Source organism: Adiantum capillus-veneris, chromosome 15 (assembly GCF_014529385.1).
Source record: "Adiantum capillus-veneris isolate H3 chromosome 15, ASM1452938v2, whole genome shotgun sequence".
Classification (NCBI taxonomy): Eukaryota; Viridiplantae; Streptophyta; class Polypodiopsida; order Polypodiales; family Pteridaceae; genus Adiantum; species Adiantum capillus-veneris.
The window spans coordinates 38,606,747-38,750,925 of record NC_140945.1 but is presented as its reverse complement, the minus strand read 5'-3'; the positions used below and the strand labels follow the sequence as shown (position 1 = coordinate 38,750,925).

The 144,179-nt window shown below is 42.6% G+C and overlaps 1 protein-coding gene and 1 pseudogene across 1 annotated transcript; both read left to right on the top strand.

Annotated features, from left to right (window-relative positions):
• The first annotated feature begins 41,006 nt into the window (after nt 1-41,006).
• LOC147440548 (serine/threonine-protein kinase STY13-like) lies at nt 41,007-79,067 on the top strand. Its single transcript, XM_086530264.1, has 3 exons — nt 41,007-41,217; nt 41,345-42,349; nt 78,527-79,067. The coding sequence occupies exons 2-3, from the start codon at nt 41,514-41,516 to the stop codon at nt 78,870-78,872; spliced, it is 1,182 nt and encodes a 393-aa protein (XP_086386390.1). The 5' UTR covers nt 41,007-41,217; nt 41,345-41,513; the 3' UTR covers nt 78,873-79,067.
• A 47,525-nt stretch (nt 79,068-126,592) lies between these two features.
• Nucleotides 126,593-128,349, top strand: LOC147440547 (uncharacterized; annotated as a pseudogene).
• The last annotated feature ends 15,830 nt before the right edge of the window (nt 128,350-144,179 follow it).

Genomic DNA, 144,179 nt, shown 5'->3' with positions numbered 1-144,179 from the left:
TTGTACTTTTCTTTGGTCCTTCCCCTGACAGCTAAGGCTGTTCCTTTGCCTTTGTCCATTGTCTTTCTATTGGTTTCTTCAGTAAGCAGACTTCCTTCTACACCAGCTATGTTCAAACCATCTGGAGGTGCATAATTACTCAAAGTTGTGCGAAAAGTGTCCCAACTTTCCGGCAATGTGATCAACAGGAACATAGCTCTAACAGGTTCATCAAACTTGATACCTTGAGCTGACAACTGACTATAGATTGTGTTGAATTCATTCAGATGATTGGACATAGGTGTCCCTTCTTTCATCTTCAAGTCAACAAGCTTCTTAAGCCAGTATACCTATGAAGCTGCACTCTGCTTCTCATAAAGATCACTCAGCTTTAACCATGCTTGATAAGCCGACATCTCGTCTGCTACATTGAAGTAAACGCTTTCTGCCAAAGTCAGCATGATGGTAGAAAGTGCCAATTCATCCATTTCGCTCCATTCATCTTCGTCCATATCTTCTGGTTTTATCCCCTTGAGCTTTATAGGTTTTATATGTTTCTTTTGTACCAACGCGTGCCAAATCTGCTGCTTTCACAATGGGAAATTGGTTCCATCCAGCTTCTTGATATTGTAAAGAGCAGTGTCCTGTGATCCAGGCATAGCTACGCTTCACAGTAGTTTACTTTCCTGGGAAAAATTCGGCAGAGTTTCCCCTGTAAACTGACCTCTGAACCAATATCAACCTGTCAAATGAACCAAGAAAGCTTCAAATTCTGCATAAATTTCGGCAGAGTCTCCTTTGTAAAATGGCTCTGGTGTACTCAAAAACAGACCAAAAAACAGCTCAAAAAACACTGTCTCTCTTACACTGTAAGCTGTGGGTAAACTTGTCCTGCACCTGTATTATCGCTGACTGTCCTGTCACTGTCCTGTAAGCATAGACTGTGACAATGCCTCAACGGCAGTAAAGCAAAGATGCAATCCCAAGTGTCTAACTCACAGTCAATACATCCTAGCTGCCTATCTAAGGGTGCTCGAGGGATCGCTCCAAGGCCTGTATCACCGAAAGGATCTCAACATTCGAGAATCCCCCAACTCAATAAAACCTCACTCGACCCTCAACAAAGGCTGCAGTAAATCTGACAGTACATAGACTTCCCACAAAGTCATACATCCACAAATTTCCCACTGTATGCTGTAACCGCTGCGGCGGTTGTTTACTGCGTGACTCACAGCCAGCAAACCCTCAACAGACATACATCATCTCTGACAATACATCCCATGTGGAAGTACCTGCAATGTCAGGATGAAATCTGGAATATCAAGCAGCAAACACAAGCTACCTGATGAACTAGTGGATGTCGCCTACAGTCTGTGTGTAGATGCGCCTGTCTCGTATGTGACACGCCTCCAAGAACTGTGAGCCGTCCTTCGATGTGTAGACAGCCACAAATCAACACTCTGGGAGTGTCGATATCCTCAGCACCTGCAGTCATAGACCGAAAACCCCAAATTTGCAGAGTCGGATCTACACCCGCCGAGACCACGTAGTCGAAAATGGCCTGCGCAAACCTTTGTCGAAGCCGAACGGTGGCCGAGATGACCTCAGAATGAAATTCTGACAACACCAGGACCTTCGCGTTCACCCACGAGATTTGTGTAGACATGTAGTAGTGTTAGTGTGTATACGCGCTTCACGAGGGGCACTTTTCTCCCACTGGGTTTTTCCCCCTGGACATCCGGTGTGAAAGGACACCTTATCTCTTAGGGTTTCATATAAGCTTTGTAGCTCTGAGTTTGCATACTCTATTATTCTAATACAAAGAGAGAGACTACAGAGATCTCGTACACAAGCTGTGTCTTCTCCTTCTCCATCTTCTTCCTACTCTGAGTTGCTGTCTTTCTTCTGTTTCCTGTTTCATCATCTTCAACAATTGGTATCAGAGCGAGGTGATTTCCAGAGCCTCTACTTGCGTTTTCGCGTCCGCGCGCGCAATCGCAGTTTTCAGGCAGTTTTCGAAAAATTTGTTCGTGGGAGCATTCTCGACGTTCCGGGAGTATTCTGAGTAGGCGACCTATGGTTTTTCCCCCTTTCGAAGCCGTTCGAGCCCTCAGAATTTTGTTCTGAGCAGCGTAGCAGAAGTTACTTTTCGGAGGCGTTTAGATCAAGAGGGTGTGCTTTTTGACAGATTTTCTTCAGGTAAACAGTTCTTTTGGGAAGCACCTTGTCTTAGCTTTGTGCTGAGATTTTGTGTAGAGTTTTGCTTGGATTGGAGAGGAGATTTGTGAATCTCTTGGAGGTTCTTTTGCTCTCTTGTGTGCATCTACAGTATGGCTCAATCTACGGAGAAAGAGATTTTTGGTGCGTTTACATCCGAAGACAAATTGGATGGTACCAACTATTCTCTTTGGTCTTTTATGGCCAAAAATGTTTTGGTTGGTAAAGGATTGTGGGATTATGTATCTGAAGATGAAGTTCGTCCAGGTAGCATTGCACCTGCCACGCCTGGTCGTGGTGCAGCTGTTGGTGCAGGACCCTCACAAGTCACTCCAGAGCAAAAGAGATGGGATACTAAAGATGCACAAGCTATGGCTGTGATTGCCTTAACCATAAAGAGGACAATCACACCACATATCAGATCTTGCAGAACTTCTGAGGATGCTTGGAACACTCTGCAAGCTATGTTTGGAGGAAGAAACGCTGCCAGAATAGAGTTTTTGAAGAAACAACTTGACAAAATACAGATGGACGAAGGTGACGATATTGTCGAGCATTTTACAAAAATTAGGGATCTTAAAGAGCAATTGCTTAGCATTGATGAAGTGATTCCAGAGAAGGACTTGGTTTCCAAAACACTCAATTCACTACCACCATCTTATTTGACTTTTCAGACTTCTTTGACTCTGTCTTTGCGAGCTAATCCTGACCCTCTTCATTTTGAAGAGTTAGTGGCTTTGCTATTGCAGGAGGATCAATCACGTAAGAACAAGTCTTTACAGGTGGATGGTATGGATCATGCTCTTGTTGTACAGAACAAAAACAGGGGTAAAGAGAGTGCTCATCACTCCAAGTCTAGTGCAGGACAATCTTCAGAGAAGTCTAAAGGTGATTCCGATAAGTCCAAGAAGAAAGGTAAATGTCACTACTGCAAGAAACCTGGTCATTACATTAGTGAGTGTAAAAAGCGAATTGCTAAAGAAAAGAAGAAAGAGTCAAGTTTGGTTGTTTCAGCTTCTGGTGATTCTTCTACAGCTAAAGAAGAGTCTGCAAACTTTGTGCAGGATTCTTATGCTTTTGTAGTATGTTCAGATTTTTCTGCTTACAGTGTTGACAAGACACAAATGATTTGGTACTTTGATAGTGGTGCATCCAGGCATATTACTTCAAGGAAGGATTTGTTTTGTTCATTGGATGCAGCTCCAGCAGGAAAGAAGGTGACATGTGCAAATAATGCTTCTTATCCAATCAAAGGCGTTGGTAAGATTTTGATTACCATTTCAGATGGTTCAGATTTATGCTTGCCAGATGTCTTATATGTTCCAGGGATCAAGAAGAATTTGTTGTCTGTATCCTCTCTTGCAAAAAATGGTCTTCGGGTCATTTTTGAGGATGACAGATGTGTTGTACGAGATCGAGAGAATGGTTATTCTCTTATCACTACAGGTACGCTGGACAATGGACTATTTGTGCTAGATCGTTATGAAAAGCAGATTCAGGTATGTATTGCAGAAACAAAGACTCAGGCCATGCAGGATGCTGAGTTATGGCATGCTAGATTGGTACATGATTTGTCTTTATTGGAGATGCCACCAAGACATGTATGTGAAGGTTGCGTTCTTGGAAAGATGCACAGATTTGCATTTTTGCAGGATGGTTCAGTTAGAGCGACACGAAAGTTGCAGCTTGTACACAGTGATGTATGTGGTCCTATGAGGACGCCATCTATAGGAAACAGCCTTTATTTTGTGACCTTCATTGATGACTTTTCCAGGTTTTGTTGGGTGTATCCACTCAAAGCAAAGTCAAACGTGTTTGCAGTTTTTCAACAATATGTCGCCATGGTTGAAAATGAAACACGTTGCAAAGTACAGACTCTTCGTACCGATCGAGGAGGTGAATACATGTCAGGTGCATTTAAGGATTTTTTGGGAAAGAAAGGCATTAAACACCAATGCACTATGCCATACACACCACAACAGAATGGTGTTGCAGAAAGGAAGAACAGGTCTTTAATGGAGACGGCTAGATGTATGCTCAAGGCTAAGAGTTTGCCTCATAAGCTATGGATGGAGGCAGTTGCTTGTGCAGCACATGTTTTAAACAGGTGTCCTACTCGTGCCTTGAAGACCATTACTGCATATGAAGCTTGGTATGACAAAAAACCTTCAGTCAGTTATCTTCGTGTTTTTGGTTGTCTTGCTTATGCTCATATCCCTCAGCAGTTACGTGGGAAGCTTGATGATAAGGCAATCAAATGTATATTTGTGGGGTACAGTAGTGGAAGTAAAGGTTATAGACTTTACAATCCTGCTACAAACAAGATTTTTGAAAGTCGTGATGTAATTTTTGCAGAAACTACTGCTCAACCTATGGTTGCTTTTGATGTACCTCATATGCAGACACATGATGTATTTGAAGGTTTGCTTCCTTCTTTTGTGGAGAATCAAGAATCACAACAGGTTGATAATCTTGATCAATCTTTTGATCAGCATGTGACACCTCATGATGTAGAGGAAATTGTGCGTGAAGAGCAAGAAGTTCTCAGGGAAGAAAGAACCTTGCTTAAATGGGTTCAGAAAACTTTGCAGGATAGCAAGTTGGATGCATCGTTGCCACGAAAAACACGTGCTGGTACTACTTTTGGCAGAGAGCAAGTAGATTTGGCTTGCTTTAGCACTCTTTGTGATGCAGATGAGCCTGATTCATTTGAACAAGCTTTAGAGTGTGTTCAGTGGAAAGATGCTATGCAGCAAGAAATTGATTCTATTCATAAGAATCATACATGGGATCTAGTGGACTTGCCTACAGGTAAAAAGCCTATTGGTACAAAGTGGGTTTTTAAGGTAAAAAGGAAACAAGATGGTACTGTTGACAGGTACAAAGCAAGGCTTGTGGCAAAAGGCTATGCGCAACAGAAAGGCATAGATTATGATGAAACCTTTGCTCCTACTTCTCGTGCGTCCACAGTTAGATCACTAGTTGCAATTGCTGCTCATCATGGTTGGAAAGTGCATCAGTTGGATATCAAAACTGCTTTTTTGAATGGTGATTTGCAGGAAGAAGTTTATGTAAGTCAACCAAGTGGTTTTATTGTAAAAGGTCAAGAGCAAAAGGTATGTAGATTGCGTAAAGCTTTGTATGGTCTCAAACAGGCTCCAAGAGCATGGTATGAGAAGATACATACTTATTTGATTGGCCAGGGATTTTAGAATAGTCCAACAGAAAGTACTTTGTATGTCAAAAAGAGAGATGGAGTTCTCATTATGCTAACACTTTATGTGGATGATATGCTTCTTACAGGCAATAACGCAAATGAAATTGAAGCGTTTAAAGATGCTTTGAGAAAAACCTTTGAGATGTCTGATCTTGGTTTGCTACATTATTACTTGGGTATTCAGTTTGTGCAATCAGAGGATGGCATATACATGTTGCAAGCAAAATATTTGCATAAAATTTTGGACAAGTTTGGTATGCAAAATTGTAAGCCAATCTCTACACCCGTAGAAACTGGATCAAAGTTGAGCATGCACGATGCTGGAGAACCTTTTGATGTACATACTTATGCAGCAGCGGTTGGTTGCTTGATATATTTGGCAGGCAACACTCGTCCAGACATTCAATTTGGGGTTTCACAAGCAAGCAGATTTATGCACAGCCCAGGTATGCATCATTGGCAAGCTGTGAAGCGCATACTTCGTTACCTTTCAGGTACCCCTAATCTTGCCATGTTCTTTCCAAGGGGGGATATGTATGGAAAGCACAGTTCTATGCAGCTTCTTCGTTATAGCGATTCAGATTGGGCTGGTGATTTTGACACACGACATTCCACAAGTGGCAATTGTTTTTTCTTGGGAAATGCATGTATATCTTGGCTAAGCAAGAAGCAACCCACAGTGGCTACATCAACTTGTGAAGCTGAGTACAGGGCAGCTTTCACGGCAACAGTTGATTGTGTATGGATACGCAGGTTATTGGCAGATCTTTGTGAGTGTCAACAGGCACCCACTACCATTTTCACTGACAGTCAGAGTGCTATGGCAGTTGCAAGGAATCCAGTATTTCATGCAAGAACAAAGCACATAGAGGTTCACTACCACTATGTCAGGGAAAGGCTACATGCAGGGGAGATCACACTAACTTACTGTCCTACACAGGATAACATTGCAGATCTATTTACGAAGGCGTTATCACGAGAAAAGTTTGAAGCTTTCTGAAAAGCTTTGGGCTTACTCTCATACACATGATGATCTGCTACCTTGTACGGATTCACACTATCACTACAGGGGGGATTTGTAGACATGTAGTAGTGTTAGTGTGTATACGCGCTTCACCAGGGGCACTTTTCTCCCACTGGGTTTTTCCCCCTGGACATCCGGTGTGAAAGGACACCTTATCTCTTAGGGTTTCATATAAGCTTTGTAGCTCTGAGTTTGCATACTCTATTATTCTAATACAAAGAGAGAGACTTAGAGATCTCGTACACAAGCTGTGTCTTCTCCTTCTCCATCTTCTTCCTACTCTGAGTTGCTGTCTTTCTTCTGTTTCCTGTTTCATCATCTTCAACAATTTGGGGCTGTCTTTGCCTGTCGAATTTCACTCCAATCTGAGCTGGTGACTCTAGCCTCCTGTAGTGGTGCCCCGAGCCTCGATCTGAGCTCTGATACCAGTTGAAGGAGTATGAGCGGAAGTGCGACGCGAGAGAGAGTGCGAGAAGAAGAGCACGACGATATGGTGAACTCGCTCTAGTGTAATGTGTAGAGCATAGTGAGTTCTTATTAGGTTTTTACAAAAGAATATGTGTACATACCGGGCGGCCCGCCCACTTACCTAGGCGACCACATTGGGCTTTATACCCCAACAAAGGGCTTAATGCTCGTAACAAGAGCATGAACAAACTATCACGTCCGTGATAATATCTTGCAATCATAGTCTGAAATGCATAATTTGTTAACAGAGTATAGACCCCAATATGAGGCTCAACAAGTACAAAGAGAATTGCATAAACTCCCTTTGACTCACCAAACCCTTCTTTCACTTGTTAAGAGTATCTTCGTCTCAAAGCATATATAGAATCCCACTGAAAAAGACATCTTAACTATGTCTCCTCAAAACTGGAGATAAAAACATCATGGAATGTGGCAAGATGTCCCTAAGATCCTCTCAAAACCACGAGTAGAAGAAAGCCAAAAGCTCCCTTTGTACAAACCATCTATCATGAATGGACATATAATTGCCCAACAGAGCTAATGGTTCGGTGCATGGCAAACATTCCCAGCATGGTCTCACTGCATCCAAATTGAAGAAAGTAAGATGCCAAAAAAGTAACAAGCTCAACTAATACATGTCCAATGGATTCGCTTGAAACCCAAATGCCTTCAAATGGCTACATTATGCATACCCATGCACATTAGCATCAAGCATCAAATAACCATCAAAGTAGCTACCTATCATTACCTCTCTCATCTTAGCTATGAATGACTTCTAGCACTAGCTCTAGATTTGCTACAAGCATTGCAGTGTTGAGATTAGGGTTGCAAAAAAACACACACAACTTGGAGAAGACGAACGAAGCTCAAGGCACACAACATAGAGTGTTTACTTAGTGTGGAATGGAAAGATCGATAGCCCTAGAATGATGGGCGTATATACAATGCACGGGGGGGGGGAAATCTCCTAGTGAGGGGAAAAATGCCCCGGTGGTCCTAAGTCTGTTCACATACATCACTGCCACATGTATATGGTAACAAATCCCCCTTGGAGTGATGCGGTGAACAAGAGATGGCACATAGAGTAAAGGGAATTTCCATTTCCTCTAAGGACATGATCAGTCCACAAAGGGGAGTAAGCCCAAAGCTTTGTGGAAAGCTTCGAACTTCTCACGAGACAATGCCTTTGTGAAAAGATCTGAAAGGTTGTCCTGTGTTGGCACATAAGCCAAGCTAATCTGTCTTGTTGAGAACCTCTCCCTAACATAGTGGTAATGCACCTCAATGTGCTTTGTGCGAGCATGAAAAACTGGGTTTCTCGCAACTGCCAATGTGCTATGACTATCAGTGTAGATAGTGTTGGCAGTGTCCTGTCCAACACCCAAATCAGCCATAAGGCATCTGAGCCATACACACTCAATTGTAGCTGTGAAGACTGCCCTGTACTTAGCCTCACGACTGGAAGTGACCATAGTAGGTTGCTTCTTGCTCAATCATGATATACATGAACTGCCAAGCATGAAACAAAAACCACTTGTGAACACTCGCGTGTCAAAACAACCAGCCCAATCTCAGTCTGAAAAAGCATGTAAGTCTGGTGGCAATGATCCTCCCTTGGGGTAAAACAAGCCAAGATGTAAAGTGCCACTCGAGTAGAAAAAAATCCTCTTGACAGTCTGCCAATGGCCTTTTTGCCAAGAGGCAAATCACATAAAGTTCATGTGTCATTTTTTCTATAAGTGCATCATATTCTGATTGCATGGCAACCATCCAATTTTTTGAATTCTCTGCTTCATCAAAAGATAGAGTACGACTAGACAAAGGTGCATCCAATTTACCATCACGCAAAGTATGCACCAGTCATTTAGGCATACCTCTAGCCTGCTCATTTTCAACCCTTTCCTCATCAAGTACATCATGTACATCTACATTAGTAATATGCTGATCTGTGACATTTTCAGAAACCCCCATAGGCTGTATATTTGCCTCATTGGAATTTACATTTGAACTTTCACCACTGAAAAGAGGCAACAAAGTGTCATAAATGTCTTGTGAGCTGACATTATTGTCTCTAGTACATGATAGCAAGGGCTAAACAAAATCTTTCACAAACACAACATCCTGTGAGACCAAGATACGTTTTGTTTGCAGACGATACAACCTGTAACCTTTGCTTTCAGCACTATAACCAACAAAAATACATTTGACAACCTTATCATCTAATTTTTTACGTTGTGTTTGTGGCACCAAAGCATATGCCAAATAGCCAAAAACATGCATGTGCTCAATAGAAGGCTTTCTATAATGCCATGCTTCATATGGAGTAATAGACTGTAAAGATTTTGTAGGACACCTGTTAAGTACATAAGTGGCACACATAATAGCCTCAAGCCAAAATGAATGCGGCAAAGCTTAACCATACATCGTGCCATTTCTGTAGGTTACTTGTTTTTTCCTCTCAGCAACACCATTTTGCTAAGGCGTATAAGGCACTGTACATTGGTGTTTTATCCACGACTAGCCAGAAATGCATTAAATTCATGATTCATATACTTCCCCCCTCGATCAGAACGGAGGGTGCACATACTACATTTCGAGACCTTTTCAGCCATAGCCAAAACTTGTTTGAAGCATATAAATACTTCGGACTTTGCTTTAAGCGGAAATACCCATGCATGCCTAGAGTAATCATCAATGAAAGTCATGAAGTAAAGGTAATTTCCCAAGTATGGAGTTTGGATGGGCCCACAAACATCACTATGCACAAGCTCCAACCTGCCTGTGGCCCTAACTGAACCATCCTTTGAAAACTTTCAATGTTGCATCTTACCCAAAATACAGTGTTCACAAACATGTTTAACAGGTGCTTCAAGAGGCGGCAAAGAAGCAACCATATCAGATTTTTGCAAACGCAGCAAAGTGGCAAAATTGAGATATCTAAAACGTGCATGCCAAAGTTTTGCATCTGAAATAGCCTTAGAATCCACAACTGCATTTGCAAAATTCTACCCACACTTTTCATACAAAGTGAGCTTATACAACCCACGTCATAAAATGCAAGATGCAACAATTTCATCATCAAAACTGAGATCATGTATTGTACATATGTCATCCACAAACTTGACTACCAGACCAAGCCTAGCAAGTGTAGATACAAACAAAAGATTCTTCTTGATCCTAGGTAAAAGTGCATCAACAAGTGTGAAAGAACTTCCATTTGCAGTAGTAAGCACAATCTTTCCAACTCTTTGAACCGGATAAGGGGCATTGTTGGCACAAGTAACTGAATTCCCATGAGGGACAGATTCAAGAGAGGTGAATAAATCACGATGTGAGGTAATGTGCGTTGTAGCACCACTGTCAAAATACCACACATGTGAATCTGCAGCAACTGACATGCATGCATCATGGACAACAGGATTATAGGTACATTCTGCACTAAAAGCCCATTTTGCATCAACATCAACATCACAATCTCCTTTCATAGAAGACTCAACAATAGTTGCATTTGTAGTGGAACCACCCTCTTTCTTCTTAGCCTCTTTGGCCTTCAACTTAGGACACTGCTTGATCAAGTGATCGTTAACTTTACAATAATGGCAACGCATCTTGTTTTTGTCCTTATCACCAGAATTTCTAGACAAATTGGTGCCAGTTGAAGCATTAGGAACATGTGATTTTCCACACGCAGAAGAAGCATAAGAAGTGGCTGCATTGTTGTTACCACCTTTTCTTTAGGCAGTAATAAAGGCTTGTTCAACTGCAAGCTGTCTAGTCCTGTTTTTTATGGAAAGCGTCTCTTGCAACAACAATGTGCATAATGCATCAAACTTGACAACATTAGGACTTCCTTGGGTCATAAGTCTCCAAGTACTAGCAAAAGTCTGGTAAGAATCTGGCAAGGCATCAAGAATAGTCCGCACAAGGGAACTGTCTAAAATGACTTCACCTGCAGAAATAAGTTCCTCATTGATATCCTTGACACTGGCAAATTAAAGTGTCCATGTCATCTTCCTCATGCATAATCTTCGACTCCAGCTCTTTACACAACAATGCAATTTTTGCCTCATTGCAACTTGCATAAAGACCAGCCAGAATATCCCAAGCATGTTTTGTAGATTCCACTGAACAATGTGAGGAGTAATAGTGCACTTCACAAACAATGCAATCAATGCATGAGCCAGTGCATCCTTTAATCCCAACGAGCTTGTTCTGTCATAGGCAAAATAATTCTAATAGCAATACTCCTTGCAACAAGACCTGCAACATCTTGAACATCGCCTATATCCTCAGAACCAGGACGTACATCAATGCCCTGCACAATGTTCCAAACGCCCCTCAACATAAGAACATGTTGCATCATATAAGCCCACATAGGGTAATTGTCCCCATCCAATCTGTCCTCAGTAGCAAACATCTTGAACACATCTATGTTGTTGTCAGCCATCGTAAATGCTGCACCTGATGAGAAAACATCCCAAAAAGAGGAGAAGGAAAGTGGGAACAACATGTGCTATATAGCATAAACCGTAGAAAACCGTAAGGGACCTTTTATGCTGAAAATGACACTGACAAAAATTCTGCACAAAATGACGAACTAGCATATGCAGTACTGCATGTAGTGGAAATGGAGGCCCAAAAGAGCCCGAATAAAAAATTTGAGCAGACTAAGATCTTCGAGCTTACCCAAAAATTTTGTCGACTTGTCAACGCTCACCAAAGCTCACAAAAATTGGAGAAAGTGAGCAAGCGTGTGTTGGAGTTGTTGGGACCTAAGCTCGGGAGGACGCAACCTACTCAGATACCAATTGTTGGAATTAGGGTTGCAGGAGAACACACGTAGCTTGGAGAAGATGAAGGAATCTCAAGGCACACAACAGAGAGTGTTTTACTTAGCGTGCAATGGAAAGATCGATAGCCCTAGAATGATGGACGTATATACAATGTAGGGGGGCAAAACCTCCTAGTGAGGGGAAAATGCCTTGACAGTCCTAAGTGTGTTCACACACATCACTACCACATGTATATGGTAACATGCAGTGACATGTTCTTTGTACACTATGCATACATACCTCTGAGAGAGAAAGTGCTCTTTGGCAAAAATCTATTGGCGCTGCAATTTTGATTCAAAAACGTTGCCTTGCTCTTGAAATTCCAAAGTAGTGATGCCAACGAGTTATTGTAGACTCTGCCACACACACGATGATGTAGATAATAGCCCATATTAGCAGGTGAAAGTAGATGTTGTCGAAAATAGTTTACAACATCTTGCAAATCTAGAATAAAAATAAGCTGTGCTCTTAGCTCTACTCTTAGTTTCAAAAAAGTGAGTTGCACATGCTTTAATGCCTTCACACACACATTACGTGCGACTTGAGAGCATTGTTTGATGTATAGCTTCACATGAAGCTCCTCTTTCACTTGTCAAACCTTGAAACAACTCAACCAAGCTTTTCATTGGCCCTAGCTCAAAACTACATCCAGCCATATCGGACCACCACTGTTGCAATGTCGAGGACCTTGGTACCATCTTCTCTGATACCAATTGGTGAGGATGAGATGTGTGCATGGAGGGGAAGAGAGAGGGAGTGAAGTACATGGTGGATGGGGTGGATAACATTGTGTGCATAGTAAGACATCCCCTTATTCAGGTGGAAGACCAATTATGTCTGTTGGCCTAAGCATAGGGCCCTTTACCCAACAAGATCCATCAAAAGTGTAAGAGAATCTAATACTTACTTTAGATTCAATGGAATTTAACTTATGAAAGGAGAGAGTTTCGCTCGAGAGAATTCTTGAGAGGAGACTAGAGGTTGTGCTAGGTGGATTTCATTGCACATTTACACATTAGAACATAATAACCATGCATATAATTCAAAAAGTGTACCACAATCAAGATTGACAACTTCACAAGGACCGGACTTGCTTGGAGCCGGCCCCCCCTTTGTACCATAATTTTGTCTCAAAGAGAGCTTTGATTACAACACAACTTGTGCTCTTACGGAGATTTCCTCAAACCAAGAAGATGGTGTTCTTCAAGATTCCATGGTGTAACCCTCCTTCCCAAGCCCTGAACATCCCAGTGGGAAGAAAGAATTGTGGAGTAAGAGGTAGATGAGAGTGAAAGAAGTATTTTTCAAGCAAGAAAAATAGTACTTCGTATATGCATACTCCAAGAGCAAACTCTTAGCATAATAGTGTAATAGAAAATGAAGAAGAAGAAGGAGATCTTTCACTGCTTGGCTATGTATTTTCTCTTGAGCATAGAGTCCGTCTCTACGGCTCCCGAGAGAGAGAGAGAGAGAGAGAGAGAGAGAGAGAGAGAGAGAGAGAGAGAGAGAGAGAGAGAGAGAGAGTTTTCTCGGCCACCCTTGGCACTTGGGAGTGTGAGAATGAGGAAGAGAGAGAGAAATTTCCAACGAGCCCTTGCTTTTCAATCCATGCAAACTTGCCAATAGTCTTCAAATGGAATGCCTACAACTTGTTCAATGAGAAGTGAAGACTCCAAAGTGCAACTCATGCATACTCACACACATGTCCTTAGTTGCTGAACTTGAAAAACTTGCCCCCCATTTCTCTTGGACTTGTCTTGGCAAGTGTACACACCACACATACACACACGTGCTAACTTCACCCAAAGCAAGTATGAGCTACTTTGGACATGTGACGTAGCCAAGCTTAGAAGAGAAGGACTAGAGTGAACTTTCTAAATAAGGAAGGGATACTCTAACCTTAGACTTTAGCTCTTTCCTTTCACTTATTAAAAACCATAAACTTACCTTTGAATTTAACTAGTTGAGGTGCAAGACTTTTGAACAAACCTTTGGAGGCTTTATGAACCTGACCCACGCTATAGCCTACCTGCTAATTTAGGACCAATTACATTAGGACGAACTTTGGCAAAAGAAAAAATCACCCTTGGGCTTTAAAGCTTCACCTCCTATGCGATACCTTAGCACAATTCTTTGGAGGTGCCACCAAGCTAATCCACAAACCTGCTAAATTTAGCCGTGCTGAATTTTGGACTATTTATGGCAAGTTAGAAATCAACCCTAAGGATTCTCATATTTCATACTTCTAAAGAGTTATTTTGATTACTTGAACTTAGTATAGCTATGAAATGTACCTATGATTGAGATAACTAAACAAAAAATTACCCTTCCTCTTTTATGGACCTCTCCTTTTGGTCCCAAGCCTTTGACACCGAGCTGGTCCATACGCACTTGAATCAATTTCACTTGTGCTCTTTTAATTTTTCTAGACTTAAATGACCAAATTAAGATGGAAAATACTTTTAAAAGGTTAGAAATTATTTTTCATGACAATAGCTCTCTCTTGGAATCATAGTTGTCCTGGACTATAGAGTAGGGAAAATAAAGTCATAACCAGTCCTATTGCTTTGGGTAGAGGATCCATTTTTACCCTTCTATATTCTTCCACAGTGGTGACTGATTGTTAGGTAAAGACGGTGTGCCTCACCGTGCTTTGCCTTTGTCCGTCGGCCAGTGTCCGGCTACCCACATTTATCTCCTTATTCTTTATACATACAAAGAATAAGGAGCTCTCACTCATTTTACAGTGTGCTCATACAATGAGATTTGTGAGCTCTACCCCAGATACCTGTGTCGTGCTCTCTCCCTCTCTTCTCTCTCCATATTCGCTACACACATGCATGCCTCCGATCCATTCCTTCACAATTGGTATCAGAGCTTGGTCGGGGAGGCGACGCAGGCGCGGATCCACAATGCTGTGGTCATAGCAGCTGTTGGTGAGCAATCACCATATCTGTGCTCATGGAAGCTTGAGGGACATTCCCAAGCTTGAGAGAAGGGTGTATTGCAAGTGTGTGTTCTTTCTTTTTTTGCAGCCATACTTGCAAGAAGAATGCAGATTTTCATTTTCGCATGTCATTTTTTGGACTCCAAAACAGTGTTTTTTGCGTAGCTTTTGCATACAAAATGAGATTTATGCAAGGTTAGGGTGTAACCTGTGGTTTTGGCACGCTTCAAATGCAATGATGATGTCCATTTGGACTGATTTTGACCTCTAAAATTTATGCAGTAGCAACTGTTTATTGTGTGTCGAGGATTCCACACATGGTTTGCTCTTGGATGTGAAAGTTGTATTGGCTGCATGTTTGCTCACATGAGGGAGGATACGATGTATGATCTGTGTGTTCAAATGCTCAGAGAGAATCACGTGATTGCAGTTTGAGCTCGACAATATATGCCTTGAGCACGTTTTTGACAGTCACAGGTAGAGCAGGTATTTGTGTACTATATTTGCATGTGTTTGCAATGATGTATGCAAAGTGTGGAGATTGGTGCATGCATTTGGAGTGTGGTTTGATGCGCTTTGGTTGCTCATGGTTTTGACCGTATAGTCACTTTGGTTACTGGTTTTTTATTTGGTTTATGCGCATCGTGGTGCGATCGAGATTGCGATTGCTTGTAGCACGCAGGATTTGCGTGCAATGTTTTCCCTCTTGGGTGGTGCATCGCAGGCGTGTTTTACTTTGCATTTTTTATCTTGAGCTATGAGTGCTTGGCCATTTGGAGCTTCCAGTTTTGACTTCCAGCTTACAGGTTGAGTCTAGTACTCCCACAGGTGTTTCCATTTGCAGTTGAGGACACTTTTACACAGGTTGTGTATGCTATGATTTTTTGACACATTTTGGCAGCAGTTTCTCACTCACATATGTATGTCATTTGTGGCGTCGGTGAGTGATGCTCCGGCTAGAGCAGTTTGGCTCTATGTATGACTTCGTGAGGTTATTCCGGACGAGTACATTCTCGGATTGGCCATTTGGGCATTTGTTGTTGTCTCCATTGTGATTTACTTTTGAGTTTTTTTGCTCTAGTTACACGGGATACTCTGCCGAAAGTTTGCCAGATATGTATGCCTATTGTAGAGGCTAGTGAGCTTGACCATTTGCTCACCGTCTTTGCTTGAGATAGTTTTGCTCTCGAGTGGGAGAGTCTTGTGATCTCAAGCATTGTTTGCCATAGTTTTGACATTGATATGGAGATGCTTGAGGTTAGAGGTGGTTCTTGCTCACGATTGCGATGGACATGTTGGCACTGTGGCCAAGATGGGCATATTGGGCACCGTTGCTTTAGGCGTATGAGGCAACGGAAGAGGCAGATGCATAGTGCTACTATGAGGATAGATGCTAGAGAGTATGCATGTGACGGGCATGTCACTTTTGAGTTTAGCTTGCCTTCACACTACTTTGTGTCTTGGGATAGCACATTGTCTACGTGTTTTCTATTAGACGAGCATGTAATTTTTCATGTGACGCCAAGTCGTGATTTGTTTTTCTTTTCTCTAGTGGGAGACTTGGTTGTGTGCGGTTTGTTGATGGTTCAACATATGACATAGAGGGTGTCGGAGATGTATGCATGTCTTTACCTAGCGGTGCATTGCTTACGCTACGAGATGTACGTTATGTACCAAGACTCATCCAAAATCTCGTTTCAGTGTGTCAATTGCAGAGTAGTGGACATTGTGTATTGCTTGAAGAGCAGTCATTTCAGATGCATAGGGGATCACTGGTGATAGTGAGAGGTGCTCGGAGTGGCCTAGTATACCCTTTGCATATTTCTGACACACGAGGTGATGTAGTGTCTGAGTATTTGCAGCCATGTTTGGAGGGAGAGATGAGGTGTCTCTCTTTTGCGAATGTGCTACGACAGTGTCTTTCAGATAGTTGTGTGTGATTGCAATGGTGCTGATTTTTTGATTTTGCGGTCATTCTCAGCAGATATGCCTTTGCCTAATGATGCTGACATGGTGATGCATAGTCAGGTGGTTCCTGATGAGGATGCATAGATGGCGGTTGCTAGAGTAGCGGTTAGAGGAGTAGATGGAGAGAGGGGGTCGAGGAGAGGGAGGAGGAGAAAGCGCATGGGTGGGGAGAGGAGGAAGGGGAGGTAGGGAGGGCGGCCCTCCCCAAAAAAAAAAAAAACTCGCTCCGTTGAGCTCGCTAGAAGACCTAACTCGTTCAAATGCACACTCTTTAGCCCTATTTTTTTTTGGGAAAGTGACTCTTGCAACAACAATGTGCATAATGCATGAAACTTGACAACTTGTGGATCTCCTTGGGTCATAAGTCTCCAAGTACTAGCAAAAGTCTGGTAAGAATCTCGCAAGGCATCAAGAACAGTCTGCACAAGGGAATTGTCTGAAATGACTTCGCCTGCAGAAATAAGTTGCTCGTTGATATCCATGACACCAACAAGAAAAGTGTCCATGTCATCTTCCTCATGCATAATCTTCGACTCTAGCTCTTTACGTAGCAATGCAGTTTTAGCCTCATTGCGACTTGCATAAAGACCAGCAAGAATATACCATGCTTGTTTGCAGATTTCGTTGAATAAATGTGAGGATTAATAGTGTGCTTCACAGACAATGCAATCAATGCATGAGCTTGCACATCTTTTACATCCCAACGAGCTTGCTTAGTCGTAGGCAAAACAGCTCTAGCAGCAACAATCCTACTAGCAAAACCAGAAACATCCTCAACATCGCCTACATCCTCACAACCAAAACATATCAATGCCCTGCACAATATTCCAAATTCCGTTTGACACAAGGACATCTTGCATCATATAAGCCCACATATGATAATTGTCCCCATCCAATCTATCCTCAATAGCAAACATCTTGAACACATTTGTGTTGTTGTCAGCCATGGCAAATGCTACACCTGAAGTGAAAACTGCCCTGAAAGAAGAGAAACGAAGCAAAAACAACACGTTCTATACAACGCAAACTGTAGAAGAGTGTAAGGGACCTGTGATGCAAAAAATGGCACTAACAGAAATTCTCCACAAAAATGACAAAATTGTCTGCACATCACTCTTTGTAAGGCTCATTTTGGTCTCCGTTTCCACCACGAGCTCACCCAAAGTAATTGTCGAGGTGTTGACGCTCGCCAAAGCTCATAGAAATCAGAGAAAGTGAGCAAGCCTGTGCTGGAGGTGTTGGCGACTAAGCCCGAGAGGATGCAAAAGGGGAGTTCCATGTGTATGGTTTTTTGTGTGTGATAGCACATGTTTAATCATGTGAGCTCTTTGAGAGAGTTATCACAGTAGGGATTTTTTTTGCTTGAATACTTGTTGGTGCTTGTTTATGCGCATTTCTTGCATCTTGTAGTAATCTATATGACTCGTGTACGTTGTGTTGCAAATGTTGCTTATGTATGCCATTTTGGAGCCTCTTTTGGCTTGATTTAGCAGTTACCCTACCGTTTTTGAGACTCGGTGTGAAAGAGCCCTTTTTAAGACTGTGGGTAGCAATTGAGTCTACTGATCCTTTGCAAGGCCCTATGTGAGGTTTTATTGAGTTGAGGTGTTCTTAGATGTATGAGACACCTTCGGTGATACAAGTTGTTGGAGATCCTCCTACTCATGGCCTTGTCATAGAATATGTATAGAGGTGTGTAGGTGCTTCTAATGCTTGGTTGATAGTCTTTCAGCAATGATTTTTTGAGCAATATATGTGATTTTCTGTCGTGTTACAACTCTTAAATTATGGTTTATGCATTGATTTTCTTGTGTTGAGTTTGAGATTTTGCTTCTCGTATAGAGGAGATTCGATCGGATTTTTCCTACGAGTACTCTACATTGATTTTGGCACATATTTGCTAAGATTTGATTAAGATTTTGATCTTTGTACAAAGGAGACTCTGCCAAAATTTCCATAGAAATCCAAAAATCCTTAGTTTCACTCTCTTGTATCTGCCCTTGTCAATCATGGCTGGATCTTTTGAGAAAGCAGTGTATTATATCAAGAATTTTGATGGCAAAAACTTCACAATATGGAAGCAACGGATGCGTGATATCTTGGTTAATAAGGGCCTGCAACACTTGAAAGAGCATAGAGAGGATGTTTACACTGAGGATCATTGGAAGGATCTCGATACTCATGCTATGGCAACCATTCTTCTACAACTTGGTGAGTCCATTTTCTTTACACAATTATGGACAAGACTATTGCAAAGGATTTATGAGAGTTATTATGCTCATCTTGGGATGGTAAGAGTGCCTCGAATAAGGTTTGTCTTATGAAAAAGCTCATGCATTTGAATATGAAAGAGAGCAACTTAATTAGTTCCATAACTTGTTTACGTAATTTACATCTAAGGGACTCGATTTCAATGATCAATGAAAACTATTTTCTTGCTATGTTATTTGTCTTCATCATGGGACACATTTAACACTACAATTAGTAACTCCACACATGGTTGTAAGCTTACTTTTAGTGATGCTACTAGTGCTTTGCTCATAGAAGAGATTAGACGTCAGTCTCTTGACAGTAGTGAGCATGGTGATGCATATATGGCTAGTGGTGGTTGTCATAGACAAAGAGGTCACAATGGCAGTGATGGTCGGCCACAAGATTGCAAGAATGCTTATAGCAAGAGTCATAAATGTGACCTCCAAAATGTAGAGTGCTATCATTACCACAAAAAAGGCCATTTGAAAAAATATTTTTGCATTTTGCAATGTGCAAAGGATAAATCCATTGTCAAGTCTGATTTTTCTAAGAGTAGTGTGAAGATCGATGAGCTCAATGTAGTTGAGACCACTTGAGGTTGTTTTTGACGTGTTGCAGTCGTTAGATGTCTTGATATTCACTAATGATTATTAAGTTCGGAGCTTGATTTACCCCTTCATCAAACTATTCCCTTTTTGTCGAAATTTAATGATCGGATAATGGTCAAAAAGTGATCGAAAAACAACTACTCGGTTGGCCGGTGGCCGATGGGCAAAAGTCTTTGGCCAGTGGCCGAATTCAATGGTCGGTACTGATTTCTAGACATACTTGTATTCTCAAGGGCAGCCACACATGGACGCATGGAAGAGTTCAACTTGGACTTGTCTACACAAGGGCAGCTACACATGGCTGCATCCCATGAGGGAGGGCATCCCTTTTGGCCTATAAAAGGAGGCCTCTTCTACACACAAAATGCATTGTGAAGTTGATGAAACAAGGTGTGTGTGAGGTAATGAGAGTGAAGAAAGGCGGGAGTTCCATTAAGGGTATAATCCCTTTGTAACCTACGGCTAGTTCTAAGTACTAAAGCCATTGAGTGGATGCTTTCCCATGGACGTAGCCCACATTGGGTGAACCACATATATTATGCTCTCTCTCTCTCTCTCTCCCCCTCTATAATCTCTCGTGTGTGAAATTTATCTCTCTCCATTAAGTAAAGTACTCTAATATCTACTTAGCTACACCCTATTTCCTGACAATGAGTCCAAATGCATTATTGGCTCTTATGAGTGTTATGCATAGAACTGCATCATTGACTCATGTGCCAATTTCCATGTTACTCCCCATGGAGGATGGTTCTCCAATTATGCTCTTATGCATGGTTTAGTCAAGCTAGGTGATTTGTATTAGCTTAACATTTGTGGCATTAGAGATGTGAATTTATGTAAGCATAATGTCACTTAGCTTATGTTTTAAAGTGTCAAACATGTGCCAAAGTTGACTAAGAGCTTAAATTCAGTCGGTCACATTGATGATTTGGGCTATACTACAAATTTTGGTAGTGGTTCCTGGATGATTTGCAAGGGAAATTTGGTTATTTTGAAGCACCAAAATTCTGGTTCATTATATCCTTTGTATGTCTCTTCTGTGAAAGAGAATTCCATTTATTTTGTTGAGTTGCCTTCTACCGAGTTGGCATAACCAACTTGATCATATGAATCACAAAGGAATGAAACAACTTCAGCATTTGGGCTACTTACCTAGCTTAAAGTATTTTGATTTTAGCTTATGTGAGCATTGCATATGGAAAACAAACTAGGATCACCTCTTCGCCCTTGAATAGAGAGTTGGGGAATCCACTAGACTTAGTACATAGTGATCTATGTGGACCTATGCTACATAAATCTCTATGGGGGGCATTATATTTCCTAATATTCATAGACAACTCTACTAGGAAGGTGTGGGTCTACTTCTTGAAAAGGAAAGACAAAGTCTTTGCTATATTTCAACAAATCTTTGCAATGGTAGAGAAGTTGAAGGCTTTTGCGCACTAACAATAGAGTACGTCTCCATGAAGTTCAAAAATTTATGAAGCAAAAGAGGCATTATACGACAATTGACAACGTTGTACAAACCTGCTCAGAATGGCATTGGTGAGTGCATGAATAGGATAATTGAAAGAGAGTTACGACCATGTTGTCTATGGAGAACTTATTTCCAGAGTTTTGGGGAGAGGTTGTTATGACAACAATATACATTATCAATGATCACTTAGTATGCCATTAAGCTATAAGATTCCACAAGATATGTGGACTGGCAAGAAGCCAAACTATGAAAAATTATGTTTATTTGGGTGTGAGGCATTCTCACATGTCTCTAAAGATCTTGCACGAAGTTAGACCCTAAATCACACAAATGCATCCTCATTGGATATGGGGCATATGGAGAAATGGGCTATCGTCTTTGGCATGCAAAATCTAGAAAAGTCATTTAGAGCTCACAAGTTATCTTCAATTATTCAAAGATACACAACATCCTGTCAAAGAGGCTTAGTATTACAAGTCAGATTCAAGGACGTTGCCTCGAGCGAGAACAAACAAATAGCTCATTCTACTAGTGACATTCCTACCACTACTTGTTGGAAGTAGGGTCGCAAGAAAACACACACAACTTGGAGAAGACGACGGAAGCTCAAGGAACACAACAAAGAGTGTTTTACTTAGTGTGCAATGGAAAGATAGATAGCCCTAGAATGATGGGCATATTTACAATGCACGGGGAAAAAAAACCTCCTAAAGAGGGAAAAATGCCCCGACAATCCTAAGTGTGTTCACACACATCACTACCACATGTATATGGTAGCAAACCCCCCCTCTAGAGTGATGCGGTGAACGAGAGCTGGCACATAGATTAAAGGGAAAGGACCATTCCCTAAGGACATGAACAGTCCACAAAGGGGAGTAAGCACAAAGCTTTGTGAAAAGCTTCGAACTTCTCACGAGGCAATGCCTTTGTGAAAAGATTTGCAAGGTTGTCATGTATTGGCACATAAACCAAGCTTATCTCTCCTATTGAGAGCCTCTCCCTGACATAGTGGTAATGCACCTCAATGTGCTTTGTGTGAGCATGAAAAACTGGGTTCCCCGCAACTCCCAATGTGCTCTGACTATAACTGTAGATAGTGTTGGCAGTGTCCTGTCCAACACCCAAATCAGCCATAAGGTGTTTGAGCCATACACACTCAATCGTAGCTGTGAAGGCTGCCTTGTACTCATCCTCACAACTGGAAGTGGCCACAGTAGGTTGCTTCTTGCTCAGCCATGATATGCATGAGCTGCCAAGCATGAAACAAAAACCACTTGTGGACACTCGTGTGTCAAAACAATAGCCCAATCTGAGCCCAAAAAATCATGTAAGTATGGCGGCAATGATCCCCCCTTGGGATAAAACAAGCCAAGATAAAAAGTACCACTCAAGTAGCAAAAAATCCTCTTGACAACCTGCCAATGCTTAGACCCTGGGCTATGTATAAATATACTAACCTGTGAGACTGCAAACTAAATATCCGGCCTTATGTTGCATACATAAATGAGGCATCCAATAGCAGTTTGGTAAAGAGTGACATCTGCAAGATCACCAGCATCATGAAGACTCAATTTCAAACCTATTTCCATGGGAATGGCAATAGGTTTGCAATCCTCAAGTCCAAACTTACATAGCAATGTCTCTATGTAACTTTTTTGACACAAGGCAATACCACCATCTCACTGCTTAAACTGTATACCCAAGTAATGGCGCAATAGCCCCAAATCTTTCATCTTGAAAATAGCATTCAAATCAACCTTAAATCAGCAATACGTCTCTCATTTGGTCGAGTGATCATCAAATCATCTACATAAAGAACCACAACGAGAAGTACATCACCCTCACGCTTTACATACAATGTGCTTTTTGTTGGACTATTACGAATTCCTCGTTTGACCAAAATGAGTGTCAGCCTTCTCGTACCAAGCATGAGGAGATTGCTTCAACCCATACAAAGCTTTGTTACATTTGCACACCTTATCCTCTTGTCCTTTCTTCACAAAATTGTGAGGCTGTTTTACATAAACTTCCTCAAATATGTCACCATTCAAGAAAGCAGTAACAATGTCTGATTGATGTACATCCCAACCAAAATGAGTTGCCAATGCTCATAGAAAATGCACAATAGTCATATGACAAGTGGGAGCAAAAGTCTCTTCATAATCTATGCCTTTTTGCTATGCATAACTCTTTGCAACAAGGCGAGCCTTATAGCAACCAATCTCACCATCTGACTTGCGTTTCAACTTGTAAACCCACTTCGTACCAATGGCCTTTTTGGCTAGGAGGCAAATCACTATAAGTGCATCATATTCGGATTTCATGGCAGTAAAAAAAGAGGGCATACATGGGAATGAACAATAAAATGGCATTTTTCAACATTTGCTTGCTCCTCATATAATTGCCTACAATGTGTGTAAATATCCACAAGACTTAAGCTACCAAAATTCTCAACCTGCTTGCCCCTCAAGTTTCTCCAAAGCCTTCCATATGCATGTGCCTTTTCTTGGACTTGAAAAAGTTGTTGCTTTACTTTTCATCTTCTTCTCTTCTTTTGAATCCATGCCTTGTATGTATGCAAATGACTTTGATAGTTGTCTTTGTCCATAGTTGCATCAAGATTTATCAGGGACTTTTGAGCATCTTGATATTCATTATCAAACCACCTTTTGCGTGATCTATCTTTGTTGATACCACGGAGATGCTTTATGGCAAAGCATTCTTCGGCACACGAACAAATAACTTTTTTAAAAGCTTCCATTTAGTTTTTAATGGTGCGTCATATTGAAGCTATGCCATCCATAATTTTTGCTCAACCATTTCAATGTACATTAGTGCCCATCTAAAATCCATACATAGTGATAATTTCTCTTCCCTTTGGCTGAGATTATCATGCTTAGTTGCTTCTCCACGTGAAAGGTCAATACATAAGGTCCGATGGTTGTATTCTAGGGTCCATCGGCCAAACATAAAACTCTTTATGTGATACATGATGGCTTTGGAGAGTAGCATATAGCCAATCACACTGTCCTCATTATGTTTCCTACATCTAAATCCATTGGTTCCACTCCACAAAGATACACCATTGGCAATGAGTATACCTATGCTATTACACGTGTGTAAAAGTAACTTCCCATATTGATCCGGCTCTACAACGATATCCCTTGGAAATCTTGGCACCCTACTCACCAGAAAATTGCTTTTATCTTGTCAAATCTCAAGAGGTATATCATTAGGGAAAGTTCGCTTGAGGGATTTATCTCTATTCGCAACCTCTTTTTCTCCAAGCTTAGGGCTAAAGGCTACCCTTCACAGTTTTTGAGGGCTTGCTTTCTCTATGTCACCTATACCTCTAGGCCCTCTCTCCTTCTAGAGGTTAACCACAAGAAAGCCCCACCATCCATTGTCAAAATCCCCTTCTCACCCTTTTCCAGCACACTCAACTTAGCCTGTGCCGTAAACCAACCTCTTTCTAACGTTTTAGAGAGTAACTCCAAATCCCCCCTCATTTCAAAACCGGTCATCTATTGGCTTAATGCACCCAATCTTAGCAAACTCCTCTTCAAGAAACCCCCCTTCGGCATCACCTTGCCTCCCCCTCTTTTCTTACCCCCCCCCCCCCCGCCCCCCTCCCTCTGCCCCCTTCTTTAAATAAACAAATTTACCCTCATCTCCCTTTTCCTTTGCCATAACCTTGGTCACTTGCCCTTTACCAAGGTTTCTAGCCAATAAGAAATGTTTTTCCTTTTACCAAGGCTACAACAAAAATATTTTTTTTGCTACCCCCCCTTTTTTTTTGCACTATCCCCCTCTCCAATTTTGGTCAAAGTACCATCTTTTGTACCCTCTTAAAAACACCCTCAAATCCTCCCCTTTTCCCTCATTTTCATACCCCATTAAAGACATAATTCTTCCCTATTAAAGAGGTCACCTCCTCTTTAAACTTTATACTTATTCTCTTGGGAAACCCTCCACCCTTAGTTGAGCACCTATTTAAACCCTCTTACACCTCTTGTATGGTTTTACATCACCGATGAGCTTAATTGCAAAACGTGTTTGGTGTAAACCTCACTTGCAAAGTTTTCCCCTTCCCTCCTCCCCTCCTCACTTGGGTGCTCCCTTTCCCTCTCCCTCACCTCTTCTATTTTAAGGTAATTATTTATTTATCACTCGCTAAGTTTTTTGGTTAGTCGTTTTGGGCTAGCTTAAATATCAAATAGATGACCACAAAACCTTGATCCGCAACCAATCTTGAAAGACAACAAATTCTCATGTTTAGACATTGTATATTTCAAATATAGTCTTTGCCTAATTAGAAAAAAGGAAGGTAGCAAGATAATCAACTTACCAGTCTAAGGGATGTCCAAACTCTTCACATTTGCTGGATCACTAGAAGCCATTGCATTAAGAATGTAGGTTTTTTTTAACAGCGAGGAGGTGTGCGCAAGCCAACCAGTATCGTCCTTTCATCACCCACTTTGGATGATTGGTCCACTCAATTGTGCGTAGTGTCTTGCATGGATGTCCATATGGTCAATATTGATTTGTGTTCCATGCATATTTTCATATACTATTATAGAATGAGACACAACCAACCGCCACCAATAATCTCCCAAGGCTGGATCAACAATGGCCAATCCATGTTTGTCATTTTTCTTGATGGTCCTCCGTTTCAAAGAATGCCTTTTTGTATTGGGCTTGAAACTCCGAGGACAGGATTGAATCCTTCTCTGCCATAATCTTTTTTGTGGCAAGAGTATACTTTTCCTACACACATGGTGGCAATGATGCTTCAATCCTTTGAGAGTAACAATTTGCTCTAATTATGAATTGAACTCTTTGATGCTACTTATAGGATGAAGAAGTTGTGACCTTAGAGCGACGGGAACATTGTACCATGATCTCTTTCCAACTCTCATGTCAATCTATGTCTGCACCCAACTATAGACAACACATGACAACTTCTCCATGATCGCCTCTTTCGAAGCAAGGCCCATTGCCCGCACCATCCAAAGCATGTCTATGGAAGAGGTAGCCACATAACTTGTCTCGTTCAATCTAAATGGGATTGACAAAGCAAGCATCAAGACAAAAAGTCATCAAAGCTACTCACAAACCAACAACCAAAGGACTTTACTTGTTTATACACATTACAATGCTCAACATATTAATCTCGTTCGTAGAGTCTATTGTCACCAGCTCAACTTGAACTCTTGGGTGTAGATTGACATCTTTTTGGTAAGCAACACCAAAAACCAAAGAAAAGGACACATGATAATTTCAGTTAACACATATGCAAGTTTAAACCATTAGCAATAGTACTTAATCTCTTTCAAAACTCCCATCCATGTGGCAAGCCTATGATTGTCATTGCAGGTAAACAACATTTTGCTAAACAAGTCAGCCCAACAAATGTATTTGATTTTGGCCTCGAACTCATCGTAGTTGCTTGCCACAATGGATCCCATGTTTGCAAGATGTCAGTGTCTACATCGACGGAAGGATGGCCTGGTGCATCAAGCGAACATATAAAGCATCCTTTGGGCTCATAATACCCCTCCAACAAGAATGTATCGGCCAATAATTTTAGCCGATTAGTGTCCCAGCTAACTTGTCTTGCCTTCTCCAACATAATCAATTGGCAAAGAGGAACCCAAGGCAATGGAGTATCGTGTTGCACCTACATGGTATAAATATGTTAAAACACACATAGGGCAGCAATTATTCCTTCATTACACGTAAATGCTCTTATATACATTCAAGTTTTGAAGATGTTTCGACAACATATCTTGGCGAATTGTAACATCTTTGTTAATTGGAAATTCAACCGCAACGTTTCCTCCAGTTACATGTACGCCTCCATTTCCCTGTCTCATCGATCTCTTCTTCAGAGTCTTCAACATCAGCTACACATTTAGAAGAGAATCCTTCCTGCAACTTTGATTTTTCTTTTGCAATCTTTCTAGACGTTGTTTTTGTTGTCGCAAACGGTGGTGATGCCACAATGCTAATTGGCCTGCTCTTGGAAAGTAAGACACTAGCAGATGGTGACATTTCTTGTGCTTCTTTCCTTGCTGTCTTGGAAAGTAGCTTGCAAACAAACAACAAAGTACCGATTCTTTAATAGTTTAAACGCAAGGAAAACACAATCTAAAACCGTTCAAATAGTGTAAAAAAGTACCAGATCACTTTTAGGCCACACAGTACGACTTTCCACTGCCTTCTTTATGATAGTCATTTCTTCATTCGTCGAAGGGACATGCGGGACATGAGCATCCTTGCCATCATATACTTATAGCACTCCAACGTAGTAGCAACCATATGGCAATATGCTCCCATGAAGACAAGCCAAGTTTGATGTCTTATCAATCTGGCCTAAACCAATTGCCTCTCCATTGTATAAGAACTCAACTTAAGCTCTAATATCAGATTTCTTGGGAGGGGCCATCTTAAGTCTGAACAGAAAATGTGGCTCAAGAGCTTTGATCTGAAAAACATTGCTTGAATTGTTATCTATGTCTCTATCACTCTCTTTCCACCCCCCCCCCCCCCCCCCCCCCCCCCTCTCTCTCTCTCTCTCTCTCTCTCTCTCTCTCTCTCTCTCTCTCTCTCTCACACACACACACACACACACACACACACACACTCTCTCTCGCACACACTCTTCTTCTCCCTCTCCTTATCTCTCTTTTTCTCCCTCTCTCTATATCGCTTTCCCTCCCCCCCCCCCTCTCTCTCTCTCTCTCTCTCTCTCTAACTCAATGTCCTCCGTTACTCTCTAAATGTCTACACCCCAAACTATCCCCCCCCCCCCCCCCCCCCCTCTCTCTCTCTCTCTCTCTCTCTCTCTCTCTCTCTCTCTCTCTCTCTCTCATGTGGGCACTAGCGCCCGCTCTCTCTAAACTCTCTCTCTCGTGTGGGCACTAGCACCCGCTCTCTCTAGACTCTCGTCATGTGGGCACTAGCGCCCGCTCTCTCTAAACTCTCTCTCTCTCGTGTGGGCACTAGCGCCCGCTCTCTCTAGACTCTCTCTCGGAGGGGGAGAGAGAGAGAGAGAGAGAGAGAGAGAGAGAGAGAGAGAGAGAGAGAGAGAGAGAGAGAGAGAGAGAGAGAGAAGTACCTCTAAGAATTTTAGTTCTTCAACAAAGTATATTTAGATCGCGAAAAAATTTATTGTTTTTATGCTTATATATAGGCATCAACTATGAAATTCTTCAACAAAGTATATTTAGATCGCGAAAAAAATTATTGTTTTTATGCTTATATATAGGCATCAACTAACTCTCTCTCTCTCTCTCTCTCTCTCTCTCTCTTCCTTCCCCTCTATCCCATCCACTACCCCCCCTCTCTCTTCCTCCCTCCGTCTCTCCATATATCCTCTCTCTCTCTCTCTCTCTCTCTCTCTCTCTCTCTCTCTCTCTCTCTCTCTCTCTCTCTCTCTCTCTCTCTCTCGCGGGCGCGCGCGTATGCACATTAAAGAGAGGGAGGGAGGGAGAGGAGATAGATGGAGAGAAAGAGGGGGGAGGGACTTACTTTTGACAAAAATTGTGCTAGCCAAAAATGCAAAGAGAATATATCCTCTCTCTATCTATCCCATCAACTTGTCCCCTATCTCTATATTACTCTTTCTCTATCCTCCCTCCCCCCCTCTCTCTCTCTCTCTCTCTCTCTCTCTCTCTCTCTCTCTCTCTCTCTCTCTCTCTCTCTCTTTTTTTGAGGCTGTATTGGGGCTGATATGCACCAATGTCTGTGTGAATGTCACCACAAGGTAATTGCACAACCTGCTCTCCATGCAACACATCCGCAAAAGAGACACGTGTCGTCTCTCGCTCTAAACATGGCTGCAAATTCTCAAAGACTACACAGCCTCGTGTGTCAAAAATATGCAAAGGGTATACTAGACCACTCCTAGCATCTCTGGCTATCACCAATAATCCCCTATGCATTTGAAATGAGTGCTCTTCAAGCAGTACACAATGTCCACTACTCTGCAAAATTGACGCACTGAAATGAGACTATGGCTGAGTCCCGGTAATATGTACATCTCATAGCATAAGCAATGCAATGCTACATGCTACATGCATACATCTCCAACACCCTCTATGTCATATGCTGAACCATCAGCAAACTACACATAACCAAGTCTCCCACTAGAGAAAGAGCAAAACAAATCACGACGTGGCATCACGTGAAAAACTACATGCTCGTCTAGTAGAAAACGCATAGACAATGTGCTATTCCAAGACACAAAGTAGTCTAAAGGCAAGCTAGACTCAAAAGTGACATGCATGTCACATGCATACTCTCTCGCATATACCCTCATAGTAGCACCATGCATCTGTCTCTTCCGCTGCCTCATACGCTTGAAGCAACAACGCCTAATATGCCCATCGTGGCCGCAGTGCCAGCATGTCAGTCGCGATCGTGAGCGAGAACCACCTCTAACCTGAAGTGTCTTCATATCCATGCCAAAACTATGGCAAACAATGCTCGAGATCACAAGACTCTCCCACTCGAGAGCAAACCATTGTCTCAAGCCAAGAAGGTGAGCAAACGGTCAAGCTCACTTGACGATGCAATAGGCATACATTTCTGGCAAAATTTTGGTAGAGTCTCCTATATAACTGGAGCAAAAAAAACTCGATTGTAAATCGCAATGGAGACAACAACAAATGCCCAAATGGCCAATAGGGGAATGTACTCGTCCGGAATCACCTCACAAAGTCATACAAAGAGCCAAGCCTCTCTAGCCGGAGTATCACTCAACGACGCCACAAATGACATACATATGTGAGTGAAAAACTGTTGTCAAAATGTGTCATGAACAATGTGCCAGAAAATTGTAGCATACACAACCTGTGTAAAAGCGGGAGTCAAAACTCAACCACTATCAAGAGTAACAAGAATTGTACTTGTAGAGTAACACAAGCTCGTGTATGGCTGAAAAATATTGCTTGAATTGTTATCTCTGTCTCTATCACTCTCTTTCCATCTCCCTCCTCTCTCTCTCTCTCTCTCTCTCTCTCTCTCCCTCCCATTCACACTCTCGCACACACTCTTCTTCTCCCTCTCCTTATCTCTCTTTTTCTCCCTCTCTCTCTCTCTCTCTCTCTCTCTCTCTCTCTCTCTCTCTCTAACTCAATGCCCTCCATTACTCTCTAAATATCTACACCCCAAACTATCCCCCACTCTCTCTCCATCCCCCTCCCCCCCCCAGAGAGAGAGAGAGAGAGAGAGAGAGAGAGAGAGAGAAGTACATCTAAGAATTTCAGGTCTTCAACAAAGTATATTTAGATCGCGTAAAAATTTATTGTTTCTATGCCTATATATAGGCATCAACTCTCTCTCTCTCTCTCTCTCTCTCTCTCTCTCTCTCTCTCTCTCTCTCTCTCTCTCTCTCTCTCTCTCTCTCTCTGGCGCACGCGCGTATGCAAATTAAAGAGAGGGAGAGGAGATAGATGGAGAGAAAGAGGGGGGAGGGACTTACTTTTGACAAAAATTGTGTTAGCAAAAAATGCAAAGAGAATATATCCTCTATGTGTCTATCCCATGAACTTCTCCCCTATCTCTATATTACTCTTTCTCTATCCTCCTCCCCCTCACCCCCCCCCCCCTCTCTCTCTCTCTCTCTCTCTCTCTCTCTCTCTCTCTCTCTCTCTCTCTCTCTCTCTCAGGGGCTGTTTGGGGGGGGGGGGGGGGGGGGGGGCTAATTTGCACCATTGTCTGTGTGAACGTCACCACAAGACAATGCACAACCTGCTCTCCATGCAGCACATCCGCAAAAGAGACATGCCTTGTCTCTCGCTCCAAACATGGCTGCAAATTCACAAAGACTACACCGCCTCGTGTGTCAAAAATATGCAAAGGGTATACTAGACCACTTGCTGGACGGATACGCCGTGACGGACGTCAGCATAGCGAGAACTCACCTAATATATAATGTCAACTGAGGACGAAGCTCGACCTGCAAGCGCGTGGAAGCAAGCAAAGGGTGTCAACCTCTACTTGATCGACTAATGACTACTTCCTATAGAGATATCAAATCTACATGCCATCGGTTCTGTGAATGTGAAATTCTCCTATGATGCTACCACAAGCCGAAAGCCCATTAGACGTTCTCGAAACGTTACGAAACTTGAGGGATATCCTATCAACACCAATAGGCCACTCTCCCTAAGGTCCGTGACCAAAAAAACCTACTCAATATCCTCCGTGCAGAAACGCGTAGGATGTCTGGTCGGTTTTTGCAGGTCGATGTTTTCAAAAACTAAAGTGCCTAATGTGTAGCTCTACTTGCTCTAATCGCGTGGATATGCTGAAATGCAAAAACGGACAACAGTTACTCACCGAAACTCCAAAAGTAGCTCGCGGGTGAATCCGCCAAAACACAAACGAACGCGCGTGATGTAAGCATCAATGCGTAGCTCTCCTCATGGGCAACACACTGCTGCTCTCCGTTTGCGATTCCGACCACCGTAGCTCTTGTAGCACACACACACACACTCTCTCACTCTCTCGCAGTCTCCCAACGACACAGAAGATCAGATTTATTAGAAGTCTCCTTACAAAGTTTTAGGTTTTGGCTTATATACTAAGCTTTAGAAAACCTAATGTCCGACCAAAATGACCTTATTTGTCCCTAGGCTTCTATAGAGCTTAATTACAACACCGTGAGCTGGCTTTGCTCATCCAACAAGCATCTGTGGCCTCAATACAATTGATGACTTAAAATATGAAGTTCCCGTAAACATTACAAAAGTGGCCGTAATGGCTCAAAATGATAATAACGGGATATTCGATGATGTCCATGAGCTTGTATCTTCACATTACAACATCCATCTTCGTCTTCATCACTTCATCAGCATCTTTAGTTGGAATCTTTAGAGAATCTTTGAGGAATCTTTATGGAATCTTTGTGGAAGCGTTGTTGAAAGGTTGACCTTTTAACACCACTCCTAGGACCTCTGCCTATCACCATTGATCCCCTATGCATCTGAAATGAGTGCTCTGCAAGTAGTACACAATGTCCACTACTCTGCAACTAACGCACTGAAATGAGACTCTGGCTGAGTCCCGGTAATAACGTACATCTCGTAGCATAAGCAATGCAATGCTACATGCATACATCTCCAACACCCTCTATGTCATATGCTGAACCATCAACAAACTACACACAACCAAGTTTCCCACTAAATAAAGAGCAAAACAAATCACGACGTGGTGTCACGTGAAAAACTACATGCTAGTCTAGTAGAAAACGCATAGACAATGTGCTATTCCAAGACACAAAGTAGTCTGAAGGCAAGCTAGACTCAAAAGTGACATGCCTGTCACATGCATATGCCCAATCGGGGAATGTACTCGTCCGGAATCACCTCACAAAGTCATACAAAGAGCCAAACCATTCTAGCGGGAGTATCACTCAACGATGCCACAAATGACATACATATGTGAGTGAAAAACTGCTGTCAAAATGTGTCAATGAATGAACAATGTGCGAGAAAATCGTACCATACACAACCTGTGTAAAAGTGGGAGTCAAAACTCAACCACTATCAAGAGTAAGAAGAATTGTACTTGTAGAGTAACACAAGCTCGAGTATGGCTAAAAAATATGGCTGCAAATCAACCCCAAATTCAGCTCTCAAATAGCTGAAGTCACAAAACTGTGTTGCAAATTAGCTTACAATTGAGTCATACATAGGCACCTGCAAAGAGGGAACGATGGCTGAGAAATTCAGCTCACAAATGACCCTCAAACATGCCTGTAAACCTGTTAATGTGAGAGCTAAACTCGATCACAAACTATGGCGAGTAAACTCCAGCCACTATCCCACAAAAACATACACAAAGCAAAAGCTCAAGACACCTGATGTGTCGAAATCGGTATGCAAGCCAAAACACTGCAGAAGATGTTCTCAACTGCAAATGGAAACAACTGTGGGAGTACTAGACTCTGTTAAGTATGGAGCCTGATTTACCCTTGTAATTTTCTGCGGTAAAAGCGCACATTTGTAAGGCCCCCATTATGAGGAGAAGCCATCGTGCGTGAAGGAAAATCACTCACCGGAAACCAAAATTTTCACGGACAAGAATCAGGGGCAACTTTTTTTTCGCCGGAATATTCCTTTTCGCCGGAATATTATGGTCGGACGACGGTCGGAAAGTGGTCGGAAAACAACCGGTCGGTTGGCCGGTGGCCGGTAGTCAATGGCCAATGGCCGGTGGTCGGAAGTCAATGGCCGGTGGCCGGTGGTCGGAAGTCAATGGCTGGTGGCCGGTGGCCGAATTCAATGGCCGGTGGCCGAATTCAAAAGCGGACTTGTCTTCTCAAGGGCGGCCACACATGGGCGGATTGGAGGGTCCGATTTGGACTTATTCGCACAAGGGCGGCTACACATGGCTGTCTCTCATAAGAGAGGGCAGCCCTTTTGGCCTATAAAAGGAGGCCATTTCTACACACATTTTATAGTATGAAGTTGATGCAACAAGGTGAGTGTGAGGTGGTGAGAGTGAAGCAAGGCGGGAGCTCCATTAAGGGTATAATCCCTTTGTAAACTACTTCTTGTTTTGAAGTACCAAAGCCATTGAGTGGCTGCTTTCCCGTGGACGTAGCCCACATTGGGTGAACCACGTATATCGTGTGTACTCTCTCTCTCTCTCTCTACACTATAATCTCGTGTATATAAATTTGTCTCTCTCCATTAAGTAATCTACTCAATTATCTATTTAGCTACGTCTTATTTCCTAACAGACTCAACTTGTAGATGGGAGTCAAAACTGGAAGCTCCAAATGGTCGAGCACTCACAGCTCAAGAAAAAAAATACAGAGCGAAACATGTCCGCAATGCACCACCCAAAATGGAAAACACTGCACGCAAATCTTGAGTGCTACAAGCAATCGCAATCTCGATTGCACCAATGATGTGCATAAAACAACTACAAAACCAGTAACCAAAGTGACTGCACACTCAAAACCATGAGTAACCAAAGCGCATCAAACCGCACTCCAAATGCATGCACAACACTTTGCATACATCATTGCAAACACCTAAAAATATAGTACACAAATACCTGCTCTACTCGTGACTGCCAAAAAACATGCTCGAGGCATACATTGCCGAGCTCAAAGTGCAATCACATGAGTCTTCCTGAGCATCAAACTTGTATATGTACCTGCACTCGAATACCTATATCCAACAAAGAAGATCTCCCTCCTACAAAGACAACCTATCCCTACAAGCTCCTACTACCTGTGTGTGAGCCTGCTAGCGCAAATCCGCAATCTCAACCTTAAAGGGCTACCCTGTAGTTCGAGATACACACACCAGAAGAGGGAAAAATGGTCAAAAACTGATGAAATCCGAAATATGCACGTTGTTGTATGAATCTTTTTGATCAAAATTAGATCAAATAGACACGACAATTGTGTCCAAAACGTGCCAAGACCCCAAAATAGAGTTTTGGGTTGCGCAAATCTGAGTCCGTATGAGCAAATTATGGGCACAAACGTGATTTTCGGGTCCAAAAAATGCTCCTGGGAAAATCAATTTCTGCAAAGCTATTGCCAATGTGGGTTGATTTGTAAGCACTAGAAAGCTTCTATAAGTTCTCTGTATAACTGGTCACCTGTCCAAGCTCTTCAATAGCCGCTACGACCACAATGTTGTGGATCCACGTCTGCGCCGCCTCCCGATCAAGCTCTGATACCAATTGTAAAGGAATGGATCGTAGGCATGCGTGTGTGCAACGAAGAGAGAGAGAGAGAGAGAGAGAGAGAGAGAGAGAGAGAGAGAGAGAGAGAGAGAGAGAGAGAGAGAGAGAGAGAGAGAGAGAGAGAGAGAGAGAGAGAGAGAGAGAGACTCAGGGATGTGGGGTGGAGCTCCCAAATCTCACTGTATGAGCACAATGTGAGAATGAGTGAGAGCTCTTTTTTCTTTGTATGTATAAAGAATAAGGAGATAAATGTGGGCGGTCGGACACTAGCCGACGGACACAGGCAAAGCGCGGTGAGCCACACCTCCTTTACCTAACATCTCTCTCTTTATCCATCCTTCTCTCTCTCTCTCTCTCTCTCTCTCTCTCTCTCTCTCTCTCTCTCTCTCTCTCGTGCCAAGCGGGCACTAGCGCCCACATGACGCAAGAGAGAGAGGAAGAGGGATGCAGAGAGAGAGAGAGAGAGAGAGAGAGATGTGCCTTTAAGAATTTCAATTCTTCAACAAACTATATTTGGATCGCGTAGAAAACTATTGTCTCTATGCCTTTATATAGGTATCAAATAACTCTCTCTGAGAGAGCATAGAGTGCGAAAGAGATAGAGAGGGAGGGACTTACTTTGACGAAAATATTTTGAGCAAAAAACGCAAATAGAATACATTATGAAACTCGTGATCGAGGTTTTTATATGAAATTACTTCAAAAAACAAATTCGAGTTTGCTTTAATTAATGTTAAAAACTTATCAAAAAACAAGATTTTGAAAATGTCATCCTCTCTCTCTCTCTCTCATCATCTGATTTTCCATGCGAGAGAGAGATGGATATGGGAGTGAGGAAGAGGGAGGATACTATTTTTTTTTCAACAAAACTAATCTTTTGTATAAAATTTAAAAATCATCGAAATAATTTGGGATTTAATTTAAATACTTTTTTTGAAAACGTTAAACCTCCCATCTACCCCCACCTATCTCCTAGCGCCCACTTTACGAGAGAGAGAGAGAGAGAGAGAGAGAGAGAGAGAGAGAGAGAGAGAGAGAGAGAGAGAGAGAGAACGAGTTGGAAGATAGAAAAGTAGAGATAGGGGGAAGGAAGATAGGGAGAGATGGATGAAAGGTAGAAATAGAGAAGGAAAGGGAGATATGGAGGGAGAAAGAGTGGGGAAGATAGGGAGAGAGATAGAGAGTGGGGAAGAGAGAGATAGATAGAATGAGAGAGAGAGAGAGGGGGGGAGGGTGAGAGGAAGGATGGAGGGAGAGGTAGACATAGAAAGAGATGGAGGGGGGGGGGAGAGAGAGAGAGAGAGAGAGAGAGAGAGAGAGAGAGCAACAATATTCTTTCTTTGTGTGCCAAGAATCAATGCAAGATGTTTGGATAGAAGAGGAGAAGAAAGACAAAAACATATCTTTCGGTTCAAACCAGATAGAGAAACACAAAGTACATTGGAGCACATTGTGCTAAATAGCCACCAATACCCCAGGTTGAGCCGAATGATTTCTAGGTGTTTGATTAAGAAGAAGGTTGTTGAAGCTCCACAGGTGTACAATGGGGATCGCGTTTATGATATGGACCCTGTCCTAGATGGTGTTCCCAAAATGTTAGGGATGGATCAAAAGTATGACGACCATTGTTGGATCAAGCGTGTTCATTCTAAATGAAGTATCTGGCTATAATCAGGAGAAATAAATGTGGCAGAAATTTTATCTACAAAAATGGTTGTGCTCAATTAGAGTGATAAACGGATGGCCAAACGAGACTTCTCGTAGGGAAGTTGATGACATCAATTATGTCCGTTGGTATGTTGAGCTCAAAAAACGAAACTCTAAGGTGCTTCCATTGTGATTAAAGTCCAGTTCTGCTTCAAGAGTGTTCTTGTACTGTCTATTACTTGCTCGAGGAGAACGATTGGACTCGCTTGTTTATCCACATCAAAAGCCATAACCATCTTGCAATCTGCAATACAGCGGGGTGGACGAGGGAACTTGTGTCGTGTGGTGTCCAAATCATCAACGACTAGAACTAGACATTTGCAATTGAATCTTGCAAAGCAGATAGTAATGGGAGCAGTTGTTCGAGAAAATGGAGAACAACTGAATAGGAATGAGTTTCTCTCTATATTAGAAGAGATGCGGTCATTGATCTATACACAAAGGTGTTATTTTAGCTTCTTCACTCCGAACATATTCGGCATTCTTTTGACTGACATCCTTGTATTTGGTATTAATCCCAAGTTTAAACACTTGATGAGAAAAGCAATCACTGCACGGATTGGGGTTGATGCAGAGTCTCAATTGCTTCGGCTCAAGAACAATTGTTGGTATAAGTTTTTTCACATCATGCTATTTTCAGGACACTTCACAGACCCTAATAAAAAATGCCACGTATTCAAAATGTCGATCAATGGACCCGAATTTGGAGTCAAGCTAGTAAAAAGAATGAGACAAGACAGCAATGGGGACTTGCGAAGGAGCTAGGTTGGCTTTGATCACGTACGTAGAGTGGCGGGGTAGACAACAATGGCAACACATGTCTACGATCCTGCGTAAACCCTATGCAAGCATTCTACAACCCCCTCTTCGTTCCTTTGTGGAATTGATTAATCATTTATCTATGCAAGAGTCAAGAGATGCAAACAATTGCCATATGTGAGATGAAAGAACAAGACATGCAGACACAAATCATGTTTTGGGAAATGATGAATGCAATGTTGTTGGACAACGGACACCATCTAGCTGAATTTAGAGGATTCATGGCAGATGAGGCTGGAGCAAATTGGAAAGCTATTCAAACTATTTTCAATGGAGGTCCTGTCAATGTTATGGAAGGAAGAGAGTGCTCGTGCTTGTTTCATTGGGAGCAGAGCTTGCACATTCACACCATGCAATACAAGCACAAGAACTTCCAAGATGAGCACAAACGTATGTGTGAATTATGGCGCTATGCAAGGAGCAAGGAAGATCCAGCTTGTACAAAAATATACAAGCCTGGTGGGCTTCTGGAAAAGTTTCTGAATGTAACTTGTCACAAATGGACTGTTAGCTAAGTTGATGGCATGTATGGTACCCTCACTGGAGAAAACACTTCGTTGGGGTAAACATTACCTAACAAAATTTGTGGGTGGATTTCATTTTGTTATTGGTATGCTGTCTCTTAATAATGTGCTACAAAAAGTGGATGATCTATCATGCATTCCTACTACAAGCCTTGCAGAAACAAAGCACGCGATTTGGCTTGCTAGCGAGGGAAACAAAAAAATGTTAAGCTTGTATGATGCATGCATGTCTGATCTGTCAAAGACATTGCCTAAAAGCGTGAAGATGCTTGATTTTGTGGAGGGTAGAGATCACGGGGTTGGACCTTCTGCATAAAAACTTGCTCGTCGGGTGCAATAAGGTTGAGCACTAGGCCATCTACTGTTACAAGAGAGGTTGAAGATGAGCTCAGAGGTACACCACTCTATCAACAACCAATGGTGGAGGGGGATAAATTAAAGCAGCCAAAAAGCAAAAACATGCTAGGAAAGTAAGTTCTGAGGAGGAAAATGGTTCACATCGACTTGGGTGTCTCACACAAAACATCCCACAAAATCGTAGATGTCTCTAAGCAACTACCACAGTGTCCGATCAGGTAGGCGATGAACACAAGGGTGGGATGGTGGTTGACAGACATTCATAAGACAACGTTGGCAATCTGCCGTATACCAAAGGGAAGTAGGGTTCAATGTCAAGGTGGTTGGGATCTAGAGTCAGTAAGTGCAAAAAGAATATAAAGAAGACGGCCGCATGAGCTGTTGCACCATGCTTTTGGGGTATTCGAACTTGGGAAAGAGGGGATGATAGTGTGGATCACACATGGAAAATATATAACACAATCACTCAATGCCCTTCTAGAGTCTCACGTATATGGCCAGTGGAAAAGGGAACAAACATGACTGCTTCAAAGTTGTAGGACTTGGAGATAGGAGGCTTCATAGTAAAGATGATTGCAGTTAAGGAAACCACCAATGTGCGTTATCAGCCAAGAATCAATTCAAGCCTCAAAGAGAATTGAATCGACAACAGTAACCATGGAAGCCCAGATTGTGCAGCACAAAGTCGAACATGCATGAGAAATTCATGGTGGTAACATCTTCTTCACAAGTTCGGGGCAAGAGGTATGAAGTTCATATTGCAAGTAGGCCGATGTGTACATGTGGAGACTTTGCAGAAAAAGTGGCACAAAGCAAACCATATATGACCTGCAAGCATATCTACTTCATCTTCCTTCGCTACTTTGGCTTAGATTCAAACCACAATATGTTTATCCATCAGAGCAAGCTAATAAATGAGGATCTGCTTCGTGTGTTCAATTGTCGTCGTGCGACATAAAACAAGAGTGTAATTGAGTTGTATCACTCACTTCTCTTGATCCTGTCATGAATTGTATCGCACAAACTGTAATTGGTTTTTTAATATTGTATTCTTTACTGAGAAATTTAGAATATGATGGTGGCTTGTGTCTTCTAGTTTTGTTGCATCATCCAAAGCATGATTTTTCAAAATGTACATGTTAGTTAGAAGGTTCTTTTGGAATCTGAAATAACAAAAAAATCATTCTCCAACCAAGGTGCGGAGAGCTTTTTCCCTTCAAACACTGTTTTAGTGAAAGGCTTAGAAAAAGCTCGCTGGGGAGCTCGCTCCATTCCCATCCCCTTCTGTGTATAATGTTACTATCTTATCGCTAAAAGGTACTTCCCCTTGGCTAATATTGTTTAGACAGTGCAGATAATGAGAAGCTGTTCTGGTTACTACAAGGACAACATAGCGAGTTGTGCAAACTAGGGCAGGTGATGAGTATGCCTTGTAGCATCCTTTAAAAGCCTAATGGCGGAGATACTACACAAGCTAAACATGTTCAGCTAGAACAAGGTTGAGGGCGGGTACATGATGCACACTGAATTCAATCATGAGTTAGCGTTACAGAGCCTTGAGGCATGTTGTGCTCCCTCGGTGGTCCTATAATTTATGGGGCAAATGTCTACCCAAGGCTTGTGGGATTGGGTGGCATCGGTGACAAATAACAAAACTGCGATATGCCATTTTATATCGGGTGGCAAAGGTTTCTATGTGGCAAAGTGTTTTTCTGAGCACACTATACAAGATGTGGTGATCAAAGGAGGTATTTGAGGGGTGTCATATGCTGCTTTGCTTCCTGCCATGGATGCTTGGGTTATGTCCAAATGAAGAGTTTATGAACTTCTGCCCAATTTGGGTTATGCTCAAGAGCCTTCCTCTTTGGCTACAGGACCATGTGGACTATATTGCTAATTTGATGGGATGGGTCCGGTTTTATTCTAAATTTGCAGCATGTTAGATCGGGCTTGGATGTAAAGGTCTACATTATGTGGAGCATAAGTAAGCCCATCCCCAAATACTTGGATCTCAATATGGGCGACTATGGGGGCCTTTCGGCAAGAGTGGCATTTGCTTCGTTTCCCAACGCCTGTTATAAATATCGAAGAATTGGTCACTATGCTAGGGCTGCCTTAAGTCAGAGGCTATCCACAATTCAGTGGTCATGACTACTTGGAGACGTGTCTCCAGGGATGCCAAGCCTCCTTCGAGCTCCAACAAGCCAGCCGAAGATACTTGTGACAGTGAGATGAACCAGGTTGAGATAATCAAAGAGAGAGAGGGCCAATCAATTGTGATGCAAGAGAAAACAGAGTTGCCTGTCGGTCATGCCATCGAGACTCAGACATCCAATGATTCCATCCAACCCGACAATTTTGTAGGTGGATGATAGGTCTATAAATTATACCTCATCAACCATATTGTTAATGTCTCGGGATCTACGACAAACACTACCAGTCTATTAAAAAGAAAGAAGAAAAAAAAGCGATTTCTTTGTTCGGCTTTATGTTCTTCTGCATTGGCTTGGCGGTCAAGGAGTCTGTTGTGGGAAGGCCCTTTCCTCGGTGATACAACCCCAAGCCATTTTGTGTTTCCCTTAGGTTTGAAGGACGTACATGTACACGGTGGCGCCCTTTATGAGTTGACTTATCTTGCTCTTTGTGACTTGGTTGTTTTTTGATGCCATGGCTCGGAGGGAACATGGCTCTCATAGTAACTGTTTTGGTTTCTTAATTTATATATATATACACTCACTATTGTGAGTTTGGCCAAAAAGAAAAACCTGGCCGAATGTTAATTAGGATATACCTACGAACTAGTCTACCTTTAGTCTTCTGGTCTAAGGTCCAAGACGACCAAAATAATGAGAAGCGCGTGGTCGGATTGAGTGAACTTTCTTTGCTCGCCAGGTCATCATCAACGAGCTCTCTCTCTCTCCCCTCTCTCACACACACCCACATCCCCACACTCACACGCGCGCACATACACACTCCGTCACGCGCACGCTGCTGCCGATCTGGCTGCCCTTTCCCATCTGCTGTCTCTACCTGTCAACGCCGTCCTCTTCATCAATTACACCTCTCAGCTCTTCGTCATTGCCGACAACTCATGCGCTTGACAGGTAAATCGAAAGACATTTTTCTCCGACTACAGTTTTCTGAAGCTTTTGTAGGGTTTTTTGTGGTCATCGATATGATCGGAAGCTTGGAGACGGATTAATTCACCCTTTTTCACGAGAACTCATACAGGTTTGGGTCTAGTCCAACAGACGTGCTATATTTTGAAGCTTGGAGTAATAGGGATTCTTCTTCGGCACAGATGCAGCAGGAAAGATAGTTGCATTTCTCCATATAAAGCTTGAGCATACCTGTCTCTGCCTCTGAGATAGCAGAACTTTGCTAGCACCAGTATGCTAGCATGGCAGGCCATGACGGGGGTTTCATCTTCACAGAGCATGACTACTACAACAGACTTGGAGAAGCTTCTGACATGTCTGTTGATAGTCACCAGACCAGCAATGGAGGGTCCATGTACAACAGCAGTGTCGGATCAAACAACAATTCTAGAACCACAATGCTCATGCATCATGATTTGAAAACAAAGACCAATACATTTGCAGGTCATAGTGTTGTGCACAAGAGCAGTATGGCTCACTCTCTTGGCGAAGATGCCCTTTCAAGTGCTCTCTTAGATGGGCGCTTTGCTGCTGAAGGGCTTGAAGGGTATGATGAGTGGACCATTGATCTGCGTAGGCTTGTCATGGGTCCGGCCTTTGCGCAAGGAGCGTTTGGTAGACTTTATAGAGGCACCTACAATGGTGAGGATGTTGCTGTGAAGATATTAGAGAGGCCTGAGAACAATGTAGAGCGTGCAATGGCAATGGAGCAACAATTTGCACAGGAGGTGATCATGCTTGCAAATCTTAAACATGAGAATGTAGTGCGATTTCTTGGAGCTTGCCGGAAGCCATTGGTTTGGTGTATTGTGACTGAGTATGCAAAAGGGGGCTCATTGAGAACTACTCTTTCAAAAAAGAGAGCTATGCCATTGAGGCTAGCAGTCAGGCATGCATTAGACATTGCCAGAGGGATGGAGTACCTTCACAGCTTTGGTGTCATACACCGTGATTTGAAGTCTGATAACTTGCTCATTGCTGACAAGTCTATCAAGATTGCAGATTTTGGGGTTGCTCGCATCGAAGTGCAAACTGAAGGAATGACTCCAGAGACAGGAACATACCGTTGGATGGCACCGTAAGTCTACGCTTGTCCCACCTTTTTTAACTTGCAGATTGTGCTTTATGTATGCTTTTCTTACTGAGGTTCCTCCATGTTCTTAAGTTTGTGATTGTGTTCTTCGAAATGATGAAGCAATAGCTCTGTTTTGTTTTTTGTCTAGTTCTAAGTTTGGTTCTTTAATTTGTAAAATTGTCTGTTAGAATGATATGAAATGCCCTCATCCTTGGATGCATCATTTATGTAAGAGGTGCAAGCTTCTAGACTCCATTGTAGGGGGAATAAACTTCGCAGATCGAGACAAAGGGGGAGATATGAGAATTTTTGTGAAATTTCTATTTTTTTGAATGTTATTGATGTGTGCTCTTAACAGACACAATTTTCTGATGGTATATAAGTTACTTGTTAGATATGTAAAGAAGAAATCTTTTTGGAAAAAATAAATTCCCATGTGGAGACAGGGCCTATCACACTTTTTGGTAAGGATGCCTGCCGGGTGAATAGACATATCGAATGAGGAAATTGTTGTCATACTCAGTTTCCATAAGCTGTTCATGTTAGGCACCAGTGACGCGCTAGAAGAGCATTTGATTCGCTCGATACTCTACAGCTTAGTAGGGCAACTGCTAGTTGAAGTGCTTTTTATACTGTTGTGTTTGGTGTTTCTATTCGCTGTTGCAAGGTTTAAACGTAAGAAAGTTGACATCTATAAAAGTGAGTCAACTCCTTTGTTTGAAAGTTCTTATATTTAAAATGTTATATACAATGTAATCTTTCTTGAGCTAGCTCTGGTCTTTCTTTCTCCTTTTTATTTAATGGGCTCATTTGAGATTTTGTAAAGAAATATCCCTTTGCTCTCTCTCTCTCTATGTTCTTTCCCTTTCTGGTTGTCAGCATTTTAATATTTGGCTGCATTTTAGTTTGATATTGATGGAAATACGGGGCTTTTTGGTTTTGGCTTGAAGGAAATGAGGTGTAACTAGAGTTTGACTGAGTGAAGGAATAATGTAAGAAACTATATGAGCAAACATTGTTATAATTTTCTGTGCAAGAGGAGTCCAATTGTGATTCTGTAATCTTGTTGGTAGGGTTTTTGTTGGTAGGGTTGGACGCTTAGTTGAGGAGTGTGGAGGTTGGCTTCCCATAAGAGAGGGATGGTGGTGTCAGCTTTGAGCAATCCATCTTGTGTATGTGCTTGAGGTGCCTAGGCTAGGCTAAGGCGCTTGGTTATGTGGCCGGTTACACGTTTGCGTGGGTGTCCTTTGATTGGGGTGTGACATGTGACGGGTTTTAGGGTTAGGGTTTTTGCGTTGAGGTCATAGATGCAGTTGATCATTGCGTTCGTTTGGCAAGTCACAAGACTCTCTCTATCTCTAGAAAGGTGGTCCATTGAAAGGAACAAGCGGAGAGGATCTCTCGGCTGCACGGACCGCCTATAGACACGTGTTGGACGAACAACCCGAACATAGCTACCATCCGACAGCGCCCCCGTGCTGGGGCCAATGTCCGAGGACGTAGGTGTGCACCTGTAAGACCGAACGTGCCATACCACCCTTAGGTGACCTCGCGTACTCCTAGCGTCATGGGCTAACCACTAGTACTCTGCCAGTGGGGTTGATAACTACAAATGAGGCCTTGCCTCTTTTTATAAATGTGACCAGCCACACTACATTTGCCCCAACACTGGACGCCCATCCCGACGGTGTCATAGACGAGATCCCTTCTCTTGCAAGCGGGACATTACATACTCCCCCCCTTAAGAATGATTGATGTCCTCATCAATGAAGTGGGGTATTGAGCTTTCAAAGCTCTAACCGATTCTCAAGTAGCAAACTTTTCGGATCGGTTTAATTAAATTCTCGTTATAAGCTCTTCGGCGCGAATGACAGGTACGGTGATCTAAATTAGCCTTTGGTTCATGATGAATTTACTCAGTTTAGATGTCTTCCCATACATTTCCTCGATAGACACAACAATGTCAACTTTACCTAGTTTTTTTTTAAGGCGGTTGACATGAAACACCGGATGTACGCTAATATCCGAAGGAAAAGCCAGTCTATAGGCAGCTTGGCCAATTTTCTTGGTGATCAAGAATGGACCACAAAATTTAGTTGCAATGTGTAGCGGTAAGTGAATGATGGTGCAAGTTTAGGATGAGTGATCGGTGGGTGATCAGTGGGTGGTCAAGGTTCCTTTTACTGAAGGGAAGGGAGAGCCTTCCTTGACTTGATGAGAGAAAGTGCTGCGGGTGGTAGAGATAGAGAGAGAGAGAAGATGCAACACCAGATGGGGTCCCAAACCCCCCTCCAAGGGCCCCCCTCTCTAGATTGCACAAAGTCTTGTACAATGGTTTTAAATGTTGCGATGCTTGACGACGACGATGTTGACGACGATGATGATGTCGAAGCCAACGGGCTGAAATCTGAAAATGCTTTTGATGCTTGAGGCTGAAATCTGAAATCGCTGTGGATGCTGATGGAAATCTGCTAGCGCGACGAGGCTACGGGTTGAATTGCGGTTGTCGACGACGACTATGGCTGAAAACTGAAACGCTAACTGATCTGCTGGCTGAAAACTGATCTGCTTTCTTGGCTGCAATGGAAAAGACGACCGCGACGAGGGAAGTGCTGATTTGCTGTGGTACTGCGGCGGAATGGTGATGACGAAGCAAAGCGCTGCTGGCTGAAAACGCTGATGCAAAAAGCTAGGTGCTGATGGGAAAAACGTTGATGATGATGGTGATCACCAGGTACTGGGTGCTGCTGGTTCTGAGAGGCTCTTCTTCCTGCTCCTATGCCTTTCACTAGCGCCCAAGGGGCCACATATATAGGTGCAAATGGCTGGGTGGGGTAGCCATCCAACAAATCCCACGATTTGGGTAAATGAGGAGTCACTTATTAATAAAATGCCTGCAAGAGGTGGTTCACGCGCAGTTGGGAAAAATGGTCTAGTGCAGTGAAAATGCTTATGCTTGGTGCAGGGTACTGGTGCTAGTGCTAATGGGTTGTGCAATCAGAGGGTATTCGGCTACTCTAAGTGCCTGGACATGCACGTCCTGCGTCCAAGCTCACAAAGGTGCCAGAACACTTCTTAGGCTACCTAAACCCTAGAAGTAGATACAACTTGTCCACATGCGCATAGGGTTAGATGTGCACGTGACATCCCCCCCTTTTTAAGGTGAGGTACTGTTACCGACTTGTATGGCTTCCATATAGTCCGCAAAACAACTCTTGAGAGTCTGCAAAGACCTCTTCGCCGGTCACTTGCTATGTGGGTCCCGCGATACTTGAACTTAAGGAAAGTTTGGATTGCTTGCTTCTTTGGGCCGCGTGTAACCGACTTGGACACTCCAAGTCGAGAATCTACCACGACACCACAAATAAACACTTCAAAACAGTTCACAGTTCACAATTGATTCGACATTGGCCCGACGGAGTTTCGTGCCTAGAGATATTGGCCCCAAAGATTGGCGCCCCTTTCGGTATTTCTTTTTGTATTAATTTGTGGTCAAAGTACAAGAGTGCAGGCAGGCGCTCACACTCAGACTCTGCGTCCGGATGCTCTGAGTTGTGAGGGCCCTACCTGCTTTATTTAAGGTTTTACAAAGGGATGCTAAAAGCAGAGCCCAAAAGCTGAAATCAAAAGCCTTGTTAAATAAAACAAAAGCTTTCTGCTTTTCACAATCTCTCTCTCTCCCCCTTGAGAGGGAATAAAGCAAACAAAAAGCAAAAGAGCTCTCTCTCTCTCTCTCTCTCTCTCTCTCTCTCTCTCTCTCTCTCTCCAATTGTGTAGCATAAAGCACGTCCCAAAAGCTGAAAACTGGCTGTCGAAAAATGCGCCGCAAAACGCGTTGGCATCCGTACAGCTTGCCACATGGCTTATTCTCTGCAGTTTCCGGGCAGCCTCGCCATGTTAGCATTTCAGTGTACTGGGCAGCCACGTCACCCTTTTTAGCCTGCCAAGGAGTCCTTCCTAGGGGTATGTGTGTACTAGGCAGCCACGTCACCAGTTTGTGACATACCCCCCTAAGCATTGTAATCGCCCTCGATTACGCTTGCAAAACAGAGGCCATAACCTGTCTTAGTAGACACTGGCTGTTAGTACCGACACAATAGGAACACACATCTAGCACATGTACCAAATCGACAGTCGCATCACACGATATTACTCGACATCACAGGACATCACATGAACAATCGCATTCAACATTCATTCGGATCTTAGACCATGATTTATCAGCAATGCAGTTAGCAATCGCATCTAGATCCACTCAGGACCTCATAGATGCCAGATTGACTAACCCCTATTGCAACCATGTCTATTCGAGATCATTCAGACCAAAATGCTGCAGCATTTCGTCTATCAGTTCCTGCACTTAAAAACAAGTCAAGAACAAATTAGTTTCATATTTTTCCATTTTATAAAGTCATACAACAGAATATTGTCAGCTCTCTGCCATGGGGACGTGGCAACTGTTAACTATGTCACGAGGACGTGGCAACTGCTAACTTTAGTTGTTGGTTTCTTTCCAATGGGTTTTGTTTTATTTTTGAGACCCTCTTCTTGAAGTAGCAAACGGTCGGACATTGTATGGCCAATGTGAACGGTAGTTTCACCCGCAGATGGGTAGTGGTTGGCACTGTAATTCGTATGGTAAGAGGATGTCTAGGCTCAGAGCAAGATCATATAGGTCCCCCCGTCGCACTTAGCAAGTTGGTGGATATTAGGAAGTGAACTCAATAAAGGCCCAAAGTCAAGGTATGACTACCAACAGAAAGTATCCGACAATTGAGCCACATTACACTTTTGGATGCGGTCCCACTGAGGATAGATGGTCAGATGACCACAGGGAGCCCAACGGAATCATCTCCTAAAATTTAGGGAACTGCTATTTTGGGCCGTGAAATGTGTTCGTGTCATTACCTCCGGTATGACTAGGGGAACATTTTACAACTCTGTCGCGAAGTCAACTGGGCGACCAATTGGGAGATTTTTAAGTGGCGAACGCGAAATGGGAAAATGCTTGTAAATGCACCAAGTGGCAAATTCTCATGCACTTGCCTCTTCCAGAAAAATGGGCACTGAAATTTAAGCTGGGAGGAGCTCCATTATTCATTTTGTCTCACAGGTTAAGAGCTATGGAGTGCTTCCTTTCCCTCTTATGTACAGTGCGGTGCCAGGAGTGATGCCCTGCACGCTACGCATTGCTCTCTCCCCCCCCCCCCCCTATGAGCAGTATGTTATGGCCCACTAGTGGGCTTTTCATTTGACCAATGTACAGTTATGTGGGTTCATGCGCGATTGCCGAGGCAAGAGCCTCTTGCACAGGTACTGGACTAGCTTGCGGCTAATCCCCCGCAGGTACAAGTGAATTCGGAGAGGTTTCACGCCAGAAATCTTGTCCGATTCAAAGGGCAAGAAGCCCTACAGGTGCGGGAGCTTGAGGTCTTGCTACAGATGCGACCGGCACGCGGAACGGAGCCCAAAACAGCGAATTACAGCCTGCTGTGTATTTTTGCAGGTTTAGGGTTTCGGCCCTAAATGGACCCTAATACCTCCAAGAGGTTCGGGGACGCGAGGGGACCGTTGTACAGGTGAATTGGCGCATTTTCGGGGCAGAAAACAGAGAATTTATCGTGCTGCAGATTCTCGCCAGGTTTTGCAAAGTGTCCGTATGCGTCGGGAAAGTCACCTATTACGTGGGGATACTGACTGTGAAGCGTCCTAGTACAGTTATGCTATCGAAATCGGGCCAGAACAGGTGTTTCTTAGCCTAGATTAGGTTTTGCAAAGTGTCCGTATGCGTCGGGAAAGTCACCTAGTACGTGGGGATACTGACTGTGAAGCGTCCTAGTACAATTATGCTATCGAAATCGGGCCAGAACAGGTGTTTCTTAGCCTAGATTGTGCGGGGCAGCTTGTAGTTGATCACAGGTTTTATTCCCTCTGTTAAAGAATAAAGAAATACCAAAAGGGGCACCAATTTTGGGGCCTACAGGTTGTCGGTGTCTGCTCGGAGCATTCTAGCTCCCGAGCCGTGTGTGTACTTAGGTGTTAATCCCGTTACAGGTTATCTTTGCAAAGTACTCTGTGTGTGTCTAAAGTAAAGAAATTTCGGGTGAAAGCCAAAGCCTACCGCCCCACGGGCCGGTTTCACTCTCAATATCCCTGAAGCTCAAAGAGACATCAGTGACTCTAGTATTCAAAAATCAAGGCATCTGTTGACAAAGGAGCGGAGTAACTCCCCTCTTGTGCAACCCAATGCACCAGATCTCCGGCCAAGCTGAATTCGGGGTTCCATTTGGAGTAGACTATCCGAAACCAAAAGCTTCAAGGTAAAGGTTCACAATCTGAGGAGTATCTGCTAGGTCCTCCTCCTCCATCCACTTCGCATCCAATGCAGGATAGTTCTTGAATTTAACCAAGAACCACCTTCTTACTTTACCCTTATTCTTTCTGTCCTTATGTGCCAAAATCTGTTCAGGAACAAAGATCTTCTGGTTTTGTTCCACTTCAGGTTGCTCATCAGGCTCCCCATCTTTGGGCACATCACCTTTAAAAGGTTTCAAGAGACTCACATGAAATGCATTGTGAATCCTCCAAGTGTCAGGCAGTTTCAGTCGGAAGGAGACATAATTGATCTTTTCGGAGATTTGGAAAGGTCCGTAGTATCGCATACTAAGCTTTGGAAAAAGCCTCTCCTTTTCCTTCTTCTTTCTCAGGCGTGCCTTCTCAAAACGTAAGAGCACCCAATCATTCTCCTTCAATTTCAAATCGCAACGATGGCGATCCGTTGCCTTTTTTTTGTCTTTCCTGAGATTTCTGCAAAGTTTCGCGGACCTTGGCAAAAGCCGTGTCCAAGTCGCAAGTGTACTCGTGGGCTTCAAAAATCTTATCTTTTGTGCTTAGGAAGGGTAGAACCTTCGCAGCACCTTCAATAATCTCAAATGGTGCCTTCCCCATCGAAGAGTGTATCATGTTGTTGTAGGAAAATTCCACAAAAGGTAGATACTTTTCCCATCGAGTCTTTTGATCCGAGATATAAGACTTCAATAAATCTAAAACCACTGGATTGGCAATCTCAGATTGCCTGTCAGTCTGCGGGTGGAAAGATGACGAGAATTGCAACCGCGTGCCAATGTTCTCCCAAATTGCCTTCCAAAACAAACTCGTAAATCTGGGGTCCCTGTTGGAGACAATCGTCTCGGGCATGCCATGTAATCTGAAAATCTGGGCCACAAACAGTCTCGCCAACTGTTTTCTTCACTGGAATGAAATGAGCCTGCTTGCTAAATCTGTCAATAACAGTCCAGATACCATCGTGACCACTCCGTGTTCTTGGGAGATCAAAAATGAAATCCATTGCAATACTTTCCTAGGGGCAGGTGGGTATGGGCAAAGGCTGTAACAATCTTTGTGCTTTATGCCTGTCAAACTTGACCTTCTGGCATACCAAGCAACTGCGCACAAACTCGTCCACATCCTTCTTGAGTCTCGGCCAAAAGAAGTATCTCTCTACCCCTTTCTTGGTGGTAGCAATGCCGCGGTGACCCGTAAAAGGCGGACAGTGGCATTGAGTCATAACCTTTTGCCTCAACGGCTGTGTAACGCACAACATGGATTTCCTCATCAAGTAGCCATCCCGAATGGAATATCTCGCTACTGGCTCCCCATCCCGTATCCATGTGAAAATGTTTGCAAAATCCGTTCAGTGGCATACTGGTCGACCATATCCTTGAAGCTCCTATGATGTATCACGGAAATAGCCAGAACCAACGGTTTTCGAGACAAAGCATCTGCCTCCAAATTCTTCTGTCCCTGAACATGGACAATCTGGAAGTGAAACTGTGACAAGATGTTCGCCCACTGCATCTGCTGCTTTTGTGACAAGAAGTAGCGCAAACTCTGACGGTCTGTAAAGACAATAAAATCCGCTCCGAGTAGGTAATGCCGCCACTGAGTAAGAGCATGGATAAACGCCAAAAGCTCTTTCTCATTAATTTGTGTTGTCGATTCCAGCCTTGAGAACAATTGGCTCTCGTAAGCAATGACATGGCCTTCTTGCATTAAGAGCGCACCCAGACTACGACCACAAGCATCACAATATACTTCAAATGACTGCTGCAAGTCCGGCAAAGTCAAAATAGGTCCCATAGTCAATTTATCTTTCAATGTCTGAAAGGCAATCACCTTTGTGGGTCCCCACGAGAATGGGACTCCTTTCTGTGTCAAGATATGCAAAGGGGAAGCAACCTCTGCAAACTTTGAATGAACCAACTTCACGAACATTCTTCAAATCGGGCCAATCACGGATAGTCTCTATCTTGGCCGTATCCATCTGCACTCTTGCTGCTGACACAATGTGTCCCAAAAAGTGTATCTCTAGTAGGAAAAATTCACTTTTCTTTGCATTAATCACCAACTTGTGATCTCATAATGCCTGAAAGACTTGAAGTAGATGATTTCTATGTTCTGCCTCATCCTTGGAGAAAACAATGATGTCGTCAAAGAACGTGCCAACAAATAGTGTTACTCTCGAACAATCTTGTCCATAATCCGGTTAAATGTCGCAGGAGCATTGGTTAAGCCAAAAGGCATCACCAAAAATCTGAAATAACCCAAAAGTAGTTCGAAAGGCTGTCTTGTAGACATCTCCCGACGCGATTCGGATCTAATGATATCCACTTTTCAAGTCGATCCTGCTAAGGCACGAGGATCCGTGAAGTTGGTCAAGTATATCATCGATTCTAGGAATCGGAAGTCTGTTCTTGATGGTAATTTTGTTGAGAGCTCTATAATCGATGCACATTCTCTAATATCTGTCTTTCTTCAAAACCAACAACACTGGAGAGCAATACGGTGAAGTACTAGGCTGGACAAGACCCTTTTCCAAGAGGTCTTTCATTAGGTTCGTAATCTCTTCATTCTGGTCTCGGCTCACACGATAAGGTGGTGGGTTCGGTGGTGTGCTTCCAGGTATCAAATCAATGGTATGATCTTCACGATGAGCGGGTGGTAACTCGCTTGGCAGGCCCTCTGAGAAGCAATCGGCATGAGAGTGGAGAAAATCTTGGCGTTCTTTATCAAGTTCAGACATATTTGTCCTATCCTCATCTCTCAACTCTTTGATAAAGATCGAGTAAACAAACAGACTGGATTTCATTAACTTTGAAATGGCCGAAGACGATACAATAGGGACAGACCCGCCCTTTAAATTTAAAATCATGTACAATGGTTCTGCCCTTCTCTGCGGTCAATGTCGCTTTCCTCGCCCGATAGTCGACCACGTCGTTGTTCTTGTGGTACCAGGGAATTCCCAAGAGAACATCACAACATCCAAAGGCATTATGTAAAAGTCCTCATGCCCCAAATACCCCTGACAATGTAACCGAAGTTTGCCAATGACAAGTGTAATGGCTACGTCCCTGCCGAGTGCCGCTAGAACTGCCTCTGCAAGTGGTCTTATCCGATTGAGAGTGATCTCGAGCCGTGCTGCCAATTCCGGTGAAATGAGGTTTGCCTTGGCTCCTCCATCAAAGAAGATCAGGGCTTTTGTAACAGACTTGGACACTCCAAGTCAAGAATCAACCGCGACAGCACCAAATAACCACTTCAAAACAAGTCACAGATCACAATAGATGTACACTCGCCCGGCGGAGTTCCGTGCCTAGAGATATTGGCCCCAAAGACTGGCGCCCCTTTCGGTATTTCTTTTTGTATTAATCAATCATCAAAGTACAAGAGAGCGGTTAGGGTTTCACTCTCAGACTCTGCGTCCAGATGCTCTGAGAAGTGAGGTCCTCACCACTAATTTAAAGGTTACAAGGGATGCCCAAAGCAGAGCCCCAAAAGCTTGAAAGCAAAAGCAGATTCTCTCTCTCTGAATGAGAGTCGGTAAAAAGCAAGTTCTCTTTTTCTCTTTCTTTCTCCCAAATCAAAGTGAAAAGCTGAGATTTGCGTCGCTCAAAATTTCCATTTTTTTCTTTTTTAATATTCCGCCTCCGCGATTTCCAAAAATTAGGGTTTTTGGCAGAAATTAGGGTTTCTGCTGTCCGCCACGTCATCACTTTGTGACATAGCCCTCTCTTGAAAGCATTGTAATCGATCGCGATTACGCATGCAAAACCAACAAAAGCCATAAACCGTCTTAGCATACATTGACTGTTAGTACCTACGTACTAGGAACACACATCTAGCACATGTACAAAATCGACAGTCACATCACACGACATCACATGACATTCAACATTCATTCGGATCTTAGACCATGATTTATCGGCAATGTAGCTAGCAATCACATCTAGGTCCAATCGGGACCTCAACGATGTCCGATTGTCTAACCCCTATTGCAACCATGTCTATTCGAGATCAATCAGACCAAAATGGTGCAGTCATTTCGTCTATCAGTTCCTGCACTCACAAGAAGTCAAGAACAAAATCAGTATCATAATCAGGAATTCCATTTCATAAAGTCATCCAGCAGAATACTGTCAGCTCTCAGTATCCCTGAAGCTCAAAGAGACATCAGTGACTTTAGTATCAAAATCGAGGCATGTGTTGACAAATAAGTGGAGTAACTCCCCTCTTGTGCATCCCACTGCACCAGATCTCCGGCCAAGCTGAATTCTGGGTTCCGTTTGGAGTAGACTATGCTAAACCAAAGCATTGAGGTAAAGTTTCACAATCCGAGGAGTATTTGCTAGGTCCTCCTCCTCCTCCTCCATCCACTTCACATCAAATGCAGGAAAGTTCTTGAACTAAACCAAGAACCGCCTTCGGACTTACCTTTCTTCGTATCATTATGTGCCAAAATCTGTTCAGGAACAAGGATCTCCTCGTTTTCTTCCACTGCGGGTTGCTCATCAGGATCCCCATCATCACGCACATCACCCTTAACAAGGTTCAAGAGACTCACATGCAATGCATTATGAATCCTCCAAGTATCTTTGGCAGTTTCAATTAGAAGGAGACATCATTTATCTTTTCAGTTATCTGGAAAGGTCCATAGTATCGCATACTAAGCTTAGGAAAAAGCCTCTCCTTTCCCTTTTTCTTTCGTAGGCGTGCCTTCTCAAAAGTAAGAGCACCCAATCATCCTCCTTCAATTTCAAGTCGCGACGATCGCGATCCGCTGCATTTTTCTGTCGTTCTTGAGACTCCTGCAAAGTCTCGCGAACCTTGGCAAAAGCCGTATCCAAATCTCGCGAATATTCATCCGCTTCAAATATCTAATCTTTCGTGCTCAGGAAGGATGGAACCTTCGCTGCACTTTCAACAATCTCACACGGCGTCTTCCCCGTCGAAGAGTGTATCGTGTTATTGTAGGCAAATTCCATCAAAGGTAAGTTCTTTTCCCATTGAGTCTTCTGATGCGAGATACAAGACTTCAATAAATCTAAAATCACTGAATTGGCAATCTCAAATTGCCCGTCAGTCTGCAAGTGGAACGATGACGAGAACTGCAACCGCGTGCCAATGTTCTCCCAAATTGCCTTCCAAAACAAACTCATAAATCTGGGGTCTCTATCGAAGACAATCGTCTCAGACGTGCCATGTAATCGGAAAATCATCGTGATCATTCTGTGTTCTCGGCAGATAAAAAAAATGAAATCCATTTCAATATTTTCCCAAGGGGCGCGTGGGTATGGGTAAAGGCTGTAACAATCCTTGTGCCTTATGCCTGTCAAACTTGACCTTCTGGCATACCAAGCAACTGCGCACAAACTCTTCCACATCCTTTTTGAGTCTCGGCCCAAAGAAGTATCTCTCTACCCCCTTCATGGTGGTAGCAATGCCGTGGTGACCCGTAAAAGGTGGACAGTGGCATTCAGTCATAACCTTATCCCTCAACGGCTGTGTAACGCACAACACAGTCTTTTTCATCAAGTAGCCTTGCCGAAGGGAGTATCCCGCTACTGTCTCCCCATCCCGTATCCGTGTGAAAATATCTGCAAAATCTGTATCTGTGGCATACTGATCCACCATATCCTCGGAGCTTCTATGATGTATCGCGGAAATAGCCAGAACCAACGGTTTCCAAGACAAAGCATCTGCCACCACATTCTTCTGGCCTTGCACATGGACAATCTGGAAGTGAAACTGTGACAAGATGTTCGCCTCTGTTTTTCCAAAAGCTGCTTCGATGACAAGAAGTAGAGCAAACTCTAATGGTCTGTAAAGACAGTAAAATCCGCTCCGAGTAGGTAATGCCGCCACTGAGTAAGAGCATGGGTAACCGCCAAAAGCTCTTTCTCATAGATCTGTGCTGTCATCTCGGCCTAGAGAACAAATGACATGGCCTTCTTGCATCAAGACCGCACCCAAACTACGACCACAAGCATCACAATATACTTCAAATGACGTCTGCAAGTCCGGCAAAGTCAAAATAGGTCCCATAGTCAATTTCTCTTTCAATGTCCGAAAGGCAGTCACCTCTGTGGGTCCCCACGAAAAAGGTACTCCTTTCTGTGTCAAGGTATGCAAAGGGGAAGCAACCTCTGCAAACTTTCGTATGAACCGCCTGTAGTACGAACACAGTCCCAAGAAGCTTCTAACTTCATGGACATTCCTCAAATCGGGCCAATCACGGATAGTCTCTATCTTTGCCGGGTCCATTTGCACTCCTGCTGCTGCTGACACAATGTGTCCCAAAAAGTGTATCTCTGGTAGGAAAAATTCACTTTTCTTTGCATTTATCACTAACGTGTGATCTCGTAATGCCTGAAAGACTTGAAGCAGATGATCTCTGTGTTTTGCCTCATTCTTGGAGAAAACAATGATGTCGTCAAAGAAAGTGCCAACAAATAGCCTGTACTCTCGAAAAAAAGAAATCCTGTCCATCATCCGGTTAAATGTCGCAGGAGCATTGGTTAAGCCAAAAGGCATCACCAGAAACTCAAATAACCCAAAAGTCGTCCGAAAAGCTGTCTTGTAGACATCTCCTGGCGCTATCCTGATCTGATGATATCCACTCTTCAAGTCAATCCTGCTAAAGCACGAGGATCCCTGTAACCTGTCGAGTATATCATCGATCCTAGGAATCGGAAATCTGTTCTTGATGGTGATTTCGTTGAGAGTACTATAATCGATGCACATTCTCCAAGATCCGTCTTTCTTCAAAACCAACAACACTGGAGAGCAATACGATGAAGTACTAGGTTGGACAAGACCCTTTTCCAAGAGGTCTTTCACTGGGTTCATAATCTTTTCATTTTGTACTCGGCTCACACGGTAAGGTGGCCGATTCGGTGGCGTGCTTCCAGGTATCAGATCAATGGTTTGATCTTCAGGCCCTCTGAAAAGCAATCGGCATGAGTGTGGAGAAAAATCTTGGCGTTCTTTTGATCAGGTCAAAACATATTCAACCTTTATCCAGCGTTCAGTTCTCTCCCAAAGAATGAGTAAGAAACTGAAGTTCATCAAGTACAATCTCTAAGCCCTTCATTTATCAAAGTCGCTTTCTGGGCCCGGTAGTCAACCATGGCGTAGTTCTTGTGGTACCAAGGGATCTTGAGTAGAACGTCACTCGCGTGCCCTGAACACCCTTGTCATTGCAAACAAAGTTTGCCAATGCTCGGTGTAATGGCAACATCCCATCCGGGTGCCAATCGAACTACCTCTGCCTGTGGCGTCAGTCTGTCGGGCGTAATTCCAAATCGAGCCGCCAATTCCAAGTGAAAAGAAGTTGGCCTTTGCTCCTTCAAAAGAGCTTCCTGATCCTTCACTTTGCCCCAAAAAGCGGCAAAGTTTGTACTTTCATTCATTAGATTCGGTACAGGTCCCACGCCATGTGGTACCAGTTCTGCTTTTCTATCTGCCTTTTCTGCCACATTCCTCAGTTGCTCTTGAACTCTCAGGCCTGTCGTCGTCTTTATCATTCTGTTCTTTCTGTGCCTTATTAGGGCACTTCGCGGAGATATGTCCCTGTTCCCCGCATCCAAAGCACTTCCCCTCTCTGATGAAGCGAGCTCTCTCGTCAGGAGTAAGGTTGGGTCGTGCATCATTTTTCTCTGGGTTGCTCTTTTTCTTTCTACTTTCATTCCCAGAAGTCTGCTCGGCTCGTTGTGTCATGGCCTCATCTGTGGGGTAGGTCAGACTGCCAGAGTGAATGGCTAAGCCCCGCTTCGCATGACTCATCAACTCTTGAATAGAAGTTGACTTCTTTTTCAAGCAGTGATCTCGGATCTCTGTAGGTAGACCCAAGGTAAACCGCTCAATCTGTTCTCTGGACGAGATCTTCTTGAATGAAGAGACGGGTAGAAAAGAGCTCTAGAATCTTTCACAATAAGCATTGATTGTATCTTTCTTGGTCATCCGAAGATGGTTCTAAGCAGCTCGTATATCTCGCTCAAACTCTTGAGTCAACCAAGAAGAAATAAAAAGCCTCTTGAATTTCAGCCATGTAACTGGCACAGTCTTGCTTAATAGAAGCGTGGACCACCAAGTGCAAGCATTCCCCTTAAAATAAGAGGCAGCTCTCCGAATCTTGGAGTGCTCTGAATAGCGTCCTCCCGCGAAAGCGATGTCAAACTGCTATATAAAAGACAAAGCCTTCGAAGCATCAGAGTATCCTGAAAAAGTATCAAACTTGATCGAGTGGCCACCTTCCTTAAACTCTCGGACTTTCTTGCTTTTATCTTCGAGAAAGTCATACTGGTTGGCTTTGTAAAAATTCTTCTTGTTCGCATAAAACTTTCCGTCATCGGAATCTGAGCTGTCTGTAGACGAGTCCTCAGTAGAACTGTCAGTCTCTGGGCGAGATGTAGCCTTCTTTGCCTTTTTCTTGCCCTTTCCGAAGCTTTGTGTCTTACTTCGCTTTTTGCTTTTTTTTGTCTTCTTCGCTCTAATCCGAGGAGGTAGAAGAACTGTCAGAAGAAGAAGAAGAAGAACTGGGTACTCCTTCAAATCGAACACGCTTCTTCCGTTTCTTTGCCTTGTCAAATGTCAACCGACGACCCAAATATCCCGGGAAGTTAGTGCCTTTCTTCTGCTTTTTGCCGTGCTTTTTGCCTTTCTTTTGCATGTCGAAAAGCTGAGCAATCCGTGCATCAACCACGTTCTCTAGTTCCTTCTCCGTATATTTCTTGGAGGCAGAAGATTTCTTGAGAGCGGGTTTCGGGAGTGGTGTTGTGGTTCTCTGCTACTCTGTCTGTACCTTCCAAAGAGGCATATATTTTGCCATCTTCAGGTCCTTGGCAAAATTGAGCATCATCTATGTTGCATCGCCAATCAATTGACGACGCTCCATCTCTCTTTGCTCCGCCTGAGTAGGCCGAGGCGGGCCATACTCTTTGTCTGAATCTTTGTTGTGATCCCAGCCCGCTTCTCCAGATGCAGAGGGAGTCGACCGATCATTGCCTAAAGCCATAGGTGCCGCGGAAAAAAAAATATCGGGGATCGGATTTCCCGTAGAAGAGAAATCAATCGTGCTCTGATACCACTGTAACAGACTTGGACACTCCAAGTCAAGAATCAACCGCGACAGCACCAAATAACCACTTCAAAACAAGTCACAGATCGCAATAGATGTACACTGCCCCGGCGGAGTTCCGTGCCTTGAGATATTGGCCCCAAAGACTGGCGCCCCTTTCGGTATTTCTTTTTGTATTAATCAATCATCAAAGTACAAGAGAGTGGTTAGGGTTTCACTCTCAGACTCTTCGTCTAGATGCTCTGAGAAGTGAGGCCCTCACCACTAATTTTAAGGTTACTAGGGATGCCTAAAAGCAGAGTCCCAAAAGCTTGAAAGCAAAAGCAGATTCTCTCTCTCTCTCTCTCAATGAGAGTCAGTAAAAAGCAAGTTCTCTTTTTCTCTTTCTTTCTCCCAAATCAAAGCGAAAAGCTTTTTTTTTTAATAAAAAAATTTAATATTCCGCCTCCGCGATTTCCGAAAATTAGGGTTTTTGGCAGAAATCAGGGTTTGCAGGAATTTTAGGTTTTTTGGCAGAAATTAGGGTTTCTGCTGTCCGCCACGTCATCACTTTGTGACAGCTTCTTGGTCTTTCACTTTGCCCCAAGCTCGGCAAAGTTCTGTACTCTCGTCCAACGTGCTGGGATCGGTACCCACGCAATCTGGAACGAGTCCTGTTTTTATCTTGCCTTTTCTTCCACGTTCCCTCAGCTGCTCTCAAACTCTCAAGCCTTTCATCATCCTTGTCGTTCTGTTCTTTCTGCGCCTTTATAGGGCACTTCGCAGAGATATGTCGAGTTTCTCGTATCCAAAGCACTTCCCTTCCTTGATGTAGTGAGCTCTCTCTTGAGGAGTGAGTTTGGGTCGTGCATCTTTCTTTTCTGGGTTGCTCTTCCTCTTTCTACTTTCATTTGTCGAAGTCTGTTCGGCTCTTTGCATCATGACCTCATCTGTGGGGTAGGTCAATCTGCTAGAGTGAATGGCAAAACCCCGTTTCGCATGACTCATCAACTCCTGAATGGAAGCTGACTTTTGTTCCCAAGTAGTGATCTCGGATCTCTGTAGGAAGACCCAAGGTAAACCGCTCAATCTGTTCCTTGAACGAGGTCTTCTTAAATGAAGACGAGGGTAGAAAAGAGCTCCAGAATCTCTCGCAATAAGCGTCCACTGTATCCTTCTTGGTCATCCTAAGATGGTTCCAAGCAGTTCGTATGTCGCGTTCATACTCTCGAGTCAGCCAAGAAGAAATAAAAAGCCTCTTGAATTTCAACCATTTAACTGACGCAGTCTTGTTTAATAGAAGCGTGGACCACCAAGTTCGAGCATTCCCCTTAAAGTAAGAGGCAGCTCTCCGAATTTGAGAGTGCTCTGAGTAACGCCCTCCCGCGAAAGCCATGTCAAACTGATGTGCACCTCATTGAAAGAAGTCTGGCTCATATATTTTGCAAATTTCGGGTCCTACGCAAAATTAAGCATCATCTTTGTTGCATTGCCGATCAATTGTCGACGCTCCATCTCTTGACGCTCCGCTTGAGTAGGCGCGGCGGGCCGTACTTGCGTGAATCTTCGTTGTGATCCCTTCTCGCATCTCTGGATGCAGAGGAAGTTGACTGATCTTTGCGTGAAGCCATAGGCGCCACGTAAAAAGGATCGGATTTCCCGTAGGAGAGAAATCGGCCGCACTCTGATACCACTGTAAACAGACTTGGACACGCCAAGTCGAGAATCTACCGCAACACCACAATTAAACACTTCAAAACATTTAACATTTCACAATTGATTCTACACTGGCCCGGCGGAGTTCCGTGCCTAGAGATATTGGCCCCAAAGACTAGCGCCCCTTTCGGTATTTGTTTTTGTATTAATTTGTGTTCAAAGTACAATGGTGTAGGCAGGCGCTCACACTCAGACTCTGCGTCCAGATGCTCTGAGTTGTGAGTGCCCTAGCCGCTTATTTAAAGGTTTTACAAAGGGATGCTAAAAGTAGAGCCCAAAAGCTGAAATCAAAAGCCTTGTTAAATAAAATAAAAGCTTTCTGCTTTTCACAATCTCTCTCTCTCTCTTGAGAGGGAATAAAGCAAACAAAATACAAAAGAGTCTCTCTCTCTCTCTCTCTCTCTCTCTCTCTCTCTCTCTCTCTCTCTCTCTCTCTCTCTTCAATTGTGTAGCATAAAGCTGGTCCCAAAAACTGAAAACTGGCTGTTGAAAAATGCTTCGCAAAACGCGTTGGCGTCCCGACAGCCTGCCACGTGGCATATTCTCCGCAGTTTCCACGCAGCCTCGCCACGTCAGCATTTCAGTGTAGTGGGCAGCCACGTCACCCTTTTCAGCCTGCCAGTGAGTCATTCCCAGGGGAGGGTGTTTGTATTGGGCAGCCACGTCACCAGTTTGTGACACCGCGCCAAAAACAACACATAATAATTTGCTTCGGCTCCATGTCTTCAACTTCCTCTACGGTGTCACAAACTGCTGACTTGTCAAAGCCCTGAAGAATGGAGCCAACTTGGAGATCCCGGCCGAGAGGCCTAAACCCTCAGAAGAACAAGTAACAGAAGAAGAAGTTCGACCTAGTACCAACTTATGGGGACCCCGTTCGATGGGGGCCCAGTGACATAAAGGAATTAAAGTAAAGCAGGACTTACACACACACACCAAGACTTGCGCAAAAATTGATGACGTGGCATATTGTACAGATTTTCGCGTTTTACGTTGACTGTTGACATGGCAGTTGTACGGAATTCCGTGATTTACGTTGGCCGCTTTTTGGCATTGCTTTTGGACCAGAAGCTTTTGACTTTGAAGGCTTTTCATGTAAACTGCTTTTGGGGCCTAGGGCCTTTAAATATGAGGCCATGGGCTCATTCTCTAGCATGCTTCTTGGAGAAGGTGCAGAGTCTGAAGTATCGGCTTGTATTGTGTTGATGCAATATAAAGAAATACAGAAAGGGGTGCCAAGGTTTGGGGCCAATACTCTCTGGGGTGGAATTCCGCCACTTCGTGTTGCGTGTCGTCTCTCTCTTTCAGTTCAGTTGTTATTGAAGTGCTAAAGTCTGTTCAGTCTGTTCTTTGCTATTGGCATGTGGTGCTTGTCTTGTGACAGTGGTATCAGAGCATCAGGCGTGTGCTTTTCTGAAAGCATACCGGTCCTACAAAAGAGCAGACAGAGCAAACCAGGGACTACTGGAATTTTATTCGAAGAAGCTTCGTGCTCCGACCCCGGACTTATTAGCCACTCCCACCCTTACGTCATCGCGCATCGGGCGCGCTCCCATCTTCACCGCTCATGTCTTACAAGCATAGTAACAGGGAATGGCCATTTTCAGGTCCCCGTTCCCCGTTCCCATTCCATTTTTTCGTTCCGGATTCCCGTTTCGTGTTTCAGACGTGAGTACCCGAAATAGGGAATGGCACTTCATGCATGTTGCCGTTCCCCGTTCCCCGTTCCCCGTTCCGATTTCCCGTTCTGGGTAACTATGCTTATAAGGCATAAGCCATGAAGAACCCAAGACATAGCGTTCAACGTTCATGGATTCAACATAACATTTACAATTTTTTATTAACGAGCTTCACGATATTCTTTCGCTGCATCCTCAACAAAATCTTCCGATGTTGCAAAGTTTTCAACAATTTTTGAACTACATGGTACCCCCTCTGATGCCACAGGTGGTACCTCCTGCTCCAGCAACAGAAAGTACGAGCTTCCAACTGGCAACCTCTCAGCCGTCTGTTCCGATCCTAGGAGTCTTCAAGAACATGGTGCAACCATGTGATCCTGATCTAGTGCGCCTTTGCCACCGCCATTGCCCCCACCTTCACCACCGCCACCAGGCTACAACGATTGGAGCCCATATGGATACCATTATTATCCATACCCGAGATATGTGCCTAACCAACCCAAAGATTTCAAGGATGGCGGCAGGACAGTCAAATTTTTCACTTTTTCCGGGGTGAAAGATCGGAAGAAAGCATTGCAATTCCTACAGCAATTCGACAACATCTATGCTTTGAGGAACTATATAGAAGAATCCAAGATTTCTTGCGCAACAGGATTTCTTGAAGATAATGGTATGCAATGGTGGAATTCAATCGCGACACAACCGCACGCTCCAAGGACTTGGCAAGCTTTCAAGACAGTTTTTGCACGCAGTTACATGACTTTTATGTTTGAAGTCCGGATTTTGTAGAGTGGGGCAACTTGAAAATGCTTGCCACCGAAACCATGGACGACTATAACCAAAGGTTTTTCAACGTGTACCTACCGGTGTCTTTCTTTAAGTTCATTTCTTGGAGGACCGATGTGAGTGCTACACCATTGGACTACCATCACCATTGCAGGAATATTGTCTTTCCAAGCAAGTCTCTACCATGCAAGAGCTTATGGACCATGCCGCGGTTGGCTACAAACTGATGAAGGGAAAGCTAGAGTTTACCACAGAAGAACCTTCGGCTACTAACCACAACTCTCGCCAACACAAAACAAATTCTTGAGAGTCGTGAAAGCCAACCGCAAAGGCCTCGTTCGACACCTCAACAACGAGATACCTTACTACAAGAAGGCTGATGTTTTGGATGCTTTCAAACAGGACATAACTATTTTGGTTGTCCCCAACGTACTGACAGACCAGCGAGCCGACGCCCGTGCCGACGGTCGACAGAAACCCAGGACCATCTCCAGCCAAACGAGCTAAACCGGCCATTGGATTAGTACCTGACATCTATGGCATATGCCTTGAAAGTACAAATGAATTATGTTGAGCATATGACAAAGTCAACGGTTTGAAAGTCCTAATTTTCTTTGACCTAGGAGCTACAGAGAACTTCATCCATCCAGAATTCTTGAAGCAGATGCACTTTGGTTATGATGCAGAGGGTGGAGAAATTGAAGCTGAGCTAAACACATGGCAAACTCAGAAAGTGGTACCGCTCATTGCTGCTCTTCCAGTGACTATCCAAGATTATCATGGAAAAGCCGATTTCCACATTATGAAGTTGGGCAACTGTGACGTTCTCTTGGGCATGCCTTGGCATGACAAGAATGATGCGACTCTCCAGGTTCGGAACCGAACCATCATCGTGATGCAGAAGGGAAAGCCAATCGTCCTCAAAGTTTGGTTGTCTGAACAAAACCCTAAATGAACTATCTAGTTGTTTTTTTATGGTTAGATACTTTTGAACTTTGTTTGAGAAATTATTGTTTGAAACTTTGTTTGAAATTCGTTTGAAATGGATGGTATCTGTTTTAAACCTATCTTTGTGCCGATTTGAATTGTTCGACTTTGGTTTTAATACTGATTTCAATGATTGGTGATTTTTTAACTCCCGGCTGGAGTAGTGAGAAACAATGTTTGGGAATACTTGTTCAAACTCATGGCCCGGACCCTTGTGGTTATTTGCGGGGGGGGGGGGGGGGGGGGGGGGGGGTATTGAATGATTGAAAAGTGTTGTTTTTACAACATGAGAATGAGAGATTAATGACACCGACGGAATGTTCTTGTCAAATCGAAGGACCACGAGAGGTGCTCCTTCAACTGTGAGAGAGAGAGTGTTTTCTTTCCAATCAATGCGTGGATTATAACCTTTAAACCACTTGATGCCAAAAATCATATCATATCCTTTGAGAGGAGAAACCACAAATTTACGACGAAAACCGACATTTTGAACTAAGACTGTCACACTAGGACGTTCAAGCGTGAAGATTCTTGAGTGCATGCCAGGAGCAAATCCAGAGATCACAAGAGGATCTATTGGAAGAGCTTCTAGACGTGCGCTCTTCACAAGAGAGTCTCTAATCACATCATGCATACTACCAAAATCAAACAAGATAATAATGAGTTGACTATTCACATGACCATAACACTGCATGAGAGACTTATCCACATGATCATTAGAAACTTGGGACACACTAGTGTTCTCACTAATTGCATTGACAAAAGATGTGGATTCTGTGGGTTCTTTAGGTGCTTTCTTAGGGAAAACTCTTTTTATGTGACCTTTAGTGTGACATTCAAAACCTCAGTTCGTTCTTCAAGAGTTAACCAACCTCCTAAGATTCCTTGGGCAGATTTTTCATCAGGCGTCAACTTAGGTGTGTCCTTAGTTTGAGCCTTTCCTTTACTATCATTGTGAGAGTTTTGTGCTCTAGGTGTAGAAAAAGATTGAGAAGAAGAAGAATTACCGTTGTTCTTATTATTAGCCTTACCATTCTGTTGGTCTTGAGGGGTACTTGACTTGTTCTCCTCTGGCTTACCTTTGTTGTGCTTCATTTCTTGTGCTAGAGCGATTATAACGGCGTCATTGTAGTCCGCAGGGTTGAAGACTTGCACATCGAACTTGATGTACTTATCCAACCCAACGAGAAGAGCCTCCTTGCGATCCTCATCCGATTTACGCAATTGAACGCCAATTTGCAAAATTTGGTTAGAAAAAGATAACAGGAGTGCCATTTTGCTTAAGACCACGCCAATCTTCTTTTAACCGATCTAGGTACTACGGCGGCATACACCGAGCCTTGAGCTTGTCTTGGAAGTCGACCCAACTGAGAGAGAGAGGGGTACACCATCCTCGACATGCTCAAGATGTTCAGCCAACTGTGACTCCTGCCAAACTTGATACTTAATGGCATCACCCGCCAGATACATGGCAGCAGTCAAAATGTACAGTTGCTGGTGTTCTTGTTAGTCGCAAAGTAAGCATTAAATTGATGCAACAAAGAATAAATTAAAGAAGCATTCATCTTACCATCATACTTACTGAACGTCAACTTCTCAGTGACTGGACTTTTTGAGTTGTCTTTACCTGTGCTACGTGATGACTCGCCTATCTTCTTGAGTGGCTCGCTCTTTGTGGAGAGTACCTTTAGAACCCACTCCTGCATGTGTTGGTCCCTTTGCGCCTCTCGCTCTAACTCCATAGCCGCTCGCTTTTCTTCAGCAGCTATGCGTCTAGCCTCGTATGCTTGCTCGCGCTTGAGCTCCATAGCTGTCCTTCTTTCTTCAGCCGCCATGCGTTGAGCTTCGTGTGCTTGCTCACGCTCGAGCTCTATAGTTGCTCTTCTTTCTTCACGATCTCTATCCATGGCGGCACGTTGAGCCTCTTGTTGTAGCATCATCTTCATCATCGACTTTACCAAAGTCTCCATAGGGCTTGGTGCAATGTGTGGCGTAGATGGGATGGGGAAGGATTGGGGAACAATCCTCTTGGTGTGAGACTTCGTCTCCTCCAACTCCACTCTCATCACCTTCAGGCAAAGTATCCATTCCGCTTCGGGTGATGACCATGCACTGAGTTCTTGGGTACTTTGGTTCTTAGGGTACTCGGGATACTTGAAAACAAAATTATGTGAGCTTCCCTTATCAAGGAGTACGGTCACGTCATGACCATTGATCTTTCCGGAAAAATGGAGAAGATCGTGCTTATCAAACACTCGTGGTGCTAAACGTACAATTAGTGCATGGACTATGCACCGAGTGATGGATTTCAACTTGAATAAAATCAGAGTTACCTGAGATCTTGTGAAATTGAACTGAAGTGCGTCCTTGCGGTTTCTTGGTCTTATTCTTGGGGTAGTCTTTAATTTGGTGGCCCGTTTGGCCACAACCAAAGCAGCTTCCTTTTTCACTGCATCTACAATGACAACATTCTTGGCTTTCTTCTTCTCTTGAGCACCACAAGAGGTGGTGTCAAGAGAAGATCTCCACGGTGTTTTGGACTTATGTTGGAATCGGGGCCGCTTCCTCGAAATGCCCTTACCGGATTCCATTTATCAAATGGAACGTTTTGCCTTCGCCACGGCATCCTCGACATTGGTCGGGGCTTTATCCTTGATCAAGGCCCAACGGTAATCTTCATGTAGACCGAATAGATACATATCCACAACATGTGTAGAGTCCACCTTATAGAAGGTGAGTGCTTCTTTGAAAGCTTTAGTATACTTGTCAAAGGACAAAGTTTTCATCGAAAGACTATAGCTTAGCATAGGCTTTAAGAGGGTTCATTTTTGCGAAATCCTTCTTGACTTTCACACAAAAATCAGCCCATGTCGCAGGCTTCTATGTCATATCATGCCACCAGGTAAGCGTCGTGTTACGCTAATGGAGAGGAATCGTATGAATCCTCCGATCACCATGCTCTCCATGGAGATCAAAGTACGTAGTCCATTGATGAAGCCAATTATTTACAACTAATTCCGTACATTCTATGTCTTCCCCTGAGAAATTGGTAGTCTTGTACGGAATTGTCACAGTGGGATCACCTTGTGAACGCCCAAAAGCAGCAATTTGCGTGCTCAATTGTTGAAGATAGGTGTAGTTCTTGGAAACACGCAGAGTCCTTGATTGAGCCATATTTTTGAGAGCGGTGACAAGGGCATTAAATCCTTGCATGGCTCCTTCAAGAGAGCACAAATGAATGTTCGTCTGAACATTTGCATTTTTCGGAGCACATATGCACTGATCGAGGCTCTGGAAAGTACTAATAATCCATGTATATTATATAGAGCATGCGTAAATGGAATGTGAGTGTTACTTGGGGCGTCTTCACGTTGTGTAGCTGAGCTAGAGGTATCCATGACGAAACCCGTTGAAAACTGAAATTTCCACGCGAAAACAAGCCTGTTTTGCACTTTTCCTTTGCGAGAAGTTGAACTCTGGGAAGCTCTCCGTGTCGGCGTGAGTGTTTGGAGGCGGGTAGATGATGGCAGGAGCACATGAGCACGAGCAGATGGGAGAGGAGGCGTGGGAGAGAGGTAGGGAACTCAAAAATGAGTTTCTGTGTAAGTTTCAAGTCTCTGTAAATGACTTTTTTTTAACAAGGTGTAGGTTTCATACCTCACTTTAAAAATGTCCTGGCCATATTAAAAAAAAGAGCAACTCTAATAAATCGCAAGAGGAAAAAATTCTCCAGGAGTAAAAGATTTGATGAGGGCAAGCGCTGTAGCAAACGACGCGTGGAAGCAGAGAAGCAGCCCACGCCGTCAATGCAAACATCCACGCTGGCACCAACACTTCTGTTTGAATGGCCTATAGAGAAGTCCATGATGGACTTTTTGTGAGAAGTTACATCCAGGCACGCCATATAGGTGCCCCCTTTAAGAACCAGAGAGGCCATTCTCTCTCTCTCTCCCCCCCCCCCCCCCCCCCCCCCCCCCCCCTTGCTTCGTAGAGAGGAACATAGAGAGAGATTAATAAGATTGTATAATGAATTTACTCATAAACTAGGTAATTAAAGAGTATTTCTCTGCTTTTCATCGAAAATTGGATTAAAAAATGATCAAACTCTGTGGTCTACTACATAAAAACAAGAGAATTTAGCCAAATTTTTGAGTTTCAACACTCCCACTAGTAAAATAGCTTATTTTTATCAAAAATATGCAAAAGAACATTAATTTTCATTTGCACACACAAGCTTGTGAGAAGAAAAACAGTTAAATAAACAATTATTTCATAAAAAAATACATGAAATTGAGATTATCCGGCTTAAACGAACCCGTAGGTGTGCACATGGTCCTTCTCGAGCCAAGCCGGCTTTGATACCATGAAACGAACAAGCAGAGACGATTTCCGGGCTACACGGACCGCCTATGGACACGCGTCGGACGAACCACCCAACCATAGCCACCATCCGACAGCTCCCCCTGTGTTGCGGCCGACGTTCGAGGACGTAGGCGTGCACCTATAAGATTGAATGTCCCATACCCACCGGCCTCACCTCCTCGTGACCTCGTGCACTCCTAGCTTCACGGGCTAACCACTGGCACCTGCCAATGGGGGTTCGATAACTACAAATGAGGCCTTGGCCTCCTTTTATAAACGGGACCGGCCACACTGGTCGGGTTCACACTACGTTCGCCCGGACACCGGACGCCCATCTCGACTGTGTCTTAGACTAGATCCCCTCTCGTGTAGGCAGGACATTACATCCATGCCAATCTTTTTGTCACAATCAAAATCTTGTATGTCTTTTTCTCTTCAGATTCTTTTTTCTTTCTCTAGGGAGCTGATTTTCTCTCTCTAAACCTGAATTTTTGATTTTCTCTATTGTCGATTTTCTCTCTCTAGAATCTACTAGGACCGAGCATTTTTTTTTTTTCTCTAAAACAGAGAATTCCTTTCTAAAACTAATTTTGTTAAAGTAAGTGCTTTTTTTGATGTTGTTTCTAACAAAAAGCTGGCACCCCCCTCGGCCGAGATACGCGCTTGCTGTTGCTGCTGCTCTTCCCCCTCGCCCTCTTGCTTGCCATCGCGCTCCCCCCTTCTCTAGCTCGCCTCCCCTACCTGCTCGCTGCCTGCGTCCTTTGCAATTGCCCTGCCCGCCCGCTTGCCCACTGTCCTACCCTGCCTGCTGCCCTACCTGTCTGCCCCACTGCCCCCTGCCCACCTCCTCGCCCACTCCCGGTCTTGCTTGGCTTGTCTCGCCAACATCGTCGACGTGCTCGGTCTAGCAGAAGGCCTTCGCTCGCGGACGTCACTTCGCCCCTTCTCCAGAGAAGCAGACACTGATGGAGGCTCATGCTCCACCTCGGAGGGACTCTCAAGAAGCCCCCTCGTGCGACCCTGCAGAGCCCACCATCCGACTTGCTCTTTCATCGACAGAGCAAGCGAGCCTTGCAGCAGAGGTGGAACGCCTTTAGGCGACTTACGTCATCTGTAAGATTCTCGGCACCAGACCCAACAGAGGAGAGGTGCGTGATCTTCTCCAAGTCCGCCTTCTCGCAGAGGTGGGCAAGATCTTGGATGTTCAGTTCCTTGGACGCGGCTACTATCAGATAGAGTTCGAGACTTCTAAGATGGCGTCCAAGGTCTTCGCGATGAGCCCCTTGTCCATCTGAGCAGCTCGAGCCTACTTTCGAGAGTGAAGTCATGTTTTTGATCCAGCTACAGATGTCTGGTAGAGGAAGCAGACCTTCCCATCTCCGTCTGCTTCCTCGGTTTGAGGAGGGAGTTTCTGCCACTCTTGTCGAGGATAGGCTCAGAGATTGGGACTGTCCTGGAGACACCTGGCACGGCAGCCATAGTAGCTGCCAAGGCGGTGGCATCCCCTCAATACGTTTTCTAGTTCGTGACACCCACACTCTCCCAAAGGTCATCCTACTACCTCGGGTGAGTGGGGGTTGGTTTCGTCAGAGCGTGGAGTATTCGGGCCTCTCGAATGAGTGTTTCATTTGCAAACAGATAGGCCATTTGGCAAAGGCCTGTCCTCTTAGGAGACCTCGACCCACCACGCATGTGCAGCCTCTTAAGGCTGAACAAGCCCAACAGCCAGACACACAGGACGCACAGACTGGTACTTGAACTGAGACGAGCGATCAGATAGCTGACGGTTGGTAGCAGGTGCCTGGCCGGCGTCGAGAGGGGCGGGCTCGCCCCACTGCTTCCCCTGGTGGTCGACCTCCTACAGCTCAGCAGCACTGGGTTTTGACTAGGAACCGTTTTGACCCCCCTTGGCAGGACCCGCCTGAGAAGGCCCCGTCCACTTTGGTTCCTCCACCTCCACCCCCTCCTCCCTCAGACCTTGCCGTTGCGCCTCCCCTGCCTTCTCCCCCTCCCCCTCCTCCACCTTCGCCTCCCATCTCTCCTCTCTCCGTGGTGGGGACCTCAGCCTCATCCCCCGACCCCTCCCACCACCACTCCTCAGACGCAGGGGATTGGTCACGCGTTTGCCGCAAGGTGATCTCTTGGTAGTGCTTTCGCTACGAGCCGTGTGGCTCGTGAGGGTCAGCCCCACTTGAGGCCGCCTTTTTTGGTGCAGACTTCTCCTTTTGCAGCAATGCCTCCAGGTTTGACTAGCTTTGACATTCGTAGACGCTGGACTTCTTTGACTACAGTTTCACACGGTTTTTGGGTGACTCTTCTCCTATTGGGTCCTATTGGCTCAATGTTAAAATATTATTTCTTAAAAGATGCTACAAAATCTTCCGAACACGAAGCCATACCTGCTATGCTTCCTATACATGCTTGCAAATCACTCCACCCTGCTCCTACCTCTAAGTGTACCTCTTGTGCGTGCAGGCCATGCCTTTCCACCCCAGACCCTCTCTCCTTGCCCCCAGCACACGCACACACACAGTTGGCCTCCACCCCAACCACCGGATCCCCGTCCTTTCCCTTATCATCCCTTGTGAAGCATCATCCTAGACATAAGGTTCTACTACTACTCCAGATCTGGCGCATTCAAGAATGTGCATTTATCTGTACAGTGCTAGAATCAAAGCGTGTCCAAGCTACCCTCATGCCCCGAGCACCCCTCCCTGATCCCTCTCTCTGCATCAATGCACACAGACATCTGCGCCAAACAACCAACGAGCAGTGGTTATTCCCTTTCACGGAAAGACAACGTAGGTATGCGATAACAAATAAACAGCACCGGCAATGGTCGTCCTGGAGATTTGTCAAATGTTCATGTAGATGTGTGTGTGTGTGTGTGTGTGTGTGTATATATATATATATATATATATATATATATATATATATATATATATATATATATATATATATATATATATATATAGAGAGAGAGAGAGAGAGAGAGAGAGAGAGAGAGAGAGAGAGAGAGGGATATTAACGTCCTGTCGAGGCCAAAGCTGACTTATAGGACAGATCAGAATACATCTTTGGTTACATTGTCTTCCATCATAGCAAAATGAAAATAAAATAAAACTACCTCAGTAGCTCAGAGCTCTATGGTCATGAGCTTACCATTACAACATGTATTACCCATGCTTTTTACATATAAAGAAAAGAAAAGATGTGCAATCAGGTTTCTTTAGTCTCCTGTCCTTGAGGTGATTTGTTGACAAAGTCTCTAATGATGGCTCTTCCTTCTCTATAGACTGCCCACTTCCCCTTTTTCCTTGCTTCTCTTACTTTTTCTAGTTCTGTCGATCTGTTCTTTAGTTGGGTAGGTGTCAGCTCATCTGATATCCAAATGGATGTACCTTTTAATGACCTTGTCTGCTTCATGACTGCTATCTTGTCTTTCAAATCATAGTAGAAAACCTTTGCCTATTTCCCTTTTACTTCCACATGCATTGGCTCTCCCAAATCGATGAAGGGGACCACCCGAGACAATCGTTTAGTCAGTGTATCTGTCTCTACAGTGTATTCAGATTCATGTTGTTCATCTTCATGCCTTTGCGTGTCCCACCCATCGGGAAGACCTCCAATTCGAATATGTCTTTCTATGCTCTGTACTCTCTCTTTTTCTTTAATAACATACAAAACTTCATCAGAGAAGCTTTGTGGAGTTACCTTAGCTGTAGATTGGTCTTCTTCAACCTTTGGTGGGAATTCTTCCATTGTTGTTTGCTTTGTTGTCAATTCTTGTACTTTTGTTTGAAGGTCTGCTATGTGTTCCTCTTTCTTTTGTAGCTCTTGTTTGACAAGACTGAGTTCATTCTGAAGTTCCTTCATTTCTTGTAGCAGGTAAGATTCCCATCCTGTTGGTTTTATGATTGGTGCAGGGATGCGATCTGGTTGTGTCAGGATGTCAGCAAAAGTCTTCTTCTGCTTCCCTGTCATGGTGCGGGTGTGTGTGTAGAAAAGGGGGGGGGGGGGGGGGGGGGTGTTAGAGAGCTACCAGCCAAAGGGGGGATCCCCCCCTCAACCCCCTTGGGGGGGCTACTCCCTTACCTCAAGGTGCTAAACGGTTTGCGGCTGCCCTGTCTCGCGCAAGGGAGAGAAAATCAGAAGATCAGGGCTGCCCCTGCTATCCCTGCTGTATTGCGTGAGTCCCCCCCCCCCCCCCCCTCTGCTGAGACCAGCAGCCGCTACCTGTTGCTGTGCCGCGAGAAACCTGCTGCTGTGCCGCGAGAGACCAGCAGCCGCAGAATAACAGTTATTAAAAGCCAAAAATAGAGGTACATGGTACATGCAAAATTAGAGGTGCATGACACATGCAAAATTAGAGGTGCATCATCACAATAGCTGGGGTCCTACTCCTGACCTAGAAAAGGCTTGCTGTCGAGTCAACGTCCTCTTTCTTGCAGCTAGAGGCATTGAGCTTTGGACACATCGGTGGGTTTCTCCTTTTTGCTGTGCGGTAGAGATATCACAGAGTCTACCCAGCACACAGTTCTTGACTGGCTCCAAACTCAGGCTACTGAGTTCTCACACCACATAGGGGACTTAGGGGTGACAGATCTGGTGCAGACACTTTGGCCTCTTGCCAAGTTCAGCATGACGCCTCCGGGTGCAGCGGGTTGCAGGCACGTTGTGGTGCATTTGTTTGCTGACACTTAGAGCGCTTCTTGTTATGTATTTTGTACATGAGGATTCTTGGACAGAGGATGTAGCCCTTCAGGTTGCACGCTAGTCTTGGGCCTGGGCGGGACAATCACTTCTTTCGCGCTTGTCTAGAGGTCGTTTGGATGCGGATTACTCCCCATCCAAACCGGCCTCAAAGATAGCGAGGTTGGCTGCTGTGGCAGCAGCTGTTTTCTCCCACTGACTCCATGAGGATCATCTCATGGAATGTGCAGGGATTAAGAGGGTCCTAGTTTCAGCGTCAGAGGGGTCGGTTGCGACAGGAGCTTCTGAGATGCCTTGTGGGTGGTGAGATTGACATTCTTATGCTACAAGAGCATCATCTCTGTGAGAGTTGCATTAGACGGTGTGGTCAGATTTTGCGTGATCGCTATGAGACGTTTTGGTCCGGTGCATTTGGACCTGGAGGCATTCAGGGTGGGGTATGTATGACTATTGCGGATTCTTTGCAGCAGGCCATTCTGGGCAGAGGGATTATTGTGCCAGGCAGGGCTCAGTCCTTGGTTGGAGGAGCAGTTGCAGTAGGCTCGCCAGGAGCTTGCCAACATAGAGGAGAGGCGCCAAGAGTTTGCTTTTCATCGACAGGCATCTCAGTAAACCGAGGTGGGTGACAGAGTGACGAGGGCTTTCTTTGAGACAGCAGGAACCCGACATGCGCATTTCAGGGTAAGCCAGTTGAGGAGGCCTGACGGGTCAGTTGCTTCAGAGCTAGAGGACATGCCTGTAGTTGCCACTGACTTTTACCGTGACCTGCTGTCAGCAGAGCCTCAGTCAGAGTGTTAGGATGCATGCAAAGAGCAGGTGTGGGCACAGATGCCTTGTCTTGTGACTGAGGAGATGTGCCAGAGGCTTGAGTTGCCTCTTCAGTTAGAGGAGCTCCACGCAGCCCTCAGAGCACTTCCCTTTGGTAGCTGCCCAAGTGAGGATGGTTTGATTCCCAGCTTTTTCTTAGAGTACTGGGACTTACTTGGCTCATATCTCTGTAGCGCTTTTCAGTACATCCTACATATAGGAGAGTTGCCTGACAGCATGAGTGGGGGCTTGATTTACCTCATTCCCAAGGAGGGTGGCTCCTTGGATGAGATTCGATAGTGGCGGCCCATCACCATTCTCAACTCAGCCTACAAAATTCTTGCCAAGGCTCTGAGTTTGAGGATTCAGCCACTTCTAGAGAGCATCATACATGGGACACAGGCAGGTTTTGTCAAGGACCGTAGTATCCTTGACAATATCTTTACTTTCTGGGAGGCATCTGCCCTCGCGCACCTTCATGGTGAGGATTCGGTGATACTTCTTCTTGACTTTGAGAAGGCTTACGATAGAGTTGACTGGGACTTTTTGGAAGGCACTTTACGCAGGATGGGCTTCTTAGATGCCTGGATCATAGGTGTGTCAGCTCTTTACAGACGGGCACACAATTAGATACTTTTGTTAGGTGGTAGAGGAGATCGTTTCATGCTCACACGTTGGTCAGACAGGGTTTCCCACTTGCCCCCTTTCGCAGCAGGTTGGTCTATGTGGCTTAGCGCTCCCTATTCGGGGAGATGAGCTACTAGATGCTGAGTTTGCTGACGACTCAGCCTTGTACTTGGAGGGCCAGGAGGCCAACCTTCACAGGTGTGAGCAGGCTCTTGAGACCTTTTGTTGTGCATCAGGCGCACTGATCAATTGGAGAAAGACAATAGCTTTCTCGGTTGGTAGTGCTCCTAGGCCTGATTGGCTGTCAGGTGAGGGTTTCAGATGGATTCCCCCAGGGATTGCAGTTTGATACTTGGGCTGTCAAGTTGGCTTGGACTTGTCTCCTGAGCAACAGATTGCTCCTCTCCTCCTGTCCATAAGGAGGAAGTTGTTACATTGGAGCTCCGCACGTCTTTCTCTGGGAGGCAGAGTTGTAGTGGCCAACCAGGTGTTGTTGGCTACTATGTGGTACATCACTTCTTGCTGGATCTTTTCGAGTTCCTGCATCAGCGAGGGAGAGAGGTTGATCAGGAACTTCCTTTGGTCAGGGCGTGACACTCATATAGCCCGGGCCAAAGTGGCCTGGCAGGTCATCACTCTTCCTTGTTCTCAGGGAGGGTTGGGGATCATAGACCCAACACAACAGAGTAGAGCCCTTCTTGGGAAGTTTGTTGTCAGAGGATTACTTTGGGGGGAGGAGCCCTGGAAGGAGTTTTTGCTTCAGCGGCTTAGTGCTAGTGCGCCTCAGGCTGGAGGCCCTTGGCGACCTTCGACCAAATGGATTTTCACAGAGATGCGTAGAGTTGGCCTGAGCAGGAGACTGGAGGACCGTTTCGCTATGGGTCTGCTCCGCTCCTGGGAGCAGCTGAGGAGAGGCCTGGAGCAGCATCAGCCTACTTGCACGGAGGAGCACCTGAGACAGCCCCTTGTTTGGAACCCCATGGTTAGCACTGAGAGAGGCCACTTGGTTGGTAGTAGGCCTCATGTTTCTTGGGGTCCCATGGCAGATGGTCCAGCACGCACTTTAGGTGACTGGCTACAGTTTTCACGCTTATCAGAGGAGCTTCAAAGCATCCAGCTACAGGGCATGAGAGCGGTGCAGAGCATGTGTCAGGACATCACAAAGTGAGTACCAACTGAGTGGCTCACGCCTCTCGAGTCAGCAGCGCCCAGATGGATGGGGGTCTTCATGCGATTGGAGGTTCTCATCACACTTCGAGCTTGTTCAGAGATTGTACCCTCCCTGTTTTTCGAGCTACAGGGTGAGGGTCGCTTACACAGAGTTTCAGTAGAGGCCCCACAGGTGGCAGAGTGCTGTTTTCAGAGGATCCGAGTTGTGGGCATCTATGGGAGGACTTCTGTCATAGATCCTGACCCAGCAGCTCTTGAGACTCTCTTGAGACTGGCCATTGGAGGCTGTGGGCTTGGGAGTGCTGTCCACTGGCACGAGTGCAATGGGATCCTGGAGAGTGGTTTTGGAGGGACCCTTTCTCCTCAGCCGACCATCCAAGTGTCCCTTTCTTTTAGTACACTGCTAGACTAGGACGTCACATACTGGCAGCATGGAGAGAGGCTCGTCTTGCTGCAGCACCTCATTGGCAGGAGGAGGGTCTCACAACTGAGTTCTTGTCAACTTTTTGGGTGAGGTTGTGGGACTCCAGACAACTGCGGCAGGTCACTTTGTTCCAGTGGCTGCGTAAAGGACATTTCGCTCTGACATTGTGTGTGTGTGTTATAGTTTAGTTGTTCAAGTTGTTTGAAGTGATAAAGTGTTCCAAAGTTTTGCAGATTGTGGTTTTCTCTGTGTATTCTGTCAGATCACTTGTCGGAAGTGATTACACATCTTGCCCAATACCGTCCTTCAAGTAACTAAAGTGGAACATTGGTTGGATGCTAAGGTGTGAGGGAAGATTCAGCTTACAGGATAAAGTGCTTAGCTTCTTGAGGATTTGGAATGGGCCACAATACCAAAAAGATAACTTGAAAAGCTGTACTGTCGTGAACAGTTCCTTAGTCCTTTGGTATTCAAGATATACATACATGTCCTCATGGAGCTCACGAGGCTGCCTATGCTGGTTAACGTAAAAGGTGGCACACTCTTGTGCAGTCTTTATACTTTCCTTTGCAATCGTGAGTAGTCCATGCATATCCTGCAAATTATCCCTACGGATTGCAACTTGAGCCCCTTGAATTGAGTAGCAATAGGTGGTTTTGGCTTATAACCTTACATAAGCATGAATGGTGTATAACACAGTATCTGCATGCTCAGAACTATTTTAAGTGAAATTATTGGTAGATGATAACTTTACTAATCACTTTGACGACATGAATGTTAGGAGGAGTGGAAAGAGAATTTGAAAAGATTGAGAAAATTCACACAGTTTCAACTCTTATGTAACCTTGTGTTTAATGCTGGTTGATTTGCCTTACTAATAGTTCCTTTGCGGTAATGGTGAATTCTTTTCAAGAATGGTTGGAGAAAGAGATGTGGGTAAATGGATAGAGATTTTTCAATGTAGAAATAGGCATAGAGAATGTTAGACCTGAGTATGTAGATGATGGATCTAATGGAGAGAGTCAGAGAATTTGAGATGGAGGGGAGAGAGAGAGAGGAGATCACACATAGATAAGGCCCCAACCAACCCTCTCAAGGCCCCCCCACCCATTATCGAAGTTATATTTGCTTTCCATTGCATAAATAGAAGTGCAACAACTTTTATACCTCTATGCATGGATAGTCTCAACTTGAGGGAGATTACCACCATGGAAATTCTTCATAGGAAGCATATCCAGGGTTGATTTGAGGTAGTGATGCAATCTGACTTGATGTGAGCTGTGTATGACCACCAAAGGGAAGATCTGGGCTTATTTGCACACCCGATGTGAGGGGATTATGGTTGAATGCTGGCTGCAAAAATGCAGATTTGGCTGCAAGTTCAAGGGCTGAAAACTGCAGCAAAAATACGTACGCTGATGGTAAGAGATGGTGGAATGATGGGCAACAGATGGTGTGCCCCTGAATGTGCCAAGGGATGCGGCAATCTTACCGTCTCAGTGAGACAATCCACAATGATCCAGATGGCATCACGATCTTTTCTCGGAGGAGGTAATCCAGTAGCGAAGTCCATTGAAAATGCTGCGCCATTTTTGATTTGGAATATGTAATTCATGTAAGAGGCTTGCATGCTTTTGGTGATCAGCCTTATTAAGCTGGTAGTGTGCACTCGCTCTCGACAAAGGCTTTCATGTGCAGCTAACAGAATTACTTTTCTGTCAGCTCACCAAGGTCAAAGGTTCTAAGGGCGTCTTGCACTAGGTCCGTCATGATACATACAAAACCTGGCTGCGAATATTCTGTACATCAGGCACACACACTTCTCTGTTTTGAAACGTAGACCACCTTTAATGGATTACTTCTTTACTACCGTTCTCTCTGGAGCCGGCCATTTGGGGTGTGGCTGTCGTGGCAAGCAATTTGTCTTGGGCAAGCCACAAAATACCATCAAAGTGAGGATCATTTTAGTAGCACCCTCGAAGAGAGAAGTCAGTTTGAGATCTTCGTAAATGAGAGAGTATTTATATCAACAATTTTGGCTAAGAGCATGTTCAGCTGGATTGGTTGCATGAGTTCTGCACATCGTGCCTTATGAGCACAAGGGTTCAGCTGATCTTGGAGATACTGAACAAATGATAGTTGGTTCAAACCACAAAGTGGGCGTCCTCAAGATAATGGCATCAACTCTTCAGTGTTAGTACTCCCTAAGGATTTATGCTCCTTACATGACATGACACAAACCAAACATGCACATAAAGTAACATAAGGGATGGACGTTTGATTTACCTCCCAACCATAGTGTCCAATTGCTCACCGTGGAGCCTTAGAGCCTGCAGCTTTTCTGATCGAGTGTCACTCCCAAGGATTGACCTCTCATACCACTGGTTCCACACCCTAGCTTGGCAAAGGGTCTTCCATCCAAATGTGGTGATCACACAAGATAGCTCACAAATGAGCCCAGGGTCCCTAATCTTCGATGTCTAGAGAAGTAACACGTGGTGAATTAGTCTCCTCATTCCACTACCACCTTTCACATGGTATCAGAGGGTAAGTGTAGAGTGCCAGCATTGGCATGATCACGAGGACTCGGTTATGGCTGTCAATATGTTCCAGCCATCTGGAGGAGTAGCTGCTGGCTGTGCAAGGAGATCCAGATAAGGCAGTGCAGGCTGTTTTCCGGCAACGGGGGGGCTTTTGCTGCATTTCCCCTCTATTTCAGATCTGTGTTTAAATCATCAGGAGAGACGTATACGGTGGATTGCATCAGCAGTAGGGTTCTTTGTATGGATAATGCGTTGGACCACCTCGGGATCTTTGGTTGCAGTTATTTGGATGGCATTAGTGGTATGATTCGAATGTGGTTGAGCAGGAGGTGATTGAAGGTTGTAATTTCATGGCTGGCAGCATCATCTTGATGTGTGTCTACACTTGCACTCTGTTAATCATGTCCATAGTTTTTTCACATGTCAATCAACATGAAACTCAGACAAATATGGAAGTATGAATTGAGTATGATCTCAACCTTTGCATTGATCATACATTACCCTAATTTTTTGAAGTATCTTAAATACTAATATTATTGGGATAATATTCAGTACTCAGGAGGAATATTGTAGCATGAGTCATAAGTCGTGACTCATGAAGAATAATAGTAAGCTTCATAATGCTCAACGTACATAAGACCAAAGGCAAAGGTTAAGTTTGAAACCCTTGTAACATACATGAAAATTTCAACCGTTCACAAATGTGTGAAAAATGGAATTATGAATCATAAGAGTATGATTGCATGTGATCTTTTCAATAAAAGTTGAGAATAGGATATTAGATACAAAATGATTGCATGAAGGGTGCGTTTTTGGTTACATTTAGATGTTGCTTTGTAAGGTGAGTTTGCAGTTACGTTTTTGGCTGTGCTCTATTTTGCACTCCAAATCATGTGAATTTGCATGCTGTAGTACGGTTTGGACATAATTTTTTGATTAGGATGCTGAGGCAGTTCCATCCATTTTTTGCAGGGAGATGATACAACATCGAGCGTACAACCATAAAGTAGACGTGTACAGTTTTGGTATAGTCCTTTGGGAGTTGGTGACCGGGAATGTTCCTTTTCAGAACATGACGGCAGTTCAGGCTGCATTTGCTGTGGTGAATAGAGGAAGGAGACCCGACATTCCACAAGACTGCCCGGCGCCACTAATTTCAATCATGACTCGCTGCTGGGATGCGAATCCGGATGAAAGGCCATCATTTTCAGAGGTGGTGCAGCTTTTGGAAGAGGCCCAGCTCACCATCATGCGATCTGTTGGGACTGCGCGGTTTCGAGGTTGTGGCTGTCTTACTACCCCCCTTACCAGTGATTGAAGGCAATCATCCGCTCTCTTAAAGCTCTGTCAGCATAACTTGTCAGATTCCAAATTTCATGTTACCAAGACAATACATTCTATACCTTAGCCCCTTCTTTCTTTGCAGCTGTGGGAAAAAAAGCTGATCTGTCTTAATTTTTTTTCCTTGCAATATCTATAAGAAATTTCGTTGGATGAAAGATGTTTAAGGACACCCTTGTCTATCATTTTGTTCTTTGCAGGCCTTGGGGGGCTCTCAATTATTGTTACAGTTAAAAAGGTTTGAGTTTTCAAAGCTTAGAATCGTGAGGAAAGTTTTAAGTGTGCCTTTAGAGAGCAGTGAAAACACGGTAGCCAGCTGTCGAACCACCATTCAATTGGAATGCTCTGCATGTTGGCTTTTGGTGAGCCCTTGAATTTCTAGTGTTGTGAGTTTAAAGATATTAGTAGGAAGCTTTCATTGATCAAGTGCACTCATGAAGCTTGAACTACAATTAAATGCTGGTTTATTTTTTCCCTTGGAATGTTAGTCCTGGGATTTCGTCAGAGTCGGTGGAGCTTGAAGAGAGCTTTCATTTGTCTCCTGGGTTGTATCAAGTGTGCCAGAAGTGCTACGGTCTGGTGTATCTGGCTTCGAGTGGCTAGCATTTGTTCCGAGTTGTGAATGCCCAGTGTTTGTGCTGCTTCTTTCGTTGGGCAATGAGGTCCTTCGAGTAGGAACACCTGCACAGACCTGTTTTGGAGGATGAAAATTTGAGTGTTTCCTTTCTGGATCAACCATGTGATGGGCTTGTTTTCATGAATCCCCTCTATTGCAATGCTCACTCTCATTCTGTCTATGATTCTCATCTATTAGCATTATGGTGATTATCTAGTTGATTGTTTGTTTTTGAATACTACAAACATTCATGAGGTAGGTGAAGATTCATCTCTCTCTCTCTCTCTCTCTCCCAAAACATGAGTGCACACACATCGCCATGCCCGTGTGTGTGCATGCACCTTGTGTGCATGCAGGTGCATGCGCATGAGATCCACATGGTCATAGCACCAGGTAACACTAATAGACCTCATCAGAGAGCTCACTGCAATATGTACACATTGAGGTTGATGGAGGTGTGAAGGCTCGATCCTTGGAGAAGGGATCCTTGATCCTTAGAGGTGATAGTTTGGATACTGGTGTGCTTAAAGGGATTTTCAAGGATGACGGAGCTTTCTCACATGAGGTGAGCCTTGGAGCTGTCTCACATGAGGTGTGAAGGCTCGATCTTTAGACAAGGGATCCTTGATCCTTAGAGGTGATAGTTTGGATACTTGTGTGCTTAATGAGGTCCAAAAGGGATTTTCAAGGATGACGGAGCTTTCTTTGGCTCACTAGCACATGAGGTTATCTTCATAGTCACGGGCTAAAAGCTCTATTACTCTAACACGGTGTTAAAGGGGAGTTCCGAAAAGCTTGAAAATATTCAAATGGTAAACATTGGGTGATCAAACAATTCTTCAAAAAAGTATTTTTATAAAAACAAAAAGCATGATGTTGGATCAAGTTACTACAATTGATCCTTGTATTATGCCCCATTTTCTTCCTTGCCTCTCCCTAGTGGAAAGTCATTGTAAACACCTTCCATTTGTAAATGACCTATTATATGCATCTTTCCCTTTTTGAATGCCTTTAGCCACGTATGCAAGTGTTGAAGAAAATCAGAAGAATCATAGTTCATAATTATTGTCATGTAGTGTATGAAGTTCTCCGAGATTGAAGCATTTTTCATAGATTTCTTGAATTTGTTGAGCTCTTTCTTGAAGTTGGAGGGCTCATTCTTTTTGCAATTACTTTTATCATAGTAGGAGAAGACTACATCCAAGGCTTTCCATACTTTTGCCTTCTGGTTTCTTGCTCTGCCATCAACTCCATGATCCTTTCAACATTGTGTAGGTCCTTCCATTGGTTGTACATAACTTTATCCCAAATTTTATGGAATCCTAAGAAGGTCTTGGCTTCACCCGACTAACAGAAGCTCTCTTAGGAACTTTATTTCCACTAGATGACCTCTTCTATTAGTGGGGTGAAGGTCATGACTTTCATCCCACTAATAGAAGCTTTCCTAAGAACATTATTTCCACCAATTGACCTAGCTCAATCACCAGATTTCCCCCATGAAGTCCAATAATTTTTATGGCAATTTCTTTGGCTGATAAAGGTTGTCAATGCATGCAATGTGCACATGTGGACATTTGAAAAAGGGAAACATCTAAAACAAATTGAAAGCTTGGATAGTTAGATTTTCTATTCGGGGCTTTGTTCCAATTAGCAAGATTCAACTCCTTTGTGTCATTGCTTTAATTATTGGGAAAATTACCAAATATCCCTCTAATTTGTGAAAATTTCCAAAATACCCCTCAAATTTCAAAAATTTCCAAGATACCCCCATTATTGTCATAAATTTCCAAAACGCCCTTCAAATTTTTCAAAATTCCCAAAATACCCTTGGTTGTGAAATTAATTTTCTCCAAAGATTAAAAAATTTGTAGCTTTTCATAAGAAGACTCATTGCTTATCACTATGATGCTAAATCCAGAATTTGAGTTGATTATGTAGGCTTTGATAAATTTCTTTATTGTCTTTAGACATAATTGCCTTTTTTTGCGAGGTAATTAGTGACAAATTACATGCTAAGCACACAAAAATGGATCTCAATTGTCAAAAAGGAATAAAGATTAAAAAATCTTGAACAATCCAACCAAAATAAATACAAGGGTATTTTGGGAATTTTTTCAATTTGAGGGATATTTTTGGATTTTCCACAAATTAGAGGGGCATTTTGGTAAGTTTCCCTTAATTGTTTTTCTACTACCCAAAAATTTTGACTTTCAAAACAAAAACACCAAATTAAAAAGTAAATTAGTTTTATCTCATTGCTTTGATTGTTCTGCTACCGCCTTCACCTCCTCACTTGAGACTCTCAATATTCTTTAACTTCCTTTGTCTTTGTCTAAGCCCAAGCTCTGTTCTCTCTCTCTTGGCTGTATCGGTAATGATTGTAGATTCTTTAACTTCTTCTTGATATCTTGAAGTGATAATTAAGAGAATCCTTGAACTATTGTAGCAAACAGTTCTCCTTCTTAAGAACGTCCCTTTTGTCACAAGGTTTTGTGTATAGCCTAATAGCCCTTTCATACCATCTTCTATAATTCTTATCAGTGAAGCGCAATTGACAAATGGTGGCGTGCATGTGGTGATGGGGTCTATGGGATACAATCTACTATCTGTCCATTGGTCAATGTGTTTCTTTCCCTCTGATTCATTGCTTCAATGGAAAAAGGATAAGTTTCACAAACCCTATTCAACATGGAGATGATATATACCTCTCTTAGTAGGGTTCATGGTAAACACTTGGATATGGAAAAGATGATGGGTTGGATATGGTGCAAAGAAAGGTGTAGAGAAAAGATAGGAGCATGGTCTTTTTGGAAAAGAGACACATTTCAAACAGGTTTGGAAACGACACTACATGTGGGCCCCCAAAAACTGACATCTTATGCACCCAATAAAAAGGCTGACTTTTTTTCCCAATGTCAAGGTTTCAAATTTCTTGTTCACATTTTTAAAAATGAAAAGCATTTTCTCTCTCTACCATTTCTTATAGGGCAAAAAAATGATCTCAAACTTCCCCTAATGCAAGACATACAGATTGAACACATCGCTTAAAATGCAATGTGGGTTGTGCCCACCATGAGCCAAAAGACCAAAATGTGACTTTTTTTTTGTTCTATAGTTGTTGATTACAACGTCTCTTTGCTTATTATCATGGCTATGATTCACTTCTTCACATCATAGCTCCAAATGCACAAATGTTATTGGAGTGCATGAAGTGGTTGGAGAGTGGGAATCACAATATAAATGGAGCTTTTATAATAATACACAAATCTTGCATTAGGTGATTAAACCACTTTGATTCTATGGTAGAATGAGATGTAAAATCGTCCAAACAAGATTTCCATGAAATTGCACAACATATGGATGTAAAGACATAGCCACTAGCTTCAACAGATTCAAGGAGAGCCTCTTGTACAATTCTCTACACGTGCTATCTAGGCCTATTAAGATCAAGAGTTCACCTTAGACTTTTGTTAAGCTTGCTTACCAACTTGTCTTTGCCTTTCTTAGCAATTTTTTTTTGCTATTGCATGTAAAACTATCCATGAAGATCACCATGTAAGAATGCTAACTTAACATCCATTTGGACTAAATCTACATCGTCTTTGGTTATCAATGCGAGTTTGATTGTATAACTGTCATTTTGACAAGTGGTAAAAGGATCATTGAAAAATCTATACAATGTTCTTGTTTCAAACCTTTGGCAAAGAGTTTAGCCTTATACTTAGGTACATCATCACTGGCCTTGATCTTCAGCTTGTAGACCCCTTATAAAGAAAATACTTATTTTATTTTGGCAAAGGTACTAAGTCCCAAGTTTTATTCTTCCACAAAGGTTCCCTTCTTAATTTCATAGCAATCTTAGCTTCAGCTAGTCATCTTGTAAATTGCCTCATCATACTTGAAGGGCTCTCTACAATCTACATGATGTAATCTAGACTTGACACAAACCATCTAGGTGGCCTATAGACACCAATTTGACCTTCTCAATACAAAAGGTTTTATAGGAGAAGCTTGCTATCCCATTAGTGTTTCAACACTACTTGATGAACCACCTCCATGTTTAGAGCTACTAAGAGCTTTGTTCAATCTATGCTGTATGGAAAGCCTACTGTCTTGTCTCATAACAGGTGGTGTAACATCCTCAAAAGTGACCTTTCTCATCTTATTGGTAGTAGGAAGAGTGTATTTGGGGGGGGGGGGGGGGGGGGGGAGAGAGAGAGAGAGAGTTGCTCACAAAAGAAGAAAGTAACTAAGAAGAAAACAAAATGTTGTCGTTGTTACTTGTGATTGCACTAACCACTTCAATCATAGCTTTACCCTTGTCCGCTTTCTTGCCATCATCGTACATGTATTCTTCTTTCCCTCTTTCACTTTCATTAATCTTTAATGTGCCCATTCTTCTTGCAATGATAACACTCAATGTCTTTTTGTCTCTCAAGCTATTGTAAGACTAACATCCCTGAGTGGCTTCCCCTAAATTGATTTTTATCTCCATCACCAAAGAGGCTTCCATTTTGCTTGCCTTGTTTATGACTAACCTCCTTTAATGATGAAAAGCTGCTAGCTGCATGGCAAACTTACCCACATATTTTTGGGGAGAGGTTGCTCGTACAATGATTTACATTATCATTAGATTGCCTAGTACGCCATTGAATTACAATACTCGAGAGGAAATGTGGATTAGCAAGAAACCAAACTATGACAAACTTTGTGTTTTTGGGTGTGAGGCATTCTCACATGTACCTAATATCTACACAGAAAGATGGACCCCAAATCACACAAATGCACCTTCATTGGTTATGATGTCAATGGAGAAATGGGATATTGTCTTTGACATCCAGAATCTCAATGAGTATTTTGGAGCTGTCATGTTATCTTCAATGAATTAAAGATGCACAAGAACCCTATCAAAGCAATGGAATATCAAAACTTAGATTCAAAAATGTAGGTTCAATTGAGATTAGATTGGTAGCTCACTTTACCGGTGACGTTCCTACCACTACTAGTGTTCCAGAGCGAGCAAATTCTAATAATTAGGCAGTGAGAAGATCTACAAGAGTCTTTCATGCACTTGAGCATTTTTAGCCAAGGTTAGACTATCTATTAGTCACTGATTGTGGAGAGCCAACCTGCTACCAAGAAGTTATTCAGATGGAAGATAGCGTGAAGTCTGATTGGAAATGGGTGTATAAGAAAAAATACACAAAAAAACAATCTTGAATCTAAGTATAAGATTGGTTGCTAAGGGATACAAGCATAAAAAAGGCATGGATTTCAATGAGATTTTTTCTATAGTAGTCAAAATGACTACATTATGTCTTATGCTTGGACTAGTAACATATAAGGCTAGATTGGTTGGTAAGGGATACAAGCAAAAGAAAGGCATGGATCTCGATAAGATTTTCTCTATAGCAGTCAAGATGACTACGTTACATCTTATGCTTGGACTAGTATCCACTAAGGACATGGAACTTTTCCAAATGGACAGAAGACGACATTTCTTCACGGGTATGTGGAAGAGGATGTTTACATGAAGCAACTAAAGGGTTTTGAAGCTAAACCTGACAAGGCTAGTAGGGAAAAACTAATGTGTAGACTACAAAAGGCATTGTATGGCCTTAAGCAATGCTCAAGGAAGTGGTACTAGAATTGACAAGTATTTGTAGTCCCAAGGCTATGTGAGGAGCCAAGAAGACGACTGCATGTATACTCAAAAGTTAAATGATGGTTCGCTAATCATCTTAATACTTTATGTCAGTAATATGCTCATTGAAGAATGAAGTCTAAAGGATTAGGCTGCCATCCTGAAGAAATCACTCAACACACAATTTGCTATAGATAATTTGGGAGATGCAAATCATTTTCTTGGTATGCGTATGAAGAAAGACGAAAAGCATGGATACTGGAGTTATCTCAGGTGACATATATCCACAAAATCTTACAGCATTTTAGTATGCAAGGTGGGAAGGCTTTATTGAGGACCCCAATGCAGGCATATGCAAAACTTAGCAAGGATGATGCTCCCAAATATGATGTTGAGAAAGTGGAAATGGAAAAAGTGTCATACTCTTCAGTAGTGGATAGTCTTATGTATGCCATGGTCACCACTAGACTAGACATTGCATTTACGGTGGGAATGGTCACTAGATTTATGGAAAAAACCTAGTAGAAAGCACTAGGAAGCAGTGAAGCATATTTTGAGATACCTTAAGGGTACAAAGAGAAAGTGCTTATGCTTTGGGAATAGTGATGTATCCATAGTGAGTTACACGTATACAGATTATGCAAGTTGTGTAAATAGTCAAAAATCCACCTCTAGCTATGTATTCTTGTTTACACATATACATATTATGCAGGTTGTGTGAATAGGCAAAAATCCACCTCTAGCTGTATATTCTTGTTTGCTAGAGCAGCCATTATATGGAGGTCGTACCTCCAGAATTGCACTTCGTCTTCCACCACATAGATAAAGAGTATGTTTAAGTCTCTAGTACCAGCAAGGAAGCTGTATGGTTGCAGTTTCTAGTGCTAGCAAGGATGTTATATGGTTGCAATTTGTCTAGTGCTACCAAGGAAGCTGTATGTTTAGCTTATCTAGTGGGAGATCTTATCATTCATCAGATTCTAGTGCTGCATTGGGATAGTCAGAGTGCTATGTTAGATAAGAACCATATGTTTCACTCAAATTCAAAACACACAGAGGTCATTTATTATATGATAAGGGGTATATTGGCTAGCAAACACATTGATCTGATCAAGGTCCATATGGGTGATAACCCAATAAATGATCTTGCAAAGAGCATAGCCTCAAATAAGTTTGCACATTGCATAGAGATGATGAGTATAGGGTGTAGCCACACACATGCTTTACAATTGCACAATTTGTACATCAAAGTTCAAGGTACCACCAATAGATAAAAATTTAATAATGGTAGGAACAAACATGTTCCATAATGTAGGTAGAGAGCATAACAAGTATATTGCCTTGACATCCATATCTAAGTTCAACTTTTGAGCCCACAACTGGCAAAAAGCACCACTAAAACTATTTGAGGCAACAATGCTACCTTGTTGCATTCTCAAGTCAAAGAGCTTCTTCATGAAATAAACCTTGCTAAACTCGGTCCCTTCCTCAAAGTTTTTGATAACTTCTTTTAAAGTTACATTGTGTTCTTTGTACACTATTTTCACTAGTTGCAATTTTATTGTAGATTAGGGAGTGCATTGAACTCAAGCCAATCCTTGTTAGAAATGGTAGTAGGCTTAGCTCGCTAATCTTTTTAAAGGTTTTAGCTTGCTTCTTCTAGATAAGAACATCTTGAAAATGCTCATTTGGCAATGAGAAGTAGCTACCTTATAGCTTTCTAATTTCAAAGAGTTCTTTTTTGACATAGACATTGCCATCTCAAGCATGGGACAATGGAAAGATTTGAGGGAAAATTTGGCTCAATTTTGGCACTAAGATGGTAATATTTCATCCAAAAAACATCAATCCAAAAAACATCATAGAAATACCCATAATCTAAGTAGATAAACCATGGCAAGAATCTAACAAAATTTTAATAATATTGCATATAATTAAAAACTTGATCGCCATAATAAGTGAAAGAATGACAATGTATTAAAGGTGGACATAGACTGAGTGTAACTTGACTCAAAATACTGTCAAACCAACTTGGCTTATGAATAAAATACTAAAAACCAATTTGGTTAGTGAGCACAACACTAATATCCAATCTATAAATGACCTATGGCAAGGTGATTTCTAAAAAGTCAAATATTGTGCAAAGGTAAACCAATGCTCCTAAAATGCACATCTTCAAAAGACCTCCATTAGGGAAAATTTGAGGTCTCTTTTTTGCCTTTTAACGTTGAGAGAGAGAGAGAGAGAGAGAGAGAGAGAGAGAGAGAGAGAGAGAGAGAGAGAGAGAGAGAGTGCTATAGGGCAATGAGAGAAGGGCTTTTGTTATGAAATCTTTTGTTTAGAAATTGATTTTGATTTTCTAAAATGAATTTGCTTTGAGCCACAATCTAAAATAACTTTCAAGTACGTGGTCTTTTTAACTTAACACTAGACTGGTAGCATGACACTTTTATGTCCTTGGATAGTTTTGTGTCCTGTCAAGTGATCATTTTTCTTGGATTATTTGAAGAGTATGAAATTGAATTTTTAGGTGTTATATATCCCCAAAGTGGCCTTATGAGCTGAAAAAAACTTGACATTTTTTTTAGAATATCCATCTCACCATTAACCTTACTCTTGCACAACATTTTTGAACCTAAACTGTGTGAAACAATGGTTCCTATTTTTGGTTTTTTTTTCAAATTTGTGCACCTATACCACTCTAAACTTCATGTTTGTGAGGTTTAGATTGCTAGAGGATAAGACTTCGTAGTTCTCAACATGTTTTGATGCTTCTAGGAAGAACTAAGTGTTAAAATCAAAAGTTCTGACCAAATTACAAGCACTCTAAACTTCATGTTTGTGAGGTTTAGATTGCTAGAGGATAAGACTTTGTAGTTCTCAACATGTTTTGATGCTTCTAGGAAGAACTAAGCGTTAATATCAAAAGTTATGACCAAATTACAAGAATTACCTAATCCAAAATTTTGGCCAAAATTATCAATTTTATGATTTTTTTGGTGGCTTTCTTGATATCCAAATGCAATTTTGATTGTGTAAGTGTCATGTCAATTTTGATTGTTTTTCGAATCCTGAAGAATACGAGACATACGAGTGTAGCTTTCTCAATATTGCTAGTTTCTTAGGCCAATTGTGTGTATTTTGTAGGTAGTAACCATATCTAATCATAAACGATAAATTTGGCTAGATATTGAGTAGTTTCTATGGGATTCTAGAGGTCATAATGCTAAACCTAGTTTGTCATGTTTAATGTATTTAGCACTTATCATTGTCCCCAAGGTTCCACTTAGTAATAGATCCATTATTCTTTATACATGCTCCATGGATCCTTTTGGATCGAAAGGCCCAAAGGGAACTAAGAAAACATGTATATAATATCTATATTGAGCATGACTATAGAAACTTTGATGATAGGTTCACAGAATGGCAAAAATGCAAATTTTTTGTACCTATTTTTTTGCCCCAAAATAAAATAGTGAGGCAAAAGTAACCATATGTTTTGACCACCAGCCCATTGAGGTTAACGGGTAATTTTATCACATGTTCTACAAAATCCCCCACTCTTATTTATATGCAAGAAACCGTAAGGAATGGCATTTTTGCCATATGTTACTAGTAGTCTTTGAACTATAAGCTCATGAAATGATTTTTCAAAATGAGTGGATCTATTATGATTTTGGAAAAATTTTCAAAAAAACTTGAAAGGACACTTTTATGTCCTGTTAGGTTACCAAACTAGTGTTAACAAGGTCTCTTTCACCGACCCGAAAGATTTTTTGCATCTTCTCATGGCCTTTTTTTCCTCCCACTCTCACCTCTATCTTTGCCTCACCACCTCCTTCTCCCTCCTCTTCCTACTGCCCTCTTTTCACCTTCATCTTATTTGCATCCTATTCTCCTCAAGCAATGGAGTCCACCTAGTCTAAACATTCTAGCACATCCATTGAAACCATCACCACTTATGCCACATTAGACAAGCACAACCAATGGATCACAAAACCATGACCAAGGGTAGTTGGATTATATTGCAACAAAGCAGGAGAAGAAAAGCCTCATCCAAAAATTTATTCTTGTCATGTTGGAAAGGAAGAATGAAAGACCTTTAACTTGTTGGAACCAAGAAGACAATGAAGGAGGTTCTAGTGCAACATGTTTACATGCCCAAGGACCCTCATCTCCATCATGGAAGCTCAAATCTTGCTCTGCATAGAGCCAAATGTAAGTGGTTCTATGTATACACTAGATTATTTTCACATTGTTTTGGATTGTTTATGGTTTTGTGCTTGTTTAATTTTTGTGTATGTTTTGTACTATGCTCATTACCGACCTATATTCCTCAAGCATAGAGGAATGGCAGCTAGTGGAGTGTGTTATAGATATTTTGGAATTTGGTATAGATCCATTAGTGAAGATATTTACAATGGGAGAACTAGTGGGTCTCTAAAAAAAAAGGGATATCTATGGCCACTACCAGCTCAATACCAAGTGAAACCTATAGTTGCAAGTTATTTTATGAGATCTAGAAATGTTTAAAGGCCAACATGGTAAGCAAGCAAAGCAGAGTTTCAATTTTTATGCCCATCATTGTATTTGTGGATTTTTTTGCAAAGGCAGATGTGAAAGTGTCTATAACAATGATGCTGGTTAAGTGCTTAGATAGTGAAGATGTATTAGAATTTGTGGATGAAGATTGGGCTAAAAAAAGAGCGAACAAATTCCTTTGCAAATTGCAATGTGGCTCCATTACCTGTAAATACAGGATCCATACCCAAAACTTCATTATATCATTTTTTATAGTCGGTGGCATCATGTTGGGGGTGATTTGGCCCCTTAAGATGAAAACATGGATTAGTTTAATGAGAACCCCATCTAGAAAATTTATGTGTGGATGAACAATGAACACCTTGCAATGTTGAAGATAAGAACCAAGTGCACGTTGCACCAAGTGAGGCATGACTTACACAATGAGGAGATAGATTTGCCTACAATTATTTCTTTTCAAATAGATGAAAAGAATGTGTGTGATAATGATTTCTTTCCTTCTACCATTCTTTGCTTCTGTGAGACATAATCTTACTTCCCTTATTTTTAATTATGACTTGCAGGTCTCGAGGAGGATTAAAAATAAATTTCTATGCCAAGAAGGGCTAGAAGGGATTGTGCATCTTATTCCAAGCTAAATGGTGCTCCCTATTTAGAGCCCTACTAACCTACTAGTATTGTTGATAGATTGTATCAATTGTAGCAAACTGACATTTTGTATAAAATATTTTCATATCGATGAAAAATATTTTTTTGGTTTAAATGTCTCATCTTGTTGGTTTCCTTTTACATTTTTTTGGTTCAAATGTCTCATGTTGTTGGTTTCCATTTTCATGTGATGCTGCTGTCATGCCCTCAATATTGTATAATTTTTGTATGTTCAAACAATAAAGTGCAGTCTTGTCATCTAGTTGCTTCATAACACTGTATATCTTCTTCCTCGCTTCTTGTGACCAAGAAAGAGAAGAAAAAAGAGAGAAAAGCCCATGAATAGGAGAAGGTAGAAGAGGAACTAGAAGAAAAAGTAGAGGTAGACTCTAAGCCTATTTTCATTATCTCCACTTATTTAATACTCCCTCCATGGTAGGTAGATTATTTAGGCCCTTCAAGTGCAAGGTTGGAAGATGGCATGGATTATGTTTTGGGTCTTGACATGGAACTATCAACAAAATTGGAATGGGAAAAACATGTAGAAACAGTAGAATTTACAATGGATGTAATGTTTGCTCTTTACAGAAAATGTTGGTTTCTCAAGGAGGGAATATGTAATATTTACAAAATGAGAGAGAATATGTAATTTTTACAAAATGTTGGTTTGCAAAATGATTTTGGGAGTTTTAGGAGTCCTAGGACTCTTCCTTGTGTTGGCCTCCTCTGTTCTTCATGGGATCTTTCTTGGAGTATTTGGCTCTTTCTTCTGCTCTTCTTCTTTCCGTTTGTCCTCCTTGGGCTTTGGCTCTTTTGGTGTCTTCTTTTTCTTTCCTTCCTCCTTGGGGTTTAGCTTTTTTGGTGTCTTCTTTTTGTCCTCCTTGGGCTCTAGCTCTTTTAGCATTTTCTTCTGCTTATCTTCCTCCTTCTTCTTGGGATTTGGTTCTTCTAATGTATTTCTCTGGTTCTTCTTTGTCTCCTTCTTATGATCCTCTTTGGCATGTGTTTCTGTTTTTTTAGGTCTCTTTCTGTGGGTGATATGTTCCTTTGACTTCTTCTCTTCCTTTGGAACCTCCTCTGCCTTTGGTTGTTGGGATAGGCATGTCCTTTTGTAACCATGCGAAACACCTCTACACTTGTAAAGCTTAGTGTTTGGCATTTGGCCTATGTGCTGTATGGCTATGTGTAAGCTAAGTAGAAAGGAAGGAGCTCAAGCCGGATATGTCCTCTATGCTTATAAATAAAGCCCTCTATGTACATACAACAAAAATGTACATATAGTGCTAGTATTTTGAAGTATTGGACGTGCACTCTCTCTTTAGAAAGCTCATTATGTAACAATGGAAGCCTTCACTTTCAAGCCCCCTTGAGTTCTCTCATCCCCAACAACTGGTATCAGAGCCAACTTGCATCGTAATTAGCTTAGCAATTCCGCACACAATCCATAGAATACCCACTTGTCACTTTTCATCAAACACACAATCGATTTGAAGCCGATTAAGGCTACTAATCAAGCCTTTTAATCACATAAAATTGACTAATCTGGTGCAAATTGAGTTGATCGAAGAATACGTGATCTTATTCTCAAGCTCGAGCGCACCCTCTTCTTGCATCAAATCAGCCACGGCTGAAAATCAGCCTTTTTCGTGAGAATCGACGAGTGCTGTCGAATTCAAGCATTCTCCCCACATGCAACCTCGGGACGATATCGGCCTTCGCAGATGTTTCTGCAGCTGTGCTGGGTGACCCCTCTTGCAATATCTCATCGTGGAATGGCTTCAAGATCATCCCACCTTGCTTTGGACGGCGACTGCTCATCTCAGCAACTCTGATGTCTCGTTTTTTGTGTGCATAATGCCTTTTTTTGAATTATAGTAGCCTTTTGAGCCTTTGATTGGCTAGTGGAGCTTCACACCAACATACTACACAGCTCCAACAATTTTCAAAGCTCCCATTATAATCTTTTTGTTGATTAAAACTCGCAAGTTTACTCACACTTGAAGTGGCAGCCAAGATCGACATCGACACCAAGCTCGACTTCGTCAATATTTTATGGTCAATTTGTATTCGATCAAGCTTCCAAGCTGTTCAAACTTCAAAGCGTGCTTCTCCAAGGCACATGCACACTTGCACACATGTAATTTAATCATTAGAATATAGTTATGTGCTTTTAGATCTATCTCAGCATGGGATCAAGAAAAAGAGAATGCTACTTCTCATTAAGGGTCGGAAAAGGGAGATGGTCTACCAAAGAGCAATGAGCAATTGATGGAGCTTAGAAGAATTTAGGAGTTAGCTTCATTAAAGACCTCAAAAGCTAGTGTTAAAAGTCTTGAGACCTAGGACCTTAGGGTATTTTAGAACTTAGACAAGCTAAGCCCGTGCTTGAGGTGCTTGTCGCACTTGATGACTAAGGTGCTTGTCGTACTTGATGACTAAGGTGCTTGAGGTGCTTCATGACTAAGTTTCTTGAGGGGCTTGAGGTGTTCCAAAGTCAACCATGATCCCTACAAAGGAGGGGGGCGAGCCCTAAACCTAGGGGCATGAGAGAACACACACACGCACACACGCGCACGCGCACACACACTCAAGGCAAGCCCAAGACTCAAGAGGCAATAAGGACACATGTCAAGCACTTACCCAAGTTGCACTCATAAGGTGCATAAAGCCTATTGGATGGCCTCTAAAGGGGTTGAGTGAGAATTTAGTTCAATTAAATAAATTTTCAAGAATTATTCAAGCCCTCTCTCTCAAAGGGGTAAGGAGGACACTTGTCCTATTCCCTTGCTGCTTGATATGCACAAAGCATGTGATTGGCTAAGCACGTGGAGATCCAATAAAATCAAATCTTGAGCTAGAAGAGGGGGTCGACCCAAGCAAAGAGGGGGTAGCTTTTGCATATACTTCCTTTCACACACTCACACACACTGTCTTTCTCATTGTGTTTTGAGTAAGAACTCCATCTCATTTTCCAAGCTTGAGAAGTTGAGAGCCTACACCGACAACACTTGGCTATGGAATGCAAATCCAACCAAGAGCCATGCTTCAAAGCAAAAACTTGCCATCTTCTTCATCTCCATTACCATGCTACTATGCTATGGTAAGCTACAAGAACAATAAGAAGTGAGGAGACTATTTCTTTCTCTTATGCTACTTCTGTTTCCTCTTCCCTACCCTCACTCCTGCTAGCTCTCTCCACCTTCGAATGTGTTTGAGGTCTTGGGATTGAGGCCGGGGATAAGTTAATGCTTTGGTAAGATAGTTAAGGGCATAACCTTGGTGCATGAAGCTTACCATCTTCATTGCACTAGCAAGGTCTCAAGGAATGCAAATCTTGTATTGTACCAAGTCTCTCTTCCTGGGAGAATCTATAATACAAAGTCCTTTTAGAGGGGGGACCGGCTTGAAGTAAATCCGGTCCTCAACTGTTGTCAATTTCTCTAATTTCTCTATTTTTTACAAGTATTGTTCATGCCAAGCTAATAAGGTGTAATGTTCATTTTGCTACCTTTAATCAAGTACTCTTCTTATGCTCTTTAAGAATTCTCTTAAAGGAAATGCTCACTATTTTTTATTTAAATTCTGCTACAATCTATGTCTTAGCCATAGTCCATTACACTGAACCATCCTTTGGAAACTTTGAATGCTGCATTTAATCCAAAATATAGTCTTCACAAACATGGTTGACAAGTGCTTCAAGAGGCAGAAAAGAAGCAACCATATTTGATTTTTGCAAATGCTGTAAGCTGGCAAAATTCAGATGCCCAAAACGTGCATACCAATTTTGCATTTGAAACAACCTTTGAATCCACAATAGCATTTGCAAAATTTTGCCCACACTTGTCATACAAAGTGAGCGTATACAACCCACGACATAAAATGCTAAATGCAACAATTTCATCATCGAAACTAAGATCATATGTTGTACATTTGTCATCCACAAATATGACTAAAAGTCCAAGTCTAGCAAGTGCAGATACAGACAAAAGATTTTTCTTGATCCCAACTACATACAATGCATCAAAAAGTGTGAAAAAACTGCCATTTGCAGTAGTAAGCACAATCTTTTCAACTCCCTGAACCAAATAAGAGGCATTGTTGGCACAAATGACTGAATTCCCATGAGGGACAGACTCAAGAGAGGAAGACAAATCACGATGTGAGGTAATGTGCTTTGTAACACCACTGTCAAAATATCACACATGTGAATTTGCAGCGAGACTGACATGCATGTGTCATGGAAAACAAGATCATAAGTACACTCTGCACTAAAAGGCCACTTTGCATGTACATCAACATCACAATCTCCTTTCACAGAAGATTCTACAATAGTTGCACTTGTATTGGACCTTGTAGTTGATCCACCTTCTTTCTTCTTAGCCTATTTTTCCTTCGATTTTGAATAGTGCTTGATCAAATGATCATGAGCTTTATCTTCTTTTCGCCCTTATCACCAAAATTCCTAGACGAAGTGCTGCCATTAGGAACAAAAGATATTCCACTCGCAAAAGAACCATGAGAAGTGGTTACATTGCTGTTACCACCTTTTCTTTGAGCAACAATAAAATCCTGTTCAAATGCATGCTGTTTAGCCCTGTTTTTTTTTGGAAAGTGATTCTTGCAACAACAATGTGCATAATGCGTCAAACTTGACAACTTCTGGATTTTGTCTCCAAGTACTAGTAAAAGTCTGGTACAAATCTGGCAAAGCATCAAGAGCAGTCTACACAAAGGAACTGTTAGAAATGACTTTGCCTACAGAAATAAGTTGCTCATTTATATCCTTGACACCATCAAGGAAAGTGTCCATTTAATCTTCTTCATGCATAATCTTCGACTCCAACTCTTTACGCAACAATGCAATGTTTGCCTCATTCGACTTGCATAAAGACCAACCAAAATATCCCAAGCCTGTTTTGCAGATTTTGTTGAATAAATTATAGGAGTAATAGTGCGCTTCAGAGACAATGCAATCAATGAATGAGCCTGCACATCTTTTACATCTCAACAAGCTTGCTCAGTCGTAGGAAAAATAGCTCTAGCAGCAGCAATCCTGCCACCAAAACCTGCAACATCCTCAACATCACCTACATCCTCACAACGAGGATGTACATCAATGCCCTCCGCAATATTCCAAACGCCCTTTGACACAAGAACATGTTGCATCATATAAGCCCACATAGGGTAATTGTCCCCATCCAATCTATCCTCAACAGTAAACATCTCGAACACATTTGTGTTGTTGTCAGCCACAACAAATGCTACACATAATGTGAAAACTACCCCAAAAGAGGAGAAACAAAGCAGGAACAACACATGATATATAGCATAAACCGTAGAAGACTGTAAGGACCTGTTATGCAAAAAAGGGAGATAGTGCATAGTACTACCTGTAGTGGAAACGGAGGCCAAAATGAGCCCAAATCAAAAATCTGAGAAGAAGTCACCACAAATTGGAGCCCGAATCTAAATTATTTGTCAACCTGCTGATGCTCACCAAAGCTCACAAAAATCGGAGAAAGTGAGTAGGCGTGTGATGGAGCTCCTGGCGACTAAGCTCAGGAGGATGCAACCTGATCTGATACCAATTGTTGGAATTAGGGTTGCAAGAAAACACATACATCTTGGAGAAGACGAAGGAAGCTCAAGGCACACAACAGAGAGTGTATTACTTAGTGTGCAATGGTAAGATAGCCCTAGAGTGATGGGCGTATATACAATTCACAGGGGAAAAAACCTCCCAGTGAGGGAAACAATGCCCCGGTAGTCCTAAGTGTGTTCACACACATCACTACCACATGTACATGGTAACAATTCTCACTTTTTCATAGAGTAATTCACCACAATTATGCTACCTTAGCTTTTCTTTTGAATCTACTAAGATATCTATTTAGTATCTACATTCACAATGCATGTATTGATATGCAAAATAAAGTCGGTGCTACCTTTACACATGTCCAGTCTTCCAAAATGACTATCACAAAATACATTTTCTTTCAATACAATTTTGTGATGCATATTTTTTGTTTTATGTGTCAAGAAATCAACACAAATGAAGGTTGCTGCAGTAAATAAAAGCCTATTCAATTGCATGCTGTTTAGCCCTATTTTTTCTGAAAAGTGACTCTTGCAACAACAATGTGCATAATGCATCAAACTTGACAACTTATGGATTTCTTTGGATCATAAGTCTCCAAATACTAGCAAACGTCTGGTACTAATCTGGCAAAGCATCAAGAACAATTTGCACAAGGGGATTGTGAGAAATGACTTTGCCTACAGAATAAGATGCTCATTTATATGCTTGACACCAACACAGAAACTGTCCATTTCATCTTTCTCATGCATAATCTTCAACTCCAACTCTTTACGTAACAATGCAATTTTTGCCTCATTGCGACTTGCATAAAGACTAGCCAGAATATCCCAAGCTTGTTTTGCAGATTTTACTGAACGAATGTGAGGAGTAATAGTGTCCTTCACAGAAATTTCAATCAATACATGAGCCTGCGCATCTTTTACATCCCAACAAGCTTGCTCAGCCGTAAGCAAAACAACTCTGATAGCAGCAATCCTACCACCAAACTTGCAACATCCTCAACATCGCCTACATCCTCACAATAAGGACGTACATCAATGTGTTGAGGTATAAAGCCCAATGTGGTCGCCCAGGTAAGTGGGCGGGCCGCTAGGTATGTACACATATTCTTTTGTAAAAACCTAATAAGAACTCACTATGCTCTACACATTACAGTAGAGCGAGTTCACCATATCGTCGTGCTCTTCTTCTCGCACTCTCTCTCGCGTTGCACTTCCGCTCGTACTCCTTCAACTGGTATCAGAGCTCAGATCGAGGCTTGGGGCAGCACTGCAGGAGGCTAGAGTCACCAGCTCAGATTGGAGTGAAATTCGACAGGCGAAGACACGGCCCCAAATCTTGTGGGCGAGCCTGAAGGGCTCGGTGTGCTCAGAATTTCATTCTGAGGTCATCTCGGTCACCGTTCGGCTTCGACAAAGGTCTGCGCAAGCCATTTTCGACTACGTAGTCTCGGTGGGTGCAAATCCGTCTCTGCAAATTTGGGGTTTTCGGCCTACGACTGCAGGTGCTGAGGATATCGACACTCCCAGAGTGTTGATTTGTGGCTGTCTACACATCGAAGGACGGCTCACAGTTCTTGGAGGCGTGTCACATACGAGACAGGCGCATCTACACACAGACTGTAGGCGACATCCACTAGTTCATCAGGTAGCTTGTGTTTGCTGCTTGATATTCCAGATTTCATCCTGACATTGCAGGTACTTCCACATGGGATGTATTGTCAGAGATGATGTATGTCTGTTGAGGGTTTGCTGGCTGTGAGTCACGCAGCAAACAACCACCGCAGCGGTTACAGCATACAGTGGGAAATTTGTGGATGTATGACTTTGTGGGAAGTCTATGTACTATCAGATTTACTGCAGCCTTTGTTGAGGGTCGAGTGAGGTTTTATTGAGCTGGGGGATTCTCGAATGTTGAGATCCTTTCGGTGATACAGGTCTTGGAGCGATCCCTCGAGCACCCTTAGATAGGCAGCTAGGATGTATTGACTGTGAGTTAGACAGTTGGGATTGCATCTTTGCTTTACTGCCGTTGAGGCATTGTCGTAGTCTATGCTTACAGGACAGTGACAGGACAGTCAGAGACAGTACAGGTGCAGGACAGGTTTACCCACAACTTACAGTGTTAGAGAGACAGTGGTTTTTTGAGCTGTTTTTTGGTCTATTTTTAGTACACCAGAGCCATTTTACAAAGGAGACTCTGCCAAAATTTCTGCAGAATCTGAAGCTTTCTTGGTTCATTTGACAGGTTGATATTGGTTCAGAGGTCAGTTTACAGGGGAAACTCTGCCGAATTTTTCCCAGAAAAGTAAACTACTGTGAAGCGTAGCTATGGCTGGATCACAGGAGACTGCTCTTTACAATATCAAGAAGCTGGATGGAACCAATTTCCCATTGTGGAAGAAGCAGATTTGGCACGTGTTGGTACAAAAGAAGCAGATAAAACCTATAAAGCTCAAGGGGATAAAACCAGAAGATATGGACGAAGATGAATGGAGCGAAATGGATGAATTGGCACTTTCTACCATTATGCTGACTTTGGCAGAAAGCGTTTACTTCAATGTAGCAGACGAGATGTCGGCTTATCAAGAATGGTTAAAGCTGAGTGATCTTTATGAGAAGCAGAGTGCAGCTTCACAGGTATACTGGCTTAAGAAGCTTGTTGACTTGAAGATGAAAGAAGGGACACCTATGTCCAATCATATGAATGAATTCAACACAATCTATAGTCAGTTGTTAGCTCAAGGTGTCAAGTTTGATGAACCTGTTAGAGCTATGTTCCTGTTGATCACATTGCCGGAAATTTGGGACACTTTTCGCACAACTTTGAGTAATTCTGCACCTCCAGATGGTTTGAACATAGCAGGTGTAGAAGGAAGTCTGCTTACTAAAGAAACCAATAGAAAGACAATGGACAAAGTCAAAGGAACAGCCTTAGTTGTCAGGGGAAGGACCAAAGAAAAGTACAAAGGTGGAAAGAGGAATCAGTCTCGTAGCAAGTCCCGCAGTGCTAAAGGCAAGAGTGACATAGAATGCTACCATTGTGGCAAGAAGGGTCACATGAAAAGAGACTGCAGAGAATGGAAAGCAGAAAAAGGCAAAGAGAAAGCTGAATACCATGGTGAGAAGAACAAGTACTCAGTGAAGATTCAAGAAATAAATATGACAAACATTGTTGCAGAGGATGACAGTCTAGTGTCAGGAGACATCTACTTCTTGAAGAATACAATGGACTCAGCTCTTCTTATAGCATCTGATGGAAATGCACTGAGTGACTGGATTATAGACTCAGGGGCATCACTTCATGTGTCTCCAAACAAGGAGTGGTTTACCTCTTATGTGACCACTAAAGATCATGTTCGGCTAGGCAATGGGCAGACATGTGAGATCTTAGGTGTTGGAGATGTTCAATTGAAGTTTCAGAATGGCTCTTCTTTCACGCTGAAGAATGTGAGACATGTTCCCGCAATTACAAAGAGCTTGATCAGCACAGGTTTACTTGATGATGCTGGCTACGTCACCACTTTTGGACAGAACATGTGGAAGATATCCAAGGGTTCTATGAAAGTAGCACATGGAGTAAAGTCTGGAGGACTTTACATGATTTATGTATCAAATGTCTCTAAAAATGTAATCAATGTAACCAAGCAGCCGAACGTTTCTTTGTGGCATAGTCGGTTAGGACATATGTCCAAGAAGGGAATGGAAATCTTGTCTCGTTCTGGTTATTTGCCTGGCTTTTCATTTAATGATTTTGAATTCTATGAACATTGTCTGTATGGTAAGCAAACACAGCAGCCACATAAGCATAGAAGCAGTAGAAGAGAAACACAGTTGGCACTTGTTCATAGTGATTTGTGTGGACCTATGCCTAACCTATCTCTAGGGGGAGCTTCTTACTTTATGACATTTATAGATGATTACTCGAGGAAAGTATGGGTTTACTTTCTCAAGCACAAGGATGAAGCGTTTAGTGTTTTCAAAACGTTTGTGACACTTGTGGAGAATCAGAGTGGCAAGAAGCTTAAATGCTTACGCACTGACAATGGTGGAGAGTATGTATCAAAGGCCTTTCAGGACTTTTGTGAGTCAAAAGGTATAAAACGTGAACTTACTGCTCCTTACAATCCTCCTCAAAATGGTGTTGCTGAGAGGATGAATAGGACCATACAAGAGAAGGTCAGAAGTATGTTGTCTAATGCACAGCTGCCAAATGGGTTTTGGGTTGAAGCTGTATCAACAGCTGCTCATCTTGTAAATAGATCTCCTAGCAAGGTTTTGGAGAAGGATTCAGTGCCAGAGATGGTATGGTCAGGCAAAATGCCCTCATACAAGCATCTCAGAGTCTTTGGCTGTGAGGCATATACTCATGTTCCAAAGGAATTTAGGAACAAACTTGAGCCAAAGAGTAGAAAGTGCATCTTTCTAGGCTATGGTAATTCTGGTGAGATGGGGTACAGACTTTGGGATCCCGAATCCAGAAAGGTTGTCCGTAGCAATGATGTTCACTTTAATGAATCCAAATATCATTCTAAACCAGAGAGGGTTGAGGAGATTAGAAGAGTTGTCTTCCAAGAAGATGGACCTGCACGTGCAAGACAAAACGTCAGGGCTCAAGAGGAGCAAGGACAGGATAGAGTGGAACTAGAGGTTGTGGCTGAGCCTGAGCCACCTATTGTGCGTAGATCTGGACGTGTCACGCCACCTCCTGATAGGTTTGTTCCATCTATGAACTATGTCATGTTGACTGATTGCAATGAGCCTTCATGTTACAAGGAAGCAGTGCAAATGAAGGACTCCGGGAATTGGCAATTGGCCATGCAGTCAGAGATGACAGCTCTGCATAAAAACCAGACATGGAAGCTAGTTAAATTACCACGGGGCAAACAGGCTCTACCCTGTAAATGGGTTTACAGGTATAAGATCACCGCTCATGATAGTCAGCCAAAGTACAAAGCAAGGCTTGTTGCCAAGGGCTTTAAGCAAGAACAAGGCATTGACTTTGATGAAGTCTTCTCTCCGGTGGTCAAGATGACTACATTGAGATGCTTTCTTGCATTGGTTGCCATATTAGATTTGGTGTTGCACCAAATGGATGTCAAGACAGCGTTCTTGCATGGTGATTTAGATGTGGAAATTTACATGCAGCAGCCAGAAGGGTTTGTTGAGAAAGGCAAGGAAGATTGGGTATGCCAGTTGTTAAAGAGTCTTTATGGCTTAAAACAATCACCGAGGGCATGGTACCATAAATTCCACAAGTTTATGCTTTCTCAAGGCTACAAACGTAGTGAGTTCGATCACTGTCTATATACAAAGAAGGCTAAGGATGGTAGTTGGCTGATCCTTATTTTGTATGTGGATGACATGTTGATTGCTGGCAAGCACTTGGAAGAAATTTCAGCTTTGAAGTCAAAGATGGCAAAATCGTTTGACATGAAAGACATGGGTGAGGCAAGTCATATACTTGGTATGCGCATTGAGAGAGACAGATCAAAGAAGTTGATTTGGTTATCTCAAACAGAGTATATTGACAAGGTTTTGCAACGTTTCAATATGGAGAAGGGAAAGGCACTGAGTGTTCCATTGCCACCATATGTGAAACTTAGCAAACAAGATTGTCCTGTGTCTGAGGAAGAACAGGCTGAAATGGATAAGATTCCATATGCGTCTGCAGTGGGTAGTTTGATGTATGCAATGATTGCTACTCGCCCAGACATTGCATTTGCAGTGGGAGTAGTAAGTCCATACATGTCGAACCCAGGCAAGAAACATTGGGAGGCAGTGAAAGGAATATTGAGATACCTGAAAGCTACAAAGAGTATGCGTATATGCTATGGGAGTCAGGAGCTGAGTGTAAAGGGTTTTACAGATTCAGATTATGCAGGTGACTTAGACAACCGAAGGTCTACGTCAGGGTATGTCTTTACATTGGCTGGTGGAGCAGTATCATGGCGTTCTAGATTACAAGATTGCGTTACTCAGTCTACTACAGAGGCTGAATATGTTGCAGCATCAGAGGCATGCAAAGAATCAATTTGGCTTAATCGACTAGTAACAGATTTGGGAATCAAAGAAGAGATGCCTGTGTTATATTGTGATAGTCAAAGTGCTATACAATTGGCTCGCAATCCAGTTTATCACTCAAAGACAAAGCATGTGGATGTGAAGTATCATTTCATCACGGAAATGCTCGAGGATAAGCAACTTCAGCTTGTCAAAGTTCACACCACAGAAAATCCTGCTGATCTACTTACAAAAGGACTTCCCTCAGAGAGCTTTGCGCATTTTCGCAAGCAGTTAGGTGTAGGGTAGTACATCACTTCTCTACATCTCTTGTATATTAGCTTGTATAGTAGCTTCTCTCACACTTAAAGTACCACATTGGACTTTAAGTGGGAGGTTGTTGGGGTATAAAGCCCAATGTGGTCGCCCAGGTAAGTGGGCGGGCGGCCAGGTATGTACACATATTCTTTTGTAAAAACCTAATAAGAACTCACTATGCTCTACACATTACAGTAGAGTGAGTTCACCATATCATCGTGCTCTTCTTCTCGCACTCTCTCTCGCGTCACACTTCCGCTCGTACTCCTTCACAATGCTGTCTACAATATTCCATATGCTCTTTGACACAAGAAAATGTTGCATCATTTAAGCCCACATAGAGTATTTGTTCCCATCCAATCTATCCTCAGTAGCAAACATCTTGAACACATCTTTGTTGTTGTTAGCCACGACAAATGCTGCACCTGATGTGAAAATTTTCCCAAAAGAGGAGAAATGAAGCAGGAACAACACGGGCTATGCAGCACAAACCGTAGAAGACTGTAAAAACCTATTATACAAAAAAAGGCATTGACAAAAAATTTGCACAAGATGACAAAATAGCTTGTGCAGTATTGCATGTAGTGGAAATGGAGGCCGAAATGAGCCCGAATAAAAAATTTGAGCAAAAGTTGACAAAAATTTGAGCCCGAATCCAAAGTATTTGTCAACTTACTGACGCTCACCAAAGCTACCAAAAATCGGAGAAAGTGAGTATGCGTGTGATGGAGCTAGTGGCGACTAATCTCGGGAGGATGCAACCTTATTTAATACCAATTGTTGGAATTAGGGTTGCAAGAAAACACACACATCTTGGATAAGATGAAGGAAGCTCAAGACATACAACAGAGAGTGTATTTCTTAGTGTGCAATGGAAAGATAAGATAGCCCTAAAGTGATGGACGTATATACAATGCATGAGAAGAAAAACTTCCTAGTAAGAGAACTAATGCACGTGCGGTCCTAAATGTGTTCACACACATCACTACCACATGTATATGGTAACAATTCTCATTTTTCATAGAGTAATTCACCACAATTATGCTACCTTAGCGTTTCTTTTGAATCTACTAAGACATCTATTTAATATCTACATTCACAATGCATGTATTGATATGTATCTACCTTTACACATGTCTAGTCTTCCAAAATGACTATCACAAAATATATTTTCTCTCAATACAATTTTGTGATGCATATTTTTTGTTCTATGTGTCGCAAAAAGTAGTGAATTTATTGCTGCATGTAGAGTGATGGAAATTGGAGTAATATAACTAACATCAAAATGTAAGAAAGACACTCAATTATGAGAAAGTTGAAAATTTTAAAACTTGATATGCAAAACTTATGAAAAGGAATTCTACATTGATATAAATATTTGACATGTTATTGAAAGATTCTCTTATCTTCTTGAAAGTGCATTAATGTAACTATCATTGTGCAACTTCCATTGCTTCTTTGAAGACTCATGGTGGCAATGACGTGGACCAATCGATAGATTCGTGCACAACATGTAGATAAAAAATTGCATAAATATAAGAATTATAGAATACTACGGTAGAAGCAAGAGTTTTTAGTCGAAAAATGTGTGATGCTTTCTCGAGCTTTTCATGTTTCACAAAGTCTTCCTTATACTCTATCAAAGTGCACTTGCATGATCCAATGTGAAGTGTCCATGTATTTTTGTTGTGCTTAGCTTTTTGTAGAACTAGCTTTTTCTTGTCAAAAAAGTCATGTATTGGCTCTTCAATTTTAAGAAATGATAAAGCCCACTTGTTAGCAAAACAGATACTCTTGTGTATCCTCGGGTACTTTCAATTACACCATTCAAGCTTGAAATGAACACAAGCGGAGTGACTTCTGCACATTGTGCACATAAAAGCTCGTTCGACTGAGGTTGTTGGAGAAATCAAGCAATCATCTATCTATATTTAGAAAGAGGGGCACAATTAAGTCTTTGTTTATAGTTTCTATGAGTATTACCTTTTTGTGGGGAAAGAATGAATATGAAGCTGACGTTGATACCTCTTTATGTATTGAATTCTTTTGTTTCCAAAATTCTCCAATTCCTTGTGCTTTTCATCATTTACAAGCGCAATGATCGTCGAGGTTCAAAATTGTAGTGATTGTTTCTCATTGTCTACTCCAAAAAATAGGTTTTCCAAAATGAATATGGCGTATTTCTCTCTATGAAATTTCTCTATGATGAAATTTTTGTCATCTTTGCATGCACTATTGAACACTACCTTTATTTTAAGGAAATGCCACTAAAATTTGTTAGGGGAACAAACACCTCTTCAAAACAAAAAAGAGAAAGATTTTTTAGTCATTTGCCAATACCTCTTGATTGTCAATGTCTCTTATGCCATTTGCAAGCATTGCCAATACAAACAGTGAAATGGCCTTTCTTGTGTTTGAATTTAGCTAGAGAGTTATACACTTGCTAAGAAGAAAATTTCACACAGGCTTTCTATTATGAGAATCACAATCGTGCATCTCCTTTGTCAAACTTTGGTCTTTAAGACCAGAGCAAAACGTTTTATAGTTTTATCCAGGTTCTCTTCCGCATGGTCTTCAAACCTTGAAATGCGGTCTTTGTTATTATGCGCTATCACAATATGCGAAGCCTTCATGATCAGTTAAGTCCGCTCACAAAATTGAAAATGTACTACTAGATCTAGTTGTACATGCCATAACGGCTCTAGATACAAACTTCAAATATGTGAGTGCATCTCATTTGGTGTATGAAGTCACTTACTTGCAATATTTTATCAGGTTTCTTGCTTTCTTTCTTCAAGAAAAAAAGGGAGAGAAGCGTGTTACGTATGATCGCATGTCTCGTCTGTACGAAATAATAACTTTTTTTCTCTCTCAGTAAAAGAAAGTTGTACATAAATAATTTTTTAAAATATATAATTTTCTATACAATCAAAGAGCTTGAGGCATTGATACGTTTATTTCTCTCATACATACTGGTAGACTTTTTAAAAAATCCATTAGTCTAAAGATCCTCCCCTTTCCGTCGAAGCCTCAAAGGTGCTCTCTCCCCTGAGTCCCCTCCCTCTAACCATCTCCTTCGCCATACCCAACTCTGCTCTGCCTCTCGATCTTCCAGCCTGCCCTGCAGTTCTGCTGAGGATGTATGAAGAGCGCTCTCTCTCTCTCTCTCTCTCTCTCTAGCAAACTGTAACTAGCCTAATATCACCGGCTATCAATACGAGGATGCAAAGGGGGGGTGGGAGGGGGCTCGACACCATGCAATTAACTGAGTCAGCATGCAATTATCTGTGTGTGTGTGTGTGTGAGAGAGAGAGAGAGAGAGAGAGAGAGAGAGAGAGAGAGAGAGAGAGATATGAAAGGGAATTTCCTGAGATTCTAACTACTCAATGATTTTTTGAAATTGAGCAGACACACTTGTAAACTTGGATATAAATCGACAAAAAACGAGTCGCTATGTGTGTGTGTGTGTGTGTGTGTGAGAGTGAGAGAGAGAGAGAGAGAGAGAGAGAGAGAGAGAGAGAGAGAGCTAGCACTTTGCATCAACATCTTTAGCTAGGGCTTAGTATGAGTCAATAAACAACACTACATTGGTGTCAAGAAGAAGTAGCTCCATGAGAGGGAAACGTTTTTTGGGAGAGCCATTCATCGAACCAATAAGTAAGGGGCTGAATGCCTTAAGGTCATCATTAAAGCGAGTTTATATACTACATTGGAGAGGATTCATAGCTAGGTCCAGGAGCATGTTAGGGTGGATAGCTATAGAATGTGATCAAGATTCTTGAATTATATCAAGAAAGATCATAAACCGTGATGATGGCATCTTCCTAAACATTCTTGCTAACTCAAACATGGCAAGTTTTATGGGGAGCAAAGCCCACAATGGCTATTGCATTGTTGCTTTGTAGGACATGTGTATCAACCATGGAGGACATAGGCACTTTCATCGGAAGAGGTGGAATCACCCAAAAAATATAGCTTGGAGCTTTTTGTAAGGGAAGTAGACCATGAAGACATTATGCAATGGCAAAGTTGGCTTGCCAAAGTTAAAATAGTTTGTACTATGCAAGGGCTGAGAAACATTTGTAAAGGACCAAAAGGAAGGTCACAATGATATCAATGTTTTCATCTACATGCAGGTAGCAGGAGGACGTGCGCGTCTGTCGCATGTGTCAATGCAAGGAACTTGCCAATCGACTGTGTGCAAGCCACAAATGGCTCCAATCACGCAACTAGCCTAAACTAGTAAGCTCAAAGATGGCGATGGTGTGTCACTCACCGCTCTACGCTTGCTGTCGTGGAGGATTCCTCGCTGCGAAGAAGAAGGAGATGCCGCTACGCCCCGCTCAACCGCCTCACCGTCGTCGTACCGTCGTCACAATGCTCGATCACACACACACACTCTCTCTCTCTCTCTCTCTCTCTCTCTCTCTCACGCGCGCGCACACACACACACACACACACACACACACACACACACACACACACACACAAGGAGATGAAGAAGAAGAAGATGGAGATGGAGCAAGAGCACTCTTCAATTGCACAAATGAGAGAATAAGTGAATTTTAGGTTTAGTTGACTTTTATATGAGCTCGCCCCATTCACACTTGGGCGCCCATGCTTAGCCAACTAATCCCTTGAATGTTCCAGTTAGAGTGCGCCTCTCATCGGCGATCACTCTTACCCTTTTCCTATTGGATCGACAAACTCGGTACCTGACTCTACCAAATAAATAATACGGCATCCATCTTTGGTGATAGGAATGTGCGTGAGGGATAACATGCCCCCCTTCCCGATGTAGATTCCGTCCTCGGGATCTATTGAGTTGAAGCTCGTTCGTCGAGGTGGAAGAGCATTTGAGATGAATGTCCTTAGCCTTCTTTAGTCACTGCAAAATCAAACAACATTGGCACAATAATTGCATTCTCATATACAATTAAAAAGCATATGCAATTGTAGGCAGACAATTTGATTGGTAACAGAATTTTAAACCATTTGTCAGCAATAAACATTAAATTTCAATTTAATCAAATGCATAAACAGTTATAAAGGTAAAAAATTAAACAAGTTCGGGGTCGCTAACTTAACGGTTGAAAGGCACTAAAGATCGACCATTAATACCATGGGCAAGATTCTCAATTTTCTCTGGTCAATTAAGTTGTTTAATCGCGAGAGCCAAGTATTTCATGTCCGAGGGCTGACTAGAGGCTATACCTAAAAGACTAGTTAAGCTACGATAAAAGAAATTGCTCATGAAATCATCGCCTGACTTATTTACTTTTCTTTGACCCCCCAAAGTCTTTTCATAGTGATTCAATTTTGATGTGCGTGCTTATTTTGTATGCCTTGGGTTTTTTGCTTTTCAAGGAAAAGCGCCCACATTGGGAACCTCTAGGGCTCTAGTACCATAGGCTATACATGTGAGTGGAGTACCAAATCAAGCTGAGGTTTCTCTTTCAGCTTAAGATTTTACATTGTGGCACTTTGATTTTGTTGTTTGTTCGTTTTCAGCATTTTAATTTTTTAACTTTGTGGAGTCATATAACATTGTTACCCTCCCCAGGCTCATCATACTAGTAAACTCCCTTTATAATACTTAAGCTAAAGGTCAATAGGGACTAAGCCCACTAGAAACCCTAGTACATTTCACACAATGCTGCCTAAATCAAATTAAGAACTTAAGTAACCATTGATTATTAGAAAGGCATTCCCGATGGTATTAAGAGAAGATCTCTAATACCTAGCTTGGTCAAACTAGCTTAGTCGAACTGCTTAATTTTTAAACCTAGATAAGTGATTATGACAAAAAATTACATTGAATTTAATGTTTGATACTAAGCAAATGCGTTGAATATTATGCTACCAATTACAATTAAAGCATATAAACATGGATGCAAAAAGGTAAGGGGCAATGCTAATGGACAAGAAACACCTGTTTGTGTTGATGGTCCTGCTTGATTTGAAGTGTGAACGAGAAAAAAATTCCATGAAGGTCCAAATCCTAACAACAGCAACACGTTCCTGTACACACTAGGAAACACAAAGAATACCTCTAGGAGGCACATCAGTGGAAAAAGGTACCAACACTTATTGAACATAATTAAAAAACATAAGGAACCCTAACCTAATTATTTGCACTCGCCCTAGAGAATCAAGGAAATAGGATATTGTAGAGATTGGGGGGAAACCCTAAGGCTAAATCCCTATCCTTGTTGTCGAGAAAAATAAAGTCATCATCCGTGAGACCATATGTGCCATCCTTATAATCATGTAACTCTTCTTCATCATAAGAGGCACCAATGTTTAGTAAGAAGGTCACTAGACGCCTATAGTCATCTTGGTCAAAAGGATAGGCTTGTGTAATGGGAGATACACTCTCTACTAAGTATGGATCACTCGTGGTCAAGAGACATATTAGTCATTCTAACTCCTCAAAATTCCTCTCACATGCTAACGTACCTACCAAATCCCATTCACAGGAAAGCACCGGAAAGACCATGTGAAACATTTGTGAAAAGTTACCTCTCACCCAAGGCAGGAGTGGATGACTCTAGCGTACTAGCAATATCTGTACATGCAAATAGATGATGGTTAGAGTGCAAATATTACAAGGGTTGTGTTCTTGTGCATAATGTGTTTTTATGATTTTGTGTTATGGCTCTTGGTCTTTTACTTTTTTATCTTGTTTTTGTGAGTATAAGGCTTTATATATATATTCCCTAAGATTGGAAATTGAGAGGTCAGGGAGGAAGGTTGGAAGGGAAGCAAGTGAATGATGGATGTCAGCAAACAGTCCCCCCTTCCTTGGGTAAATCATACTTTTTGGAATGATGTCGTCACCTTTTAAAACCAATTGTTCCAAGTTGTTATGGGTGAAGGCTTTAACCAATAGTTTTCGACCGTCCTATGCATTTCATCTAGTTGCAAGGGTGGTAAGGTACTCTCCCATGATTTTATTTGCAACGTTGTTGTAGGTGGTGAACTTACAACGGGAGGTGCAAACTCTTTCTTGCTTGTATGGATATGTACAATGGTAGGTGGAGGTTGTGTCGAAGCTTCTATTTCCATATAGGAATTACATGAAGAGCAAGAAGCTTCATTTGACTTCCCTGTTCTTGAGCTAGGTAGAACAAATCGTTCTTTCTTTGGTACCCAAACTAGCTCTGGAGCGGGTGTGCAGCATTCCGTGATTTTTTCCTTTCCGCGATCTTCAATTCGTTTTCTAGCCACATGATTGAGCTCACGTGGGCTTGGTGACAAGAAAGAGCACAATTTACGTTTGGCACCCAGATTTGATCATTTTCTTTATAGTAGCCTTGGGCTTCCAATAGTTTTTTAGGAATCCAACGCAACTTTTTCTTACATTTCTTGGAGCGAGCGGGACGTTTCTTACAAGGCTTCTGTTTTTTAGCACTAGCTATGGTCGCCAAAAAAGCTTTAGGACCCACTTGTGTATGTTTTCTTCGTTATATTAGGAGGAGTCTTCTTAGAAGCTATATGCATTGCTTCTAGCATATTTAAGGGTATGAGTGGTGGCATTTCATCCCCCTCATGTGTTACCCAGGTCGTCCCCCTGTTTCCCCAAGTGTTTATGGCTGCTGCTAAGTGGACCCAATCCACATTGTCCGACTCAGTCATCCCAGGTAGTACATCCATATAAGGAGAATCTTCCCCAACATCAGTGTCCGCTTTACACGTGTAACAATACTGCAATGGGGTCGAGTGAACTGTGGTCTCAGATCTATGATCAATTATAAACCTGTTTCCTAGAGGATGTGCTCGACCAGTTATTACAAGATCCACTCTAATGACATAATCTTGGAACTGCAAGTAGACATGGTTTTAGACCAGTCATGCACCATTTTTGCTTCCCTCATGAAAGGACGTCCTAAGATCATCTCCGATGCCATAGTGTGTTTGGAGAAATCCATAACAATGAAGGCAATTCTTATTTTATGTCCAAAGACCTTGATCTTGAGATCTTCTAGCATCCCAAAAGGTTTAACAATAGACCCATCGGCCATCTTCACTACTCTGGTTGTGGTCGCAAGGTGAGGTCTTCCCATAGTTTCCCAGCAATTTTTAGTCACAATGCTAACCCCAAAGCCACCATCAAGGATTCCCTTCACAATTAATCCCTTAGTAGTGATTGGTATGGTTGCATTGGATTCATCACCCTTAAAGTATTGTCTCAACTTGTTAACAGGTATTTCTATAACAAGGTTCTCATCTAGGTTGGGTTGTGGATCTAAGTGTTCCTCCTCTATTGGCATCTCCCCAGCTCCATCCATTTGTGCAAATTGTGGTAGCCCAAACTTTAGTTCTCCATTGAGGAAGGCTCGAAGAGCTGAGACTAGCTCAGGGTCTTTATATAGTTTGGACATGATGGTGGTTCTAACTTCTGAAGACATGAAATCCATCAATTTGGCAATGTTTAACGGCACCTTTTGGGCTTCAGCCCCTTGACGTGGGGAAGATGGGATTTCCTTTTTATTCGATAGGATCGGGTAGTCCCTCTGTAAACATTCTTTCCATCAAGAAGTGAGTATGCCCACTTTCCCATGACTTTCAGTCACTTTCTTCTTGGATGACACTAGGTATGGCTAATGGTCTATGGACTTGGTGAGGTTGTTGTTGCGTAGGGAATAGGGTGTCTGTAATCTGGATCTGCCTAGGTGCTGGTTCTAGATCCCTTTGGGTATCTTCTACCAAACTCCTCAATTGCTTGACTCGCTCGATCTTCTTTGTAGGGTTTGGATAAGTTCCTATCTTCTTCTTGGATCCTGGCCATTGTGGCTCATGAAGATCTTCCTTGTTGGTTTCTATCTTAGTGGTTGTTTTGGTCTCCATGGTTTCACCTGAATCAAAATTCTCTTCAGCGTCATTCATATATACGGGGTCGTCACCAGTCCCTATGTTGGTCTTTGAACTTGGGTCTAACTTCGCTTCTTTTTGCGATCTCTTCCTTTGTATTTTCTTCTTTTTCTGAGATCGGGCAATTGATGCCGTGTCTCTTTCCTCAAGAATATAATTTTGTTTTTGGAGCATCGATCGTGTGAGTACGTTTACTGGTAGCATAGGTGTACTTTGTGATGGCTCCTCGGTAACCTCAATCAAGTTTAATGGCGTGATCTTCGGTGCATTTGGATTATTTGGACATTGGGCAATCAAATGATCTATGCCACATCAATTACACATGAGTATCGGCATTGTAGACGTGCTTGCTTGATTGGTTTGCATTAGTGTGGCGTTATTTTGTAGCCTAATAGGACACTCGGCTACATGATGTGGACCTCCACACTCATAGCATTGAAGAGGCGGTCTCTTAGCAATGTAATTGATATTTTGGCCTCTTGCCGCAAGAGCAGCTACTTGATAGACATGTTTGACTTGTCCCTAATAGTCCTCCATGTAGTATTGTGGACTTTCTTCAAGCGCATCAATCCCATACGCAATATTAGGATCTATATCTTCCTCACAACCTTCCAAACAAGCAATAGATGACTCACAACCCACTTGATTCACATAAGTGATTCTCGGATGTGGTAGTTGCGGTCCTAGCACTGGAGGTGGTAAGGGTGTTGTTTGAACAACATTTTGGGCCCTAGGGACCATGTGTTGTGACGTTTGTTCAAGAGATGGGGCTGACATCAATGCAGGCACTTGAGGTGTGTCTGTCCATGCTAACGTTGGTCTATCGGCCATCGTGCGCTTAAATACTATGCAATCCTTGATTGATGACCATACCTCCCACACAGGCATTGCAATTCCCATTCAATTTTACTCTAAAAGTAGGACATTCACTGGTACTATGCGGTCCATAGCATACTGAGCACCATTGTTGCTCCCTTCTTGGATACATATGATTGTTTGCGGAGCACAATTGTCTCTAAGACTCTCTTGAATGGCTTTGGTGAGATCTGGTAAAGTCATCTCACATATCTTGGTTCTTTAGCAATAGGCTTTAGGGTCATTGGTTGATGCCCCGATGCTTGTGAGCTAATAGATTTAGGCTCAACAAACACTCTTTCTCCTTGAATCATTAGATTATCCTCCAATTGGATCGCATTGGTGGTGACTGCTTTCCAAGCGGTGATACCTCTAGTGACTAGGCCATTGTAGATATCCTCATGTCGTAATCCCCTAATGAATATATCAAGCAATTGATTATTATTGAAGCGTTCATTTGGATTACAACGAGAATTCAAATGCTTTAAGCGACTAATAAGTCTCTCACCGACTCTCCTTCCTCTCGTTGGGCTTTCTGGAGCTGAGAGTCTACACCCCAAAGTACTCTCTCTCGTATGTATTCTTTCAAGAACAATCTCCTAAGAGTAGGGTAAATCGTTTTTTCTTCCACCCTTAGGGTTCTATACCAATCCCCTGCCTTCCTACTTAAGGTTAGGCTTAAAACATTACTCTTATGCAGGTCATTGTGTTCTCCTAGAGAATCGCATATTTGTTCACTTTGATATGCTTTCTCACATCCCTGTCTCCACTAAATTTTTGTGTGAGCTTGGCTATTTGTACTGCTTTACTTCTAGGCTCTCTATCAGGCGTGTTACGCATATTCTCAGCAATAGATCGACCAATAGCTTGAGCAAATGTTGCCAAATCACCTAAGTGAGCAGGCACCATGGGTGAAGGCGCTCCAGAGACTACATGTGGAGTAGGTATTGGCATTGGGCTTGGCGCATAGGAAGCCCTTGGGTTCCATGTTGGGTACAATGTTGTGCCATGTGGTGGCCCAAAGTTCACATGTGTGGCCTCAGGCATAGCAGATGTCGGATGTGACATGCTAATGCTAGCCGGTATGGTCCCATGGAAATAAGAGCTTGGGTGTTGTGGTTGTGGAGCATAGGTAGTTGAAACAATGGGAGGGGTAGGAACTACATGAGTGTGAGGACCCATGGGTGTATACGATTGGTACACACTTGTAGGTACTGTTGCACGCATTGAGCTACCATGTAGCGGTGCTTTACTAACAAATGAGGTCCATGGCGTGTTTCTTGGCATGCCCATCATTGGGGTAGGCATGGTAGCCGTGGTGTCATCAAGGGAAAGATGAGCTAGACTTGGAAAGGTAAAGCTATCACTTGTGGGCTCAAATTGCATTGAGACCCCTGGTGAAACAACATATGGAGGATCCATCTGACTTACTGAGGGAGTCTCCATTTGCGATAAGGTCGGTTGTTTAGCCTTTTTTGTATCCAAGAATCTCATGAGACCTGTTGAAGGCATGTTGATCCCGTTGTTCTATCTCTCTAACTCAATGACACTATGGATGACCTCACAAACTCTTTGTTGTTGATCCTCCATACTAGTAGCACCCATTGTGGATTGTAGGACATCTAACCAACCCATGTGGTGTGACCTGTGTATAGGTCAGTTAGAGTTTCCGTTTGTAGTTCGTACTCCCAGCTCTCATTTAGGAACGCTCCATCTAGGATTGAGGTGCTAGGGGTGTCCTTTGGGCTAGATGCAATGTTGCTTTCTAGGGGTTGGCCCTTAGCGGTTGCTAAGTCAAGAGCACTCCATTGCTCTCTTAGCAAGGATATTGACATAGGGGCTTTCGCTTTTAACTCTCTTCGTTGCTCCACCTTGCGTAAGCTCTCGATTTCCTTTTCCCTAGCTGCAATGATATATCGCTCAACCTCTTGCAGTTCGGCAAGGCTTCTACCATCAGGTAATTAAACCTCGGAGGGAAATAGCTCTGAAGAGTCAGGGGGTGCAGTGAATGGAGTATTCACATGCACACTCTCTAAGGGCATAGGGTCTACGTTGGTCGTGAATGGAGAATTTACTTCCCGACCCCACTCATTTACATCATTAGCTCCATGTTCGGAGCGAGTGGCTCTACTAAAGGTTTTCTTCAAGCGGCTAAGCACGCTTGGCCCGGATCGTGGACCCATGGCATGCATGTCTTGGCTTGAGCTATCGGGATTAGGCATTGGGAAACCCTCCATGATGTCGTAGTCAGAGGAAGAGTCACTAGCCGCTATGTTTGGTCTTGGTTTGTACTACCCTGGGTCCCTGCCAAGGGCCCGGAACCTAAGGTAGGTGGATAATGAGAACTCCCGTAAGTCGAAATTCTCTCTAGTTGCTCCGTCTCTAGCACGTGACCAGAGCGCAGATGCATGTACCTTTGGCACCCTACAAGCGTCGGCGAATAACCTCGAAGGTTAGTAAAGCATCATCCTTTTCATTTTTTTTGACCATTTGTATCTAGACTTAGATTTTTGCACCAGTTGGTCCTTTGCATATCTATAGTGTTTTTCTCCAATATTTTTGAGTTGTTGCTCTTTTTTATTCAAACATTTTTAAGCTTTCAATTTAGCTATAAAGTTAAGACAAAAAAAATAAATGGTCTATCATAGCAGGGCTCCTATCGTTGAAGAAACAACATGCAAAAACTAGAGGTTTCCAAATGTTAGAGGAAAGGTGTTAGCATTTGTCCCATGAAAGTCTTGCAGTTGAGCGTACAGGAATTAGAAGTTCTTTTGTGTAGTAGTTGGAACTCCAGTTGGTGAAGGAACAATATGGAAAAACAAGTAGATCAAGCAATGAAGAAGAACGTCATTGACACAAAGTAGTTTTGGAAACCCAAGTAAGAGGCTGACAACTTGCTTGAAATATAAATATCAGTGTCAATAGTACATTTTTCCATGATTCTAATCTTTTGGGGATAGGGATAGCAAGATCTTTAATCTAGCACTGCGAAGTTAGAAGGAGATGTGTAGTTTTCTCGAGAAGGTACTCTACAAAATCCTATACATCACAAGTAATTAGAGTATGATAAAGAACTTCGTTCACATTTTGTGGATTGGAATAAAACTACCCTTCTTTATTCATGAATCTATAACATTTTTTAGAGCATTGACTTAAAATGTTCCTCCCATAAATGTAATATATATAAATGATATGAACTGCAAAATATCCTCTTGTTGAGCATACACAATATACTTGTAGACTTGCAAGCTGCACACTCCCTGGGCTTTATTCTCATAGGCAAATACAAAAAATGTATCATTCACACTTGAAAAAATTTAAGCTCAATGCTTGAGATTTAGACTTAGGGACTTCATAGGTCTATGAACATTTATATAGAGGTCCATACCAAACTCTCCATTTTTGCTCTTCATACTTGATTATGATAAGAGGTACAACAAACTTAAATTTGTTGTTTATGATATGCTAGATATTTGTTTTGCAGTTGATAAATAATTTCCTTTACACATTTTGTGGATTGGAATAAAACTAATCTTCTTTATTCATAAATCTATAACTATTTTTTTAGAACATTGAATTAAAACGTTCCTCTCGTAAATTCAAATTTGTAATTGGTATGAACTGTAATATATCCTTATGTTGAGCGCACATGATATATTGGGAGATTTGCAAGGTGCACTCCTTGAGCTACTTCTCTTAGGTGATTATAGTTAATGTCTCATTCACATTTGCAAAAGTTTAAGCTCAGCGCTTGAGATGACAAACGTAGGCCATCATAGGTCTATGAGTATTTCTATAGAGATCCTTATCAAACTTTCTATTTTAGCTCTTCATGCTCAATCATGCTAAGAAGTACAACATACCTGTAAATATGATAGGAGCAATGCCTATAACTTCTGATGACATATAGGATGAAAGCTTGTTAGCTGACATTGAAACTAGTAGTGTCTTACAAGATTGTAACCCATGTGATTCAGAGTTTGAATCATGAATTGAAATTGGCTCCAAGATTGATGGAGGATGCGAACCGAATATTGGCACATATATGTAAATGAACCATTTGGAGCTGAGTAGTACTATATGACAATCTATCATAGAGGGAAGAGGACATGAGTAGCCATTCATCCAATGATTCTTCACTAGAGACAACTCGTAATAAAAAATTAGACAAGATGAGTAAAGCGATATTGAGCAAAGTGCATGCTCGGATGAATGAAAATAAATTTACTACGGAATGGCTCAATTATATGGGGCATGTGATGCTCATCAAAAGTTGGTAGAGAATTAGGGCAAATATCTTCAATGTGTCATGTGGTGCAGTCATCGACCCCTTGACATTGCACAATTAGAGATCATAGAGAAGCCAAAATTGAGTTGTACTGCAATAGACACCAAAACGAAATTTAACAACAACAAAAGAAAGCAGAAGTAAAAGCACGGTCCATAGTACAACAAGATCCCACAGACTTACACCTTGCATCGGAGCATTTCAAATCTTATACCAGGGGAGCGTAAGGTTGTGTACACAAAAGCCTAAGGAACGCCTATTGATGGAAGTAATGGAGTCTGTGATGGTGCAGCAGTAGTTTAGGAAATAGAGTTAGCATACCTAAGTAAGAAATCCAAACCTGTTTTCATTGACGAAGACCTTACGAAGATCAAGGAAGCTGTAGTTAAGGAGCTTTTCAAGTAATTTAAAGATATATTTTCCTGGACATACCATGATATGGAGGGGTGTTCCACCTTTGGTGGTCCACCATATGATTCCTATGATTAGCATTGCAAGGCTCGTACAACAAAGACCCTACCCAATGAATCCTAAGTACAGATTATTAAAAAGATTATTAAAGAAGATCTTTAAAATCTTATTAAATGTGGATTCACATACCCTATTGAGCATTCTGAATGGGTGTTTCCACATAGTCATCGTGCCAAAAAAGAATGGGAAACTCAAAGTGTGTGTGGACCTCAAAAAGTTTAATAGAACCACTAGGAGAGACCATTATCCACATAACCATATTTGGAACATGTGCTTGAAAGAATAGCAGGAAAGGCTTTCTTGATGGGTACTTGGGTTACAATCAAATCATGATTACACTTGAGGACCAAGGTAAAATTGCCTTCATAACAGAATTCGGAGTGTTCATATTTTGTGTGATGTCTTTTGGCTTAGCCAATGCCCTTGCCACATTCTAGTGATTAATAAACACTACTTTCATAGAATATTTAAGGGATTTTTGTGAGGCTTTCTTAGACAACGTTTGTGTTTATTCTTCCTGGAAAGAACATATATCATGTCTACGAAAGGTGTCCAAAAGTGTAGGTTATATTGTATCTCATTGAACCCTTTCAAATGCCAATTTTGGGTCAACCATGGATATTTTTTAGGGAGAGTGCCCAAGAATGGTATCTCCACAAATGAAGGAAAAACTAAAGTAGCTCTAAAATTGCCACCACCAACCAACTATAAGGGAGCTCAAAGATTCATGGGTCATGTCACTTAATATTGACGGTTTATTTTATTTTTTGTTGAGATAGCAGGTCCCTTATACAAGCTTCTCAATTTAAATGGACCAAAGTGTGTGACCATGACCATACCTATGAACTATTGAAGCAAGCCCTAGCAAGTGCCCCAATTTTAAGGGCACCTAACTGGAATGTTATCTTCCATGTGCATATCGATGCATCAAACTTTGCTATTGGGTGTGCTCTAACTCAACTAGGAGAACATAAATTGGATTACCCCATTAGCTTCGCTAGTTTGTGAATTCAATGATGCTGAAAGGAACTACACCACTACAGAGCGAGAAGGTTTAGCCATGATTTATGCATTAAAGAAATTTCGCTATTATCTTCTTGCTAACACGTTTGTTTTTATGTGGATCATCAACCGCTGTTGTATCTAGTAAACAGACCATGCTCCACGGGAAGTCACACAATGGTTATTAATTCTTCTCAAGTTTGATTTCACCATTGCAGTGAGACCAGGCAAAAGACATGTCATGATTGATCATTTGTCTCACATAGCAAATGGCAAAGCCCCTATTGGAATTGATGATGAATTGCTTACTTTCCTATTCATAGTCAAGACCATGCTCGAGTGGACTGAGAAGATGTAAATTGTTTAGTTAATGGGTTTTCACCTAAGGAACTTCGTAAGGATATAGCTTGGAAGCTACTCAAGGAATGTGAGCCTTATTGCCTAATTGTTGGAACTCTCCACAAGCCAGGGAAAGACTATATTCTTAGATGATGTGCCCGTGAGGATATTTATACATATTTCAAGAAGCACAAATGGGCATACCTGGAGGACATTCTTTTGGAGAACTAGCTGCTAGAAAGGTGTTACAATCAGGCTATTGGTGACCACATTATTTAAGGATGTATCACTTTTGCAAAAGGGTGTGATGAATGCTAACATTACAAAACCATGCAGCAAAAAGATAAGATGCTTTTACATCTTATTAAAGTCACTCAATCATTTGAAAAGTGGGGCTTAGACTTTGTAGGTCTGATTAGTTCAGTAGATCATAACACTCAATCTTGGTACATTATTGTTGCCACTGACTATGTGACAAAGTGGGATGAAGCTAAGGCTTCACGCAAGGTTGATGCAAGGACAACAACTAAGTTTCTCTTTGAGAATATTATTACACAATTTGGTTGTCCCTTTGAAATTGTGAGTGACAATGGTACCCATTTAATAGATGAAGTAATAAGGGAACTCACAAGACAAGCTTCATGATATTCCACCATAAGTCTACACCTTCTTATCCACAAGCGAATGGCCAAGCCGAGATCACCAACAAGTCTCTAATCTCTATTTTAACCAAGATGGTAGAGGATCATCGTACAAATTGGGATCTGAAGCTAACGTAAGCTCTATGGACTTATCGTACTGCTTATAAAGTGGCTATTAATTACACATCATTCAAGATGGTACATGGCCAAGAAACAATTATGCCATGGGAGTTCTTCATTCCTAGTGTTTGAGTAGCTTTCAAAGAAGGTTACGATGGTAACCCTTTAGTTGAGCATTTATATATCCTACAGAGGTTAGATGAAGAGAGCCAATTGGCTGTGCAATATGCATTTGTGGAGAAGGATAAGAGAAATAAGCGGTTTGATTTCCATTTAAAGAACAAGGATATCAAAGTTGGTGATAAAGTCCTTATGTATGGAGTGCGCAATGAAAAGAAAAAGTTGAAATATGCGAGAAAAGGACCATATAGAGAATGTGAAATTACCCCAGTGGAAACTCTAGATGGAGTTGAAACCATTGGATTCCTCAATGGCAGTAAATTTAAAAGATACTATGATCCTTTAAGCCAATAAGAGCTACATGCCATCCATCAAAACAAGGCATCCAATGCACAAGGAGAATTGAAAAAGACACAAGACCAAGCCGATGCGCGGGAGCGACAACAATGTAATAGGCGTCAATGAGAGACTAATCTTGGAGCTACACATGCATTCAAGTTGAAACGGATGATAATTTGGTAGACTGTGACCCACCTCTATGGTACCCAATTGAGCTAAACATCTTCTATGGGAAAGTACTATACAATGCATTATTGGACACATGAGCTCAACATAATTTGTTATCTTAAGGAGTGTGGTGTCAATTAGGGAAGTCATCCTTATCTAAGAGTAACCTCCAAGTCAAAGGCATCAATAAGAAGAGAACCACCATCTTTGGAATCTTGCACACCCTTATCATCTATGACAATGGGACCGTGTTTCATATCTTTTTGGTCATGCCTGCTAGAACAATGGACGGTAACATAGGTTATTGAAAGAAAACGTCATGCTTGGCACTGCCTTGGTCGACATGTATGCCAATAAGGTGCACTTCATAAAGCACAAAAAGTGCTTGAGAAGCTTCTTGTAAAGGATGCCGTCTCTTGAAATACACTAATTGTGGGATATGCCCAACTTGGCCAAGAAGCTCTGCGCTATTTTCGGCGGATGCAAAGTGAGGGTGTCTCTTCAGATGCAATCACATAAGCTTGCATCTTAAAGCTTTGGGTTGTTCTCGGTGGATGCAAAGCAAGGGTGTTTCTCCATACGCATGGCCAAGAAGCTTTGGACTATTTTCGGTACATTCCAAATGCAATCACATATTCTTGTATCTTAAATGCAAGGATCAAGGTGAGGAAGCTCAGGGTTGTTTTTAACAGAAGCTCTTGGCTATTTTCAATGCAAAGCAAGGATGTCTCTCTACATGAAATCACATATACTTGCATCTTGAAGGCAAGGGTCTGGGTCACGAAGCTCTATGCTTTTTCAATAGATGTAGAGAGAGGGCATCTCTCCAAATGCAATCATGTATCTTGAAGGCATGTGGCACTACATAAGAGGCTGATATGGGCAAAAGAATTTACGATGATATTGTTAGTCAAGGGTTGTTGAAAGAAAACGTTGGATAGGGGGAATGGACAACACACCCGAAACATATGCAGTTGCCCCTATATAGCGCAGGGTATTCACAACACCCCTGTCCTCTCGAAAACACCTTTAGAAAAAAGAATTTACAATAGCAAGGCCTCGCCTGCACTTCACCCAATGCACATAAGCTTTGCAAAATTGCTAGACAGTGATCACACCGATCTTGCCTGCTTCCAACTTTTCCACAACTCAACACCTCTCTCTCTCTCTCTCTCACACACACACACACACACACACACACACACACACACACACACACACACACACACACACACACACACACACATGCACAGGGGGCTCGGGGGGTGCACACGCTCACACACACCGACACCACACACCCTAGAGATGAGCAAAGAAGAAAGGGGCAAAAGAGGAGAGACAACACCAAAATCGGCAAGGATAGCTTCTTCTTCAATGAAAAACACCATGTACAAAATCCATATAGTTTTCTCTAGGCCGCACCATGGTCATCACCAATTCATACAGAGGGACACACACCTCTCTTGCAACTCGGCTCCATCAACACACACCTCGAAAAAAACCCACCATTGGCTTCACTCCAATAGTAGCTTCTCCTTTCTCCTTTTCCAATTCTCCTCCTCTTCTCCACACACAAAAAAAAAACCCTTCTCGCAGACAGTGCCTTTCCTTCTTTTCTTTTTTACCTTACCTTCTTAAAAAAAGGCATCCTTTAGTAATAGCGGGGGCGCTATTTCTCCTCAACTCTCACACAGTCCAACTTTTTTTTTCCTTAGTTTTGGAGCTACCTTTTTGCTTATTCCAGACTCCATCCGTCCCTTTTCATTTATAACCAAGGGGGTCTTTATCACATGTTTCCCATACTATCAGTGCTTCCATGTGATCGGATTCGCCAAACACCCATTCTGTCAAGACACACCAAAACTTCGTCTTGCCGGCTCCAAACCTTGAGAAAAAATCACATGTTCCCTCCTACTCGGCAATTGATCCCAACTTCAATCTCCCATATCTCGTCGCCCGAGATCCCGATTGGCAAGCCCTCAAATCCGGTCAACTCCACACACTATACACTACCTTCTGGAGCATTGGTGAGCTTAAAAAGACTCCAGATGGCCCGTCTTCCGAGATGGTCAAAGCACCATACAATTCGCCCGTGACAAATCTTCTATTGGCCATAACTTGACCAGTCGGACTCCGATTGATGATCCGGAAAGACCAACACGGGCTGTAATTCAAGCTCTTCAAGTCTATCCATTGGCATAAGCTCTAGCCATTCATATGTACTTGCCCAAAACCCAAAATCTGCTACCATATGTACAAAGCTTCATTCACCGCCCGCCCCTTTTCATGCGGGTTGCCCAACCCCTTGCTTTACAACATGGCTTGCACCTGGATCAAACACATGGCATTGATATCCTCCATCCACCTACAACAGCTTCCCATAGTGTCATAATGCCGATAGCATACCTCCATCGCTCCAAGCACCCATTGACAAAATGCCCACTTCCAACCAAGCATCACCAAGCACACTATCACTTTCGTCAAACATATCTGACCCTCCCTCCCAACCATGTAAAGTGGAGTCCTCCCCAAGAGAACCCTAGACCTGACGGATCATCCATAGCCACACTCACCAACATACCTTTCAACCATGACACACATGTCTCCTTTGAAAGCTTGGACAAATCCACAACCTCGAATTCCCTTCCGTTCGCCATAGAACACACCTGCTTCACTGGAGACTCTTCCACCTTTGGCTCCATTCTTGTCTCCGCACCTGTGACATCCTCATCCGAGAATCATCAAGCCCCTCCTCAGCAACTGGCCCATCAAGGTCAACCAACACCTCTACCTTGTCGATTCCACCCACCTGCTCTTTAAGTACATGTTCTACCACTTCATCTTCAGCCAAAGAAGAGAGAAAATCAATCCATACCACACTGTCCATGCGTTCTTCTTCCATAGACGAGACCGCTCTATCCTTCTGGATGGAGCTTTGTACATGCTGCACCACTGTAGCACATTTCACTGCAACTTCCAAGAGTATAGTCATCAGCATAGCACCACAATTTCATTCTCCTCACACGTGGGCACGTAGATACACACACACCTACCTATATAAGACTTCATGTGTGTGTGTGTGTGTGTGTGTGTGTGTGAGAGAGAGAGAGAGAGAGAGAGAGAGAGAGAGAGAGAGAGAGAGAGAGATCCAATAACCATGCTTCTCTTGGCCGCAGCAATGCGCGGGTCACATACTAGTTCTAATAAATTCTATCACATACACACACATATATTAATTAGTTCTTTTTGTTTCACCTTTCATTTCACAACTTCACATGGCTTTACATTTTTTGCATTCTATAGGTTGATTCCGGTCAGTGTTAATGTTTGAGAAAGTCTCTTTTATTAAGCGGCTACTGGTCGAGTTTCCTCCTCACAAAGAAGAAAACAAGAAATACTAGCATAAATTTTGAGATTTGCAAAAATTTTGGACGACTTTCTCACATATTTCATGGGTTTTTCTTTCGTTTACCATGGTTTGCAGCTAGCTAGTTTAGATTTTCAATCGGCTCAAAACTAAGTTGAGGCAATCCTTTCCCAAACACTGAGACAAGTTTAATTCAACCTAACAATTTTATCACTCTCTTATTGTTTTTGAAAGCCGTCTTGACCCTTTCACCCTTTCACTTGTTTTTCTTAGCTTTTGAGCTTACCTTTTTGCTTATTCCAGACTCCAGCCATCCCTTTTCATTTATAATCGAGGGGGTCTTTATCACATGTTTCCCATACTGTTAGTGCTTCCGAGTGATCGGATTTGCCAAACACCCATTATGTCAAGCCACATCAAAACTCCATCTTGCCGGCTCCAAACCTTGAGAACTTTGCCGCGTTTTGACCACTTAACACCTTTGAACAACGTTCTCGAACTTGGAAAAAATCACATGTGCCCTCATGTTCGGCAATGGATCCCAACATCAATCCCCCATATCTCATTGCTCGAGATCCTGATTGGCAAGGCTTCAAATCCGGTCAACTCCACACATTGCACATTACCTCCTAGAGCTTTGGCGAGCTCAAAAAGACTCCACATGCCCATCTTCCAAGATGGTGAAAGTACCACACAACTGGCCTCTGGTAAATCTTCAATTGGCCACAACTTCCCTTTCGGACTCCGATTTATGATCTGAAAAGACCGGCACGTGTCGTAATTGAATCTCTTCAAATCTATCCATCCGCATCAGCTCTAGCCATCCATATGTACTTGCCCAATCTTGCACGACGATCTGCAAGGCATCCCAACTTCAAACCGCAATAAACTTTCTCCCTGTAGCTCCATTTGAGGAGCTGTCTGGAAAGGTTCATAGAGTATCTCGAACACCGCATTCCACTACATAACTTTAGTACTTCGGACACTATGACCAGCCACCTGTCTAGGCACCATGGGATAGTCCCTCGGCTCAAAAAACCACATTATGCATATTTTCCATACCTCCTTGCCTGCCCACGCCCTTCACATCTGCTTTAGCACCCTTGCATGCACCCGTAGACAACCATGGCACTGCCTTGCTTACTTTACAACACCGACTAAGTTTGGCTACACCAACGTCATGCTTGGCACTACCTTGGTCGGCATGTATCCGAAATATGGAGCACTTCATAAAGCACAAAAAGTGCTTGAGGAGCTTCCCATCTGGGATGTCGTCTCTTGGAATGCACTGATTGTGGGATATGCCCAACTTGGCCAAGAAGCTCAGGGTTGTTTTTAGTGGATGCGAAGCGAGGGTGTCTCTCCATATGCTTGGCCAAGAAGCTTTGGGCTATTTTCGCGACTTAGGCTAAGAGAGGGTGTCTCTCCATACGCTTGGCCAAGAAGCTCTATGTTGTTTTCGACAAATGCAAAGCGAGGTTATCTCTTCAATGCAATCACATTACGCTTGCATCTTGAAGTTTTGGCTGTCTTCAACAAATGCAAATTGAGGGTGTCTCTCCATATGCAATCACATATGCAAGCTCTGGGTCGTCTTCGACGGATGCAAAGTGACGAAGTCTCTCCAGATGCAATCACATATGCTTGCATCTTGAAGCTATGGGTTGTTTTCTCTCCAGATGCAATCACTTAAGCTTGCATTCTGAACTCCGAGGGTCTGGGTTAGGAAGCTCTAGGCTATTTTTGGCACAAGCTATGGGCTATCTTGGACAAATGCAAAGCGAGGGTGTCTCTCCATATGTTGAGCCAAGAAACTCTAGGCTATTTTTGACGGATGCAAAGAGAGGGCATCCCTTCAAATGCAATCGCATACACTGGCACCTTGAATGCATGTGGCACTACACAAGGTGCTGATATGGGCAAAAGAATTCACGATGATATTGCTAGTCAAGGGTTGCTGGAAGAAAATGTCATGGTTGGCATATATGCCAAATGTGACACACTTCGTAAAGCACAAAAAGTGCTTGAGGAGCTTCCTATCCGGGATGGCGTCTCTTGGAATGCCCTCATTGTGGGATATACCCAACTTGGCCAAGAAGCCCAAGGCTGTTTTCGGTGGATGTGAAGCGAGGGTGTCTCTCCAAATGCAATCACATACGCTTGCATCTTGAAGGCAAGGGTCAGGGTCAAGGTCAAGAAGCTCTTGGTTATTTTTAGCAGCTGCAAAGAGAGGACATCTCTCCAAATGGAATCACCTACACTTGCACCTTGAAGGCATGTGGCATTACACAAGATGTTGATGTGGACAAAAAAGTTCATGATGATATTGTTAGTCAGATCGTGCTCGGCACTGCCTTGGTCGACATGTATGCCAAATGTGGTGTACTTCATAAAAGCACAAAAAGTGTTTGATCGAAACTTCCTTTCCGGGAGTTTGTCTTTTGGAATGCACTAAAATGGGCCACAAATCATATATATATATATATATATAGAGAGAGAGAGAGAGGCAAAGGATACATGTATTGCAAAATGGGATAAATATATAGAGAGCTTATGTAGATAGTGTTGGCATGCATTAGCACCCTTGAAGGTCTTACCATTGTACCATTGGTAAGAGCAAATGAGACCCTTCATAGACCGATCGGATGAGCTAGTATATTAATATGTGGTGATTGCATTTGATTTTTTACTTCGACAGCCAGCTTACACGTATTTGTAAGCCTTGCCATCATTAAGCATGGCGAAAGTTTGCTTTGAAATTGGATGCCAAAAAGCGATTCTCGTTTTCAAATTGTTGAAAATTTATGGATTTTGTTATATGTAGACCCCCTTAAATCATGGATAAAACCTCATCCATGATGTTAAGCCTCACGTTGCATATTGACCTTGCTTGTTATTGTATTAGGTTTTGTTATTGTATTAGCATCGTGGACTCTATATCTAGGCTATCAGTGTCAGCTTGGCCTGAAGTGTGGTGTGGACGAGTGTGTGAGTGCCATCTATACTGTTTATAAACCAGGGAGGGATCCCCCCCCCCCCCCCCCCCCCCCCAAAAAGAGCAAAAAACACCATGTGTCAAATGCTCCCGAGTCCGGCTCCTTCATGCAATGCTCTCTACGTGAGAAGGGGGGGGGGGGGGGGGGGGGGGGGGGGTTTGAAAACCACCAAACAATACCGCTAGTGTGTAGTAACAATTTTGCACGCATTTCCTTTAGACGAATCACAAGGAGATGCTATTTGAAAAATTAAAAGGGAAAGGAAATTGTGGGGAAAAGTGAAAGGAAGAATCTTGAAGGTGAAAAGCGACCGGAGAGGGTATGGTTTTTTTTTGGGCAAATTACCAAAATACCCTTCCAATTTGTCGAAATTCCCCATTCGCTCCTCGTATTCTCTTAGCATACGGTTTTGTCCGAAACTGTTGAAAAAAACAGCGAGCAGCATCGAAACTGTCGCCTCGCCAGCTTTGAGTCTCAGCAACGCAGGCAGCCAGCTCTGAGTCGCAGCAACACAGGCCATTGTCTGCTTACACGGCTGGCCTTGAGGTCAACAGGTCACAAAAACGAGGGAGTCTTCAGTGCATCTCTCTCCACAGACTAGTTGGGAGCCTTTTGTGCGATGTATGTGAACAGCTATGTGCAAGGCAAATGTCCATCCGCATAGTGCAAGATACAGATTGATGCAAGAGCTCGTTATTATTTGTATGTAAAGAAGTGTGGTATTGCGGGTACACACAAGAGGGCAACCATGGCTGAGAGTAATGCAAATACATCGGAGAATAATGCTACCATGTTTGCAACTCTTTCTCTTGGTGCTCAATTTGAATCTCTTGATGTGCTTCGTTCAAAGGTTCAAGAACAAGCAATCAAGTCTCATGTGGAGCTTAGGCATGCTAAGCGTGATCGATCCAGATATACCGTTGTATGCAAGGCAGAGGGATGCATGTGGCGCTTGCATGCGTCTTTGGTCTCTGGTGGACCTGGGTGTATGGTCAAGGCATTTCATGATGAGCACACTTGTGGTGGTGCTTCACAACTTGGAAACAAGGAAGCCACTGTTGAATGGGTTGCAACAAGGTATGTAGAGAAACTTCGAGACCATCCAATGTATAGGCCAAAGGAGCTCATGGCCGATTTGCGTCCAGAAGTTGGAGTGTCAATTTCGTACAAGATTTCTTGGAAGGCGAAGCAACTTGCTTTGGGTATTATTCATGGTGATCATGCAAAATCTTATGGAAAGCTTCAGTCTTATTGCGACAATCTTGTGGCTAGCAATCCGGGCACTGTGGCCCATTTGCAGAAAACCACTGAAGGTCGTTTTCTTCGAATGTTTCTTGCGTTCGGAGCATGCATCACTGGTTTCACGCATTGTCGTGACTTTATTGGGTTGGATGGCACATTCCTGACAAGCAAATATCTTGGTGCTTTGTTGACAACCACAGGGATTGATGCTATGGGGGGCTTGTTTCCGATAGCATTTGGTGTTGTAGATGCAGAAATGAAGACAATTGGGTATGGTTTTTGTAAAATGTACATGATTGTATGGCGAGCGTCAATGCAATTACTTTTGTATCAGACAAGCAAAAAGGTCTTCTCCCAGCAGTGGAGCTTGTCTTTCCAGGATGTGAGCATGCATATTGTATGCGCCATTTGGATGCTAATCTCAAGAAGAAATGCAACAATGGAGAATTTATTCGGTTGTTTTGGGTAGCAGCTTATGCTAACACTATGAGCGACTATGACACGGCTATCCAAGGGATGAGAGTTATAAGTCCTGCCACGACGGACTACTTATTGACTACTTCACCCCCTTCTCATTGGGCGACGACACACTTTAAAGGAAAGCGTTATGGGCATCTTACATCCAACATTGCTGAGTCATTGAATGCATGGTTGCTTGAGGCTAGAGATAAGCCTATCATATCTATGCTTGATATCATTCGTCGCCAATTAACAGCTTGGTTCTATGCACGTGGAATGGAGGGAAAGAAGGCATGTGAGTCTTTAGGAGATAGAGCACAGTTTGCATTGGTTGCAAACGTAGAGAAGAATTTGCGTGAGGTTGGAAATAGTGCTCGGCAATATCGAATCTTGCCCTCTAGTGATATGGTTTTTGAGATCTTGACAAGTACAAAAACATGTGTAGTTGATGTATGTACAAGGTCATGCTCATGTAATAAGTGGCAAACATTTGAAATTCCATGTGCTCATGCTATTGCAGCTATTTTGTTCAAGAGAGAGTGTGTTCAATCGTATGTACATAAGGCATATGCTTTGCAGGCCTATTGTAACACTTATAGTGGTGTCATAAGTCCAATTGTGGATGCAAGTGAAGATGCTAGTGATCAATTGAAACCACCTGCCACACGTAGGCCACCTGGGCGTCCTAGAAAACTTCGTATTAGAATTGAGGATCGCTTCAAGGAAAAGCGTATTTTCACATGCTCACGTTGTGGTGGTCTTGGCCACAATGAGCGTTCTTGCAAAGCTCCAATTGCCGATTGAATATGTAGCTGAGATGTGGCTTCATTTTGTGTGGGAAAGTCACAATGCGTGGGAGGAACTTTCTTTTCGATTGTAGTGGGGATTTGGCTTCATTTTGTATTACAAAGCCATACCACATTTTCCTTGCGATTTGCTCTATATGTAGCGAAGATTTGACTTGTCTTCATTTTGTGTCGAAAGCTTGAATGCATTACTCTCAGCATGTGAGAGATTTTCTTTCCGATTATAGCAAGGATTTGGCTTCATTTTGTATGAGGAAGCCATACCACATTTTCCTTGCGATTTTGTTGTATATGTAGCGGAGATTTGACTTGCCTTCATTGGTTGTCGAAAGCTTGAATGCATATGAATGATTTTCTCTCCAATTTGCTTAATTTAGGACTTGGGGGTATTTTGGGAATTTTCAAATTATTTAAGGGTATTTTGGGAAATTTTAGGTGTATTTTATGGGCAGATTGGGAATTTTGAAAATACGAGGGGCATTTTAGGAATTTCATCAAATTAGAGGGGTATTTTGGTAATTTGCCCTTTTTTTTTTGCGAGATGGGTCTCTTTCCCTCTCTCTCTCTCTCTCTCTCTCTCTCTCTCTCTCTCTCTCTCTCTCTCTCTCTCTCTCTCTCTCTCTTCCGTGCGCAGAGATATTTTTGTGTGCCCGTGTGCATTTTGAACGTGAAGGAGACGGATGGAGGGGATTCTCTCTCTCTCTCTCTCTCTCTCTCTCTCTCTCTCTCTCTCTCTCTCTCTCTCTTGCGACCATGAAGGGTATAGAGCGAGCATACTCTCTCTCTCTCTCTCTCTCTCTCTCTCTCTCTCTCTCTCTCCCCTCTTGCGACCATGAAGGGTATAGAGCGAGCATACTCTCTCTCTCTCTCTCTCTCTCTCTCTCTCTCTCTCTCTCCCCTTGCGACCATGAAGGGTATAGAGCGAGCATAGGTAGAACGATAGTCGGGCCCCGCGGGGGGGGGGGGGGGGGCTCGTCTATAAGTGACACGGCAAGGGATCGACGACATGGAATCCTTATTGGCGGCGCAAATGATTTGGACCGTTGGATCGACACAGCAAGGGGGGGAGTAGGATTTTATATCTTCAGGCTTGCCTTATGAGCAACCACCCACATCAATGCAGGTTGATAGGGCACGGGTCTATGAAGTGGGACGTCGCGTGTTCGAGAGCCTGAGGCAACTCAAGAAATCCTAAATTTTTTTTTTCCCATTGAGATGGACCAACGACCGATTAGATCCCAACATTTGATCCCTTGTCTCCCACCATGGGTCCATGACACTTATAAGATGAGGGGGGATGGCCCTTGCGCCTTAATAAATTTGAAATCGAGCCAGTAAGTGGCACATGCAAATTGCACTGTTCTAAGGACACACGCAATAAACTTTCAAACTTGCTTCAAGAGTCTAGACTCCTATGTAGTGTACACACTGAGAAGTTAGAAGGAAAGGAGCTACCTTCCAAGTTCCAAGTTGTTACATAAATGACGTACAAAAATTTGGAAGTTAGTTCACACTGTAAAATCTATTACCGTAAAGGTCAGTGGGTGGGCGGTCATTCCTAATATAAAGAAAGTACGAAACCATTTTCCAAGAGTACGGGCGCGCGTCCAGACGCGTGGGAACACGCATTGAACAGTGAGTGGCTTTCACAAAGGCCGGAGTCCGGACAAATGGAGCCCGCCCAGCCCAAGACACGCACTAGTGAACAGGTAAGAGGTCGTACCGTGGAGAGTTACAGGGTCGTGATCGTACACGACGAAGACCGGCACGACCGTGATCCTACGTGGCATCCGTGAGCTGGCATCAGCAGCAGTGCCGTGTGCCAGCGGAACTGCCTTAGCAAGCTGGCTGGCTGCACAGTAGCGCAGACCGCGTCGTGCCAGCCGGCGATGGATGCCGTACGGCACACTGTACGACTCCTATGGCGCATTAGATAATGCTGAAGTTATTGTTTATCCGTGCCCGGCCCGTCCGGCGTCCATCCTTGTATGGACTTTTTTGTCCGGCCGCATGTGAACGCTTCCTACAATGTACAAGAAGTTTTGGACAAATTCTCACAAAAATTCCCACATTCTGACTTAGCTCAACATCATGAGCTTCTATGGGGGAGGCATCGCATACCTAGCTAGGTACAATTGGGGGCGTAAGACCGCTAGGCGCTAGCCCGGTGGGGGAGCCGGTAGTCCCTTGCCCCCAATCGGATCTAGCTAGGTATGCGGTGCCTCTCGAGCAGAAGCTCATGATGTTATGCATTGTATGGAAAACAGTAAAAAAGGCTCCGTTTTTCTTACATGAGAAATTTCCAAATCTTCTTGTGCTTGTAATTGTAGGTACTAGGACGTTGGCTTTTGCTGAGCAATACTACCCGTTTTGTGGTGTTGTGCCCGGTAAAAATGTGAGTTACCTTTCAAAAAATACACTAAAATGCCAGAAAAATCTTGGAAATGTGAAGAAAAGGGTGCCCATGCTTGCGAATTGGATTGCTTTCACCTTTTTTTGTTGTACATTGCTCAAGGGTGTCAATCATCGGAGGCTCGGACTTGTTTTCTTGTTCCTCTTTGACTCTACTCCCAATCAAGAGTCATGGCCATATATGTTACTCTTGGAGTACCACTTGAAAATACAGTTGCATTTGCATTTCTTTCTCTCTTTTACTCGAAACTCCAAAATAGTTTTTTCTCAATTCAGAGACACGACAATTGCCTCACACATAGGAAAGGAGGCACTCCCAAATTGTAAGGGGGACAAAGAAAGAGGTTTACACCTTCAAAGGCTCTCCACATGCAAGCAAAAGAGAGCCGCTGTGGCAAACAAGTCTGACGTGGAACCTAGATTCCACCTGCAACGTCTACAACGTGAAAGTAGGATTTTGTATGTAGTTAGCCGCTGTGATTGCAAAATTCTCGCTTTGGGGTGAAATATACTCTGTGCTCAGCCTCAACTTTCGGATCACATGTGCGCAAAACAAGTTGAGCGACAGCGTCCCAAATTCAAGGAGCTTCTCTTTATGTAGAGTTTGGCCTTACATGTGTGTACCATTTCAAGGACATGTCTTCTGAAAACACAAAAGTTCAAAAGTATACACGAGGCAACTATCCATCCTAGGGGAGGTAAACTTCTACATAATGTGTGCGTGTACATAGGGTGTGTGCGTGTGTTTCAAAGTTCTTGTACTCTCTATAAAAAAAAACCTATCCATTCTAGGGGAGTTAAACTTCTACATAATGTTACAACATTGACAAGAGTAGCTGACCACAACAGTATACTTGGATAGTATATCTAGTCCACTCCAGGTATAAGTTAGCTAAATTTTATAGATTACAAACATTCTCTTGGATGTTTAGAAGGGTGCTCTTCAATGCTAGCAGCATCAACAACCTCTTGTTTCATTAGAGTCTTGACAACTTCCTGTACCAAATCTACCATTTGTGGACCTTCTGGATAAATGCCAAATATGTATCAACAACGTCCTTGATTCATTCTCCATCTTCAAAATTAAGCACAATAGAGAATCTCTTAATGTAGAGATAGGAGGTGGCTTGTCGCAAAGAAGATCTCTGAATTTCTGAGTTTCCATGTGGTTCACAAAAGTATTCCCCTAGTGACATGCCACCCTGTAACATCAAGGCCTTTTTATTCACCCAAGGTTCTCTCTTTCCAGGTGAGGGAGGGGGTGTAGCTTATAGAAAGCATTATGAAGTATCTCCAACAAAGGTTTCCCAACAAAGGTTTATCCGTTGGACACATACAAAACAAACAAATGATGTCCTCTTGTTGTCTATTGTATCTCCGACATATTTCATTTCCAATTTCTACCTAATGGGCTTTGGCTGATCAGATTGCAGCATAAACCATAGGAGAAAGGATTGTTTGATATGTTGTAGAATGCCCAATAGGGCTTGAATCTATATTCCCCTCTGGTTTGCTTTTGTGAGGGCCAAGGGCTAATGCATGCTATTCTCCACCCAACCTCTTCCTCTTATAGGCCCTCTAGTCTATCTTTAGGAGCCCCTAAACTATGCATGCGTAGCAGGCCTTACCTAGGGACGTGCCCTCCTGATCCTACCCTTGTCCTGACATTACTCCCCCCTTGAAGGAGAGCTTTCGTCCTTGAAAACATCAATCAAACAACACTTCATAAGAATATTGACATTTTCCTCTTTAAACATGTATTAGGTCAATTGATAATAATTACCAAATTTGGTACTCGTATGTGAAATTATCTGCTCGTAGCAAAAATTGAACATAATAATTGCAATCAAATATCCTCAAAAGAGACTATTACTTTGGCCGAAAGGAACCTCTACTTAGATCTCATAGTATTACTAGAGCCAACCCTAAACGAGACGCTCTAATTGAGCAAAACTTATTGTTGTCACTGGTTAACTAATAGCCTAGCCTATTAAAGTGAGACACTCTGACTCTGCAAAAATTATTGCTCTCATGCTCTCATTTTTGTACTAATATTAGAGCTTATCTCAAGGGAGACACTCTAGCTGAGAAAAACTTATTGCTCACTCTTCTCAACTAATAGTAGAGCTTATCTCAAGCGAGATGCTGATCTAACTGAGAAAAACTTATTGCCCTCATTTCTCTACTAATATTAGAGCTTATCTCAAGCAAGATGCTCTAATTGAGCAAATTATTGCTTTCATTTATCTACTACTATATGCTCTTACTTAACAATACTTATTGCTCACTCTTATCAACTAATAGTAATCTCAAGGGAGACACTTTTACTGAGCAAAACTTATTGCTCACTTTTCTCAAGTAATTCCTTTTGGAATGAAATGCTTCTTAGTAATGCAAATCAGTCGGGCCAATTTAGAAGCATTTGGATTTGCTTGTGACACATAACAAAAGGTTGACATCCTGTGTCTAAGTCCACGGGCACATTTACTCTCCACATGCAAAGTAAATCTCAAAATTGGTGTTGGTCTTCGTAAAAGAAAAAGAGCCTTTTGTGGACTTAACAGGATTCCTCATCTCCGGGGGTTTGCCATATAATCATATCAATCTATCATGTGAGTTCATCAAGAAGGATTTTTTTATTTTTAAAAATTAAAGCAAATTAACTAAGATACACTAACAAGAGGGGTTTTTTTAATCCATTTTGAAAAAAAATGCGTTAATCTATCAAAAAAGAGGGGTCAATCTATTCATGTCAAGTTATGCCATGCTACATTGGCCTCCACTCCTTCTCCTCCATCACGTGGCACAAGTCATTACAAGCTTTTTTAGAAGGATAGAGAAGACAATATACATGTGGTAGTGATGTGTGTGAACACACTTAGGACCGTCAGGGAATTTTTTCCCTCATTAGGAGGTTTTTTCCCCTGTGCATTGTATATATGCCCATTCATTCTAGGGCTATCTATCTTCCATTGCACACTAAGTAATACACTCTCTATTGTGTGCCTTGAGCTTCCTTCATCTTCTCCAAGTTGTGTGCGTTTCCCTGCAACCCTAATTCCAACAATTGGTATCAGAGCAGGTTGCGTCTTCTCGGGCTTAGTTGCCAGCAGCTCCAGCACACGCCTGCTTACTTTCTCTGATTTCTGTGAGCTTTGGCGAGCGTTTGCAAGTCAACAAAAATTTCAGGAGAAATCTAGAGCTCAGTCTACTCAGATTTCTGATTGGGTCTCATTTCGGCCTCCGTTTCCACTACAAGCAGTAATGCACAAGCTATTTTGTCATTTTGTGCAAAATTTCTGTCAGTGCTGTTTTTTGCATAACAGATCCCTTATAGTCTTCTAGGATTTGTGCTATATAGCACGTGCTGTTCCCGTTTCGTTTCTCCTCTTTTTGGGTAGTTTTCACATCAGGTGCAACATTCACCATGGCTGACAACAACACAGATGTGTTCAAGATGTTTGCTGCTGAGGATAGATTGGATGGGGACAATTACCCTATGTGGACTTACATGATGCAACATATTCTTGTGTCAAAGGGTGTCTAGAATATTGTGCAGGGCATTGATGTACGTCCTGGTTCTGAGGATGTAGGCGATGTTGAGGATGTTGCAGGTCTTGCTACCAGGATTGCTACTGTTAGAGTTGTTTTCCCTACAGTTGAGCAATCTCGTTGGGATGTAAAAGATGCACACACTCATGCATTGAATTGCATTGTCTATGAAGCACACTATTCCTCCCCAGATTCGTTCAGCGAAATCTACCAAACAGGCTTGGGATATTCTGGCTGGTCTTTATGCAAGTCACAATGAGGCTAAAATTGCATTGCTGCGTAAAGAGCCGGAATCGAAGATTATGCATGATGGTGTTAAGGATATCAATGAGCAACTTATTTCTGTAGGTGAAGTCATTCCAGACAGTTCCCTTGTGCAGACTGTTCTTAATGCTTTGCCAGATTCTTGACAGACTTTTGCTAGTACTTGGAGACTTATGACCCAAGGAAATCCTAAAGTTTTCAAGTTGATGCATTGTGCACATTGCTGTTACAAGAGTCACTGTCCAAAAAAAAACAGGACTAGATAGCATGCAGTTGAACAGGCTTCTATTGTTGCTCAAAGAAAGGATGGTAACAGCAATGCAGCCACTTCTTATGGTTCTTCTGCGAGTAGAAAATCTCATGTTCCTAATGCTTCTGCTTGCAGCAATTCATCTGGAAATTTTGGTGATAAGGGTAAAAAGAAGATGCATTGCCATTATTGTAAAGCTAATGATACCTTGATCAAGCAGTGTCCTAAGTTGAAGGCCAAAGAGGCTAAGAAGAAAGAGGGTGGTTCCACTACAAATGCAGTTATTGTTGAGTCTTCTGTGCAAGGAGACTGTGATGCTGATGTTGATGCAGAATGGGCTTTTAGTGCAGAGTGTACCTATAATCCTATTGTCCATGATGCATGCATGTAAGTTGCTGCAGTTCACATGTGTGGTATTTTGATAGTGGTGCTACAAAGCACATTACCTCAAATCGTGATTTGTTCACCTCTCTTGAGTCTATCCCTCATGGGAATTCAATTACTTGTGCCAACAATGCCTCTTATCCGGTTCAAGGAGTTGGAAAGATTGTGCTTACTACTGTAAATGGCAGTTCTTTCACACTTGTTGATGCTTTTTATGTACCTAGGATCAAGAAGAATCTTTTGTGTCTATCTACACTTCCTAGACTTGGTCTTGTAATCAAATTTGTGCATGACAGATGTACAGCACATGATCTCAGTTTTGGTGATGAAATTATTGCATATGGCATATTATGTTGTGGGCTGTATAAGCTCACTTTGTATGACAAGTGTGGGCAAAATTTCGCAAATGTAGTTGTGGATTCTAAGGCTATTTCACATGCAAAACTTTGGCATGCACGTTTTGGGCATCTGAATTTTGCCAGTTTGCTGCGTTTGCAAAAATCTAATATGGTTGCTTCTTTGCCGCCTCTTGAAGCCCCTATCAAACATGTTTGTGAAGGCTGTATTTTGGGTAAGATGCAACGTTCTAAGTTTTTGAAGGATGGTTCAGTTAGGGCCACATATAGGGGTTGTAGCTTGTGCATAGTGATGTTTGTGGACCCATGCAAACCCCGTCCTTGGGAAATTATCTTTACTTCGTGACTTTCATTGTTAATGATTACTCGAGGCATGCATGGGTATTTCCGCTTAAAGTGAAGTCTGAAGTTTTTATGTGCTTTAAACAATTTATGGCTATGGCTGAAAATGTCTCGAAATGTACTATGGACACCCTCCGTTCCGATCGAGGGGGGGAGTATATGTCTCATGAATTTAATGCATTTTTGGCTAATCGTGGGATAAAACACCAATTTACAGTGCCTTATATGCCTCAACAAAATGGTGTTGCTAAGAGGGAAAATAGGTCACCTATGAAAATGGCATGATGTATGGTCAAAAGTGTTGGAATTTGGGTTGCAGAGAAACACACACAGCTTGGAGAAAATGAAGGAAGCTCAAGGCACACTATAGAGAGTGTGTTACTTAGTGTGCAATGGAAAGATAGATAGCCCTAGAGTGATGGGCGTATATACAATGCACAGGGGAAAAAACCTCCTAAAGAGGGAAAAAATGCCCCGGCGGTCCTAGTGTGTTCACACACATCACTACCACATGTATATGGTAACAAATCCCCCCTGGAGTGATGTGGTGAACGAGAGCTGGCACATGAGTAAAGGGAAGTGCCATGCCCTGAGGACACGATCAGTCCACAAAGGGGAGTAAGCCCAAAGCTTTGCGGAAAGCTTCAAGCTTCTCACGAGACAATGCCTTTGTGAAAAGATCTGCAAGGTTGTCCTGTGTTGGCACATAAGCCAAGCAGATCTCCCCTGCTGAGAGCCTCTCCCTGACATAGTGGTAATGCACCTCAATGTGCTTTGTGCGAGCATGAAAAACTGGGTTCCTCGCAACTGCCAATGCGCTCTGACTGTCAGTGTAGATAGTGTTGGCAGTGTCCTGTCCAACACCCAAATCAGCCATAAGGCGTCTGAGCCATACACACTCAACCGTAGTTGTGAAGACTGCCCTGTACCTAGCCTCACAACGCAAAGTGGCCACAGTAGGTTGCTTCTTGCTCAACCATGATATACATGAACTGCCAAGCATGAAACAAAAACCACTTGTGGACACTCGCGTGTCAAAACAACCAGCGCAATCTGAGTTCGAAAAAGCATGTAAGTCTGGTGGCAATGATCCCCCCTTGGGATAAAACAAGCCAAGATGTAAAGTGCCACTAAGGTAGCGGAAAATCCTCTTAACAGCCTGCCAATGCTTAGAACCTGGGCTATGCATAAATCTGCTGACCTGTGAGACTGCAAACTGAATATCCGGCCTCGTGTTGCATACATAAATGAGGCAGCCAACAACAGTTTGGTAAAGAGTGACATCAGCAAGATCGCCAGCATCATGTAGACTCAACTTCAAACCTGTTTCCATGGGAATGGCAATAGGTTTTCAATCCTCAAGTCCAAACTTACATAGCAATGTCTCTATGTAACTTTTCTGACACAAGGCAATACCACCATCACACTGCTTAAACTGTATACCCAAGTAATGATGCAACAGCCCCAAATCTTTCATCTTGAAAGTAGCATTCAAATCAGCCTTAAATTCAGCAATATGTCTCTCGTTTGGTCCAGTGATCAGCAAATCATCAACATAAAGAACCACGATGAGAAATACATCACCCTCACGCTTTACATACAATGTGCTTTCTGTTGGACTGTTACGAAAGCCTTGTTTGACCAAATGAGTGTCAGCTTTCTCATACCAAGCACGAGGAGATTGCTTCAACCCATACAAAGCCTTGTTACATTTGCACACTTTGTCCTTTTGTCCTTTTATGACAAAACCGCGAGGCTGCGTTACATAAACTTCCTCAAATATGTCACCATTCAAGAATGCAGTAACACTGCCTGATTGATGTACATCCCAACCAAAATGAGCTGCCAATGCACATAGAAAACACACAGTAGTCATACGACAAGTGGGAGCAAAAGTCTCTTCATAATCTATGCCTTTTTGCTGTGCATAACCCTTTGCAACAAGTCGAGCCTTATGGCGATCAATCTCACCATCTGGCTTGCGTTTCAACTTGTAAACCCACTTCGTACCAATGGCCTTTTTGCCAGGAGGCAAATCACATAAAGTCCATGTGTCATTTTCTATAAGTGCATCATATTCAGACTGCATGGCAGCCATCCAATTTTCTGAATTCTGTGCTTCATCAAAAGACAGAGGCTCCTCAACATCGTGTAAGCTAGACACAGCCAAAGCATAACAATCTGATGCATAAGATGCATGGCGAGAGCCTGAACGAGTACGACTAGACAAAGGTGCATCCAATTTACTAGCCCGCAAAGTCTGCACCTGCCATTTTGGCATACCTCTAGCCTGCTCATTTTGAGCCCTTTCCTCATCAAGTACATCATGTACATCTGCATGAGTAATAGGCCGATCTAAAACATTTTCAGAAACCCCCATAGGCTGTACATTTGCCTCATTGGAACTTACATTCGTATTTCCACCACTGAAAAGAGGCAACAAAGTGTCATAAATGTCCTGTGAGCTTACATTACTGTCTCTAGTACATGACAGCAAGGGCTGAATAGAATCTTCCACAAACACTACATCCCGAGAAACCAGAATACGTTTTGTTTGCGGATGATACAACCTGTAACCTTTGCTTTCAGCACTATAACCAACAAAAATACATTTGACAGCCTTATCATCCAATTTTCTGCGCTGCACTTGTGGCACCAAAGCATATGCCAAACAGCCAAAAACACGCATGTGCTCAATAGAAGGCTTTCTATCATGCCATGCTTCATATGGAGTAATAGACTACAAAGCTTTTGTAGGACACCTGTTAAGTACATAAGTGGCACACATAATGGCCTCAAGCCAAAAAGAATGCGGTAAAGCTTGACTTTTGACCATACATCGTGCCATTTCCGTAAATGACCTGTTTTTCCTCTCAGCAACACGATTTTGCTGAGGTATATAAGGCACTCTACATTGGTGTTTTATCCCACGACTAGCCAGAAATGCATTAAATTCATGAGACATATACTCCCCCCCTCGATCGGAACGGAGGGTGCCCATAGTACATTTCGAGACATTTTCAGCCATAGCCAGAAATTGTTTGAAGTACATAAAAACTTTGGACTTCTCTTTAAGCGGAAATACCCATGCATGCCTGGAGTAATCATCAATGAAAGTCACAAAGTACAGGTAATTGCCCAAGGACGGAGTTTGCATGGGCCCACAAACGTCACTATGCACAAGCCCGAACTGAACCATCCTTTGGAAACTTAGAACGCTGCATCTTACCCAAAATACAGCCTTCACAAACATGTTTGACAGGTGCTTCAAGAGGTGGCAAAGAAGCAACCATGTCAGATTTCTGCAAACGCAACAAACTGGCAAAATTCAGATGACCAAAACGTGCATGCCAAAGTTTTGCATCTGAAATAGCCCTTGAATCTGCAACAGCATTTGCAAAGTTTTGTCCACACTTGTCATACAAAGTGAGCTTATACAGCCCACGACACAAAAGCCCAGATGCAACAATTTCATCACCAAAACTGAGATCATGAACTGTACATCTGTCATCCACAAATTTGACTACAAGTCCAAGTCTAGCAAGTGCGGATACAGATAAGAGATTCTTCTTGATCCCAGGTACATAAAGTGCATCAACAAGTGTGAAAGAACTGCCATTAGCAGCAGTAAGCACAATCTTTCCAACTCCCTGAACTGGATAAGAGGCATTGTTGGCACAAGTGATTGAATTCCCATGAGGGACAGACTCGAGAGAGGTAAACAATTCACGATGTGAGGCAATGTGCTTTGTAGCACCACTGTCGAAATACCACACATGTGAATCTGCAGCAACTGACAAGCATGCATCATGGACAGCAGGATTGTAAGTGCACTCTGCGCTAAAAGCCCATTCTGCATCAACATCAGCATCACAATCTCCTTTCACAGAAGACTCAACAATGGCTGCATTTGTAGTGGAACCAGCATTTGCAGTGGAACCACCCTCTTTCTTCTTAGCCTCTTTGGCCTTCAACTTAGGACACGACTTGATCAAGTGATCATTGGCTTTACAATAATGGCAACGCATCTTCTTTTTGCCCTTATCACCAGAATTGCCAGACGAAGTGCTGCCACCAGAAGCATTAGGAACAGAATTTTTGCCACTCGCAGCAGAACCATAAGAAGTGGCTGCATTACTGTTACCACCCTTTCTTTGAGAAGCAATAAAAGCCTGTTCAACTGGACGCTGCCTAGTCCTGTTTTTTCTAGAAAGTGACTCTTGCAACAGCAATGTGCATAATGCATCAAACTTGACAACTTCAGGATTTCCTTGGGTCATCAGTCTCCAAGTACTAGCAAAAGTCTGGTAGGAATCTGGTAAGGCATCAAGAACAGTCTGCACAAGGGAACTGTCCGAAATGACTTCACCTGCAGAAATGAGTTGCTCATTGATATCCTTGACACTAGCAAGGAAAGTGTCCATATCATCTTCCTCATGCATAATCTTCGACTCTAGCGCTTTACGCAGCAAAGCAATTTTAGCCTCATTGCGGCTTGCATAAAGACCTGCTAGAATATCCCAAGCCTGTTTTGCAGATTTTGCTGAACGGATGTGAGGAATAATGGTGCGCTTCACAGACAACGCAATCAATGCATGAGCCTGCGCATCCTTAACATCCCAACGAGCTTGTTCCGCCGTAGGCAAAACAACTCTAACAGCTGCAATCCTGGCAGCAAGACCTGCAACATCCTCAACATCGCCTACATCCTCAGAACCAGGACGTACATCAATGCCCTGAACAATGTTCCAGACACCCTTTGACACAAGAACATGTTGCATCATATAAGCCCACATAGGGTAGTTGTCCCCATCCAACCTGTCCTCAACAGCAAACATCTTGAACACATCCGTGTTGTTGTTGTCAGCCATGGTAAAAGCTGACCTTATGTGAAAACTGTCCGAATATAGGAGAAATGGAGCGGGAACAACCTGTTCTATACAGCACAAACCGTAGAAGACTATAAGGCACCTGTTATGCAGAAAACGGCAATGACAGAAATTTTGCACAAAATGACGAAATAGCCTGTGCAGTACTGCTTGTAGTGGAAACGGAGGCTGAAATGAGCCCAAATCAAAATTCTGAGCAGTCCAAGCTCTTCGAGCTTGCCCAAAAATTTTGTCAACCTGCGAACGCTTGCCAAAGCTCACTGAAATCGGAGAAAGTGAGCAGGCGTGTGCTGGAGCAGCTGGCGACTAAGCCCGCGAGGACGTGACCTGCTCTGATACCAATTGTTGGAATTAGGGTTGTAGAGAAACACACACAGCTTGGATAAAACGAAGGAAGCTCAAGGCACACTATAGAGAGTGTGTTACTTAGTGTGCAATGGAAAAATAGATAGCCCTAGAGTGATGGGCGTATATACAATGCACGGGGGAAAAAACCTCCTAAAGAGGGAAAAAATGCCCCGGCGGTCCTAGTGTGTTCACACACATCACTACCACATGTATATGGTAACAAAAAGTCAAGCTTTGCCGCATTCTTTTTGGCTTGAGTCCATCATGTGTGCCACTTATGTTCCAAATACATGTCCTATAAAAGCTTTGCAGTCTATTACTCCATATGAAGCATGGCATGATAGAAAGCCTTCTATTGAGTAGATGTGTGTTTTTGGCTGTTTGGCATATGCTTTGGTGCCACAAACACAACGCAAAAAATTGGATGATAAGGCTGTCAAATGTATTTTTGTTGGTTATAGTGCTGAAAGCAAAGGTTACAGGTTGTATCATCCGCAAACAAAGCGTATCTTGGTATCACGGGATGTTGTTTTTGTGGAAGATTTTGTTCAGCCCTTGCTGTCATGTACTAGAGACAATAATGTCAGCTCACAAGACATTTATGACACTTTGTTGGCTCTTTTCAGTGGTGGAAGTTTGAATGTAAATGCCAATGAGGCAAATATATAGTCTATGGAGGTTTCTGAAACTATTACAGATCAGCCTATTACTGATGTAGATGTACATGATGTACTTGATGAGGAAAGGGCCGAAAATGAGTAGGCTAGAGGTATGCCAAAATGATTGGTGCATACATTGCATGACAGTAAATTGGATGTAGCTTTGTCTAGTCATACTCGTTTAGGCTCTTGCCATGCATCTTATGCATCAGATTGTTATGCTTTGGCTGTGTCTAGCTTACATGATGTTGAGGAACCTCTGTCTTTTGATGAAGCACAAAATTCAAAAAATTGGATGGCTGCCATTCAATTAGAATATTATGCACTTATAGAAAATGACACATGGACTTTATGTGATTTGCCTCCTAGAAAAAAGGCCATTGATACGTAGTGGGTTTACAAGTTGAAAAGCAAGTCGTGAGATTGATCGCTATAAGGCTCAACTTGTTGCAAAGGGTTATGCACAACAAAAAGGCATAGATATAAGGAGACTTTTGCTCCCACTTGTCATATGACTACTGTGCGTTTTCTATGTGCATGGTAGCTCATTTTGGTTGGGATGTACATCAAGGAGACATTGTTATTGCTTTCTTGAATGGTGACATATTTGAGGAAGTTTATGTTTCGCAGCCTCACGGTTTTGTCAAGAAAGGACAAAAGGATAAGGTGTCCAAAGGTAACAAAGCTTTGTATGGGTTGAAGCAATCTCCTCGTGCTTGGTATGAAAAGGCTAACACTCATTTGGTCAAACAAAAAACAAGCTTCAATCTAAGCTTCAAAAGAGAAAGGCAGACATGCCATCGCCCCTGTTCATTACTCAAGATTGTTTGTTCTGAGACACGTAACCTAGCTACTATTGATGGGGAGGAGCTGGGAGCACAACGGAAGAAGAATACGCACGCACACACTCACACACACACCACACAGAGGTTGAAGGGGGAGAGCCAACGTACTGTATGCCCCATTTCTTTCTTCTCTTATCTTATGCACTAAGGCACAATACACATTGTACTTAGTGTTAGTGGCTCACACAAGTGTATAGCTGTATAGTTAGGGTTAGTGGCAGTTAGTGATGGGTGGTCGGCCACGTGGACATTAAACCTAACATTCTCCCACTTGATGGCCAATGTGGGAGACTATAAAAATGGAAGAGCACCACTCTTCACCCAATGGCCATCAACTCACGACAGTGTTGAAACTGATGGCTGGAGAGACTCTTAGTGAGTGCATCCGCTATGTTCTCTGACGTAGGAACCTTCACTAAATCAAGGCTCTTGTTTGCCAGACATTCACGACTGAAGTGATAGCGCACATCAATGTGTTTCGTTCTGGAATGAAACACTGGATCGTTAGCCAAGGCAATAGCACTTTGACTGTCACAATGAAGAACTAGTGTACACTGCTCCAATCCAAGATCTTTCACTAGGCGAGCAAGCCAAATAGCTTCTTTGCATGCTTCACTCAATGCAACATCTTCTGCCTCTGTGGTAGAAATGGATGTACAATCTTGAAGAACAGATCTCCAAGAAACAGCAGAACCAACAAATGTGTAAATCCAACCTATTGTTGATTTACGACTGTCAACATAGCCTGCATAGTCACTGTCTACAAATCCCTGAATGGATGACTCTCCACGACCATAGCATAATTGTCTATCTGTAGTGCCACTCAAGTATCTGAGAATCGACTTGACAGCATCCCAATGCTTTTTACCAGGGTTATACATAAATCTGCTAACAACTCCCACTGCATGTGCAATGTCAAGTCTCGTAGCCACCATGGCATACATGAGACTACCACAAGTTGAAGCATAAGGAATTTTAGCCATCGCAGCTTTTTCCTCAGCAGATTTGGGACAATCGTTCTTGCTAAGTTTCAAATATGCAGGCAATGGAGTACTCAAGGCCTTTCCCTTCTGCATGTTGAAACGATCAAGAACCTTGTGCACATACTCTTTTTGAGAAAGGTACAACAACCTCTTCTTACGATCACGAGTAATGCGCATACCCAAAATGTGATTGGCTTCACCCAAATCTTTCATGTCGAATTGACTTTTCAACTTGGTTTTCAAGTTAGCAATGTCCTTCTTAGAATGACCAGCAATAAGCATGTCATCTACATAAAGGATAAGTATAATAAGCTGTCCATTTGGTTGTCTTTTCATGTAAAGACATGGATCCTCATTACTGCGCTTATAGCCTAGGGAACGCATAAATGCATCAAACTTTTGATACCATTGTCTGGACGATTGCTTCAAGCCATAGAGACTTTTCAGAAGCTTACAGACCAAATGTTCCTTACCCTTGAGCACAAACCCTTCAGGTTGCTGCATATAAATCTCTTCCTCAAGATCACTATGTAAGAAAGCTATA

Coding starts and splice junctions, on each gene's coding strand:
- LOC147440548 (XM_086530264.1), top strand. CDS start 41,514: ATGGCAGGCCATGACGGGGGTTTCATCTTCACAGAGCATGACTACTAC. Junction 42,350..78,526: donor ACATACCGTTGGATGGCACC/GTAAGTCTACGC, acceptor CATTTTTTGCAG/GGAGATGATACAACATCGAG.